Below are 144,179 nucleotides of genomic sequence, written 5' to 3'. Positions count from 1 at the left end.
GTTCAATGTAGCTCTCATGCAACATTGAGTTATGCTTAAGTATAGTAGATGCAAGATATAATAGGTCTAGATAACATATTTGCAACTTTATTGTTTATGCCCTTTTTATATTTGATGACTAAATGAAACTGTTGTAGAAAACCCATCCATCTATAGTGTCTTGATTGCTGCAACTTAGTTTTGGAGTGTAGATATTGAAGTGGTTTATGATCAGTATGTATAACTGCCTCTTTGCTCATTAAGTAATGTTTCCACTTTTTCACACTCTGTACTAATACATACAATTCTTTATCATATGTGGGATAGTTAACTACTACAGAATTAAATGTCTCAAAATGATAACATATGGGTTTACCGTGTTGTATCAACACTTCTCCCATGGCATAGTCACTGGCATCCATTTGGATCTCAAATGGTCTTTGAAGATCAGGCAGTGCTAGTACCGGTGCTGTACTAATCTTTTCTTTCAAAGTGTCGAAGGCTTTCTGCTGTTTGCCTCCCCACTGAAACACCTTGTTCAATCCTGTTAAAGCATGTATGGGAGCTGCAATTAAGGAAAAGTTAGAAATGAACTTTCTCCAATATTGTGTTGCTCCTAAGAAGCTTCTAACTTCTGTAGCATATTTGGGTTTAGGCTAGTTTACAATGATTGCCACCTTAGAGGGATCTATCTTCAATTCACCACCCACTACTATATGTCCCAAATAATTCAAAGATGTTTTGCCAAATTCACATTTTGAGAGTTTAACATAAAGTTTTTCTCTTTTCAAAACATCTAGTGTCTGCTTAACATGCTTTAAATGTTCTTCCCACGTTTTGCTAAATATAAGATGTTGGAAATAATACTGAGAGGGGGGGTGAATCAGTATTATCAGATTAATAAAACCTTTTCAATTTCCTACTCAGAAACATATACGCGACTTCTGTTAAGTGAACCAGCGTGTACACGCGACTGTGTCTAAAGCAACTAGCGTATATGCAGATATCTTATGATTCAGTTAATCTTATCTTCAGTAAATGCATCAGAACATTATTAAGCAATTTAGCAGTAAACAGGTGCAGTATAACAGAACAGAATCATCACACACGAGCCACACACATGAACACCATGATATAAGGTGGAAACCCAATGTGGGTGAAAACCACCTGCTGCAATTCGTCTCTTTCTTTCTTTAATGAGAAACTTCTTTTACAATATACTGGTGCAGTCCTTTACCAGTATGCAGGCTACAACCTGCAGAGGGCTACAACCCTCTCTCTCGTTTTCCAACTACTTTTGGAAGGGAGCTACAACCCCCTCAGCTCTTGTACTAGCTGATCCATTTACTAGTACGTAGGTGCTGACCCTACAACCTTCAGGGACCACGTTTCATCAATTTTCAGACTGGATCCAAGAGTACAAAGCAAACATTACCGCAATACAATCATCAACTTATACTTGCATCAAAATTCATTAAACAACCCAATACCGAATCACTGAAACCCTGTCATCAAGAACACAGAACCCAAACCAGAATCTAGAACTCTGCAATAACCACCAGAATCAGCAACAACCTGAAATATCAACCCTTATCATGCATACGCTACTTCACTGTACCAAAACCGCGTGTATACGCGCTTTCTCCAAAGGCAACCCGCGTGCAGATCTAGAAATGATTACTTCTGCCTTTGCTGTCAGATCCGACCCTTACCAAGCGTCCCGAACAGATAACCAACAATACCAGATCCTCTCACTGCGTCAGCCACACACAATCCATACTCCTTTGTCTAGTGATCTTCTCCTTATATAGCTTTAGGCCTTGTTCAATACCAAGAGCCAAAACCATAGAAACACAATACCATCAACTTCAATACTAGGGATCGACACGCCCGTCGAGACACAATGGTCCGAAACCATAGGCACAACTTCCAAGGACTAACCGCCATGGACCAAAGGTACGTTTCCACATACACGCGCTTTTGCTGAAGCCAACCTGCGTGTACACGCTGATTTTCCTTGCTGAACCTGCGTATATCTCTTTCTTGTCCTGCTGTACTGAGATCTGTCTTCTAGTTAAGTTGTCATCACCTGTACCAGTCTCTGAGCACCTGTACCAACCTTCTGAGTGAGTTGCCATCAAGGACAACACTTGAATCAAAATGCCAACAATCTCCCCCTTTGGACTTGATGGCAACCACCACACCAAGTCACTCTCCCCCTTTGACATCAAGGGCAAAGGGTGGACCAAGATATTCTCTTCCTTGGTATACCTTCTGCTGACCATACTGCTGTCCATACTCCCCCTGAGTACATGCTGAAATCTCCAAATGTGCTCCCCCTTTGTGTATGCCAAAGTGTACCAATCTATCCATCCTGCTCTTGCTGAATTGTGCTGTTCATGCTCCCCTTGACTGTAGGCAAGATCTGTAAAAGATGTTCTACAAGAAGAACAAAGACTTATACATCATAGAAGACCTTCCTATCACCAAAAGACTCAACATACATTCATCACCCAACCTAGTGGGGATATCCCAATATTGACTCATTCACCTAACCATGTGAAGATACATGATAATACATGAACATTTCATCATTCATCCCAGGCATAGTGGGGAAACCAACACAGGCCGTTACATGACCTTGACATCATAAAAGAGATACATGACATAGTGATGAAATATCTAGACCAAGACTTATGAAAGCCACCAACAGCATCATGATCTGTACCATCAGCCTGCAATATCATTCCTAAACAGTAAGATGTATCATTTAGCTTCATAGACTTTATCAACACCTTCTAACCATAATGCCAACAATGCATTATTCGAAGAATATTCTCCCCCTGAGTGTAAGCCAACCTTTTCCTGAGTCTGTTCTGCTCCCCCTGAGCCTGAGCCAACCATGACTGAACCTGGGTCTGTTCTGCTGCCCTTTCTTCATATACGCGACTTTGCAGCCTGTAACTCGCGTATATACGCGACTTGTCTTCAGTCTATCAGCGTATGCAGGATGGAATACTGAATTTCATCACTTTCAGATTCCCCTGTGTCTGTTATGTCAGCTGTCTGAGTTATCCCACACCTTTCTGTCTCTGTTTTCTTCAATTCCTGCAACTGTGATGATGTATGGTCCCCTTGTCTTGAATTTTGAAATCTGCTTCTGCATTCCCTTGCTTTATGCCCATAGTTGTTGCATGTATAGCACCTTATATTTTTCATGTTCCTTCTATCACAATCAAATGCTTTGTGTCCATATGCATTACAGGCAAAGCAATACCCTCTGAAATACCTGGGATGAGATGATCTTTCTTGAACCATTCTACTTCTGCATCTGGCTGCAACATGTCCAAGATTATGACATACATAACATTCAACTTTATTCAGCGGAGGAAATAATCGTCTATCACATTCATAGTTAGGAGTAAAGGATCTTCCTTGAGGAATTTCTTTTCTTGGTTGTTCCTTGAGCATTTCAGATTTCTCATTAGAGTTTCTTGTCTCACCTTGTGAACTAGATTCACCTTCAACATATTCATGAAAACCAAGACCAGTCTTGATAGCAGGAGATCTTTGACTATTAAGAATATCATCCAAGACTTTAGAACTGTCTTGAAATCGTAAAAGCTTATCCTTTTCTTCTAGTTTACCTTTCAAGATATTTACCTCAACTTGATGTTGTTCTTCCTTTTTCAGATACTGCTTCCTTAGGTCTTCTTCAACTTTTCTCCCTTCTTCTACTTGTCGCTTTAGTTTGATCACTTCATGTTCTTGATCTTTAAGATCTTCTTTTAGAGAGAGGATCTTTGATTCAAGTCTCTGAATAGTTGAGCTCTGATCTTTTGCTATATCCTGCAATTTCTCCCTTACCCTGGTTTCTGTTTCCAATAATTCTTTTAATTTGGCAGCTTCTTCAGTTTCTACATTCTTCTCTTCATGTGCCATGAGACTTTTAATATCCTCGCTATCATTGGATGAAGCATTCTTCTTCTTGTGCGCCATGAGACTTCTAATATCTTCACTATCATTAAATGAACTTTTAATATGGGAATAATAGCTTCTACCATCTTCTTCATATATCCTTCCTTTGTTATGAGGACATCTAGCAGCATAGTGACCAACTCTTCCACATAGAAAACATTTGAAAGGCAACTTATCTTTGAACCGTCCAGTTCCCCGTTCAAGATTCTTGACAAAATTTACCTCATCTTCTTCCTCTGACACTTCGAATGCGGCCTCTGGTGGTACCTCTAGTCGCATTTCAAAAGCAGTTAGGATCCCGTGAAGCTGTGACATGGTAAGTTTTCGCACATTCTCCTTTTCTTCTACGGCAGATACTTTAGAATCAAATTTAGTAGACAGAGATCTCAAAACCTTTTGAACTAAGACAACTTCCTCAAATTCTTCACCCAGATCCCTCATACAATTCACAATCTCATCCATACGCAGGAAATAATTAGCTACGCTTTCATTACTTCGCATCTTAAGAGTTTCATACCGGATTCTGAGAGTTTGAAGCTTCGCTATTTTTACCAGATCATCTCCTTCGTAGCTTGTAACGATTTTGTCCCATATTTCCTTAGCTGATTTGAGATGCATGATCTTCATAAATTCTGATTGAGTCAAAGTACCCAATAGGACATTAACTACTTTGGCATTGAGCTCATATTGCTTTTTCTCTGCTGGATCTGTAGGAGTTGCTGATGGGAATTTGTATCCTCCTTCTATGAGTCCCCAAACTTCTGCTCCAAGAGACTGTAAATATGCAGTGGTTCTTATCTTCCAGTGAGTAAAATTGTTCCCGTCAAAGACTGGTGGCCTGATGTGTGCCTCTCTTTCTGGATTAGCCATTTTGATGGATCTTTTCCTTCAAGCGATCAAGCTTCCTCTGAAGGACCTCCTCTGATACCAATTGTTGGAAATAATACTGAGAGGGGGGGTGAATCAGTATTATCAGATTAATAAAACCTTTTCAATTTCCTACTCAGAAACATATACGCGACTTCTGTTAAGTGAACCAGCGTGTACACGCGACTGTGTCTAAAGCAACTAGCGTATATGCAGATATCTTATGATTCAGTTAATCTTATCTTCAGTAAATGCATCAGAACATTATTAAGCAATTTAGCAGTAAACAGGTGCAGTATAACAGAACAGAATCATCACACACGAGCCACACACATGAACACCATGATATAAGGTGGAAACCCAATGTGGGTGAAAACCACCTGCTGCAATTCGTCTCTTTCTTTCTTTAATGAGAAACTTCTTTTACAATATACTGGTGCAGTCCTTTACCAGTATGCAGGCTACAACCTGCAGAGGGCTACAACCCTCTCTCTCGTTTTCCAACTACTTTTGGAAGGGAGCTACAACCCCCTCAGCTCTTGTACTAGCTGATCCATTTACTAGTACGTAGGTGCTGACCCTACAACCTTCAGGGACCACGTTTCATCAATTTTCAGACTGGATCCAAGAGTACAAAGCAAACATTACCGCAATACAATCATCAACTTATACTTGCATTAAAATTCATTAAACAACCCAATACCGAATCACTGAAACCCTGTCATCAAGAACACAGAACCCAAACCAGAATCTAGAACTCTGCAATAACCACCAGAATCAGCAACAACCTGAAATATCAACCCTTATCATGCATACGCTACTTCACTGTACCAAAACCGCGTGTATACGCGCTTTCTCCAAAGGCAACCCGCGTGCAGATCTAGAAATGATTACTTCTGCCTTTGCTGTCAGATCCGACCCTTACCAAGCGTCCCGAACAGATAACCAACAATACCAGATCCTCTCACTGCGTCAGCCACACACAATCCATACTCCTTTGTCTAGTGATCTTCTCCTTATATAGCTTTAGGCCTTGTTCAATACCAAGAGCCAAAACCATAGAAACACAATACCATCAACTTCAATACTAGGGATCGACACGCCCGTCGAGACACAATGGTCCGAAACCATAGGCACAACTTCCAAGGACTAACCGCCATGGACCAAAGGTACGTTTCCACATACACGCGCTTTTGCTGAAGCCAACCTGCGTGTACACGCTGATTTTCCTTGCTGAACCTGCGTATATCTCTTTCTTGTCCTGCTGTACTGAGATCTGTCTTCTAGTTAAGTTGTCATCACCTGTACCAGTCTCTGAGCACCTGTACCAACCTTCTGAGTGAGTTGCCATCAAGGACAACACTTGAATCAAAATGCCAACATAAGAATGTCATCTAGATATATAATAACAAAATCATCAAGGAAAGGTATAAGTACATCATTCATTATTCTCATGAAAGTAGCAGGAGCATTAGTTAAGCCAAAAGGCATAACCAGCCACTCATACAATCCCTGCTTTGTTTTGAAAGCAGTCTTCCATGCATCTTGTTCTGCAACTCTGACCTAATGATATCCACTATGCAAGTCTAACTTGGAAAAATAAACAGCTTCTTTCAATTGATCTAATAGATCATCTATGCGAGGAAGGGGATAATGGTTTTTGATCATTATCGTATTCAGTGCTTGGTAATCAATGCACATTCTCCACGAGCCATCTTTCTTGCTCACCAAAACGATTGGAGATACACATGGTGATGTGCTAGGTCTGATGAACCCCTTCTCAAGAAACTCCTGCACCTGCTTCTTGATTTCTGCATTCTCTAAAGTGGACAACCTGTACATTCTAATGTTAGGCAATGGAGCATCTTGCTGCAAATTAATATCATGCACTATTTCCTTTTTGGGTGGCAGACCTTTAGGTTCTTGAAACAAGATATCATATTCTGAAACAACTTTTTCTAAATCAGCTTGTTGTTTAGCATCACAGCCCTCAAATACATTGGTTTTATCAGGTTTCTTTTCCTTTACAACCATCAGTAAAAATTGTTTGCATGAATTTACAATTCATTTCATCTACCCTAAGTTTATGAGAGTGTAATTATTCTTGAGCTTATGAGCTCTTACAAAGTATTCGATTCCATCTTTAATGAGTAGATACTTGTTCTCAGCTCTATAGAAAATATCTTTTCTATCATACAAGTAAGGACTTCTTAAAACAATTTCACATATATCCAGAGGAACTATATCTAACTCAACCTCACCTACAAACGCTGACCCAAAAGAAAACTTATGTTTGCATTGTCTAGTCACTTGTAATTGTGCCTTATCACTTAACCAACCTAATGGGTATGGCTTCTTGTGAGGTGTAGACAGTAATCCCAACTTCTTTACAATTGCTTCAGAAATTAAATTTACTTGTTAGCCACTATCAAACAAAGTATCAATATTTTTATGCTTGGAAATAACTCGAATATGGAAAAGTTCATGCCTTTTTCTCTCATTTTCTTCATCATTAATAGAATGTGCAGAATTACTAGTAGATGCTTCAAAATTTTTAGTTTTTATACCTATGGCTGCAATGGTTGTTTCATCTCCTAAGTCCGACCCCAAATCTTTCTGAAGAGTTGTAGCAGTCTTCTTCTTCTTGCCTTCGAACTTCTTAGGTCTCAGCTCCGGATGCAGAATCCAATAGTGCTCATCATCATGCTCGTCTTTCTTACAGTGATTGCATGAATACTTTCTCTTCTGTGCAGTGTTGGCCTTCCTCTCTTTCCATTTCTGTTTTCTTTTCTCCTTATTCTTGCTTGCAATGGGCTTGGATGATCCTCCAACTTCTGGGTTCCCATTCTTTCCTCTAGCTTCTAGATACGTAGCTTGAACAGATACCTCATCTATACTAGTGGGATTAAACATGAGGATAGTGTAGCTCATGTAGTTGTGTTGACCACCAATGTACTTCAACAGAGTCTTAGGTGAGTCTAATGAAATTCCTAGAATCAAAGCTCTCTTCCTAAATTCTTGGGTGTAACCTTGTACACCTTGCCCTTTCAGTTGGTGAAGACTTTGCCAGCTCATCATGGCTTGTTGCATGTAAGCTAGTTGATAGAACTGCTTTTTGATTGCAGAAACAAATTCACTCCAGAAATAAAGAATCTTACCATGTTTCTTCATGTCAACTTGGGTCCTGCCTTCCCACCATATTGAGGCAGTGCCTCCAAGGCGTAGGCTGGCCAGCTGAATCTTACTCTTGTCTGAGTCGATACTCTGCACTCTGCAATAAACATCAATTTGTCTGATCCAATTATCCAGCTTCTTTGCATTCAACTCTCCATCATATATTGGTAAATCAAATTTAACATCTAATTTAATCAAAGATGTCTTCTTTTTATGTTCAGGGCTATTAGGAGGTGTGAGAAAGCTTTCTTCTTTCCCTTTGCCTTTTGAGTGGTCATGGAGGAGAGACTCTTCTTCTCCTTTATCTTGTTTGGAGCCTGATGAATCTTCATCTTTATGTTTCCTAAAGTCCTTATACATTTCCTCTACCATGGACCTCATGGCTAGGAAACTATCTATAAATTGAGGGTCTAGCCCCAAGGGACTTTCTTCTGAGGATAGACTCTTCCAATTTCCGGGTTAATTTCGACCAACTCTCCTTCTCCTAATTTAAGCTTTGATCTAGTTAGCATTCAACAACAAAATCCAGCACAAGCTTGTCTAACCTTAAACAACCTAGAAGCTCTGATACCACTTGATCTGAAAATCACTTGTGAATGATCTCAGTTAATTAATGAAGGTATTACAGACCCATGTGCTGGGGTGTGCCTATGTTATTTTAAGCAATGGATCAATAATATTGAGAAATACACAGGCATTTGAAATAGTAAGAGAAGCACAATAAGCAAATACAAAAAGACAACATATTTAATAAGGACTTCACCCAATCCTCCTGGGTTACGTCTCCTGGTCCAGCCTTCAGTGTTGGCCTTTTCTATTGTGTCTTAAAGCATAGTTTTTACAATGAGGAGCTCAATTTGAGTCTCTCTTAATAGATGATGCTTAGTAGGGTGGTACTTGGATTCCCAAAGCCTCTATAGTACACAGACTCCCCCTTACCGAGTCTTGACCTCAGCTGGTCTCAGTGGTATGAGTCCAATTTGGTACTCACTACCTAACAGGTATACATAGAGGAGTTGCTTGAACCTCTCAAGCCTTCTTTGGAGTTTACAAACTCTCGGACTCTCTATGTTCTGTCTGCTCGATGCTGCCTTTGCTTTGCAGGTCAGCTCGGCTTCTCTGTTCTCTGCAATTCACTTCTTTCTCTATTCCTGTTCCCTCTACTCTTTGTCTATTCGTGTCTTAAAGCAAATCTGCTCTCTAACTGTTCATTTATGCTTCCTGGCTCTCTGGATCTCCTGCCTCTGTCCATTGGAATTCCCTGGCTCTGCGTCATCATCACTATAACGCTTCACCGAGAGGTGGCCACCTGTTTCCTCACGAACTGAGTGTTAGTTCTCTTTGAACAGTTGTTGTTTCCATTACTCCAAGGTTGCCCGTGAAACTGATTCTTCTGCCAGCTCAGCGGTCATGCTGGACCTCAAATCTCATGTACCTCAGTCTATTTCCCCATCAATTCTGGTCTTCCATCAGGTTGATTCTCCACCATTGAACTGGAGCCTCCAGATCCTACGATCTCCGTCTATATCACGCGGGTAAGTCTCTCGACTGTTACTCACGCGATGTAAGCAGTTTTCTTTCTCATCCACTGGACACACGTCACCCAGTGTGTGGCATCGTGCTGAACTTGGCCAAACCTGCTTACCACTCGAAGTGCACACGATGTTCTGCCAGTTTTGGGCGCGAGACTCGCCTTCTGATGGTTTCCACATGGTTTCCCTGTTTTCCTTGTGACTGAGTGCTCGGGGCTTTCGTTCACTGAGAGTTTTTCCCTGCGATACGCGATTAGCGCAATAGCGCTTTGTGCTAATCGCATATCAGTAACTGCATTTGTTTTTGGATCTGGGCTTCCGATTGCCAATTTGCGTCCATGCGCGGTCTCCATGGGCCAACGGTTAGCGCGCTTTGACCGAGGGTCCTCGTTGTTCCGTGCTGGGCACAAATCGCCATTGTCCAGAGGTCATTTCTTATAAGCTCGTTATTCATAAGATTTTGAAGCCTGACATAATTTGAAACAGTCATGGAAATGTTTAAGGATCCAATTCGGATCAAGGATGAAGGCTGATGTGATAAGCCGAACCCGAAAGGGTTCCTTAAGGCTAATATATATATTTTCAGATCTGCCATAAGCCATTTCTTACGTTATTTTCATGGTTTTTAATGTATTTCCAAAATACAAAGGGACGGGCCATTTCGATATGCGATGGTGACTTACAGGCAGACCCGATAGGATAATAAAATGGATTTAAGGACTTTTGAAGTCCGATACATAGAGTTTTGGTAGATTTTCTCAGTTTTAAATACATTTCACTGTGTTAAATAGAGAGTGACTATTTCAGGAGTTCCAGAATCTCGAGGCACTCTTACGTTACAGAATAGGTGGCCACCTCCCCTTTAGGCATTGTGCAATGATTGTATAACACTGGAAGAGGGATTTGAAGCGAACAGAGGCCAGGGAGACTGAGAGCTGAGAACCTGAAATGAATAGGCAGTGCAGTTTTGGCTTTAAAAGCCACAGACAGAGAGCAAACAGAGGAGGCAGTATCGAAGGCAGTGCCAAGACAGAGTTGAGAGAGAGACAGAGAGCATTGAGGGAGTGTATGTACTCAGAGAGTCTTGAGAGGTTCAAGCAAAGCTCTTGTTGTTGCATCTGTTGTGTGAGAGGCTCAAATTGAGCTCACTGTTGTAAAAACTCTGCTTGAAGACATAATAGAGTTTGCCACCACTGAAGGTTGGACCAGGAGATGTAGCCCAGGAGTATTGGGTGAACTCCTTACTAATTTGATGTGTTATGTGTTGTCTTTTATGTTTTATTTACTGCTTCATTATCTGTGTATTTCACAATCTTATCAATCCATTACATAAAATAACATAGACAAATCCATGCACATGAGTCTATAAAACCTTATTAATTGTCTTAGATCTCATTATTAGATCAATAATGGCCCACCTCATGACAATTAAAGCATCTCACTTTAGATTTGTCAATATTATTCCCTCCATGGGAAGAATTCGATTTGGAATGGGAAGCCTTCCCTTTCCCTTTCCTTACCTTACTTGCTAAGGCTAGATTTTCTTCATCATCATCCTTAGATTAAGAACCATCTCTTGTGCTCCTCTTGATCTCCTCCCACATCAGATCCGACCACAGTCATTCCCAATCCAGAAGTTTCTCTCTTCCATTCATAGAGTCCTGGTAGCTATGCCAGCTCTTTGGAAGACCGAGGAGAGTAAGACTCACCATATCATCATTGGATGTCGTTATTCCCACACTACCAAGCTCATCTCTGTAGGTGGTGAGCTTTTTCAGATATGTATAAATAGTGTCACCCTTCTCACACTTGATTTTCCAAAGCTTATCCTTGAGTGCCAGTTTCCTCTGGTCGCTACTATTCTGATATAGGTCCTTTAATGTCTTCCACATTGAAAACGGAGTCTCCTTCCCATGGAGACTCGAGACAATATGGTCTCGACCTCCCTCCAAAAGAATCCTCCTCGCCTTCACCACACACTTCTTCCATTCAGCCAATTCTTCTGCATTATCTACAATTGGCTTGGGGATTTCTTGATCAATGAAATCCTTCAAACCATTGTCTTCTAATACCGCTTCCATGCGATCCTTCGATGCTATGTAATTCGAGCTGCCATTTAGAGCATACTTGAGTCTCAAGCCATTGAACGCCATTGGTGAACTTTGAGGTGTGATAAGAATTTTATTTTGTACCTGCAATCAAGAACTTCAAACTTTGAATTTCTCTTCTCAGTATATTGTTCACAGCTATGATCACCTTTGCTCAGATACCATGTAGAAATTCTCATTGTAGATTAAGCTGATTATGCAATAGACTAAAGAAAAATACTTAATCTACTTCTACAATCAAACTTGTAGAAGCTTAATCGATTTGAGCAAGATCAAACAGAACACATATAACAGAGAAGAAGAATCAATACACATGAAACACAGAAGAATACTCTGGCAGCTAAAAACCCCACTATCTGTATTATCATACAAGTGGAAATATCTCAAGATTACACAAAGCTTTAGCTCTCACAGCTATCTAGCTCTCAGTACAATCCCTCACTGCTGCTCATAGACAGAATAGACAACTCATATGCCTTCTCCTATGTCCTCCAAGCCTCCTATTCCCTTGCACAGTTTTCCCTGGGTGCTCCAGCTATAACCTTGTGTGACACTGATCTCACACACTACTCCAACACACTATAAAACTGCGCAAATATCAAGGAATGAATTCCTTCTGCATGCAAGAGATTTTCTTATAGTAAAATTCTTGCAACTAATAGTACACTGTCCCTGCCTTTAATCTCAATTGGGTCTTTGTCTGAACTCACATGCATGAGTTATTTATGAGAGAATATTCAGTTATCTGGAGTACACTAGTTTCATGCATGCATGCATTAACTGATTGAACTCACCATTAGTTCCTCAAACTGTTTGGAACTAATTTAACTAGACTTAACTCAGTTAACCGAGCTAACTAATTACAACTCAAGTACAACTCATCCTTATCTCCTTAATTAAGGGATAACTTCCTCAATCAAAGGGATAACTGTTGCATGACTTCACAAAGACTTCTAGCTTGAATTTCTCCAACTAATTAACTCAAGATGAATTAATTAATTATTTTTCAAGCAGATGGTGAGACTAAATTCGAATTTTAATTCAAGGACAAATTAAAATTGGAATATTCTTGTTGCCACATTTCAACAAACTTATTTTAATATAAACCCGGGTATTCCTGTGTGGTATGCGATCTACAAAGATATCTGTTTAACATGTGATAATAGAGATTGAACACAACGAAACAGAAATGATAACGTAAAAGACAATTCCTTTGACTAAATAGTTAGTCAAAGGAATTTATAAAATATATTGCATATATGATGAGTTATATATGAAAATCACAACTTCAACTAGGCATCATACAAAAGTGCGATTAACACTTAACAGAAACAATAAATCTCACATATAATTCATGAGAGTAAAGTTTTGCCACTAATTAAACGTAAATAGATTCAATTATACACGATAATAATACCATATGTGTGAATTCTTGCTCATTTGACAAATGACATAGACCAACTTGTTTCTTCAAATCAAATTGTCTCACAAGAATAAAAAAGTGGATCAACAAAGGAAAGTAGTCTGATATCTAAAATAAATGATCATGTTCCATAATTTCACCAAAGCATTCACAAACTTACAATAGTGCATTCTTTGCAAATGTTTTTGATAAAATTTTGGACCCTTCTCTAAATGCATGAGAAAGGTATAAATACTATTCTAACTAAATGTACAAAAATAGAATATAAAAAATTTGAGGAGGTTTCAAACAACCTTCCTCCTAACTAGGTAACTAACTCTAAAAATAAACAAAGGCTAAATAAACAAAACTAAGAGGATGACTTGTTGTCTACTAGCTTGTTCTTTAAATCGCAAATATCGGTCATCATTTGAATTTTAGGAGGTGCCCCGAAATGAGCCCTGAGCTATCCTGTGAAAATCGCAACGGTGAATGGTGGCAACATCCTTCGAGTCTACTTGAGAGCTAGGACCTCCACTATCAACAATGACACTTGGAGTGGACTTGTCCTCAGGCTTTAATAGATGCATTGGGATCACCTGTAGCCTCTAATCTCTGAATTCCTGAAATATTTGAAAATCTTCATCTTTCAAATTGGCTTTTGCCCATTCGAATGCTTGTTCGAAGGATATGGCTGACTGTAACAAATCCTCAAAATAATTATCGTCATGATTGTATGGATTGAGCTTTACTCTAGTAGTGACATTATATGCCACTTTGTTTGGATCAAATTGCCTCTTATGCAATGTATGAAGCCTGAGGGCTTCCATATGTGTTGATTCCTTAGTAGCATGAACAAAATTGGCTAAAGCAAAAGAACTGCATTTGACAGGGAAAATGGGCCATAATGACTTCTTGTTGTCTTTGAGAACTTTAGTCAAGCCCTTTCCCACAATCTAGTAGGTAATCTCTATTTCTAATAACTTATCAAAAACGTATAAAGGAAGGACGTGTGGATCATCTATGCTACCAAAATCCCTAATGTAGGTGAACCACTCTTCAATACAATACTTGCCGACAATAAGCAGGTCTGTTGCGGCTTCATGGGAAAACCTAGGGGCTTTCTTATTGAAAATTATTTGATGTAGGGGCAACACAACAACATGGAATATCTTATAGAATTGAGGTATGTAATGTGATTCCCATATTTTTTTATGACTGAGATGGATTGGGTAAGGATCTTGTAAGGTCCATTTCCAACCCATGGTTGGAAATGTCATGCAAAAATAGATAGCATCCATAATGTAGGCACTAAAATAGAAGGGAGGGAGGTTATCTGAAAAGGAGGCTTTCTTCTATCGATATTCGGTAATGGTGGTGGCTAGGTTGTCAAATAGGATGGAAGGCCAATTCATGATATGGGAATTAACATAAGCATCAATCAGAGGAATCCATTCTATTGAAAACTTAGTATTATTGGGTAGCCCATACAATCTACATAACATGGTTGTTGCATAGTTGTAGGGGTTTTCCAAAGAGGCTATAACATACATACCCGATTTGTCATACTTGAATTTGTTGTCCAACACCCTCCAACCTTGAATTAGCTTGAAGGGGTCTGGGTTCTTCTTTGCGAAGTTAGCCACAAATATGTTGTCGTAGATATCACGCGGATCAGGTATGTGATACCTCTTCTTCAAATCCTCTACTCTGAACGACCCCATGAGTTCCATCCTTAAATTCTTGAACTGCCCATCTTCAATGATAAGGTTTTCAATCACCCACCTGATCATATTTGTATAGGGGAGGATTTTAGCTCTTGATCCTATCCTATGAAGGAATGAACAGGAAGCATCTCTGCATTGAATTTCCGAAGGTATTTTTGAGTCAGTTGTTGCTCTTGTAACAATGATTTTGGGACGCTCGTCCTCCAACCTATTGTAAATTACATCCCAAGTTGTTGCGCCTTCGGCAGCATCACAAACTATATCAACAAAGATAGGAGCCATTTCTGTAAACTCAACTTTAACAATGGTCTGTTTGCTCTATTTCTGCATCACCTTTCTTAGTGACATGTCCTTTGTCGCTTGCCTGAAATAGATAAGATATATCAGCTCAGACGATATCTAGTAATTAATACTGAAAGCTTCTTTGAAATGACTTTGGATCGTGAGAAAGGTTTTAATGAGATACTCAGTTATAACTACCCATAACCCAAAAAATGATTATCCTTCCTCCAGCCACTAAATATTTATTAACCTGTCAACTTTTTTCTTTTGGTATTTAAAACGTAATTATTCCACACATTTTACCGCTCTTAATCGTGCATCGCAGTCTTAAAATGGATATAGTATAGTGCTACCGGATGCATCAAGCGAAATGCGATTGTGGATATCGCAATATCGCATTTTGCAAATCGTTTGTGGCTGTTCTAATGGCATGGTTAAGTTTCTTGTGAACTATGTGAAGTGCAAAATGTGATTGTGAACTTATGCGAAGTGCAAAATGTGATTGTGAACTTATGCGAAGTGAGAAATGCGATTGTGAAATGACAAGGTGATGTTATCGCAGCAGGAGACTTAATCACATATCGCAATTTTTCGAAGGTGTTTTAACATAGTCATGTGGAAAAGTGTGATTTGCGATTTGCGATATGGATTTCATCCTTAGTTATTTTTGCAAGGTTTTGCTAGGTATTTTCTTAGAGTTAGGTATTATTATCCTAACCCTAAAAATTTAAAATGGTCCCCATTTATAACTCTAACCCTAGCTATTGTTCTTTATAAATGGGGGGGGTGTTTCATAGTACAACACTATGACAATCATAGTTGTATTAAACTCTTTGAGAATCTAGTTTCTCATGATTGGTCCAAGCATATCGACATTCAGTATCACCATCTACGAGATTGTGTGCAGAGGAGAACCATGTTGGTGGAGTACATTCTTATAGAGGAACAGGATGCAGATATTTTGATAAAGGAATTATCAAGATGCAAATTTGAGTTTCAAGGAGGAAATATCGGGGTAGCAAATAATCCCTTTCTTGTTGAGAGGGAGTGTTGAAAAATGCAATGAGAAAATCCTAATTTATTTTTTTCCTTGAATTAAATTAGGACTTAAATTGTAATTACACATCTCATGACAACTTGTAATAGTTAAATAAGTTAATTTGACTTAGTTGACTCAGTTAATTTGAGTTGGGAGTCTAACTAGAGTCATGTAGAGTGTCTCCTACTTCTTAGGATCACTGGTTGAGTTTATTTTGAGTTGTAATTATTTAATTCAGTTAAACTAGTTCCAACTGATGGAGGAATTAGTGGGAGATATAGTAGTGGGGTCTAACCTGCAGTACTGGGATGTAACCAGCGTTGATCAACCAGTAAACTGAAGATTCACTCATAATTAACTCATGCATGTCAGATCAGAGAAAGACCTGGTTGAGATTAGAGTTCACAGATCGTGTACTATCAATTGTATAATCATATGAATTGTACATAAGGTGCACGCAATGAGAGGAAGGCCTGTGAGGATTGTGTAATTCATATCTGTGAAATTTCCCAGTTAAATATGGGTTAATTCCCTAGGAAACTTCACAAGGAAATAGGAGCATTGCAAGTAGCAGAATGGCTAAGTATTGGCTTGAGATTGTCTGGGAAGCAGTGAGATAGATATAGATAGTGCAGAGGTTGCTCGAGCTTGAGCAAAGCATTGTAATCTTCTCATATTTTCTGATTAATGTAATAGACAGATAGCAAGGGTTTTTAGATGTGCCTTTCCCAATAAAATTATTGTGTTTTGTGTGATTGAATTCTTTCTCTTTTATTCTTCATGGTTTCATTGATCGTTTATTGTTTCCACTGATGATTAGAGTAGATTCAATTCAATTGTTTTAGCATATTACAATCTACAGTTTGAATCTACAAGCGGATTCTACAAATTATTCTAAAGTTGGAAAGGGTTCTTGGTGTGAAACTGCATGGAAGATAAAAATAAATATATATCTGGAAGTACATAATATAAATAACATGTCATAGATGTGAGATTTGGAATTCACTACCCACCTGTATATTCATATTTGTACCTTGTACAAAGTTATGCATGGAAAATGTATTGTAGCAGTGTTACTACTGTGTTTGGTTATCCTTGTTGTTGAGTCCTTCTGCCTTAGAAAAAGAGATTTCAAGTGTTTCCTCTTGGAGATAGAGATGAAGACAATCGGAAATGTTGACACTTAAGGAGTTTGGGGATGCAAGCCCAGGGATAAGTGGAAGATCAGGACAACACAGGAAGAGTTTGGTTTTCAACAGACTATTTTGCAACCCATATAGTACCAACAAATTCCAGAATTCCTTCAGGGCATGGCAGAACTTTCAATTGGGATAAGTTTATGAAAGGAGATTTTATTAATGTTCTCAAATAGGATAAACAAAGCATATCACTAAATCCATGTGGGCAATTCGAGCGGAAGTTGACTCACATCTTTTTTAGGTTAATCATGAATTCAGTTCAGAACTAGATATGGTGCATAAGTTTCATGCCGGACTTGCCTTGCAGCCTATTGCAACATCACTTTTTGTAAATTTTCCACTCACAGAGGCAAAACCAAATGATCGTCTTAGCTATAAGAGTCACATTTAGACATCAGTCAACTTTTAGAATTAAACCAATCGACGACCCACATTATTTTTTGTTTAAATCAAAGCAATAACACCAACACTACATGCTCAAAAGTTAAACAGTGACCAGCTCCTGAAATCAAACTTCTCAAAACCAGCTATCAACGAATCGACAACTGTAATTAATTTCGATAACACCATCAGCGCTTTCCAGAAATTACAAAGGGTGGCCTTAAGGGCAGAAAATGGGTTTTCAAAACCATCTTTGGTCAATCACAAATGCGAGAGTATGACAAACATGACCCACATGCCCTCCATGTTCACTATCATTCCTAATAGTGCATATGCTAAAGTTTTGGTCCCACTCTCTTTTATTTGCAATTAAAATTCATTTTAATGTAATGTGAGCCTCATCAAAGGCTTGAAGCCACATATTGCATAAATGTTGTAAAAGGGGGGTTTAATAATATTATATACATTATTTGTATAATACACATAATATTAAAAAGTTATTAATGTAATTCTATTATTTTAGAACTTCAAGAAAGGGCAGTTTGGCAACTATTCAAGAAATCATTTTTTATAACTGATTAGATAGTTAGCCAGGGGGGTCATAGGGACGAGAATAAAAATTAGAAAATAGTATGGGAAAAGGGGTCACAGTGTTGGAGTCATGACTCCCTTGTAATCAGAAAATGTCTCTGAAATCAAAGAATACAGAGAATTTTGATTCCATCTTTGGGTGTGATTGCAGCCATTATTTTTCTCTAGTGTTCATCTTTTCATTTATGTTTTTTCCTCTCCTGGACAGTGTAAGATGCATATGGTTGTTTTAGTTTAAGTTTTCATGAATTTACTTGCAGGTACTCATGTTATTTAAACCTAAAACCCTTAATGAAGCTCTCCACATCCGGGAAAGTCATCCACATTTTCTCAGTATTTCATTATTCTTTATGCAGAAGCTATATTCAGATTCTTAATTTCCTGGATATAAACTTTTTCCTCTTTATTTCTCTTCAAACCACTCCTTCAACACAAAGAACCTACAACCCTCAGAGTTTTCTAGCCATTTTGTTTTGGAGGCTAGGGTTTTAGAATTAGAAGCTTTGTTGCAAGCTCTCATGGCATGTCCCTCCGGCCATAGATTTTAACAATTCCCATCAATCTTAAGATGTCCTGGGCACTGGTTCCCTCACATCTAGGAACCATCTTTGGGGAAACAATACTCATTATGTCATAAGCATTAACCAACACAATGAACCAATATCATCACACGAATTAAACCCAACACATTAAACATATGAATACAAATCAACGCATAAAAGCTTGAATATACTTATCTTATTAAAATGTGTTCAACAACTGAGATTGAGACTTCAACTCTCCACCCAACCATAGACAAGCTGCAACCAAGTATTTCTTGTAGCTATCACCCTCAAGCTAGATTCCAAAGCTTGAGGTAGAGTGCTTTAAGAGGAGTTTTACATTGATAATATTAGTTGAAACAAGGTGTCTCGAGGCTTCCTCACCTTCACCCACTAGCTATCAAAATCAAATAAACACAATGAACCACTTCATTTCCATACAACTATCTTCTACTTGGGGAATTAAACCAATATTATGAGCTAAAATAAGGTGTCTTATGCTAAAATAAGGTATCTTAGGGCTACACCACCTTCACCCACAAGCTATTCAACTATTTCACCTCAAGAAGGGAACACTTTCCTTTTTACAGAGGGACTTCTAATACAATATCCCGACATATTTAGATATTTAGACATAGAAAGTATCAACTTAGATATGTAGAGAGATATATATAAAGTTAATAACATGGAAGTTTTATCGACTATGTTACCTTTGAAGGAATAAGAATGCACTTTCCAACATCTTAGTGGGATATTACACCTGTGTTCTACTGGGGCTTCACTCAATGAACCTCTGACATATCATGTGCGTTCATGGAATACTAAACAATAACCTTAATTTGACTACATATTGGAAAATACCTCTAAAAATGTCTTTATTTAACCCCTACCAATACGAACCCAATACACCTTCCCAATTTATAAAAACCATACTTTCATTAGATATTGTAGTTATCCATTTTTTCATTAACAATTTTTATACCCCTTTATAATTTTCATTAACTTTGAGCTCCATTTTTTATACACAATGTATAAAAACCCTTTACCCCACCCTATTATATGCTTAATATATTACTTCATTTTTTCCTGAATATATATCACCCAATATGAACGCACATGCTATGGTATTTCTCCCCCAGTTAACCCCCTGTGTGGTGTTCTCAACTCAATCCGATGGAACTACCATCAGGTCTCATCAACCCACTAGCCCTTGGTGCCTCCACCACTCAAAGGTTATCTACTAGCACAGTCTCTAGTGGATTTATCAGCCCTCTAAGGCACAACAATTGCTTTGTAATTATTTGTCAGCAGTCCTCATGGGTTTCTCAACTGGGCTATCATCAAAGATTCTCTTCTCCATGGATTTCCCTTAGTCCTCATATATTTTCCTACCCTCTTAGTAATTTATCTTTGCTCATCAGGATCCTCTCAAACTCCTCTTTTTGTGTTCCCTTATTTGCTTGCATGCATCGTGTATGATTTCACAAACCTTCTCAACCTCATTTCTTTATTCAGTAAGAGCCTCTCAGCCTCATTTATCTTGTTCAATAGGAGCCTCTTGGCCTCCTTTCTCTATTCATCAAGAAACTTTTGGCCTCCTGTTGACGGTGCTAGACTCGCCAACATGTCAAGGGGATATCTCTGGTAAGAGACCTCAGACCGTTTGGTGTAGGACTCCCAACAGTGGGTCGTAAGGTAATCCCTTGACCACAATTATGCACAGAGGCAAGTAAGATAACTCTGTCAGTAGCAAGGGTGTGACTGATGCAAAGAGTCAAGGAATGTGCACGAGAGGTTCCAACACTTCAAAGGGAGAGGAAGGTGAAGGTGGGTTCTAGGTTGAAAGGGATCAATCCCAACTCGGCTAGGAACACACCACACAAAGGACATGCACAACTTCCAGCGGAGAATTCCACTCAGATGTGGCAGTCAGAACAACAAGGTAAGATAACACGAACAACACTCATGGATTAGTCTTAGACGATTGTGATGGTTGATATAGCAAGGTTCATGAGAAAGGTTTGTCTGATGTCTGACAGAGTAGTCAACACAGACGGTGATAGAATTAACAACATATGCAACACATTAACAACAAGATTCATATAATTGGATACAAATTAGTTCATATACATGTACGTAAGTTAAACAACATATATCATTAAGGAAACCAGAACATTCCAACTACAATAACAACATATGCATGAAAATGTGTTGGCTCTTATTATTAAAGAAGTGCAAGTCACAATCATAAAATACACCATGTAAACCTGCTAGCCCCAACAGTGGAACGTTATAGCCACATCCACATGCTCCTCCAAAGAGATGTACTAGCTCCGTGCAATGGAGAATCCAAGGTGCGTTACAATATTGTCCAAGTCTTCTTCAAGATAGTCTTAGTAGAAGCTTGGCTGACCAAAAGCCTATGCGATGAGTTAGAGGGACTATTTATAGCAAAGGGTGGGGTGACCCTTGAAATTCCCATTTGTGACTATTCAACTACCCTCATGACTCTTCACCTACTCTATGAATGTTACATTCACTCTTGACACTTGACTTACACTTGACATGACTCAACATTACAATGCACATGTACCCATGTGAACAATGGTTTGAATAAGCCAAACTAGACACCACTCAGACTTAGACAACTATAGAAGTCCAACTGTTCGACATCCTCATGTTGATCAACAATAACATATTGGTGCCAAGATTGGTAGTCTCTCATAGTGTTTGTGTATTCCGTTGTGACATCTGTCTGGAACCTGAACCTTGCCCCCATGGCATCCAGGTACACTGCTTGGGCTCCTCTATCCAACTCATCTGAAAGTATGTGCATCATTGTCCTCAATGTGGTCGGACCAGAAACATACTTGTGCATGATGTCTACACTAATAGGAAAGTCTAGACTGGTGGCAACACGCATCAACTCGTCGAAGTACAAGTCAAGCTCCTATTGGACCTGCTTCTTGGTCTTCACTTGGGTGAGAGTCCCAAGTGATGGAATCGCATGTGTGTGCACCACAACCTCCATGCTCTTGAATACTCGTGCATGGGAAGCTTGTATGCCAGGGATGAGTTGTGATAGGTCCTCATAGTTCCAGATCTAACTCTGGATATGTGCTTGCAGCTCAACCACATTGGCCCTCATCATCTTGGGCAAATGAAGCGGGGCTCCCTTGTACTTCATCGTCCATGCCTGCATGTTGTCAACGATAGCATGTATGTTCTTCAATATGTGAGCTCTTCTCACACATCGATGCTACCATCCATGAAGATGAACGAATGCTTCATGTACGATACCAAACTTGGAGTATAATGCTCGTATGACTATGTCCAAGGAAAATACTTCATCTATTATTGCCATCTTCAATTCAGCCCGAGTGGACATTGTCACCAAGTCTCCTCCCTGCTTGGCCACCTATAGTTCCTTCGCCATTCGCTCATTCTCAGCTATGAGGTAGCAAACACTGGAGCTATTGGCTTCGCATACACTCTAGTTACATCGGCCAAAGCAGTTGGATCCTTGTGCACATTGGTCATGATCACTTGTTCTTCAACTTGCGTAGGGCATGTTCGCTCCTCCGGAGTTGGTACTCTGTCAGGCCGCACAACTCTATGTTGAGATTCATCAAAGAAGCTATTATGCATCTCTGCTTCCCGCTGACCACCAAGGATCTCAGTGCCTCCTTAGTCATTCAAGACTTGCTCACCATCTAGATGCATTGAAGCGGGCGAGTCAACCTCTCTATGGTGAGGCATGAGGTCAGTGTCCTATTCCAATTCCGCCTGCTTCATGTCTGCATCCAACTGTTCAAGAGTATGTTCTATCTCATGAGCAAAGTCTTGCCCCTGCGAGGACTCACCCTGTTCACCTGATGCTAGCTTTTTAGAAGAATCAACTATTTGTACAGGTGTTGCTTCGTCTGTCTACACGTGATGCACCCCCTACTCAATTTGTTGTTTTTGAGCTTCCTTCTCATGTTGGCGCAGCTCTTGTTCTTTCCAGAGTTGCTCTCTCAGATCGTGTAACTCCTTCTCTGCTTCTCCCATTCTGTTCTTCTCCCTCTTCCTTCGCGTGATACGCCTGTTGCATCGCTGCCTCTTTTCCTGAATAGCATTCATTGATTGTTCTACAAGTGGATCTGCTCGAAACTTGCATCTTTGTTCCTCCTCCATGCGGTCAACAATCTTTCTCTTCCCTCTGTCGCGCACAGGTATGCTTGGCTCTGCTACCTCTGCTATTGGGCAAGCTGAATGGAGGGGTCATGATAGTCATGGGCTCTTCCATCTGATACATCTCATCATAATCTCGTGCCTAGAAGGTTGCAAACTTCTTCCCACTGACGCTACTCAAGGTCATCGTCTCGGGGTCAGTGTGAGAGACAATCTAGTGAATCATATCCACACATGGGAACGCGGGGTATCTGCATGCAATTCGGTACAGGCCGGACTTATGAATGTTCATGTACACCTGACAGTCTTCAATTTCTTCCCCAAAAGTACCTGCGAATGTTTCATTCACCTCTTGCCACTTCAGTTTGATGTCCTTGTCTAGATACAACTTTGTATCTTCATAGATCGGCATGCTAGAGGACACCTGTTCAACTGTTGTTCCAGCTGCAACACCATCAGTGTCCTGGGATCCTGTTCTCTTGGAAGCCATTGAGACATATGAACACCTGAAAGATCTGGAAACAAGCAACATGCATGGAAAGAAATATGTCAGTGAAAACAAAGCAAATCCGGGGAAGGACACAGCACATACCTAGGGAACTGATGAGCAAGATTGCACAAATTTCACTGGGAGGCTGAGTGACTGGATGCCAGAACTATGCAAAAGGTAGTCTGGATTGACTGGGAGGCTGGACTGGCTACTGGATCTATGAAATGCGTAATCCAATGGGGCAGTTGGCTGCTCGGATTGCGCAATGTGCGATTCCAACTGGGAAAGACTATTGGCCCAGGCACAGATTTGCGCAAATTTTTGGGCCAAGCAGCCACTGACCTCCAAAAATGTGCAATTCAATCCAGGCGTCCAGTTATGGGCTAGAATACACAAATCTGGAGAGGAAGGTGATCCTTCCTCATCCAGATTGTGTAATGCAACCTTGGTGAAGGCAGAGATGGGCCAACGTTGGCCTGACTCGCCGACAGGAAACTGAAAGAAAGTAAGTCGATGAAATGCATGGTGACACTAAGTGATAGCAGAAGTGATAAACGGTGCACGAAAAACAGGAATGGAATTTTGAGAAAACATATCAACATGCATGTGGGTGAGATTATTTGCCGGTTGGACGAACGTCCGTGCAAAACAGTTTCATGCATGCGATAGCAGTGAGATAGCAACAAAAATTGAAACAAAGCTAGGACAAGCTAGAATATATGTAAATGACAATAGACGTTCAAAGAAATAAAGTACACAACACTCACACAAGCGAATACTGTTATGAAACCAGCTCAGCAAAAGATAGAAAAGATAGATCAACACCTTAGAATTCAGCCTCTTCGAGGGGGAAACCTCCTTTACATTACATAAATGAACAATTCTTGGATGATACAAATGACAAAACCTCTTTTCTATATATAGGAGTCTAAGGAGTCACAATATAATCCAGCCGACCTAACAATAATAATATAAAGCCACAAAAATAACAATAGAGGGATTCTATGGGGCACAGAGAAAACAATATGGGGGAAATAGGGGCACAACAATATAAATAAGGGGTATAACTACAATAGTAATGGGGTAATCACTAATATTATAGGGACCCAACATGCCCCTCTCCTTCAAAAAAGTGTTGTCCTCAACGCTTGAGTAGTTCTGGATACTTCTGCATAAAATTCTCATCCTCCCATGTGGAATCTTCAGCGGATAAGTTCTTCCACTTGATAAGATACTCTGAAATTGATCGATTTCGTAGCTATCGAGTTCTTGTTTCTGTGACTGCTTCCGGTTCCAATATAATTTTTCCTTCCTCGTCAAGTTCTGGCAATATTGTTTGAATTGGGAGCTTGTCACCTATAACCTTCTTTAAACATGAAACATGGAAAACTGGGTGCAATCGAGAAGCTGCAGGAAGCTCCAATTTGTATGCCATAGTACCAATCTTTTGCAACACCTTGTACGGACCATAATACTTTGGTGATAATTTATTATCCTTCTTAGCTTGCTTTAGGGACATTTGCTTATATGGTTGTAGCCGTAGGAATACCCAATCACCTACATCAAAACTTCTTTCACTGTGATGTTAATCTGCCTGTTGTTTCATTCTATTTTGTGCCAACACAAGGTTATCCTTTAAGAGTTGGAGGACTTGTTGTTGATGTTCGATGTGATGTTCCACTGCCTGAACCTTAGAATTTTCTCTTAAATATGATGTGATGGATGGTGGTTGATACCCATAAAGTGCCATAAATGGGGTCATTTTTTTTGCTGTATGGAAGGAAGTGTTATACCACCATTCAGCCAGAGGCAACCATTTGACCCATTGTGTCTGTTTATCAGATACAAAGCAACGAAGATATCCTTCCAAACATTTGTTTACTATCTCAGTTTGCCCATCAGATTGAGGATGATAAGATGAGATATGAGCTCACTGAGTACCAAGACAAGAAAATAATTATGTCCAAAAATTTCCAGTAAAAATGGGATCTCTGTCACTTACAATAATCTTTGGGTTTCCATGTAGCTTTTGAACTGTTTCCATAAATGCAGTAGAAACTGTACTGGCTTTAAATGGATGTGATAATGCACAAAAGTGTGCATACTTGGTAAGTCTGTCAACTACTAGCATGATGACACTCTTTCCCTCAAACTTGGGTAAACCTGTGATAAAATCCATTGAAGCCTCCTCCCAATGTTGGCTTGGAATGGATAAAGGTTGTAATAGACCTGGTGTCTTAATTGTTTCAACTTTATTTTGATGGCAAACCAAACATTCCGCCACAAACTTTTGAATATCTGATTTAAGGCCATCCCAAAAAAATTCCTTCTTAACCCTGTGGTAAGTTTTTAAAAATCATGAGTGCCCTCCTAAGGGAGAAGTGTGCAATTCCATAAGAATCTTTTGTTTTTGATTTGGTTCTAAATATACAGTTGCCATACGTACCTTTTGTGCGTTTTGCACATTATTGAGATCGAAGAATTGCTCCATCTGTAATATCCATGTGGCGGGATCCTTGCCATCAAACTTCCTCATATCGATTTTTGGAATATGGTGATTCTTCGATCCAACATTAGTGTCTATGGAATCATGATTAACATTTCTTTTGTTCTCATCATGAGTTTCCTTTACTACCTTTTCACCATTAGTGACCCTTTCTTGTAGCAACTTATTCAATTCTTCCATGTCTGTCTTCAAATCTATCTTAAAATCATCCATCTTAGCTTCCATGCCCTTTATCTTAGATTCCATGCCATTTACCTTAGATTCCACTCCACTTATCTTAGCTTCTGTTAGCTTTTGTGAGCATGACATTTCTTGCACTTGTTCTTGTAATTTTGATATATCATGTAGCATTTCTTCCTCTTCTTCATGAGTCATGCTAGAGCTTTCAGGTTCCTTACTAGGTGTTTGCATTTTCTTTCCTCGGGGCATCAGTTACTGATAATAATGCTTTACTATGCCCTTTGAATTCCGTTAAACCAAGCTTACACAAAAATTTTAAAAAAACTACACAACGTTTTTCACTTTATAGAAGCCTGATATTGAATCTGATGTATCTCTGTAATTTCGGATCATTGAGTTCTGAAATTGCTAACTGTATTAGCCTTCTGCGTCCTCTTTCCAATGCCACAAGTCTGAGCCAAATTGGATTCTCCAAGGAAGATTTATGTGAAATCTCCCACAGTGACTTGCTTTTAGACTGGTTCAGCAGAGCGAACTTGTACGACATGCCACGAGTCACTGTTTCAACCTTTGAATCTGAAACACACACAAAAGAAACTACAGTCCATCCTCTTTCTATACCTTCTTACGAAATTTCAATCTGATCCCCAGAGAGAAAGTTATGAAGATTTTCCCCCGATCACCTGTTTTGAATGTAATTCAGGAGTCTGCAAAAAGACCAACTTCCTCAGATCATATCTCCGCAAATATCGCGCAAAAATCTCTAAAATTTGGACCCAAGGTTCAGCGCGATTTCTTCTCAAATGGGTTTTTTTTTGCGACTTCTGAAACATCACAGAAAAAAAGGTTATAGTGAAAATGCCACGATGACCTGTTTGGAGCAGCGAAACCCTAGAATCCAAAGCTCTGATACCAAATGTTATGAAACCAGCTCAGGAAAAGATAGATCAACGCCTTAGAATTCAGCCTCTTCGAGGGGGCAACCTCCTTTACATTACATAAATGAATAATTCTTGGATGATACAAATGACAAAACCTCCTTTCTATATATAGGAGTCTAAGGAGTCACAATATAATCCAGCCGACCTAACAATAATAATATAAAGCCACAAAAATAACAATAGAGGGATTCTATGGGGCACAGAAATAACAATATGGGGGAAATAGGGGCATAAAAATATAAATAAGGGGTATAACTACAATAGTAATGGGGTAATCACTAATATTATATGGACCCAACAAATACATAAAAAGCAACAGAAATGCTGAAAAAGACAAGTTGAGGCCACTTACCTGTGAATAGTTGAGCTGGATGTGTCGAAGAGTCCTCAATGCGTTGTGGGGTGTCAAAGCTCCAAGATTGATTTGAATGAATGAGCTTTGATGCGTCGAATAAATAATTTTGGTCTCAGGACACACATGCCACAAATCTAGGAAAAAGCGACACTTGGAGGGAAACTTCTAAAAAAACTTTGCATGTAACCCCCGGCTACTAAAAATAGCTCCCTAAATCATGGGATTCCTTTTTCATGTTTCCTCTTACTATTTTGGGAAGATCAAGTCATGCATGCATGCAAGTCAAGTTTCCTCAGTCCTAGGTGGAACTAGTCAACCAGACTGTCCATGCATGCCAGTGCTCAACTACTTGGGAAAAATGTGCATTCCTGACTGTAAGATCGGCTAACTGCCCAAGGGGATTGTGCAATTTCTGGGTAGAGCAGCTGAATATTGCCTAGATTTGTGCAAATCTTGGGTTGAATAGTCTGTTGATGGGGAAAATTGCTCAAATCCTGCTAGGATGGTTGGCTGGCAGGATTGCACAATCCTGGAGCCCAACAAGATGTTAGAGGGAATTGCACAATTCCTAGAGGGAAGGTTGGTTTCCCTCCAGAAATGCACAAATTTCACTAGGAAGTTGCTCAGCCTACAACTGGACCAAGTCTCGGTAAGCAGCTTGTGAGGGAAATAGATCAACTGTGATTCACAGGCTGCCTTTGTGCGAGGAAAAAACTGAAGCTTGAGTACTTGATGAAGCAAGACAAAGAGTTGTGTAAGGTTGGTAGGGGAGGCTCCAAAACAGGCTAAGGAAAAATTTTGGAGGGTGGTTGTAGCCTCTACAACACTGGGTGACACACTGGTAGAACTCCAACTCTTTGCATAGGCCTTGTTCATGAAAAACGAGTCTAACACCTCCAGAAGTATTGTTCAGTTCTTAGCTCATCCTAACTTCACACTAGCTTGATGTAAGATGTAGCATCTGCCAAACTCTTGGTCAATTGACACACATTCAAAACCAAGGAAACACAGTTGTTTCGATTGGGGTTGAGGGGTATATAGGTGCATAAGCAATATAGTCTTGAGAGTCTTAGTTTCATCTCTGGTGTTGCTCCACTGCCAGCAGGCCTGGACAGCACCTCAGTGGAGTCATATAGGAAGACAAGCATGGCTCTGCTGCCAACGAGCCTGGTCAGCACCCCAGCAGAGTTACTTGCATCACCTCCCTACATAGGAAGCCTTTCTCTTCTTTCACCTTATTCATTTTTCATTTTGAATTTTTTGACTTTTCATTTTTTTTTTTCATTTTCATTTTCACTATGCATAGCACTTGTTCATTTCAGAGGCAGAAGAGGGATCCCGACTTATTGAGAGTAAAAGAGGTTGTTCCAATAGAGAAGTATTTTAATTTATCTTTGACGTGCCTGTTAAGGTTTTCCCCCTCACCTTACTCTACTTGACTGGGCTGACAATGATTAACCCAAAAACAATCGACTAGAGAAGGTGACACTAGTTAGCATGCAAGCGTTTTGCTTACACCAAGGTTCACTTAGAAAAATACGTATTTTCCTTCGACGTATCATGGACTAAGAGTAACAAGTTTATCATACAGAGGTAAGATGACAGATAACCAAGTAGCGATAGCTGTACAAAACATCTTGTACTTTACCCAGCTGGTTTCATGAGTCACACATGGTTTCATGCAAAACGAACCTATGAAGGAAACAAATGAACAAAAATAATCAACAAGGAAAAGCAAGAGCAGAAGAAAAAATGAAATCAAAGCAAGTAAACAAACAAGAAAGAAAACAAACAAGCAATCAAAGCATGAAAGCAAACAAGCATGCAAGCAAACAACTGAAAGAAAACACTACTCCTACTCCTACACTAACGGTGCATGGGACTGATCACATGAAGTGATACTCCCAATACAGCCATCAGTCCATTGGTAGATCCATGTGGGTGAAGGCTTGGTCCACGAGTAACCCAGTTGTGTGGACCAGCATACAAGAAATATATAACAGTGAAGACAGCCACACTTCATGTTTCAAAGTGCCCATGGGACATATGTGCATGACGAACAGTCTATGGACTTATCATGGTGTTGTGTGACACTACATGAAACTTTGAAGGAAAAGTACACTCTTGACTGAGACATGAAAGATAACTTGCGTCGCAAATGAGTGCTTGCAATGTAAGACTCCTCTAATGCATGAGAAATGGGATCGTGTAGTTCGAGTGGAGGAAGTGTGATCTGTGTGTGAGATGGATCTTCAATGCATACAAATGAGTGATGAGGAGCCTTGGGTGATTGAACAGTTTCATGATCGGAAGTGAGACTGAACCAAGAGAGGGAGGGCCTGCAATAACCATCAGCTCAGGCTGAAGTGCCTCGACAGTCTTGGGTGTCTCAACTTCATCATTAGGTAGATCATCATAAACTAGTGGGTTCGAAATATCCACTGCGATATATTCATGATCGTGATAAAAAATGGAAGCAAATGGATCACGATCGCCACGATCAGAAAAATCAATGAATTCTTCAACATCCTCATGATCAGATAAATCAAACAGAGGGGTAGATGAAAAGTGAATGAACTCATCCTCTATGTTTCTGGAAAAGACACATGAAGGATCAAGTGGATCTTCAATGAATAACTTATCCTCTCTGTTGTCGAATGATGGACTAGCATCCCGTGAGTCCTACGAGTGATCAACAATGGGTGCATCCGTGGATGAAGACACACATGCAAAATCATGGATGGCAGGCTCACCAAAGAAGCTAGGAAAGAATAGAGGGGCCTCAAATGGAAGGGAGTCATCCTTTGTCGAGTGTTGATTTTCAAGCTCCCACTCATACTCTTCATGAATGACAGCACATTTTGGTTGTGCAACACCAACTCTGTCAATGGATTGTTCCTCATTCACAATAAGTGAAGAGTCTGAAATGGATGAACACAATAGAGCATCATCCAGAGGAACACCTAGGTGCGAAGATGGAGGTCAAAGAAAACAATGCATATGGGAACTTGAAGGACTCACAACCAACTCTGCATGAAAATTGAGTGGAGTGATGTTAGGAGGGTGTGAAGGATGAACATATGTGTGAACATGATCCTCAGCATCACTGAGTGATGGTGGAACTGTTGAATGAGAGGGAGGAAGACAGTCCATTGAGACAGTGCCTGCACCCACATGGGATTGCATATTCCATCAACGAAGAAGGTTGAGCGAGGCTTTACATCAAGCTTCCCCTTGGGACGGGAAGATTTCTTAAGACAGTACTCGAACCGGTCCCAGAAGTAAGCGAACTTTATTTGGCTCCTCGGAGCTTGAAACTACAAGTCACGGGGCCCTCCGTTGCTATAATCATTTCTAGTCAAGATGGTCTGGATCAAAATGATAGAACATGTCTTAGATAAGATTAGAGAAGTGCTCAAATGAGTGCACAGTGTCAGCCAATAGGCTGAGCACCCAACGGAATGGAGATTCGTGAAGTGTGAATGCAAGAAGAAACCCGACCTATTCATTATTAAACTCATCTTGCTCATAAATCATGGAAAGAAAGTTATGTAAGTGCTCGGGCCAGGCCACTTTGACTTCACCATCATACGTGTGAGTGGACAAGAGATCAAACAACTTCCCCGAGATGGAGATATCTTCACGATTCAAGAAACACCTCGGGGGAAGAAGAATGCAAGACTCCATGACAGATATGCAAAGGTTCTGTTAGGTTCCTATACCAATAGGAGTCATAATTTTGAATGGCTAAGGTTAAGCCTTGTAATATGTACATAACTTTGCTTTCTACAAATGTTTTCCATATTGAAAAATAAAAAACGAAAAGAGGGTATGTCCTAAAAGAAAAATTAAAGGACAAAAAGAATAAAATAAAAGTTCCAAAAAAGTGAAAACTATGAACCCCAAAAAACAAAAAGTGACCATGAAAGTGTGCAAGTCTAAATGCCACTACTATTTACTTTATGAAAATAATGATTGTGTGCACCTTGTGATTCATGCCACAATCCAGGGTAATCAAACTATTTAATCTTGATTATGCCATGCTTTAAATTTCATGTTGATAGTTAGAGAATAAAATCTGACCAAACTGTTTAATCTTGGTAGATCATTAGATATAGTGACAAAATTAGATAGTTTTCTTTGTGAAAAGAAAAGAAAATGTTTTGATAAGGGTGTGCTAGTCTAAATGCACCCTAATAAAGTGAAGAAAAAATGGTAGGACAAGTAGATGGGTAAGTAGAAGAAAGGTTGCAGAAATATGATGATAGGGCAGAAAGCATATTTATCATCTCTCATCATAGGTTTCAAATTTATATGGTCAATCAAGCATGAAGATGGATTTCAAAGTCAATTAATTAACTTCCCCCATTCATTTTACCTATTTACTTAACTAATTTCCCATAATAAAGTTCTAAGTACTAAAAAACTCTAAGTCAAAGGGGCTTAGAGCATTTCTCTGACTTCTGGAGGGACCAGACCCTCAGCTCAATGACTTATGGATACCAAGTACCAAATTCCCCTCATAAAACTTCATCCCCCCTTCATTTCATTCATTTCCCTAATAAAACCCCTTTTCCTAAGGTTAAAACATTATTTGCCTAGGGAAAGTAATCACCCCCATGTAAATTCCCCTTTCATATAAAAAACCCACAAAAACACTTTAGCCTAAGTTATAATGCATATATGCAAAAAACAAACAAATCACAGAAAATACATTATGCTTAGCGCTATTCATTTCCGATGTTTTTCATATTAACTTCTAACTATTATATATTAATTCCCATTAATAACCCTTTTCCCGTATATATTAATTTCCTATATAAACTTATCCTTATACCCTAGTTTAAATATAAACTATAAGATACATCAAACCCGACAAAAACCCACTAACTAATCGATCTGCGATTAAGTTAGGCAAAACCCTGATTAAGCCCTCCGCTAACAACCCCGATGGCCTAATCCTGCCTTAATCCACCATTAATCCTGATACCGCCATATTTAAAGTGCCCGTCAGGCCCCCCATTAACCTTTACGCACAATCATGCCCCGACCACCGTCTGATCTGAAGGCCCAGATCCAACGCCCTAGAAACCATTTCAGGCGGGATCATTCGCCGGACAATACACGCCCAAAAAAGTTGTTTTCCACGAGACCGCCCTGGCGACGTGTCAATCGCTTAGTGGAATAAGGCAGCCCCTCCCAAATACCACCTAACACCCATAAGCAGTGCGAAATTATTTCGAATCCATAAGAACCGAATTATGGCTACCCCTACTGCATTGAACATCAAGCCTGTGTTCACACCTCATCTAAACCTAGACTACCTTCCCTTGGCTGACAGAGATTCCCAGATAAAAGACACGGTCACCAATAGCCTAATGATTAAAATATTGCCTTGTGAGAGATGCCCACATTAACCATGCTGATGAAATTGGATTGTGGGAATCTAACTTACCCAAATGTGTTTTCCCACAAGTCCATTGTTTTCCTGAGATCATTCACCAATGTAGAATTCAATACATTCCCAGCACTAGGGCTATTATGTCTCCTCATGAGGGAATCCTTTTCAAAATCAATGTCGAGTCCATCAACCAGATGCTGCAGCTGCAACCAGGCCAGAACCTGACCCCACTAGTTGTTGGAGACTTGCTGGAAAAATATCCCACCTTGGTCCTTTCCAGACTCACTGAAATTCTTCAAACTTTCATTTTGGAAGAAGCACATATGCCCACTAATATCCCACCATACATCTTTGCCATCTTTTCTGAAAGGGGTAAACATATCATCACCATGATTTCTTCTATCTTGGGTTGTACCACTGATGAACAGGTGGATGAAACAGTCCTTGCTTTCATGTCTATCTTTAGCCTTGGTAAGCCTCCAACAGTAATCTATGACTATGCCCAGTTCATTGCAGACAAGATGCATGAACAACTTATGAGATTACCCACTGAGAGAGTCTTCAAGTACTCCTCAGTACTATACCACATGTTCCTCTACTTCCAAGCAGATAAATTCCCACTTACCTTGCAAAAGTTGGACACCAAGGGCCAACCAAGATCAGTCATCTTCTGGACCCCATTGACTCATCAATATTCCTCCCCCTATTCATACAATGAATTCATAGATTCCTTTGTCCATCCTGTGATGAATATGCTTAGTGGAACCCCTACACCAAGAATTAGTTCTGAGATCAGGAGAGTCCTTCATCTAAACATCAATCATCAGGTGGAAGATTGGTACTTGTACCAAAACCACACTGAAATCAGGATTTATGGGTGCCAGCTTGCCCCATACAAACTACCTAAATACCTCCCAATGAGGTTATTTGCCCTGGAGTACTACAAGAAGATAATAAGTTCAAATGAGGTAAACTTTGTCTCAGCCAAAAAGAAAGCCCAGCTCAAGATCAAAGACCAATTAGGTCCTTTTATTTGTAATAGCAGAGAAGCTAGAAAGGAGGCAGATCTGATCCTTCAGAGATTAAAATTAAATCAAAGCTTCATATGGAGATATGATCCCTTGGATTTCATCTACAAAAGAAGACAAAAAAACAAGATGGCTCCCTATATCCATCACCGCATCCTTGAGATAGAAAAGTATGCCAACCAATTGAAATGGTTGGAAAACACTTTAGAGGACAGGGACAATACTGAAGTTGCTATGGAAAACACATTATTAGATCTAGAAAAGAAACTTGATGAAAATTCATTTCTATAGGTACCACCTCCTATCACTCCCCCTATCATGCAGACTCCTTTGAATGCGGAAAAAAATACCAAAAGGGGCAAGGAGGAAGGATCAAGTTCAGGGACACAAGCCTTCAATGTTCAATATGAAAGAGGCCAAAGCAAAAGTCCTAGACTCAATCCTATGTCAGAACAGGAAGACACCGATGGCTCAGTTGAAATAATTGATTCTGAGCCAGAAAGGAGTAAAGGTACTAATCCTTTAGAGGAAACACAACCCCCTTCATCCTCAAGAACCCATATAATACAGAGACAGATGAGTGTAGAGGCCTCATCCTTCCGTAGGCCAGCAGACCGGGATAAAAGTATCAAAGATAGATTCAAAGAGATAAAAATGAGGAATGAAAGGTTGAAAGCTAAGACATATGCTCAACTTTTCAAACCTTCTACTCCATGTCAGAGTAGATTAATGTCAACCTTTGACATCAAAGAGGGGAAGATGCAGGTGTCCTTCACTCAACCAACTGTGCAGCAACCAAGGGCACCCACTAACTATAAGAAAGTTAATTTTACGGTGTTGGCCAGGGATATTCACCCTGTGGACCAAATAGAGTTTCACAAGCAGGCTAGAGACATGATCTACTCCACCCTGACAGTGAAGTCCATAGTTGTTCATCAACTGCAAAGTTCCCTGAATAACATCTCAGCTCAGTATCAGCTTGAACAGGCTTCATCACAAGCCAAGGATAATAGGATCATGTCTTTGGAAGACTTGATCATAGAGATGGGACATGATCCCAAAGATAAAAAAGCAACAGAGGAGTTAATAAAACAGAAGAACAAGGACATTGCTTCACTGAAGAAGAAACTAAAGATACCCTCCTTGCATCATCCACAAACACAGGAGGTGTTACAGTCTCAAACTCAGCATGAGGACTTAATGGATTTAGTCCTCAAGTTGAATGATCAGTTGAGGAGCACAGAGAAGGAATTGGATGCCTTAATCCAATTGAAGAAAGGTGAAGTAGGGACCACACCAGCAATTGTAATCCCTACAGTGACTACTGCAGTACCATCTACATTGGCAGCCACATTGGCTCCAAAAACTCCTATAGTCACTGCCTTGCCCATCACCACTGCAGCATCTGCATCAGCAACTTCTACTACAACAGCAGGTACAACAACAGATGAAGCAGCGAAGCTTGTTCATGCCATGGAAGAAATGTCTATTCAGACAAACAAGCTAAAGGAACAGGTGGCAAGCTTAGAAACAGACTATAAGATTGCCAATATTATGCAGAAAGAGGAGGAACAGAAGCCTGCAAGGATAAAGGAAAAGCTCAAGTTAATGGAAAGAGACTTGACACTAAAGGAGCCACTTGGAGAAGCCAATGAAAAACTGTGGGCCAATATCATTGACTTTGTCAATGATATTTGGCCATCCATACAGGTCATATTTGAGAAGATTGATCTCATAAGATTAATAAGAGAGGCTATTGAGAAAATGAAGATAGAATTAGGCAATAGGCCTAGAGATGCTACCAAACTCATCCAGTTCTTAAATTCAAAGAACAAGTACCAACTACAGGAACTGGAAATTGAAGATAGGACTGCTACTATTCTGGAGGTAAAGAAAGTCCTCACCAAGAGGGACCTTATGCATAAGTTAGAGGAAAAGAGCAAGGAAATGCAAGTAGTCGTTGACATGTTCATGGCTAAGTTTGATAAGCTAAAGGAAAAGGGATTACCTAATCCCTTAGTCATTCATGATAAACTTATGGAACAAGGAGATTACAATGACAAACTCAGGGATGTAGCAAGACAACAAGTGGCTACTTCACAGGTTTTAGGAGTACCAACAGGAAAGGTACTGTACAGTGCTTTTGAAAATCTATTTTACCTCCAAGATGAGGTAAAACATATGTTTGTAAATAAGCCTTCATTTTCCAAATACACTGAGGCAGATGAAACTTACCAGAGAATGTTGAGTATCCAGTTACCAACAGATCAAGAATGGGAAAATTTGACTGACTTACTATAGCAGAACACAGTTAAAGGTCAAACACACAGTCAACGAGGTAAAATGGCATCAGAGTCAAAGGTTATAGGGTCAAAGAGTATCTGTGTCAAAGAGTATCAGTATAGAAGACAGCAGCCTTTGGCCAACACAAAGCATAGCAACCATAAACTTCCAGCTAAACCAAAATAAAAGGGAAAGCAAGAAAATAGTTCAATAGCTGTCTCTATCTTCCTGCGAGAAGATATTTTGAATTTCCTAGATTAATTCCCAAGTTAGTTTGGGATATTTTGTAAAAACATTTTGTATAAATACTTCATAAATTGAAGTATGTAGGGTGGATTCTTATACTTTCAATAGAATTTTGTTCAAAGACTGTAAAGCTTTTTGTATCACTGACTGGGCCAGCATGTTGGATTGATGAATAAAGATCAGATATTTCAAGGGATTCATGTGTAAAGCAGAGTACAAATGAGTAATTTTCTTGTGTTGTTTTATCTCTCTTAAAGTTGTTTCATAATCTTAAATGTTTCAGAAGTCTGAATGTTTTAACTTGAATATTATTTCAGAATTTGCTTAACTACACTATGTCTTACTGTTATACATTCTTATTGTTTTCTCTTAGACTATCTTAGCTAGGGAATTCTTAACCTCTCCTTAGCTTTTGTAGTTTCTCCTCTAGTCTATAGTAAAGGATTCTTAATTTCCCTTTACTCATGATTCACTGTTGTTCCCCCATCTTAGCCTCAGTTTGAGGATTCTTGATTGCCCTCTCACCTCCGTTAAGACTCATTTCACCATTTAGTCCAAGGATTTGTACTTCACTCTGTTATCTTGCCCCTTGAACATTCCCTTTAGTGAGTTAACTCCAGCTTTGTTGCCCCTTCTTTGACTCCATTGCCCAATGGCCTAAAGGCATCAACCTATCTGCCTGTTTTAAGGATTCCACCACCAAATCTTCATACAAATCAAAAACCCCCCTGAACTCTAGAACTAGCCTAATATCTAAGAAAACATAGCTAAATTATATAGAGAGAGCCCTCTCTGAGCCATAGGTTGGCTAGAGCCTATGCTTAAAAGTTGGTTTGTGGTTACCTCGAAGCCTTCCCTTCTTCCAAAACTTCTAAGGAAAATTTTTGAGTGATAACATAGTGGCGACCATACTAGGGAGCAAACCTCAGTCTCCTAAAGCTTTAAGGAAATCTTAATCATCATCTTGAGCCCCTTAAAGTCAGTTTTTACAGAAGTTTTAAAATTTACACTAAAAAACATTTAAAAAGTTATAATTCTGGCTACCAGGAAAACTCATTATACCAGGGCCAACCCGGATCCAAACCCTGTTGTTATTGTGGATGATCCAGACAGAATTATAAGAAAATCCAAAAAAGAAGAAAGTTCAGCTGATAAAACACCATTAGTTAAAGCTAATTCATGTCCTGATGAGTGGTTGTTTTTAGAATATTTACCTTTTGATGTGCAATTTGATCTCTCATTGTTTAGAACAAAATCTGAAAATGTGCTTAATGAAACTATTCTAGATCCTGATTTTATTGCAGACCTTGAAGTTCAAAGAGCTAATAGATCAATTGATGAATATATTTTGAACACTCCACTATCATCCATTAATACTGCTCTAACTATTGATCTTTCTGCTCAATCCTCGAACTTTATTAATACCCCTTCCATCACTACCACGCCATCTATTATTTCTACTACATTTCATTCCACTGGCCCATTCATTCCACAGCTCCCTATACAACCTAGAATCCTGTTTCCACCTATAGACACTCCTACTTCACCCATCACCCCTTCAAGTTCACTTATAGATACTTCCATCTCCCCTATATACACAATTGTCCCTTTTATCCCAATTCTCGTTATAGAAACCCCTTCATCCACTGTTAATACTCCAGTTTCAATTGCCAATCTTCCATTTTTAATTGTAAGCATTGCTAGCTCATCCATCTCCACCTCAACCCAAACTAATCCTCCCTTAACCCTGAACCAAGCCAAGAAAGAGCCATGGCCAATAGAAATGCCCCTTTGGTGTTACCTGGTCAGGTACATGACTTACCTCAGGACTATCAAAGCAAAATTCAACTCTTTGATGCTAGAAGCCTATACACTACTCAACAACATGCTAACAGAATGAACGATTATTTTGAGTTACATGAGATAGATGATGCAGATGTAAGAATGAGGCTTTTTTCCCAAACATTAGCTAGGGAAGTTAGAACCTGGTTTAGAGACTTAGCTGCTAGTAGTATTGCAGATATGACAAACTTTCATAGGATGTTCATTGAGAGATGGGAGAGGAAGAAAAACCCATTGCAGATACTTTATGAGTATGAGAACATTAGGAGAGGTCCTAAAGAATCAGTTCAAGACTACTGCACCAGGTTTAATAGCACTTACAATGCCATCCTGGCCAACCTTAAGCCTCCTCCTAATCTCGCAATGATGAAGTTCCCTGATGGTTTTGATCTAGATATGGCATACCAACTTAGGGAAAGAGAGCCTGCAACCCTAGAGCAAAGCCAAACCAATGCAGTAAAAGTAGAGGCTAATCTTTTAGCCAAAAAATCCCGAGCAAAGTTAGAAAGGAGAGTAGGATTTGTTGATGAAGCTTCAACTTCTGATGGTAAAGTAGATCTTTTGGCCAAAACTGTAGAAAGAATCATGGATAGACTTGACAACCTAGATAGAAAAACATGGGATAATCAACAAGCACCCCTAGTTAGGAATGCTAACTTCAGAAAAAACCAAAATCAAAACCAAAACACAGGAAAGAATGGACCTGATCAAAACATTAGGCCCCCTTTTCAAGAAAACTATGTAGAATCATTTGATCTTGATGATCCAGAACAAGATACCCAAATCAATCTAATGGGATTAGATGATCAAAACCCTGTATTTCTCTCCCAAGATGAGGAAGAATTGCATATGTTACAACATCTTCAAACCCAGTATAGAGAGTCATTTGACTATAAACAGGGATATGACTTTGCCATATTTTAAGTGCACAAACAATATAATTTGAGAAGTAAAAAGAATGTTGGTCCTCTTGACCAAACTAACAAAGCAATGAAAAATCAACCCAAAATAACAAATAAAGTTCTTATTTTGGAGGTACTTCAAATCCTCCCTAGACCAAACCAAAACCCCCCTAGTCCCATCATTGAAGAAATAACTGCCAACCAACCCTCTGTTGAGCAACCATCCACATCAGTTCCACTTAAAGAACTAGAGAAAAACACCTATAATTCCAGATCTGAAATTCCCTATAAGGAAATCCTAGGTAAACAAAAGGAAGATAATTCCACTCAAAACCCTGTTTCAAAGGTATACAACCCTTCCACATCATTCAATTTCAGAGCAGATATATCCAAGCTGAAAATTTCAGTCCCTTTGACTGAACTAGTTAAAAACTAAACTTACAAATCACAGCTAAATCAAACAATGAACATTACTGAAAATGAAGACTCAGTTAATTTGTTTGATGATAAACTAGAATTAATATTTGGACTAGATGTTAATGGAAAACCACAAGAAGGAGGAGTTCCACCTTTTTACATTAGCCTTAATATTCATGACAAAATACTACACAACGCCATGTTAGATTTTGGGGCTTCTCACAACCTAATGCCAAAATCAGTAATGGAAAAATTGAATCTAGACATTACTAGACCTTACAAAGACTTGTTCTCCTTTGATTCAAGTCAAGTAGAATGTCTAGGGTTAATCAAAGATTTGTGTGTTACTTTAGTCCAATATCCTACCAAGAGCATCCTTATGGACATTGTAGTGGCTGACATCCCACCAAAATATGGCATGTTGTTATCTAGATCTTGGGGAGCCAAGCTTCAAGGATCCCTCCAACTAGATATGTCATATGCCACAATTTCTATGTTTGGACAACCCAAGAAACTGTACAGAGAAACTTTCATGAAATACATGGTAAGCAGCCAAGATAGACCTCAAAACTATCCCATATACTCCATGCATTCAGATGTAGACTCTTTTATTATGTTCAACACTAATCAAACACCAAACGAAACTCCTAACAGTGTTTTTGTAGAACCAAAAGAAATTGCAGTTTCCACTGCTAATGAATCTAAAGAGACTTCATAATTATGCAATGAAGAAAGTAATCAAGTTGCTAGAAATAAAAATAAATGGGATACTGATGATGAGAACTATGTACATGAAATCTTATGGTATTTATAATTTGATGGCTCTGTAAATAAGTTAGGAGCAGGAGCAAGAGTATGGATTTATAATTTAGAAAACAATCACTCAGAGGGCCATGCCTATAGTTTAAATTTCAGATGTACCAATAATATGGCTGACTATGAGGCTTTCATTCTAGGTCTCAAGGTAGTTAGGAATTTAGGTTCTCAAAGAGTTTCAGTCATAGGAGACTCAGAGCTAGTTGTAAATCAGATTAAGGGTGTATATAAGACTAAAGACACTAGATTAGGTTATTATAGAGGAACCATTGTATAAATACTCAATACTTTTCTAGAAACACAGCTTGCAGTAGTTTCTAGGAAGCACAATATGCAAGCCCACAGTTTAGCAATGTTTTCTAGTACCTGCAGGTTACCCTTCCAACCTAACCATCAGTACACTGCTAAGGTCAAGCACAGACCTTCAATCCCAGATAATGTGTAGAACTGGCAAGTATTTTCAAATGATAGACAGATAAACAACTTCTTAACTTTAGAAGAAGAATTTGCACATAGTAATATAGACACTGATAGATCCATAGATCTTAAATCTAGGGATGAAGTAACAATAAATGAGCTAGAAGGTAATGAAGTAGATAGTTTTAATCCCACTAAATTCACAAGGTCAGATATAGACAACCTAGAACAGGTTGAGATTGATGAAACAATTAATGAAGAAAGCGAAGTAATTAATCTCAAGGATAATTTCTTACCAAAAGGTTTAACCCCTCTGGAAGACTTATTCGATTCAAATGATGTTCCTAGGAAGCCTAAAATGGAACCATTAAAATCTGATATTGAAGAGTGTAACATAGGCACTGAAGACAATCCCAAGCTAATCAAACTATCAAAGTCACTCCCTTCAACAGAAAAGGTGAAATACATTGAGTTATTGAAAGAATTTCAGGATGTCTTTTCTTGGAGCTATGAGGACCTTAAATCCTATGACACCAGCATCATCCAACGCATAATTCCTCTCAAAGAGAATCAAAAACCTTTCAAACAAAAGCTTAGGAGAATTAATCATGTCCTATTACCTTCAATAGAAAAATAAATTAAGAGATCCTGCAAGAATTGAAGCCATCTTCTTGATACAACACCCTAGGAATATCAGATAACTACAAGCCTTTTTAGGAAATATTAACTTCCTTAGAAGATTTATTTCTAACCTAGCAGAGTTAATTAGAGCACTAAATAACATGTTGAAAAACTATTCGACCTTAAGTTGGACTGTCAAAGCTAAGAAATCATTTGAAGACATCAAGCTAGCCTTGACAAAAACCCCGGTATTAGTTAGTCCCAAATTTGATAGGGATTTCATTTTGTTTTCCTTTTCTTCTGAGCATACAATAGCTGCAGTTTTACTGCAGAAAAATGACCAAGGATAGGAACAGTCCATTGCTTTCATTAGCAAAGCCTTAAGATATACTCCCTTAAAATACAACATAATGGAGAAACAAGCATTGGCTTTAGTCAAAGCTATCAAATATTTTAGGGTATATATTTTGTATTCTCATATAGTAGCCTATGTTCCCAATTCTGTAGTCAAAGACATCCTAACTCAGGAAGGTCCTGATGGGAAAAGGGGAAAATGGATTGCTACTATCTTAGAGTATGATATAGAGATCAAACCCACAAAGTTAATCAAGGGCCAAGGCTTAGCCAAACTTATGGTTGAGTCGAACTGTCAGGCCTTAGACATAAACTTTATTGCTACACTAGATGAAGGAGAGGAGATGGTGACTCCACTGATCAGTCAAGCCTTTGGTGAATCACCATGGTATGCTGATATCATTTACATTTTACTAAACTTACAAGCTCCTCCTGGATTATCTAGAACCAAAGGTAGGTTTTTAAAAATGAAATCCTTGAAATTTTGTATACTTGATAATGCTTTGTTTTGGAAAGATCATGAAGGAATTCTCCTTAACTATTTGATAAAATATGAGGCTGAAAAAGTTCTACAAGACTTTCATGCAGGTGACTGTGGTGGACACCTCTATTGGAGAACCACTGCAGATAAAATCTTAAGGGCAGGTTTCTACTGGCCAACTTTATTCTCTGATGTCAAGAGATTTGTGACCTCTTGTCACAAGTGTCAAATTTTTGAAGGGAAAAGAAAACTTCTACCATTACCCCTTAAACCAATCACTACTGAAGCACCTTTTCAACAATGGGGTTTAGACGTCATTGGTGAAATTCATCTGCTCTCCTCTACCCAATATAAGTGGATCCTCACAACCACAAACTATTTCACAAAATGGATAGAGGCCATACCTTCAAGGCAAGCCATAGATACTGTTATCATTAACTTCCTTGAAGCTAACATTCTATCTAGATTTGGATGCCCAACCAAGCTCATTACTGATAACGCAACAACTTTTAAATCCAAACGAATGATAGAATTATGCAATAAGTATCACATCACCCTAGGTCATTCTACAACCTACTATCCTCAAGGAAATGGACTAGAATAATATTCAAACAAAAGCCTAGTGAACATTATTAAGAAGTTACTGGAAGATAATAAGAAAACACAAATCAAGAAGTTAGTCAAAGCCTTATGGGTTGACAGACTAACTACCAAGAAGTCAATTGGTACATCTCCCTATCATCTAGTTTATGGCATGGAAGTTGTTTTTCTATCCTCTTTGGGCGTACCAGTGATGAAGATGCTCCAAGAACTACAATCTGAACCAAATGATATCCAGAGGATAATTAACCAAACTATTCATCTCTAGCAAACCAGAGAAGAGGTCTACATCAAATCTCAAGTTGTGCAAGAAAAGATCAAAAAGGTTTTTGATAGAAGGACCAAGGCAGATGATTTCTACTTAGGTGATAAAGTACTCAAGTGGGACTCGAGAAGGGAAGATAAGGGTAAGCATGGGAAATTTGATTTCCTATGGAAGGGCCCCTATGTCATTTATGCTTACAGAGGGAACAATGCTTTCTTCCTTAAAGGACTAGATGGTATTGAAGAAGGAGGAGGACCAGTGAATGGTCGAATGCTCAAACATTACATAGAACCTAGTTACTAATTGTTATTTCCCATGTGTGTATATTTTATTTTGAAAAAGTCTAGTTTGGATTGGATGGTAAACCTTTAGAGTTGAAGCTCGGAGAGAAGGCCCTAAGATTTTAAGGATTTATTATCATAAGTATGAATAAAGCAGGTTGAAAGGTGACAAATCACAAGGTAACTGAAGTCAAAATTCCAAGGCTATTGATCTCAAAGTTCTTGACATTTCACAAGACAATGCCATCCCCAAGTGGAGCCACTGTTAGGTTCCTATACCAATAGGAGTCATAATTTTGAATGGCTAAGGTTAAGCCTTGTAATATGTACATAACTTTGCTTTCTGCAAATGTTTTCCATATTGAAAAATAAAAAATGAAAAGAGGGTATGTCCTAAAAGAAAAATTAAAGGACAAAAAGAATAAAGAAAAAGGTCCAAAAAAGTGAAAAATATGAACCCCAAAAAATAAAAAGAGACCATGAAAGTGTGGAAGTCTAAATGCCACTACTATTTACTTTACGCAAAATAATGATTATGTGCAACTTGTGATTCATGCCATGATCTAGGGTAATCAAACTATTTAATCTTGATTATGCCATGCTTTAAATTTCATGTTGATAGTTAGAGAATAAAATCTGACCAAACTATTTAATCTTAGCATATCATTAGATTAGGTAGAGTAAAATAAAAGGAGCTCATCAGTTTAATCTGAGCCCTTGGATGATATAGTGACATAATTGGATAGTTTGCTTTGTGAAAAGAAAAGAAAATGTTTTGATAAGGGTTTGCTAGTCTAAATGCACCCTAATAAAGTGAAGAAAAAATGGTAGGACAAGTAGATGGGTAAGTAGAAGAAAGGTTGCAGAAATATGATGATAGGGCAAAAAGAATATTTATCATCTCTCATCATAGGTTTCAAATTTAAATGTTCAATCAAGCATGAAGATGGATTTCAAGGTCAATTGATTAACTTCCCCCATTCATTTTACCTATTTACTTAACTAATTTCCCATAATAAAGTTCTAAGTACTGAAAAACTCTAAGTCAAAGGGGCTCAGAGCATTTCTCTAACTTCTGGAGGGACCAGACCCTCGGCTCAATGACTTATGGATACCAAGTACCAAATTCCCCTCATAAAACTTCATTCCCCCTTCATCTCATTCATTTCCCTAATAAAAACCCTTTTCCTAAGGTTAAAACATTATTTGCCTAGGGAAAGTAATCACCCCCATGTAAATTCCCCTTTCATATAAAAAACCCACAAAAACACTTTAGCCTAAGTTATAATGCATATATGCGAAAAACAAACAAATCACAGAAAATACATTATGCTTAGCACTATTCATTTCCGATGTTTTTCATATTAACTTCTAACTATTATATATTAATTCCCATTAATAACCCTTTTCCCATATATATTAATTTCCTATATAAACTTATCCTTATACCCTAGTTTAAATATAAACTATAAGATACATCAAACCCAACAAAAACCCACTAACTAATTGATCTGCAATTAAGTTAGGCAAAACCCTGATTAATCCCTTCGATAACAACCCCGATGGCCTAATCCCGCCTTAATCCACCATTAATCCAAATACTGCCATATTTAAAGTGCTCGCCGGGCCCCCCATTAACCTCCGAGCGCAATCACGCCCCAACTACTATCTGATTTGAAGGCCTAGATCCAACGCTGTAAAAACCATTTCGAGTGGGATCATCCGTCGGATGATACACGCCCGAAAAAGTTGTTTTCCATGAGACTGCCCTGGCGATGTGTTAGTCACTGAGTGGAATCGGGCGGCCCCTCCCAAATACCACCTGACGCCCATAAGCGGTGCGAAATTAACTGCTTACTGCCTCCCCGCTATGCGAAAAATCAGTCACTATTGACCCGTACCCGCCAAAAAACATTTTTTCCATATAAAAGCCAAAAAGCCCCAAAAATGTCTTTTTCGCTGAATTTTCACCTGCAAGCTTTTGTACGCATGCACGACACCTGCAAAACATCGAAGCCATCAACCCACGTGCAAATTTCACTCCAGAGAACACCACAGACCACCCAGTCAACCATGCAGCCTCCATAAGCACCCTTCGACCAATTGCAGCTACCAGTTACCCTACTCAGAGTCAATTTGCCTCAGTTTCAGGTATTTAAACCTGAATTCACCAAGTGCCCTGTCAATTTCAAGTTAGACCAGTCATTGAGTATTTTGTTAAACTTAAAACTTAATTGAAATTACTCCAATAGACTCCATACTACACCTTGCTAAATACTCAAACCCCAAAACTGCCAAACTACCTCTGAAAACCTAGATTCAACCTTGAGCAAGCCTTATTCGAATCCACAAGAACCGAATTATGGTTGCCCCTACTGCATTGAACATCAAGCCTATGTTCACACCTCATCTAAACCTAGACTACCTTCCCCTGGCTAACAGAGATTTCCAGATAAAAGACACGGTCACCAATGGCCTAATGTGTTGAGATTGCAACAAGATGATGGAGCTTAGTGAAAAGAGTCGCCTTCACTAAGTGGGCCCGCAGGCTATTTTTGGCGCAAGTCTATTTTTAGACTATGTCTATTTTTAGACATATGGATCATGTCTATGTTTATGGATGATTGATCAAGTTGGGAAAATAGATGGACTTCTATTTTTGATGAAAGTGTGAGTGATCACAGTGTGAGTGATCAAGTCTATTTTTAGACTGGTTGTCAAAAATAGAAAAGTCAAATATTATTATCTCACAATAATATTTGGACTATAAACTTAATCTTATTCTCTTGGAGCACTTCAGTTTGAGCTATGGAAGTGGCACATGCAGCTGTCAGAAGGAAATTCGTTTTTCTTATGAGTCAGTTGAGTTGTTGCATGCATGACTTCAGTTAGAACTCAAGTGAGTTGAGTTTAGTGGACTGGAGGTACAGTTGATGGAGTTGTGTTCAGTTTAACTTAGTTAAACTGGTTGTAGTTAGTCTAACTGTAGATAGACTAATGATGAGTTGTTAAACTAATTATTAACTCATAATACAACTAAAGAATACATCAGTTAACTCAGTTGCATGTCAGTGCATGTTCAGTTCAACAGGGACAGGTGGTAGAGAATCAGATTGCTATCAGTTGTGACTATAGTTGTGCACCAGATCTTGCACAATCAAAGGATTGAGTATGCCAATGAGTTTGCTCACGTATTTGGCCCACATTTTAGCCTTTGCTGACATCCACAAAGAGTGAGTGACTATTTTGCAGGTGAAAATCGAGTTTGGGAAGCTATTCTCATCAGTTCTTGAGCAGGTATTGAGCAGTGGAGGCAGGCAAGCAGTGGAAGAGATTTGGAGATCAGATCTGAGCTGTATTGTGTGTAACAGAGGTGGAGATACTTGTGAGAAGTATTATGCTGTGTAATGTTACATGACTCAATCATTAATATACAGATAGTGTGGGGTTTTTTAGCGAGATGCTTTCCCCGTGATACATACTGTGTTAATGTGTGAATGCTCTTGATGTTTTATTGTTATTGATGCTGCTATATTCTTGATCAACGTAGAGGAGCTTATGTATTGTGTATGTTTTCCGCATTAGTACATGATCAGGATAATCTCCATTGAATATGTGTTAAATTATTCAAAATTTCTACATGGTATCAGAGCGAGCTAGATAATTGTAGAAAAATTTCTACATGGTATCGGAGCTGTTGATCATCAGATCTACTATTCAGGAAGTGTTTACATTCTATTTCTCTAGGCAGAGCCTGTAATCGGGCCAGGTAGCCTCTGGATTCATCCTTCCTTTGGAAGGTGAGATATCTGGTAAAAGCCCATACAGTCAATCTCTGTACGAGAAATATTGTGTTCTCACGAATTCTAGATCGGAAGCGGTTGAGTTGGAGCTAGTGGAAAATCGAATTTGCAGCAGTGTTGTTGAAATGTCTTTCAACGGATTGCAAATGTTATTCCAAAGCAAGAGCGACCTGGCGCTCAAGGATAAACTCAGTAACAATAAAGGTGAGAATGGATCTTCATCAAAGGTATCTGATGAAGAGAATTGTGCTTTGGCTGCCAAAGCAAAGAAGGGGAAGAACAAGAAAGCTTCTCAGTCTGGTGCGAAAGGCAAGAAGCAGGATATGTCCAAGGTGAAGTGTTTTCACTGTCACCAGCATGGACACTATGCCACAAATTGTCCGCAGAAGAAGAAGAACAAGCAAGCTGTTGGATCTGCAGGGGGAGAGGCTTTAGCTTCTCAGTTTGAGCTTGATTTTTCATTGATCGCATGCTTGGTTTCAAGTGTGATGGGATCAGTGTGGTTTCTGGACAGTGGTGCGTCTTTTCACATGACGGGAGATAGAGATTTGTTCTCTGATCTGGAGGACAAAGATCTTGGAGTGCACATCGAGATGGGCGATGATGGTAGATACAGTGCGACCGGTATCGGTACCATTTCCTTTGAGAGGGAGTCTGGTAAACCCTTTGTATTGAAGGAAGTCATGCATGTTCCAGGATTGAAGAAGAATCTCATCTCAGTGGCGATGTTAGAAGACAAGGGGTATGATGTTGTTTTCAGCGAGGGAAAGGCCTTCCTGCGCAGCAAGACAACCGGTGAGACCCGGAAGATAGGGGTTTGAGTGAGGAACCTTTATCAGTTGCATGTAGATGGATGCGCAGCAATGGCAGGCAAGGCAGAAGGATTGGTGAGCCGAGATGATGGCGAGTTGTGGCATAGGAGATTGGGTCACCTTCACCATGGAGCCTTGAAGATACTGCAGCAGATCACTACAGGGCTTCCTAAAGGCACACTTGCGCAGTCAGATCAATGCAAGGGGTGTACTTTGGGGAAGTTTGTGAAAGCCACCTTTCACGAGAAGGATAGTCGCGCCACGACGATCCTTGAGAGAATTCACAGCAAAACACAGGTATTATGTGATTTTTGTTGCTTCAACAGCAAAACACAGGTATTATGTGATTTTTGTTGATGATTTCTCTCGTAAGTGCTGGATCTTCTTCATGCAGAAGAAGAGCGAGACATATTCAAAGTTCTGTGAATTCAAAGCACTGGTCGAGAAGGAGTCGGGGAAGAAGGTGAAGGCTCTTAGGAGCGATAATGGTGGTGAATACATCTCGGACGAGTTCAAGGATTTCTGCAAGGCAGAAGGGATTCGTAGAGAGCTCATAGCTCCCCATAACCCACAGCAGAACGGGGTAGCTGAGCAGAAGAACAGAACGATTGTGGGTGCTGCACGGGCAATGTTGCATGATCAGGGCCTACCCCTTCACTTGTGGGCGGAAGCATGCAATACAGCAGTTTATGTGCAGAACCGTTGTCCTCATAGGATACTTGGCATGAGTACACCCGAGGAGGCTTATTCTGGTAAGAAGCCTGATCTTTCTCATTTGAGGATTTTTGGTGCTAACGTTTACATGCATGTGACGAAGGATGCCAGAAAGAAGTTGGAGCCGACTGCAGAGGTTGGGATATTTGTGGGGTACACTGATACGCCCCACAACTATCGTGTGTATTTTCCAGATAGTGGTAAAACTGTTGTGCGACGGGATATAAAATTTCAGGAGGAGAAAGCCATGAAGTGTTCGCTTGAGAGGGAGCTACACTTGCATGCAGATGAGGAGCTATTAGTTCCTAAGGATGAGCTTCAGGACGTGGATCAGCCACAGGACGAGGTTCATGGAGTGGAAGAGACCACTCATGCAGCGCCAACCATCAGAGGGCGAAAGCGCTTGACAGAAGCTGAGCGACTGGCTCAAGATGCAGAGAAAGTTGTAGGACCACCTACAGCCCAACGCAGGCAGAGACAGTCACCTGATCGGTACACTGGATACATGGCTCTTATGAGCAAGTGTGTTGTGACTAAGCCATCCTCTTTCGAGGAAGCTGTGGAGGATCCCGCATGGGTAGACACCATGGTGGAAGAGTATGATTCTATTGTCAGAAACAGTGCATGGGAGATTGTTCCTAGACCGGAAGGGAAATCAGTGGTAGGTTCGAGATGGATCTACAAAGTTAAGCAGGTAGATGACGGGAGTGTGGAGAAGTACAAGGCAAGATTTGTTGCCCAAGGCTTTTCACAGATTGAGGGGATCGATTATGAGGAGACCTTTGCACCTGTCGCAAGGTATTCTTCCATACGGACGATTCTTGCTCTCTCAGCGCAGATGGGATGGCACATTCATCAGATGGATGTGAAGACTGCGTTCCTCAACGGAGTCATTGAGGAGGAGGTGTACATTGAGCAACCCGAAGGCTTTGAAGTCTTCAGCAGCGAGTCGCATGTGTGCAGGCTCAAGAGAGCGCTGTATGGGTTGAAGCAAGCACCACGTGCTTGGTACACACAGATAGACAGCTATTTCACAGGACTTGGATTCTCCAAGAGCGAGGCGGATCCGAACCTATACCAGATTGTGGTGGAGGGTAAGTTGCTTATCATTGTACTGTATGTTGATGATTTGATTCTAACGGGTGATGAGCTGTTGATACTGTCATGCAAGAAGGATCTTGCTACAGAGTTTGAGATGAAGGATTTGGGCCTCCTTCACTATTTCCTAGGATTGGAAATATGGCAGCGCAATGGTGGACTGTTTGTTTCTCAGGGCAAGTATGCTCGGGAGATACTGGAGAAGTTCAACATGCATGGCTGCAAGCCTGTTGATACTCCTCTTCCTGGAGGTTGGAGGAAGGAGGATGCCACTTCGGGAGAAGAAGTGGATGCCACTGTTTATCGACAGTTGGTGGGGTCACTGATGTATTTGGTCAATACACAACCTGATATATGCTATGCAGTTAACCAGCTTTCACAAGCTATGGTTAAGCCTACCAAGCTCTTCTGGAAGGCGGGCAAGCATGTATTGTGCTACTTGAGAGGCACATCGGGATATGGTTTGTGGTACAGACAGGAGGATGAGGTGAAGCTATGTGGCTTCACGGATGCAGATTGGGCAGGGAGCCCAACAGACAGAAAGAGCACATCAGGAGGGATCTTCAGTATCGGATCGACAACAGTTTCTTGGTACAGCAGGAAGCAGAGATCCGTGGCACTCAGTTCAGCGGAGGCCGAGTATATGGCAGCAAGTTTGGCTGCATGCGAGGCTATATGGATGAGGAAGATCCTGGTTGGTTTGTTCGGTTCTCATTTGGATCCTACTGTGATTTACTGTGATAACCAGAGTTGCATTAGACTCTCGGCTAATCTTGTATTTCATGATAGATCTAAACATATTGACATCAGGTACCATCATATCAGAGATTGTGTGCAGGATCATGTTACTTTCGTACATTCCAACGGAGGATCAGGATGCTGATATTCTGACGAAGGCTCTCACCAGGAGAAAATTCGAGTACCACCGAGGCAGGATAGGGGTTGCTGATAATCCATATCTTGTCGAGAGGGAGTGTTGATATTGCAACAAGATGATGGAGCTTAGTGAAAAGAGTCGCCTTCACTAAGTGGGCCCGCGGGCTATTTTTGGCGCAAGTCTATTTTTAGACTATGTCTATTTTTAGACATATGGATCATGTCTATGTTTATGGATGATTGATCAAGTTGGGAAAATAGATGGACTTCTATTTTTGATGAAAGTGTGAGTGATCACAGTGTGAGTGATCAAGTCTATTTTTAGACTGGCTGTCAAAAATAGAAAAGTCAAATATTATTATCTCACAATAATATTTGGACTATAAACTTAATCTTATTCTCTTGGAGCACTTCAGTTTGAGCTACGGAAGTGGCACATGCAGCTATCAGAAGGAAATTCGTTTTTCTTATGAGTCATTTGAGTTGTTGCATGCATGACTTCAGTTAGAACTCAAGTGAGTTGAGTTTAGTGGACTGGAGGTACAGTTGATGGAGTTGTGTTCAGTTTAACTTAGTTAAACTGGTTGTAGTTAGTCTAACTGCAGATAGACTAATGATGAGTTGTTAAACTAATTATTAACTCATAATACAACTAAAGAATACATCAGTTAACTCAGTTACATGTCAGTGCATGTTCAGTTCAACAGGGACAGGTGGTAGAGAATCAGATTGCTATCAGTTGTGACTATAGTTGTGCACCAGATCTTGCACAATCAAAGGATTGAGTATGCCAATGAGTTTGCTCACGTATTTGGCCCGCATTTTAGCCTTTGCTGACATCCACAAAGAGTGAGTGACTATTTTGCAGGTGAAAATCGAGTTTGGGAAGCTATTCTCATCAGTTCTTGAGCAGGTATTGAGCAGTGGAGGCAGGCAAGCAGTGGAAGAGATTTGGAGATCAGATCTGAGCTGTATTGTGTGTAACAGAGGTGGAGATACTTGTGAGAAGTATTATGTTGTGTAATGTTACATGACTCAATCATTAATATACAGATAGTGTGGGGTTTTTTAGCGAGATGCTTTCCCCGTGATACATACTGTGTTAATGTGTGAATGCTCTTGATGTTTTATTGTTATTGATGCTGCTATATTCTTGATCAACGTAGAGGAGCTTATGTATTGTGTATTTTTTCCGCATTAGTACATGATCAGGATAATCTCCATTGAATTTGTGTTAAATTATTCAAAATTTCTACATAATGATTAAAATATATTTCCTTGTGAGAGATGCCCACCTTAACCATGTTGATGAAATTGGATTGTGGGAATCTAACTTACCCAAGTATGTTTTCCCACAAGTCCATTGTTTTCCTGAGATCATTCACCAATGCAGAATTCAATACATTCCCAGCACCAGGGCTATTATGTCTCCTCATGAGGGAATCCTTTTCAAAATCAATGCCGAGTCCATCAACTAGATGTTGCAGCTGCAACTAGGCCAGAACCTGACCCCACTAGTTGTTGGAGACTTGCTAGAAAAATACCCCACCTTGGGCCTTACCAGACTCACTGAAATTCTTCAAACTTTCATTTTGGAAGAAGCACATATGCCCACTGATATCCCACCATACATCTTTGCCATATTTTCTGAAAGGGGTAAACATATCATCACCATGATTTCTTCTATCCTGGGTTGTACCACTGATGAACAGGTGGATGAAACAGTCCTTGCTTTCATGTCTATCTTTAGCCCTGGTAAGCCTCCAGCAGTAATCTATGACTATGCCCAGTTCATTGCAGACAAAATGCATGAACAACTTATGAGATTACCCACTGAGAGAGTCTTCAAGTACTCCTCAGTACTATACCACATGTTCCTCTACTTCCAAGCAGATAAATTCCTACTTACCTTGCAAAATTTGGACACCAAGGGCCAACCAAGATCAGTCATCTTTTGGACCCCATTGACTCATCAATATTCCTCCCCCTATTCATACAATGAATTCATAGATTCCTTTGTCCATCCTGTGATGACCATGCTCAGTGGAACCCCTCCACCAAGAATCAGTTTTGAGATCAAGAGAGTCCTTCATCTAAACATCAATCATCAGGTGGGAGATTGGTACTTGTACCAAAACCACACTGAAATCAGGATTTATGGGTGCCATCTTGCCCCATACAAACTACCTAAATACCTCCCAATGAGGTTATTTTCCTTGGAGTACTACATGCAAATAATAAATTCAGATGAGGTAAACTTTGTCTCAGCCAAAAAGAAAGCCCAGCTCAAGATCAAAGACCAATTGGGTCCTTTTATTTGTAATAGCAGAGAAGATGGAAAGGAGGCAGACCTGATCCTTCAGAGATTAAAATTAAAACAAAGCTTCATATGGAGATATGATCCCTTGGATTTCATCTACAAAAGAAGGCAGAAAAACAAGATGGCTCCCTATATCCATCACCGCATCCTTGAGATAGAAAAGTATGCCAACCAATTGCAATGGTTGGAAAACACTTTAGAGGATAGGGACAATATTGAAGTTGCTATGGAAAACATATTATTAGATCTAGAAAAGAAACTTGATGAAAATTCATTTTTGCAGGTACCACCTCAGGAAGGGAAAATGAGCACTCCCCCTATCATGCAAACTCCTTTGAATGCGGATAAAAATCCCAAAAGGGGCAGGGAGGAAGGATCAAGTTCGAGGATACAAGCCTTCAATGTTCAATATGAAAGAGGCCAAAACAAAAGGCCTAGACTCAATCCTATGTCAGAGCAGGAAGACATCGATGGCTCAGTTGAAATAACTGATTCTGAGCCAGAAAGGAGTAAAGGTATTGTTCCTTCATAGCAAACACATCCCCCATCATCCTCAGGAACCCAAATTATACAGAGACAGATGAGTGTAGAGGCCTCGTCCTTTAGCAGGCCAGTAGACTAGGATAAAAGTATAAAAGATAGATTCAAAGAGATAAAAATGAGGAATGAAAGGGTTAAAGCTGAGACATATGCTCATATTTTCAAACTTTCTGCTCCAGGTCAGAGTAGATTGATGTCAGCCTTTGACATCAAAGAGGGGAAGATGCAGGTGTCCTTCATTCAACCAACTTTGTAGCAACCAAGGGCACCCACTGACTATAAGAAATTTGATTTAGAGGTGTTGGCCAGGGATTTTCACCCTGTGGACCAAATAGAGTTTCACAAGCAAGCTGGAGAAATGATCTACTCCAACCTGACAGGGAAGTCCATAGCTATTCATCAAATGAAAAGTTCCCTGAACAACATCTCAGCTTAATATCAGCTTGAACATGCTTCATCACAAGCCAAGGATAACAGGATCAAGTCTTTGGAAGATTTGATCATAGAGATGGGACATGATCCCAAATATATCAAAGCAACATAGGAGTTAATAAAACAGAAGAACAAGGACATTGCTTCACTGAAGAAGCAACTAAAGATACCCTCCTTGCATCATCCACAAACACAGGAGGTGTTACAGTCTCAAACTCAGCATGAGGACTTAATGGATTTATGATCAATTGAGGAGCATGGAGAAGGAATTGGATGCCTTAATCCAATTGAAGCATGGTGAAGTAGGGACCATACCAGCAACTGTAATCCCTATAGTGACTACTGCAGTACCATCTACATTAGCAGCCACATTGGCTCCAAAAACTCCTATAGTCACTGCCTTTCCCATCACCACTGCAGCATCTACATCAGAAGCTTCTACAACAGCAGCAGGTATAGCAACAAATGAAGCAGCGAAGCTTGTTCATGCCATGGAAGAAATTTCTATTCAGACAAACGAGATAAACAAGCTAAAGGAATAGGTGGCAAGCTTAGAAACAGACTATAATATTGCCAAGATTATGCAGAAAGAGGAGGAACAGAAGGCTGCAAGGATAAAGGAAAAGCTCAAGTTAATGGAAAGAGACTTGACACTAAAGGAGCCACTTGGAGAAGCCAAGGAAAAACTGTGGGCCAATATCATTGACTCTGTCAATGATATTTGGCCATCCATACAGGTCATATTCGAGCAGATTGATCTCATAAGATTAATAACAAAGGCTATTGAGAAAGTGAAGATAGAATTAGGCAACAGGCCTAGAGATGCTACCAGACTCATCCAGTTCTTAAATTCAAAGAACAAGTACCAACTATAGGAACTGGAAATTGAAGACAGGACTGCTACTATTCTGGAGGTAAAGAAAGTCCTCACCAAGAGGGACCTTATGCATAAGTTAGAGGAAAAGAGCAAGGAAATGCAAGTAGTCGTTGACAGGTTCATGGCTAAGTTTGATAAGCTAAAGGAAAAGGGATTACCTAATCCCTTAGTCATTCATGATAAACTTATGGAACAAGGAGATTACAACGACAAACTCAGGGATGTAGCAAGACAGCAAGTGGCTACTTCATAGGTTTCAGGAGTACCAACAGGAAAGGTACTGTATAGTGCTTTTGAAAATATATTTTACCTCTAGCATGAGGTAAAACACCTATTTGTAAATAAGCCTTCATTTTCCAAATACACTAAGGCAAGTGAAACTTACGGGAGAATGCTGAGTATCCGGTTACCAACAGATCAAGAATGGGAAAAATTGACTGACTTACTATAGCAAAACACAGTTAAAGGTCAAACACACAGTCAACGAGGTAAAAGGGCATCAGAGTCAAAGGTTACAGGGTCAAAGAGTATCTATGTCAAAGAGTATCAGTATAGAAGGCAGCAGCCTTTGGCCAGCATAGAGCATAGCAACCATAAACTTCTAGCTAAACCACAATAAAAGGGATAGCAAGAAAACAGTTCAATAGCTGTCTCTATCTTCCTGTGAGAAGATATTTTGAATTTCCTAGATTAATTCCCAAGTTAGTTTGGGATATTTTGTAAAAACATTTTGTATAAATACTTCATAAAACGAAGTATGTAGGGTGGATTCTTATACTTTCAATAAAATTTTGTTCAAAGACTGTAAAGCTTTTTGTATCACTGACTGGGCCAGCATGTTGGATTGATGAATAAAGATCAGATATTTCAAGGGATTCATGTGTAAAGAGGAGTAAAAATGAGTAATTTTCTTGTGTTGTTTTATCTCTCTTAAAGTTGTTTCATAATCTTAAATGTTTAAGAAGTCTGAATGTTTTAACTTGAATATTATTTCAAAATTTGCTTAACTGCACTCTGTCTTATTGTTATACATTCTTAATGTTTTCTCTTAAACTATCTTAGCTAGGGAATTCTTAACTGCTCCTTAGCTTCCGTAGTTTCTCCTCTGGTCTATAGTAAAGGATTCTTAATTGCCCTTTACTCATTATTCACTGCTATTCCCCCATCTTAGCCTCGGTCTAAGGATTCTTGATCGCCCTCTCACCTCCGTTAAGACTCATTTCACCATTTAGTCTAAGGATTTGTACTTCACTCTGCTATCTTACCCCTTGAACATTCCCTTTAGTGAGTTAACTCCAGTTTTGCTGCCCCTTCTTTGACTCCATTGCCTAATGGCCTAAAGGCATCAACCTATCTACCTGTTTTAAGGATTCCACCACCGAATTTTCATACAAATCAAAAACCCCCCTGAACTTTAGAACTATCCTAATATCTACGTAAACATAGCTAAATTATATAGAGAGAGCCCTCTTTGAGCTATAGGTTGGCTAGAGCCTATGCTTAAAAGTTGGTTTGTGGTTACCTTAAAGCCTTCCCTTCTTCCAAAACTTCTAAGGAAAAGTTTTGAGTGATAACAAGTTCAAAGATGGATGAGAGGACACTGCTTGTCATTAGGCCCTCCTTCTAGCGCCAAAAATGTTGATGGTGTTGGACCCGCCAACATGTCAAGGGGATCTCCCCAGTAAGAATTCCCAATTAGACCTCAGACAGTTTGGTGTAGGAGTCCTAGCAGGGGGTCATAAGGTAATGCCTTGACCATGATGTCACACAGAGGCAAGTAAGATAAATTTGTCAGTAGCAAGGGTGTGACTGATGTAGAGAGTCAAGGAATGTGCACAAGAGGTTCCAACACTTCGAAGGTGAAGGTGGGTTCCAGGTTGAAAGGGATCAGTCCCAACTCAGCTAGGAACACACCACACAAAGGACATGCACAGCTTTCCGTGGAGAAATCCACTCGGATGCAGCAGTCACAACAACAAGGTAAGATAACATGAACAACACGCACGGATCAGTCCAAGACAAGTTTGATGGTAGATACACTACAGTTCATGAGAAAGGTTTGTCTGATGTCTGTCAGAGCATTCGACACGGATGGTGACAACATTAACAACATATGCAACACATTAACAACAGGATTCATATAATTGCATACAAATCAGTTCATATTCAAGTACGTAAGTTAAACAACATATTTCATTAAGGAGCCCACGATGCTTTGGATTGACGGTGAATGGGTGCACTATTAAGGCACTCCTTGCGATAGGTCACCGGTTCAATTCCCCGTGGGTACTTAGGTTAGTCTTAACTAGAAAAAAAAAAAAATTACATATTTCATTAAGGCAACTAGAACAGTCCAACTACAATAACAACATATGCATGAAAATTTGCTAGCTCTTATTATTAAAGAAGTGTAAGTCACAATCATACAATACACCATGTCAACCTGCTAGCCCCAACAGTGGAACGTTACAGCCACATCCGCATGCTCCTCCAAAGAGATGTAGTAGCTCCGTGCAGTGGAGAAGCCAAGGCGCATTACAATACTATCCAAGTCTTCTTCAAGATAGTCTTAGTAGAAGCTTGGCTAACCAAAAGCCTATACAATGAGTTATGAGGGACTATTTATAGCAAAGGGTGGGGTGACCCTTGACATTCCCCTTTGTGACTGTTCAACTACCCTCATGACTCTTCACCTACTCTATGACTGTTACATTCACTCTTGACACTTCACTTACACTTGACATGACTCAACATTACAATGAACATGTACCCATGTGAACAATGGTTTGAACAAGCCAAACTAGACACCACTCTGACTTAGACAACTATAGAATTCCAACTGCTCGACATCCTCATGCTGATCAATAGTAACATATTGGTGCCAAGATTGGTAGTCTCTGATAGTGTCCGTGTGTTCCGCTGTGACATCTGTTAACACCCAGGTTGTTCCCTTTGACTCCTGAGGGAATACGGCCGGGGTAACCACTAACCAAGCTTTGGATTACAGGTTCTAGCCTACCCGTAATCAGAGAAGGCTCTCTCTTTTTAGTTTTAACTTTGTTTTTTGAAGATTTTAGGCTAGTTATGAGGTGAGAGTTTTGTTTGAATTTTGGTTGTCGGCTATTGTTCAAAGAAGGGCAAGCAAGTGTCAAAGAGAGTTCAATCCATTGGGCATGTGGAGTCCAGAAATGAATAGCATTTGATATCTGTGATAAAGAGAGGTTCACTGCAGGGCCAGATGGGTATTCATGATACAAACTTTGATTTTTTAGACAAGAAACAGAATAAATCACACCAGAAAAAGGCATTTAAGAGTTCTTTCACAGTGCAAGAGGGAATAACGGACAAATCCTAATCAGCAGCAAGTGAGAATTACTGAATACAGACTTATCATGTGATTAGAGCAAATAGGAGCATTTAAGAATTCCATAGTTGCAGCTAACCCTGGAGAAAACATATTTAGTAGTAAAGATTGAGTTTAGGGTGTTCTTAATGGACAAATCCTGAACTATTCTTTTTCTTTTCTACCAAGACTAATCACCAAACATCATAAATAGATTATGCAAGAAATGAAACACAAATACAGTTAGAAAACACTTATTGTATCACGCCATAACACGAGAATCCTGCAGCAGTCAATAGTTTCATCACATCACGTCCAAGCCAAACTCATTCTTTTGGAAACCAACAGCTCCTTTGCATTATATCTTTAAGAGGATATACAACTGAGTTCTCTTGAACAACTGAGCAACAACAACCCCCAATAAGCTATGCGAGGGTGCATATATACAAAATATCACAAAAATATCTCAGCAATGAGTTATTGCACAATAACTGCTCTTACCAACTTTCTAAGATATTTCTTACAAAATTAAAAGCTACTTAAATAAATATACAACAGATGCTTGTTGTTTGTCAGAAATTCTTGATTTTTGGGTTTATTGGCCATCTGAGCTCCTTGCGGCGATTTCGATTGCTTTTGCTTTTATTCTACCGCGTCAGGGTACTACTATATTCGGACAGCTCATCTGTGATGCTCAAGCTGTGCATAGCCACTGTCCACCTCATTCAACTGTTTTCCTGTTGCTGTGAAAAAACTTTTAGACCAAAATTTAGACTTGATTTAAAGCAAAGTTTTAATCATATTCGTCCACCACTCTTTAGTGGGCATTTGATGTCTCTGCATCTTGATGAGGGTCTCATCTGCCTCTGTATACTTATAATAATTAGGGGGCACTTCAAAAAGGTGCTTAATTTCATGTTCAATGAAGAATAAATTCTCTAATTTATCATAAATCTCTTGCCCTGATGGTGGCCCAACTCCTTCTAGACTGCTTGCTGTAGCTGTCAACTGATTAGCTGCATAATTGTTGACCCTTTTAGCATATTGTTCATGGGACAACAGTCTTCCTGCACTGGTCACTAGGCTGGGAAGCCCTCTGCCATGCAATGCTGTGATTTTGGTGGCAAAAGCATTGATCTCTACTTGAATATCTTGGCACTTTCTTTCTAATGTCTGCACATAGTTCCTGAGGGTGAGCACCCTTTTGATTAAAAAAATTGTATCAGTCCTATCCCTGATACCCATTGTTGCCAATTGAAGGCCAGTTCTATTATTCAGGACATTGATCATCCTGGTAGCAATATCAGGCATACTTCCCAGAGAGGCTCTGGCCCTTTGACTTTCAACATGAGCCCTGTTCAGCAGATCCATTTGCTCATGAATTGTCTCTATGTATTGCCACTGATTTGTGATTGACTAGCCAATCTTAGCCCATAGGATCTTCTTGACCTCAGTTATGACCTTGCTCATGGTGAGCTCCTTTTCAATCTCTTTGATCCTTCTTTCTAGTGTCCTAACTTCCCTGGTCTTTTTTGCCACTTGCTGCTTAGATTTGTCATATTTCTCATCCAGCTGGGCCAGCTTTTCTTTAGCATCCTTCAGCTCAATCATTTGGGTTTCAAGAGCTTGCATCTCCTTCATCATATCTCGCATACCGAGGCCTGGGACTTGCTCTGCTGCTGCTTCCTTTTCTGTGGCTTGAGGCCCAGCAATTGAGGCACTTGCTTATGTTGTTTGTACCAGGGGAGGACTTATAATTTGAGGAGGCTCCTCAAGATTTATTACTGGCTGAGAGGGCTGAGGTATCTGCTCTCCTTGTTTTTGTTTCAGGGCTGCCTCTAATGCACCCTCTGTTGCTACCAATCGTCCTTCTGTTTCTACCAATTGTTTGTGTAATATCAACAGCATGGCCACTACATCTTGATCCTTTCTCTGCTGAGCAACATCTTCTGTTTGGGGGTGAAGGGTTGCTGGAAGTTTGACCATCTTCCTCAAAGCTAATATATCTTCATCTTTTTTCTTCATTAGCGCCTGTACAGCTTTGGGATCACTTGGGTCATGCCCAAGCTCTATGATGATATCTTCCAAAGACTTAATCCTGTTGTCTTTGGCTTGAGAAGAAGCTTTCTCCAATTCTAGTTGGGCAGTAGTATTATGGAGAGAATTTTGCAGTTTGTGTGCTAGAAGTGTTTTATCCGCAAGAGTAGAGTAGACCATCTCACCTGTTTGCTTATGTAGCTCTATTTGGTCCATTGGGCGGATGTCTTTTGCAAACACTTCTAGGTTGGTTCTGATGTAATCTACAGCTGACTGTGGCTGCAACATGGCAGGCATAAAATGGCTCATAGTCATCTTCCCCTCTGCAATGTCATATGCTGACATGAGCCTCTGTTGATTGGTGGGAGCCATCTTCAGCAAATGATTGTAAAGCTGGATTCTGACTGGCTCATTCCTAGCTTTTATATCCATAAATTGTTTTTTGATTCCAGACTCTGCCCTTCTTTGTTGGCTTGAGGAGCTGACCTCTCCTCCAAGTGGTCTCTCTTGTTTCTGCTGGAAGGAACTGGCTGATGCTTCCATACTAGGGGGACCCATACCCATGGATGGTCCAATAGGCATCTCTTCTTCAGAAAAAGGGTTTATTCTTTGCCTTTTCTCCCCTTGTTGACTTGCTGATGTAGTAAGGGGAGTTTCTTGATGTCTGTCCCTCTTCCTGGCTCTCTCTTCATTCATCATGGTTTGGAGCACCGAGGTATCCACTGCTATTTCCTGCCTTGGAGGCACACTTTCTTGCACGTGTTGCTCTGTGGATACAGGGGCCTCAGCCATTTCTTCTTGCTGTTCTGTCTGTTCTTTCTGTTGTTCTGCTGTTGGGAGTGTCTGATCCTGCTCCATTTCTTTCCCCTTATCTGTGCCAACTGCAAGAGTAGTGGTTTGGGCTGCTTGCTGGGGAGCTGTAGAAGATGAGGCAGCTACTCCAACTTGAGTATGAGGAAGAGAAAAAACCTGCCAACAATATTCCAAGTCAGCTTCCTTCTCAAGTTTCTTTGCTGCTTTTTGTGCTATTTCCTCTTTAGAACTTGCCTCTTCTAGGGTGCCCTCTTTCCATTCTAATTGATTTGCATATTTTTCAATATGTGGTAACCTGAGATGATCATAGCTAGCCAATTTATATTTGACCCTTCTAAGACTAATGAAGTGATTGGGGTCATAGGGTAACCAAAAGAAACTGGTTTGCAACTCGAGGCACTTCAAGATCTTATCTGCTTCTTGCCATGCCTCTTCTCTTTTGTTATAAATAAATGGGCCTAGCTGGTTTTTGACTTTGAGCTGTGCCTTTTTATTTTTGCTGTGGAAATGGATCATGTCTGCATTTCCAAATTGTCTAAAATATTCTAAAGCAAAAAGTCTCATAGGGACATATCTTGGTAGCCTGTATGGGGCTAACTCACAACCATATATCCTGATCACTGTATGGTGTTGGTAAAAGTACCAATCCCCAATGTTGTAGGCCTTTGAGAACTGGAGGATTCTTTGCATCTCATCTGTCAATCTTGGAGGAGGAGAACTCAACAGCAAGGACATGGTTGGATGGATGAAAAGGTCTATGAATTCACAGTCGCTATATGGTGAAAAAGATGTGTGATGAAATATTGAAGACCAAAATACCACAGACCTTTGGTTCCCCTGGGCATCAAACTTCTTGAGAGTAATAGGGAAGCTGTCAGGCTGATTAAATAGGAACAAGTGATAGATGTAAGAAGTGTATCTAAATATCCTTTCCCTCTCTAAATTCATCAATTGATCGTGAATTTTGTTGGCAATGAATGTAGCATAATCATAGTGAACCGAAGGAGGCTTTCCAGGGGAGAAGACAGACATCATAACCAGAATGGTTTCATCAACATCCTCAGTTGACCTGTAACCCAGGATATAACTGATCATATCCACAAGAATCCTGCCCAACTCATTGAGATATACATTTCCAATAGGAGGAGACCTCACAGTTTGAGAGCCCGATTGAATGAATAGTTGATTAATCTTTATGATTTGGGCACTGGACAACTTGCCTCCTTGGCCTATCAAGTGCATCATGGATAGAGGAGTCAATGGCTTTGTAGTATGAAAGTGCAGCATTTGATTTATAGCCTCAGGGGTGACATAGAACAAGACTGAGCCTGAGGAACTGAGGACAGCTCTCTGACATGGATCGTAGTTGGCACTGCATCGATGGATTAAATCTGGGAGGACATTGACTTGAGGAAGATTGAAAATGGGCAAATAGGAGTCCCAAATCCTTAGAATATCAGTTCCATTGAGATGTTTGGCTTTTAGCTCATTGATTAAATGAATATGGTATCTGCTGTAATCTGGGATTACTTCTACCATCTGGAAGTCTCTATCAGCCATGGGCAGCCATTCTAGCTCTCTGTGTGGGGCATTTAAAGGTGGAATGTTTAGAGCTACCGGTGTCTCCATGTGTTTGGTGCTTTTCAAGAAGAATTTCACTTAGGAATGTAGGCAAATGCGACCTTGCACGGCGAATTGAGGTAAAAAGGATTTTCAATGAAAACAGGGCAGTTCTGGTGTAAAAAGGGGCACAATTGGTCACTCTTAGAAGAAATTGAATCACTTGCAGGACAAGGAAGCTTGAGTTTTTAGGAAAAAAGGCAGTTCCAGGCATTTTTTCCAGCGAAGAACCAACTGAACCAGGTGCAGGAAGAATTGGTAAATACCTGGTCACGGCGCGATGGGTGGAGGTTTATCCAAGCTGAATTTTGGGCGGCCACGGCTCTGAATCAGTTTCTGCATGTTGGCGGCAAGAACGACGTGAAATTTCATGCAGGAGGCACAACAGACTTTTTTTACAAAAAAAACGAAAAAACGTGATTTTGGGCGAAAATATAGAAAATTTAGCCTTTGGTGCGCTTTTGTCAGATGACATCAGCATGACGTCATAGGTGGGGTCATGGTACGGAATGATGACGTGGCGGCCTGTGAGTGGTCCACGTGGACGGGGGACGTGGCGGACAGCTTGGAGCGATGGCAGGTCGGGCGCTGATGTGGTGCTGACTCGGCAATGCAGTGGAGGTGACGAAAAGGTGACTTGGTGGGCGGTAAACAGAAGGCGGTAAGTGGTAATATCGGACCGCTTAAGGTACGGGCGCGATTTTGGCAGGAGGCCGCCCGATGCAATTAAATTGTGACGCGTGTCCAGCGCCCTACGTCATCATTCTGACATTTTCGGGCGCTAAAGTACCGCCATCGGAGGCAGCCCGATATTGCAGAGGACCGTCGGATGGGAGGGCCCAGATCCGACGGTCGACGGGGAGCAGACGTGATCAGACAATACGGCGGGGCTCGAAGAATAAACAAATGATATTTCTGGAAAAGCGCGCCAGGAACAAAACTTAGGACTGATCCAGGTGGATATTGGTGGCCACCTACCAATTCCACCTGGACCCCCACCATTGTCTTTCTCAGCATTTTCAGTTTCCTTAATTGTAGCACAACTTACTATTTTTAGCAGTTTTTCGGGTCCTGAACTTCCGGAGCCGTTTTGAGGCCCTAAACGACGTTTTTTGGGGAATCCGGGGGCAACATGGGTTCATCGAATGTTGCCCGTTCCAACAATGATAGTGCTCGGATAGATCTTTCTAACGAGCTATTGTACGCGTCAAACGGAGATCATATGCCAAAGTTACGACCCCGGGAAGTTGATGTACCAATTTACCCCAAACGGGGCCCACAGTTTGGCGTTTCATCTCCTAGGGTTAGGTTTTGGAATGTTAAGGGTTTTCCATTGTTTCTCAACAATAAATAGGCCTTCGAGCCTCATTGTAATACAGTTCAGAGGCATGTAGCCATCACATCTCTTCTCAGAGATAAGCTACCATCGCCCTAGCTGGTTTATTTCCATTTCTGGTTGTAAGCATATTTCAGTATTTTCCATTAATGAAATGAAGTATTATTTCCACTGCATCTTTGTGTATATGGTTATCTCTGTAATTTGTTGCGTTCCTGTTTAAATCTGGATCAGTGGTATCAGAGCGGTCTGCTTTTTCTCTGTTTTTCTTTGCATGTCCCCAACAAGGTCGGGATATAAGGAGTTAGGGCTTGAACTGGTTGAACCTTTGCAAGACCAGCCGCACAAATCCCGACGGCCTCCCATGGCGGACGAGAAGAAAGACGAGGGGGCAGGAGATCCCATCAAAATCTTGCTCGAAGAAGCCCTCGAGTGACAACAGAACGCGATGATGGACAGCTTTGCCCAGATCCTTCAGCGGCTACCCAGAAGCGACGCATCGTCTTCCAGCAGCTACTCTGGAAACGCCACACCCTTTAAGGTACAAGTTAATTTTGAAATCCCCATATTCGAGGGTCAGATAGACACAGATGCCGTAGATAAATGGTTAAATCTGCTAGAGGGTTATTTTTCTGTTCATGAATTTTCGAGTCGGGAAAAGATTGTTTTTGCTCTTCTCAAAGCAGCCCCCCACGTCAAGGACTGGTGGGAAACCTACTGCGAGCAGAAAGATGAAAGTACTGGCTCACTATTTTCAGCCGCACCCACCTGGGATTCGTTCCAGGATGCCATCAAGGAGTAGTACTACCCTGTTGGAAGCTATGAGGATGAATACATAAAGTGGACCACGCTGCGGCAGGGAAGGGACCAAGACGTGCCGGAGTTCACCAATCTTTTCCATACCCTTCGCACAAAGTTGGGTATCAAGGATTCAGAGCAACATTTGATACTCAAATACCGTGGCTGCCTGCACAAGTACATCTAGGAAGAAATACAATTCCTAAACATCCCCTCGCTCGGCGCAGCATACTGATATGTCATCAAGGTCGAGCAGAAGTTTAAACAAAAGAAGCGAGACTTTGGATTTGCGAATCCAAAGCAGGGGAAAGGTGCCCCTAAACCACAGAACAAAGGACAAAGCCAAGGCGGGACAGCCCAAGACAACCAGCCGAAGCTGCAAGTAAAGAACAGCGCCGCGAATCCGAGAAAGGACACTGGAAAATGGTGCAAGTTCCATAAGAGCTCCACTCACAACACAAGTGAGTGTCGGGCCAAGCAGTCACTGGTGGCTGAGCTAAAGGTTTCAAAATCAGATGCATGTTCCGACTCTGAGTCAGAACCCGATAAGGGGTATGAAAAAGGGAAGCAGATCATTGATGCGGATCTCAGCGCCACTGTTGCTACCGCAAAGATCCAGAAAAATGAACCCGAAGATCCAGAGGAGGAGGAGCGTCTCTTCCACTCCCAGATGTGGGTAAAGGGCTCCCCGATACAGTTCATTGTTGATAGCGGGAGTCAAAAGAACCTCATTTCGGCAGAGGTCATGAAACGGTTGGGCTTATCGACCACAGCACATCCACAACCATACACCATTGGGTGGCTTCACCAAGGACGAGATCTTCGCGTGAGCCAGCAGTGTCGCCTTCCATACAACATCAAGCCCTTCACGGATGAGGTATTGTGTGACATTGCTCCCCTTGAAGTTTGTGATGTATTACTAGGACAACCATACTTGTGGAAGCGACATGCTGTGTATGAATCAAGGCCCCGTGCTGTTATTATTACATTGGGAAATAAGTTGTTCAGGATACCAGAGGTAGCACCACCTGCCGCCATCTCTTTGATTACTGCAAAACAATGCAGTAAGATCATTTCCAAAACCAGGAAATTTGTTTTCCTGATGATACGCCCTCAAGGAAAGAAGAAGACAGTGGCCGCGGCCTCCAGACGGGGTCCCTCTGCACGACAACTACAGATGGACAAGATTGTGGAGGAGTACGAGGACATCTTCACCTCCCTGGCAGGGGTTCCTCTGCACTGTCAAGTCAAGCACTCCATCGATCTGACCCCAGGTGCGCCGCTACCCAATGGACCAATTTATCGGCGCTCCGTTCTGGAGAACAATGAAATCAAGAGGCAGATTCAGGAGCTCCTGCAGAAAGGTCACATCCGTCCGAGTTCATCGCCCTGTGGGAGCCCGATCGTGTTGGTACAGAAGAAGGATGGGACATGGAGACTCTGTATTGACTATCGGGCGCTGAACAAGATCACTGTCCATAATAGGTACCCGATCCTGCGGATTGATGACCTCCTAGACCAACTAAAGGGGGCGAAATATTTCAGCAAGATCGATCTGAAGTCAGGATATCACCAGGTACCAATCGAACCCTCTGATGTGTGGAAGACTGCCTTCAAATCCAAGGAGGGCCTCTTCGAATGGTTGGTCATGCCTTTCGGATTGACGAATGCTCCTGCAACCTTTATGAGGCTAATGGATGACATCTTGCGGCCATTCACCAACTCCTTTGTAGTAGTATACTTGGATGACATTCTGATCTTCAGCCAGAGTTGGGAAGAGCACCTCCACCACATCCGACAGGTTCTCCAAACACTGCGGCAACACAAGCTATGTGCCAATTTGGAGAAATGCACTTTTGGCATGACCCAGGTTCAGTATCTGGGATACATCATTGATGAACAGGGGGTGCATGTCGATCCAGCCAAGATCCAAGTCATTCAGGATTGGCCCTCTCCAACCACTCTAACAGAGCTCCGCAGCTTTCTAGGTCTTGCCAACTTCTACCGCAGGTTTCTGTTGGGGTTTTCTCATATTTCTTGGCCCTTGAGTCAAGTCACCAAGGGAGGGGCGAAAGCAAAAAAATTTTGGTCTGAATCTCAACAAAAGGCATTCATGGAGTTGAAGGATCGCCTCTGCACGGCACCAGTGCTCTCGTTACCAGATTTACAACAACCATTTGAGGTCGAGACAGATGCCTCTGACTATGCTATTGGGGCAGTCCTTACTCAACATGGACATTCAGTGGCATATCACAGTGAAACACTTTCAGACACATTCCGGAAGTACCCCACTTATGATAAAGAGATGTATTCCATTGTACAGGCCTGCCGACAATGGAAGCATTACATTTTGGGGAAGGAAACGGTCATCCACACAGACCACCGACCCCTGCAGTTCATACAGACTCAAGGGAAATTGCAGAATGATCGCCATCAGAAGTGGTCTACATACTTGCAACAGTTCCACTTGAATATTAAGTATAAGAAGGGCAGCACCAATAATGTTGCAGATTGCCTCAGTCAACCACTAATCATGGCGTTAACCACCGTGCTCAACTCTTGTGGGCACAAGACTTCTGATTGGCCACTTCTCTACAAAAGCGACCCAGAATTCGGCCACACATACCAGACACTCTTGGAGGGTCGGCATGTTGCAGATTTTCACCTCCAGGATGCCCTATTATACCACCTCGGTCACCTTTGTGTTCCTTCAAGCGAGCGTGCCAAGATGATTTGGGAAGCACACTACAGTCGGGCTGCTGGGCATTTCGGGGTCGAGAAAACAGTGGAAGTACTGCAAAATTATTTCTATTGGCCGAATCTTCGACAGGATGTTGGGAAGTACATCCGATCATGCACTGCCTGTGCCATTTCCAAACCAACCATTAAGAAGCACAGCCTCTATACCCCGCTGCCTACCCCTAGTCGACCTTGGGAATCCATCTCCATGGATTACATGTCCGGCCTTCCTTCCACTAAGCATGGAAATGACTGTGTTTTTGTGGTCGTCGACAGGTTCTCGAAGATGGCCATTATGGTGGCCTGCAAGAAGAATATCACAGCAAAAGCCACTGCTAAACTCTTCTTTGAACGAGTATGGGTGCACTTTGGGATCCCACAGTCTATCATCTCAGATCGGGACAGTCGGTTTCTCAGCACATTTTGGTCCAGTCTCTGGTCAATGCTGGACACCAAACTCACGAAGTCCACAGCCTTCCATCCTCAAACTGATGGCCAGACAAAGGTTGTCAATAGGATGATTGTGCACATTCTGTGCATGTATAACTCAAAGCATCCACGCACATGGGACGAGAGCCTCCCCTATGTTTAGCACAGCTACAACCGAGCTCTTCACAGCTCCACTGGCCATAGCCCTTTTCAGGTGGGTTTGGGATTCCAGCCACTATGCCCCATTGATGTGGCCATGCCACTTGCAGCTACTCACATGAATTCAGCTCATGTCCAGTCCGAAACAGATAAGGCCACCAGCTTCATTGAGCGCATCCAACATATTCGCCAGCAGGTCCATGACATTCTTGAGAAATCAAATGCCAAGTACAAGCAGCGACATGATCAGCATCGGGTGCCACACAAGTTTCAGGTGGGCGACAAAGTCTGGTTGCATTTGCAAAAGGAACGCCTTACTGGAGCCTATCGGAAATTGAGACCACTCCGATATGGTCCGTACACCATTACTAAGGCTATGGGAGACAATGCATTTGAGCTCAGCATTCCCCCATTCCTTGGCCCGCACCCAGTGTTCAATGTGGACCGCCTCCGGCCATACTTTCCACCATTGCTAGACACATCCGACATTGCAGAATAGCTCAAACCCACAGAATTAAATCCAGATTGCATGGAACAAGCTGCAACTGATCGGATCATGGACACACAGATCAAGAACACTCGCCAACAGAATATCCAACTGTATCGAGTTGTCAAAGCAGGCCAACTCCTTCAGCAGGGCAAGTGGCTCACCAGGGAACAAGTTCAGCAAAAGTTTCCTCATCTCATGGAGGAGCTCAACGCAATGGGGACCATTGCTTCCTAAGGGGGGAGGAATGATCCAGGTGGATATTGGTGGCCACCTGCCAAGTCCACCTGGACCCCCACCATTGTCTTTCTCAGCATTTTCAGTTTCCTTAATTGTAGCACAACTTACTATTTTTAGCAGTTTTTTGGGTCCTGAACTTCCGGAGCCGTTTTGAGGCCCTAAACGACGTTTTTTGGGGAATCCGGGGGCAACACAGGTCCATCGAATGTTGCCCATTCCAACAATGATAGTGCTCGGATAGATCTTTCTAACGAGCTATTGTACGCGTCAAACGGAGATCATATGCCAAAGTTACGACCCCGGGAAGTTGATGTACCAATTTACCCCAAACGGGGCCCACAGTTTGGCGTTTCATCTCCTAGGGTTAGGTTTTGGAATGTTAAGGGTTTTCCATTGTTTCTCAACAATAAATAGGCCTTCGAGCCTCATTGTAATATAGTTCAGAGGCATGTAGCCATCACATCTCTTCTCAGAGATAAGCTACCATCGCCCTAGTTGGTTTATTTCCATTTCTGGTTGTAAGCATATTTCAGTATTTTCCATTAATGAAATGAAGTATTATTTCCGCTGCATCTTTGTGTATATGGTTATGTCTGTAATTTGTTGTGTTCCTGTTTAATGTTTAAATCCGGATCAAGGACAACGGCGGATTTGCGAGTTTTGCAATGTTTTTTAGAACGAATGGGTTTTCATGTATTTGTTGGTGAAATGCGCTTGGGCTGTTAAATCAACCAGATGTTGATTTAATCCCGAAAATAGACCATTTAGCATGCTTTTGCCTTAGCGCTAAACTTCTTTGTGCTCCGACCCTTTGGGACTTAAGGCTATATTGCCTAGGGGAAGGGGTATATACATATTTTTGGGGTTTTTTTTTATATACAATAGTGATATAATGATAGGGAAAAGGGGAACATAGGGAGTTAAGTAATGATAGAGTTAGTAGTTAGTATTGGATGGGAGATATGGAAGAGATGAAGTAAACACTAAGTTTTTAGGGAACAAACTTATTTATGAGAGTAGATCAAAATGAAAAGATTTTTACACAAGAAATGTGGCTCTTCTATATAACAAGAATCAACAAATAAGTTTGTTTTCTGTTATGAACAAAGGTAATAGTGGGATGTTAGAAAGAAGTTTGACAGGGACTGATTGGGAAGTTAGACATGCTTCACTTCGTTGCTACAAAATTGCTGAAATAGGAAGATCTGCACTGGCCACCATGTGTTTCCTTTGCTTAGGCCAGTGATATGAAAGAAATCACGCTTCTGCAACCCCCTCTACCTACCCATTCTATTGCCTAGCATTTTTTATTACCTCAAGGAGGGTGCACTTAGACTGGCAAACCCTCAATTGCTCTCTTTCTTTTCTTTTTGCATTTTCTTTTGATTTTCTATCTAAGGCTAGCCTTATTACTTCCAAGGCCCCAGATTAAGCAGTTGGGAACCTTCATTCTCTACCTAACTACTAATCTGCCAAGATTGAACAGTTTGGATAGATTTCTTTCTCTAATCTACAACAAAAATTGAAATATGGCATGACCCAGTTTAGACTGTTGGATCACCCATTTAGAAGTAGGATAGTATCAAACAACTACAGATAGGTGTTTTCCACAAAAATATGAGATCTTTGCATCACCAAAGTAGAGCATATTTGGCACTTCCCCTGCTAATCATGAAAAATGAAACCTATTGGAATAGGTAGCTAACAACATCCATCTGGAACCTGAACCTTGCCTCCATGGAATCTGGGTACACTGCTTGGGCTCCTCTGTCCAACTCATCTAAAAGTATGTGCATCATTGTCCTCAATGTGGCCAGACCAGCAACATACTTGCACATGATGTCTGCACTGATAGGCAAGTCTGTACTGGTGGCGACGCGCATCAACTTGTCAAAGTACGAGTCAAACTCCTGTTGGACCTGCTTCTTGCTCTTCACTTGGGTGAGAGTCCCAAGTGATGGAATCACATGTGTGTGCACTACAACCTCCATGCTCTTGAATACTCGTGCATGGGAAGTCTATATGCCAGTGATGAGTTGCGATAGGTCCTCATAGTTCCGGATTTGACTCTGAATACGTGCTTGCATCTCAACCGCATTGACCCTCATCATCTTGGGCAAATGAAGTGAGGCTCCCTTGTACTTCATCATCCATGCCTACATGTTGTCAATGGCAACATGTATGTTCTTCAATATGTGAGCTCTTCTCACACATCGATGCTACCATCCGTGAAGATGAATGACTGCTTGATGCACGGTACCGAACTTGGAGTACAATGCTCACATGACTATGTCCAAGGACAATACTTCATCTAGTATTGCCTTCTTCAGTTTAGCTCAGGCAGACATTGTCACCAAGTCTCCTCCCTTCTTGGCCACCTGTAGCTCCTTCGCCATTCGCTCATTCTCAGCTATGAGGAAGCGAACACTGGAGCTAGTGGCTTTGGCATACACTCTAGTTGCATCGGCCAAAGTAGCTGGGTCCTTGTGCACATTGGTCATGATCACTTGTTCTTTAACTTGCATAGGAGATGTTCGGTCCTCCGGAGTTGGTACTCTGTCAGGCCCCACAACTCTATGTTGAGATTCATCAAAGGAGTTGTTGCACATCTCTGCATCCGGTTGACCCCAAGGATCTCAGTGCCTCTTTGGTCATTCGAGACTTGCTCATCATCTCGCTGGATTGAAGCGGGCGAGTCGACCTCTCTATGGTGAGGCATGAGGTCAGTGTCCTCTTCCAATTTCGATTGCTCCATGTTTACATCCAACTGTTCAAGAGCCTGTTCTATCTCATTAGCAAAGTCTCGCCCCTGCGAGGGCTCATCCTATTCGCCTGATGCGAGCTGTTAAAAGAATCAAGTACTTATATGGGCGCTGCTTTGTCTGTCTGTACATGATGCGCCCCTACTGAATCTGTTGCTGCTGCGCTTCCTTCTCATGTTGGTGCTGTTAGCTACCTATACCAATAGGTTTCATATTTCATGATTGGAAAAGAAAGTTCCAAATATGCTCTGCTTTGATGATCCAAAGATCCCATATTTCCAAGAGAAGACACTGTGTGTATAGAGCTTGATGTGCACTCAATTTTGATGGATGGTCCAACAGCCTAATCTAGACCATGCCATGTTTCAATTTTTTGTTGTAGAATAGAGAAATAAGTCTGTCCAAACTGTTTAACCTTGGCAGACAAGTAGCTTAGGTAGAGAAGTAAGGTTCCCAACTACTTAATCTGGGACCTTGGAAGCAATAAGGGTAGTTCTAGATAGAAAATCAAAAGAAAAAGCCAAAGAAAAGAAAAGGCACATAAGGGTCTGCAAGTCTAAGTGCACCCTCCAGGAAGTAACAAAAAATGCTAGGAAATAGATGGGTAAGTAAATGGGGTTGCAGAAATCCCATTCCTTTCAAGTGAGTGTTTGATAACATGTTTGCAAAGGAATATCAGTGGATTGAGAAGGTTCTCTTCTCCATCATGTTGCAGCAAAACAAAGGAGCATGTCTAACTTCCCATTTTCCCCTTTCACATTCATTTACTAACATCCCTTCATCAGTACAGATTCATGGAAGAATTTAAGGTTTTATGATTGGTTCTTGCTCCTGTAAAAGCCACATTTCTTGTCTAAAAATTCTTTTCATTTTGATCTACTCCCTAATCTAAGTTGTTTTCATATAAACTTAGTGATATCACTCTTCATTCACTTTTTTCACTCATATTAACCCCTAACCTTTTATTATCTAAATCCCTTACGATTCCCTCCCCCCTACTACTATAACACCATGGTGTATAAACCCCAAGCATTGTATAAATATCCCTCCCCTTGGCATTATAGCCATATGTTCACTGTTAGGGATTAAATTGGCATCTGGTCAGTTTAAGAACCCTAAACCTTACCCCTTTTTCCCCTTCTGAAATCATTTGACCCATTGAACCCTTCATTTGCTAATAAACCTTGTAAAAAACCCCTTTTCCTCTGCTAAAACCCACTTTAAACCTCTTTTTCCTAAAGAAAAACCCAAAAAGCCCAAAAAACCCACTTTTTCCGACTTATCCAAAGTATGGGCGCAATATACATTTTCGTTGGGAAATACAATGAAAACTATATAAACTCCGCCAAAACCCAAAGTCCCACCGAGCGCGGTTTTCAAAGAAAATAATATTTTATTACCCCGCCCGCATCCGTATCGTCCGGCCAGCTCAACGATCCGTCGACCGTCGGATCGGGCCCTTTTCATCCGACGGCCCTCGTGCATATCGGACCGGCCCCGACGTCTGAAAGATACCTTCTGATATCTGTCAGAGGGTGACGTCAGGCCTCTGCCACCCGTCACCCCCACATCGTATCGGAGGTACCTTTGACAATTCCGCTTCCGTATGGAAGGCGATGCGATATGAAACCGCTAACCACTTCCGGTTTCGGTTAATCCACCCTACCTGCGTCACTGCCAGCATCACTGCTACGTCAGCACCGCGTCGGTGCGCCCCGTCCGCCATTGCTCCACCTGTCTGCCACCTCACCATCCCCGTGGACCTCTCTTATGCCGCCATGTCACCCGATGACGCCATGCTGACGTCATCCGACCTTGACCCCACCTGATGACGTCATGCTGACGTCATCCAAAAAAGGCGCCAATGTTCCAAAAATCCATATTTTGGCCAAAATTTCGTGTTTTTTGCACTTTTTGCCAAAAACGCTGTTGTTTTTTCTGCATGGTTTTTACGTCCAACTACGCACCAACCTGCTGAACTCGACCTGGAGACCACTGGCGCGCCATTTCCACCTGCATTTGTGTCCATTTTTCTCTGTATACCAGGTATTTATCCTTGTGAATCCCTCCTGCACCTGGTTTCGTCTGTAAATTGCCAAGAAAGCTTAAAACACAGAGAAACTTATAATTCACCGGCAAATCCCCTGTGCCCAGCCCCCATTTACACTCTAAGGTCGAAATTCACCGGTTGAGCCTTGTTTGCCCGAGTTTTTACCAATAACTGCATTCTCTTCGCGCAATCGCGAAATGGTAACCCAAACTGTACCAATTTGCTGAGAAAAGGAGTTTAAGACCAGACATTTGTCTTATCCATCCTTTAAGCGGTATTTCAATTGCTGCAATTGACCATTTATCCTTTGTCCCTCAGTAATTTACCTTTATGTTCAAAGAAAATTCTGTGGTGTTGCTCTGCACAGTAACACCAGTTTATAAATGACATAAATCCTAAAAGTAACCATGGATCCACCAGTAGCTCCTGTAGCATTGAATATTGCTCCTCTAAATTCCCCTCAGAAACAATTGGAGTGGCAGCCTCTAGCAGACCTGGATTATCAGATAGCAGAAGAAATGCTAATGCACAGCAAGTACCACATTCATTTGCTGAATGAGTTGAGGATTAAACATGAGGCTGGAACAGATGTATTGGGCATTTGGGATTCTTTCCTCCCTCTATTCAAACTCCCTCAGGTCAACCAGTTTCCTGACCTGATCCACCTATGTGCTGAATCCTACGACGCCACTCAGAGGGCTGTGATTGACCCTTCAGGCTCAATTGTTTTCTATGTCACCCCTGAAGCCATCAGAGAGATGCTCCATTTCAAAACTGAGAAGAAATTAGTCCCTTTATCACTGGCTGATCTGATAAAGCAAGGATCCAAATTGACAGATGCCCAGATCACCAAGCTAAATCAATTATATATTGCCTCTGACACAGTGAAGTATCCTCCCATTTCTCATGTTTACCTAAACCAATTGGGCAGGGACCTTGTAGACATGATCAGTCCCATTCTGGGCTATAATTCTATTGAATTTGTTGATGAGACTGTGTTGGTGATGATGCTCATGTTTGCCCCTGGCAAGTCTCCAATCTGCTATGACTATGCCACTTACATATCTGACAAAATACATGAGCAATTGATGAACTTACCAAGAGAAAGGGTGTTCAGATACACCTCCTACATCTACCACTTGATTTTGTATTATCAACATGAGAAGTTCCACTTTGCTATAAAGAGAGTGGATGCACAAGGAAATCCAAGGTCAGTGGTGTATTGGTCCTCTGCCTTCCACTGCAGATCTGTTTCTCCATACACCTGTTGTGAATTTATAGACCTCTTCATCCACCCAACCATGTCTCTGCTCATGAGCTCACCTCCTCCTAGGCTAACTGATGAGATGCAGAGGATTATTCAGCTGTCCAAGGCATACAGCATCAGGGATTGGTATTATTACCAACACCACACAGTCATCAGAATATATGGGTGTGAGCTGCCCCCATACAGATTGCCCAGATATGTGCCCATGAGATTGTTTTCCCTGGAATACTTCAGGCAATTTGGGAATGATGATGTGCTGCACTTTTCAAGCAGAGGCAAGAAAGCACAACTCAAGGTCAGAAACCAATTAGGCCACTTCATCTACAACAAAAGGGAGGAAGGTTGGCAAGAATCCGACAGCATGTTAGGATCCCTTGGCCTGCAACCAGTTTCCTTTGGAAACCTTATGACCCCAATCACTTCATAACTCTAAGAAGGGTCAAGTATAGGTTGTCTGGTTATGACCATGTAAGGTTGCCCCACGTAGAAAAATATGAAAATCAAGAAAATTGGAGGAGGGGAACCTTAGAAGAAGCTGCTACACAAGAAGAATTAAATCAAAGAGCAGTTAGAAATATCCAAAAGATGTCTGACTTGGAGCTTTGTGCACAGGTGTTTACTCTTCCAAGCACTCAAGTGGGAGCAGCTGCATCTTCCTCCACAGCAAATCAGCAAGCAGTTAAAGCTACTGAGCAAACCTCAAGCAAAGGCAAAGAAAAGGTGATGGAACCAGAACAGCCACCTCATGAGGAGGCACAGCAGCAACAACAACAGGTGCAACAGCAACAAGAGGGGCAGCAAGAGAAAGAGCAGCCATTACAGCAAGAAAAGGCAGCTGAAGCCCCAATTTCCAATGAGCAGCAGGCTCAAGACACAGTGCCTCCTAGGCCAGAAACGACAGTGGAGGCCTCAGTCCTCCAAACCCCACAAAAGGAAGACATAAGCAGAAAGAGGGACAGAGAGACTCCCCTCACAACAACAATGACTCAAGGGGAGAAAAGACACAGAATGAATCCCCTTTCAGAAGAGGAAATTCATTTGGGGCAATCTTTGGACATGGGCCCACCAAGTCTGGGGCCTCAGCAAGTTCCTTCCAGCAGGAACAAGAGAGGATGATGGGAGGAGAAGTCAGCTCCTCAAGCCAGCAGAGAGAAGGTGAACTGAGCATCAAACAGCAGTTCATTGACATAAAGAGGAGGAATGAGCCAATAAAGATACAACTATATAATCATCTGTTGAAAATGGCTCCCACCAACCAACAAAGGCTCATGTCTGCATATGATGTTAATGAAGGCAAAATGATCATGAGTCACTTCATGCCAACTGCATTGCAGCCACAGTCCCCTTCAGACTACTTGAGGACCAATCTTGAGGTCCTTGCCAAGGACATCCACCCAATGGACAAAATCGAATTGCATAAACAAACGGGTGAGATGGTGTATGCATCCTTGGCAGACAAGACACTGGATAACTACAGGCTAGAAAATAGCCTAAATAATACAGCTGCCCAACTTGAGTTGGAGAGAGCATCCTCTCAAGCAAAGGATAACAGGATCAGGGCCTTAGAAGATATAATCATAGAGATTGGACATGATCCTAAGGACATCAAGGGCATACAAGAAATATTGAAATTAAGGGATGCAGACATGGCAGCTTTGAGGAGAAAGATCAAAATCCCAGCAACAATTCACCCTCAAACAGCTGAAGTTGCCCAGCTGAGACATGATCAAGATGCCACAGCTTTGCTGGTGTCTTTATATAAACAGCTAATCCAGACTCAAGAAAAGCTGGGAGAATCAGAGGCTGCCCAGGCAGCATTACAAGCATCATTACAGCAAAAGGAAGGAGGTCAATCATCTCATCCTCCTCCAGAAATAATTAACCTGGAGGAACCTCCTCAGACCACAGCTCCTCCTACTGAAAAGACAGCACCATCTACATCAGCAACTGCACCAACAACAACAGAGCAGGCCCCAAGCCTGGACATGCAGAAGCTCAAGAATGAAATACAAGCCCTGGAAGCCCAAATGGTAGAGCTAAATGAGGCCAGGGAAAGTCTAGCCAAGCTCAATGAGAGGTATGATAAATCTAAGCAGACTGTGGCAGAAAAGGGCAGGGAAATAAAAGCCCTCAAAGACAGGATAAAGAAGCTAGAGAAGGAGCTCACACTGGATAAAGTGACAGCTGAGCTCAAGACAGTCCTATGGGCCAACATTGGCCAATCCATCACTGACCAATGGCAATATATTGAGACAATTCATGAGCAATTGGAGCTCATTGCAAAAGCACAGAGGGAAATCCAGAGATCAAGGGCATCTCTAGGCAATATGCCTGAGGTTGCCAATAGAATGATCAATGTGCTTAATAATAGAACAAGTGCTCAGTTAGCAACTATGGGAATTTCCAACAGGACTGAGACTATTTTGTTAGTAAAGAGGGACCTGACACTAAGAAGCCTGGTGCAGACATTAGAGAGAAGGACCCAGGACATGCAGACAGAGGTCAACAGATTCATGGACAAATTTGTGGCATTACAAAACAGAGGTCTCCCTGGCTTACTGAACAACGCAGGAAGGCTACTTACACATGAGCAGTATGCCAAGAGGGTCAACACATTCGCTACAAATCATATCAATGAAAGGCCCAGAACCTCAGAGGAAACAGGGCCAGCCACAGGACAAAGTCTCTACAACAGGGTAGAGAATTTATTCTTTATAATGAATGAAATTAAACACCTGTTTGAAGTGCCTCCCAATTTCTATAAATACACAGAGGTAGATGAGACTTTGGATGCAATTCTTAGACATCAACTGCCTACACAGGAATGGTGGACTAGCATGATACAGAAGATACTGTAAATCCAAAGGCTTCCAGCACAGTTTTCAGCAAAAACATAAGTCATCACCTTCAGAAAAGGTGATGCGTACATGGTGGATGAGAGAGGAATGGGCTGAGCCAGCTCAGCAGATCATATTCGGCCAACAAAAGCAAGATTGACAGCTAACAAGTAACAAGGCCGAAAAGCTACAGCACAACAGCCATAAAGGCACATTTCCAGCATTAAAGCGGAACGTCCAGACCGACTAAGTGGCCTCCAAGGGTCAAAGTATCTCCTGGCAGATATAAAGGGCATTCATTTTGTATTAATAGCAGCAGTAACTGCTTTTCTAATATTTTGTAAAAGTTGGTAACGTATTTAATTATCAGATAACTCAGCGGTTCAGATATTTTGGAACCGATTGTATAAATTCCCCCTCGCATAAGCTTGCAGGGGTTGTTGATTTCCTCTTGAAGAGATCCTATGCTGTAATTTATTCAGAGTTTAATGAAAAAGTGATGGAATTTCTCAAGTTCTGAGCTGTTTTAATGCGTTCATGGTGTTTGTCAAAAGTTGCAGGATCCCTGTGCATCTCACAATACAATAAGTCTTTTGTAACTCTCTTCGTTATGTGTTTCAGTATTTTACAATCCATACATGTTTCTAAGTTCCAGTATTTAGCAGCAAAGAAAAAGAATAGCTTCAGGATTTATTCATGAAATACCCTAAGTTCAATCTATGTTGTTAATGAATGTTTTCTTCAGTTATAATCTTGATAAGTGTAATTCTTAATTGTTGCACTTTCAGAATATATCTTTCACAGTGACCCTTGTTTCAGGAATTCAAGTTTGCTCCTATGCAATATACTTCACTTTCTCACCACTAGCTTAGTGGAAAATTCTTAATTGCTTTCCATTGGCTAATCATACCTCATCACCACAGTTTTAAGTTTGTTTGTTGAAATACCCAATAGGCCCTGCAGTCTAAATACTCTCACTTAAGCATTTCAAACAACTCACAGCTCTAGACTCCATTGCCCAATGAATTACAACTGTCTGAACACTACATCTTAGGTATTGAAAGATATCATTCAACCAAAATTCAAACCAAACCCTCACTTCATAGCTAGCCTAAAATCCTCACAAAACAGAGATAAATCTTAAAGAGAGAGCCCTCTCTGATTACAGTTTGGCTAGAGACTGTAATCCAAAGCTTGGTTAGTGGTTACCCCGGCCGTATTCCCTTGGGAGTCATAGGGAACAACCTGGGTGTTAACATAATTGGCGACTCCACTGGGGACAACTTATTTTTCAACTGTTGTCTGGCTATAGACAGTGGTTCTAAAAATTTGAGCAGTCCCTTGAAACAGTTCTAAAAATATCCTAAAAAATCAAAAAACAAGTTCAGAAGCTGGCTCCTAAAAGGGAACCTAGACACACTAGGTCAAACCCTGACCCCAATCCACCAGCTATTTTTGAAAATCCTAATACCATCCCCAAGATCATTAGGAAGCAGCGGGAATAGGAGACCCTTGCTGACTCAAGTCCTGATACAGCTCATCCTAACCCTGTGCCAACTCCAATCAAGGTTCTATTTTGGTCTACCCTTGGTTCCCCCAGTTCACCATCCACATCTCAAAGCCCTCCTTTCACACCTTCATCCACTGCACATATTCCCTCGACCAACACTCTAGTTTCTACCGGTCCCATCAACCCTGTAGTACCCATCATCCCTGTTATCCCGTTTATCCCTGTCAATCCCATAAAACCTGCAAATATGGCCAATAGGTATGCACCCTTGCAGTTACCTGCTAATGCTGCAGCTCTACCCCAAGACTACCAATCTAAGATCTCATATTTTGACTCCACTGGCCCCTTCACAGCTATTCAGCATGCCAAAAGGATGCAAGATCATTTTGAGACCTATGAAATAGATGATGACAGTGTGAGAATGAGGATGTTTGTTCAAAGTCTGACTGGGGATGTAAGAACTTGGTTTAGATCCCTGAATGCAAATTCCATCACAACTCCTGATGAGCTTTATCAAGCCTTTACTAACAGATGGGAGAAAAAGAAAGATCCTCTGCACATACTTGGTGAATATGACACTATCAAACGAGGTCCTCAAGAGACCGTTCTGGAGTATTGTGCAAGATTCAACAATGTATATAACGCAATCCCACAAAATTTAAGACCTCCTCCTGATTTGGCCTTGTACAAATTTCCTGATGGTTTTGACCCTGATATGGCCTATCAGTTGAAGGAGAGAGCTCCTGAAACCCTTGCAGATGCCCAAAAGGTTGTTGTCACAGTGGAAGCTAACCTGATTGCCAAAAGAAACAGAGCAAGGTTGGAAAACAGAACCACCTTCAAAGAAGAACCCTCAGCCGTTGATCAAAAACTGGATGCAATACTCACTGGCATGAAGAGATTGGGGGACAGAGTAGAATCAGTTGAGAGAAAGTCACCATGGGAAGCACCACAAAACAACCCTCCTAGGAATCCAAACTTTAGGAGAACTCAAAATCCAAACGTTGGCAAGGCCAGTTCTGACCCAGACATAAGACCCCCTTTCCAAGAGAATTATTCTGAGACTTCCACATCAAGTGAACCCAATGAAGATCCCCACATTAATTTAATGGGTTTGGATGGTGAAAGTCAAGTCTTTTTAACACAAGAAGATCATGAGAATGATGAAATCAAGCTGTTCCAAACCAAATCAGGTGAGTCATTTGACTTTAAACAAGGTTATGACACAATTGTTTATGAAGTCCATAAACAATACAAGTTAAGGAGTAGAACTGTAAATGTAACGTAGCCTGAAAAGATAAAGGATAGCCAGCAGCCCAAAAGAGCCATAGTCACAGAGCCAAATGACACAACGGAATCACTTGCAAAGGAAGTAACCATTGAAGAAGTCACTGAACCATTTTCTTCAAAACAGCAGCCCATGGCTACATCATCCTTGCACCCTAACCCAAGTGTCACTCCTCAAGAGATGAGCAAGAACGACAAGCCTCAAGATCAAGATAAGAATCAAGAAGAAGAGTCAGTGAACAAGGAAAGAACTGTCATCCACAACCAAAAGACCCAATCTGAAAAACCCTTTGACCTGGAAACTGAAATTGGTAAATTGAAGGTAGTTATTCCCCTTTCAGAACTAGCCAAGCATGACATTTATAAACAACAAATCAAGAAGTCCCTTCAACTTACTAACAACAAAGATGATGTCAATGTGTTGGATGATACCCCAGAATTGTTGTTCGGTCCAGAAGTCGATGGAAAAATAGTAGTCACAGGGATCTTACCTTTTTATGTCAGTTTACATGTTCATGATAAGATATTGCACAATACAATGTTTGACTCAGGTGCCTCTCACAACCTCATGCCAAAAGCAGTCATGGAAAGATTGAACCTAGATATTACAAGACCATATAAGGACCTATTCTCCTTTGACTCCAGCCAAGTCAAGTGCTTAGGTCTAATAAAAGATCTATGTGTGTCCCTTGTTCAGTACCCAAATAAAACAATTCTAATGGATGTTGTAGTTGCTGATATCCCACCCAAGTATGGGATGCTGTTATCAAGGTCATGGGGGGCTAAACTTCAAGGTTCCCTACAACTGGACATGTCATACGCCACCATCTCTATTTTTGGGCAACCAAAGAGACTGTACAGAGAAACACTAATGAAATACATGGTCAGCAGTGAAGAAAAGCCCCAAAATTTTCCCATATATGCTGTCCATTCAGACATAGACTCATACATTCTCTTCAATGATAATACAACTCCCTCAAACAAGGATGTTGAAACCAATACACTCATACAAGAGGAGGACACTGATGAACAAACCGCTATCCAAGAAATAATGGTTAAACCATCGCTAAACAAAGCCGATGTTCTAGAAATCAAGCTAATTCAATCAAGTGATCAGACTGTCCTAGAAGACAAACCAGGTGAAAAACCAGAACTTCAACTTATGATCCCAGATCACAGGGAAGTTATTAGATCTCCCCTAGAAAATGAGAATCTATGGTTTCTTGAATTTGATGGGTCAGTCAACAAATTAGGGGCAGGAGCTGGAGTTTGGATACATAATAGACAAAACAGTCATGCAGAAGGCCGAGCCTACAGACTAAATTTCACATGCACTAATAACATGGCAGAATATGAAGCTCTTTTACTAGGCCTCAAACTAGTAAAATCCCTACAAGCCATAAAAGTGTCAATTCTAGGAGACTCAGACCTAGTTATCCAACAAGTAAAGGGAAATTTTGTCACCAATGATAAAAGACTAAGATCTTATAGGTCTGCTGTTGCTGAACTACTATAGTCCTTCACTGAATTCCAGATTACCAAAATTCCTAGAACCCATAATTTGCATGCCCATAGCTTGGCCACATTTGCAAGTACCTGCAAGCTACCTTTTGAGCCTCACCACTGTTTTACAGCTGAGGTAAAACATAGACCTTATGTCCCAAACAATGTCAAGGACTGGCAAGTATTTGAAGATGATGCACAAATAAATAATTTTTTGACTTTGCAGCAAGAATTTGCAGGATTAAATATTGACACTGAGAGAGCAAGTCAATCACAAATACAGAGTAAACAGAATAACAAGCCAATGTCACCTAAAACAGCAAACCAAATGTTACATCCAACAATTTTCAACAAAGACAACATACAAGAAATCCAACAAATTAGTTGTGAGGAGACCGCCGAAGATGAAGCTGAAGTGATACAATTGAAGGACAATTTTCTTCCAACAGGCTTAGCTCCTTTAGAAGACATTTTCGACTCCAATGATGTTCCCAACAAACCAAAAATGCAGCCCCTCAACACTGCCATAGAAGAGTATAACATCGGGACTGATGAACAACCCAAAATAATAAAACTGTCTGCTTTATTACCTCCTGATCAAAAGCCTAAATACATTGACCTCTTCAAGGAGTTCCAGGATGTCTTTGCATGGAGTTATGAGGATTTAAAATCCTATGACACCTCTGTAATTCAACACACTATCCCTCTCAAGCCAGATCAAAAACCCTTTAAGCAAAAATTGAGGAGAATCAATCCTATGCTTCTCCCAGCAATGGAACAAGAGGTACAGAAAATGTTTAAGGCAGGCATCATAGCACCAATCAGATTCTCTGATCGGATTTCAAACTTAGTCCCTACAAGAAAGAAAACTGGTGAAATAAGGCTCTGTGTTGATCTAAGGAACTTAAATCAAGTGTCCTTGAAAGATAACTATCCCTTACCCAAGATGGATCACATCTTGCAGAGAGTAGTGGGGGCCTCAAGAATTTCTCTACTTGATGGATTCTCAGGTTTCAACCAGATCCTAGTTCACCCTGATGATCAGGACAAAACAGCCTTTACAACCCCTTGGGGAACCTTCAAATATGTGAAAATGCCTTTCGGATTGAAAAATGCAGGGGCCACCTTTCAAAGAGCAATGGATATTGCTTTTGCCAAAGAGATCCATGATTTCCTTGTTGTCTACTTAGATGACCTTACGCCATTTTCAAAATCTGACCCTGAACATCTGAAACATCTAAGGCAGATATTCACAACTTGTAGGAAATATGGAATTTCCTTAAATCCCAAGAAATCCATGTTTGGATTGGAAGAAGGTAAACTGTTGGGCCACATCATTTCAAAGGATGGCATTAGGATCGACCCAGACAGAATCCAGGCCATCCTACAAATGCCTCATCCAAGAAATGTAAAGGAATTACAAGCCTTTCTGGGTAAAATCAACTTCCTAAGGAGATTTATCCCAAATTTGGCTGAATTAAGCAGATTACTCAATAACATGCTAAAAAAGGATTTAAAGGTAAAATGGACAGTAGAAGCAAATCAAGCTTTTGAAGGTATCAAACTAGCCCTTACCCAAACCCCGGTTTTAACAAATCCTCAATTTGACAGGGAATTTATCATTTTCTCTTTTGCCTCCCAACATACTATTGATGTTGTTTTATTACAAAAAGATGACCAAGGGAATGAGAAACCCATTGTTTTCTTTAGCAGAGCTCTTAGAGATGCACCTCTGAAATATCAAATCATGGAGAAACAAGCTTATGCTTTGGTCAAGGCCATTAAAGACTTTAGGATTTACATCCTTTATTCCCATGTTATAGCTTATGTGCCAAGTCCCATTGTTAAAGACATTCTCACTCAAGAGAACTTAGAGGGAAGAAGAGGAAAATGGATTGCAAATATTTTAGAATTTGACATTGAAATAAAACCTACAAAACTGATAAAAGGACAAGGCCTGGCTAAATTAATGTCTGAAACAAATTTCCAGGCCTTGGACATCAACCAACTGGACAGTGAACCGGAGCTGGCGACTCCAAAGATCAATGTAGCCTTTGAACAATCCCCTTGGTATTCTGATATATGTTATGTGTTACAAAACATGTGTGCTCCACCAGGATTGTCCAGAACTAAGTGTAGGTTCCTAAAAATGAAAACTTCAAGATTTTGTGTCATGGATGGCAATTTGCTTTGGAAAAACCATGAGGGTATACTGTTAAACTGCCTGATTGAAAATGAAGCTAACAATATCACCAAAGAATTTCATGCAGGTGACTGTGGTGGACACTTGTATTGGAAGTCCACTGTGGATAAGATTTTGAGGGCTGGTTACTATTGGCCCACTGTTTTCTTTGATGTCAAGAAATTTACTACCTCATGTCATAAATGTCAAGTGTTTGAGGGAAAGAGAAAGTTACTGCCACTTCCTTTGAGGCCTATTGCAACAGAGAGACCTTTTCAACAATGGGGCTTGGATTTCATTGGGGAAATTCATCCTTCATCTTCAGGCCAACATAGATGGATTCTAACAACTACAGACTACTTTACTAAATGGATTGAAGTTGTTCCATGCAGACAAGCAAATGATTCCACTATCATTCAGTTCCTTGAGACCAATATTCTTTCTAGATTTGGTTGTCCTGATAAAATAATAACAGACAATGCTGCTGCCTTCAGATCTAAGAAGATGGTGAATTTCTGTCACAAATTTCACATCACCTTGGGCCATTCTACTGCATATTATCTCCAAGGAAATGGCCTTGCTAAATCATCAAACAAAAGCCTTGTGAACATCATAAAGAAGGTATTGGAAGAAAATAAGAATAATTGGCATAAGAAGCTTGTGAATGCCTTATGGGCAGATAGACTAACAACCAAAAGATCAATTGGGGTCAGCCCATATGAGCTAGTCTATGGATTAGAGGCCAAATTCCCTTCATCACTAGGGATCCCTGTTATGAAACTACTTCAAGAGACTCAAGCTGAGCCCAATGATATGCAAAGGAGGGTAAATCAAATTATATGTTTACAGCAAACTAGAGACCAAGTTTACAGCAGAGTTCAAGTTTTGCAAGAAAAGTTAAAGAAAGCCTTTGACAGAAGGACCAAGGAAGAAGATTTTAATGTTGGAGACAAATTCCTCAAGTGGGATTCAAGAAGGGAAGACAAAGGAAAACATGGAAAGTTTGATTCCCTTTGGAAAGGACCATTTTCTGTTCAAGTAGTACAAGGAAACAATACTTATTTCCTTAAAAGTCTTGACGAAACTGATTTGGATGAAGGTCCTGTGAATGGCAGGATGTTGAAGCACTATTTTGACTACCATCCATAAGTGCAACCTGAGGTCCCCTTGTACATATTCAGGTGTATATATTACTTTCTGTTAAATATGTAAAAATGCAGTTTCTCAAGTTTATAAGGTATCAGCATAAGGAAAATAAGTTCAGAGATTTACCAAGATGGGAAGAGCACAAGTTTGGCATTTCAAAGCAGCATACTTCAAACTTTGGTAAAAGTAGTCAAGGGCCCAAGGCATTCTGACCTGATGTTCTTGGCCTTACAAATGGAAAAGCCATCCCCATGTGGAGCCACTATTAGCTACCTATACCAATAGGTTTCATATTTCATGATTGGCAAAGAAAGTTCCAAATATGCTCTGCTTTGATGATCCAAAGATCCCATATTTCCAAGAGAAGACACTGTGTGTATAGAGCTTGATGTGCACTCAATTTTGATGGATGGTCCAACAGCCTAATCTGGACCATGCCATGTTTCAATTTTTTGTTGTAGAATAGAGAAAGAAGTCTGTCCAAACTGTTTAACCTTGGCAGACAAGTAGCTTAGGTAGAGAAGTAAGGTTCCCAAACTGCTTAATCTGGGACCTTGGAAGCAATAAGGGTAGTTCTAGATAGAAAATCAAAAGAAAAAGCCAAAGAAAAGAAAAGGCACATAAGGGTCTGCAAGTCTAAGTGCACCCTCCAGGAAGTAACAAAAAATGCTAGGAAATAGATGGGTAAGTAAATGGGGTTGCAGAAATCCCATTCCTTTCAAGTGAGTGTTTGATAACATGTTTGCAAAGGAATATCAGTGGATTGAGAAGGTTCTCTTCTCCATCATGTTGCAGCAAAACAAAGGAGCATGTCTAACTTCCCATTTTCCCCTTTCACATTCATTTACTAACATCCCTTCATCAGTACAGATTCATGGAAGAATTTAAGGTTTTATGATTGGTTCTTGCTCCTGTAAAAGCCACATTTCTTGTCTAAAAATTCTTTTCATTTTGATCTACTCCCTAATCTAAGTTGTTTTCATATAAACTTAGTGATATCACTCCTCATTCACTTTTTTCACTCATATTAACCCCTAACTTCTTATTATCTAAATCCCTTATGATTCCCTCCCCCCTACTACTATAACACCATGGTGTATAAACCCCAAGCATTGTATAAATATCCCTCCCCTTGGCATTATAGCCATATGTTCACTGTTAGGGATTAAATTGGCATCTGGTCAGTTTAAGAACCCTAAACCTTACCCATTTTTCCCCTTCTGAAATCATTTGACCCATTGAACCCTTCATTTGCTAATAAACCTTGTAAAAAACCCCTTTTCCTCTACTAAAACCCACTTTAAACCTCTTTTTCCTAAAGAAAAACCCAAAAAGCCCAAAAAACCCACTTTTTCCGACTTATCCAAAGTATGGGCGCAATATACATTTTCGTTGGGAGATACAATGAAAACTATATAAACTCCGCCAAAACCCAAAGTCCCGCCGGGCGCGGTTTTCAAAGAAAATAATATTTTATTACCCCGCCCGCATCCGTATCATCCGGCCAGCTCAACGATCCGTCGACCATCGGATCGGGCCCTTTTCATCCGACGGCCCTCGTGCATATCGGACCGGCCCCGACGTCCGAAAGATACCTTCTGATATCTGTCAGAGGGTGACGTCAGGCCTCTGCCACGCGTCACCCCCACATCGTATCGGAGGTACCTCTGACAATTCCGCTTCCGTATGGAAGGCGGTGCGATATGAAACCACTAACCACTTCCGGTTTCGGTTAATCCGCCCTACCTGTGTCACTGCCAGCATCACTGCTACGTCAGCACCGCGTCGGTGCGCCCCGTCCGCCATTGCTCCACCTGTCTGCCACCTCACCATCCCCGTGGACCTCTCTTATGCCGCCACGTCACCCGATGACGTCATGCTGACATCATCCGACCTTGACCCCACCTGATGACGTCATGCTGACGTCATCCAAAAAAGGCGCCAATGTTCCAAAAATCCATATTTTGGCCAAAATTTCGCGTTTTTTGCACTTTTTGCCAAAAACGCTGTTGTTTTTTCTGCATGGTTTTTACGTCCAACTGCGCACCAACCTGCTGAACTCGACCTGGAGACCACTGGCGCGCCATTTCCACCTGCATTCGTGTCCATTGTTCTCTGTATACCAGGTATTTATCCTTGTGAATCCCTCCTGCACCTGGTTTCGTCTGTAAATTGCCAAGAAAGCTTAAAACACAGAGAAACTTATAATTCACCGGCAAATCCCCTATGCCCAGCCCCCATTTACACTCTAAGGTCGAAATTCACCGGTTGACCCTTGTTTGCCCGAGTTTTTACCAATAACTGCATTCTGTTCGCGCAATCGTGAAATGGTAACCCAAACTGTACCAATTTGCTGAGAAAAGGAGTTTAAGACCAGACATTTGTCTTATCCATCCTTTAAGTAGTATTTCAATTGCTGCAATTGACCATTTATCCTCTGTCCCTCAGTAATTTACCTTTCTGTTCAAAGAAAACTCTGGGGTGTTGCTCTGCACAGTAACACCAGTTTATAAACGACATAAATCCTAAAAGTAACCATGGATCCACCAGTAGCTCCTGTAGCATTGAATATTTCTCCTCTAAATACCCCTCAGAGACAATTGGAGTGGCAGCCTCTAGCAGACCTGGATTATCAGATAGCAGAAGAAATGCTAATGCACAGCAAGTACCACATTCATTTGCTGAATGAGTTGAGGATTAAACATGAGGTTAGAACAGATGTATTGGGCATTTGGGATTCTTTCCTCCCTCTATTCAAACTCCCTCAGGTCAACCAGTTTCCTGACCTAATCCACCTATGTGCTAAATCCTACGACGCCACTCAGAGGGCTGTGATTGACCCTTCAGGCTCAGTTGTTTTCTATGTCACCCCTGAAGCCATCAGAGAGATGCTCCATTTCAAAACTGAGAAGAAATTAGTCCCTTTATCACTGGCTAATCTGATAAAGCAAGGAGCCAAATTGACAGATGCCCAGATCACCAAGCTAAATCAATTATATATTGCCTCTGACACAGTGAAGTATCCTCCCATTTCTCATGTTTACCTAAACCAATTGGGCAGGGACCTTGTAGACATGATCAGTCCCATTCTGGGCTATAATTCTATTGAATTTGTTGATGAGACTGTGCTGGTGATGATGCTCATGTTTGCCCCTGGCAAGTCTCCAATCGGCTATGACTATGCCACTTACATATCTGACAAAATACATGAGCAATTGATGAACTTACCAAGAGAAAGGGTGTTCAGATACACCTCCTACATCTACCACTTGATTTTGTATTATCAACATGAGAAGTTCCACTTTGCTATAAAGAGAGTGGATGCACAAGGAAATCCAAGGTCAGTGGTGTATTGGTCCTCTGCCTTCCACTGCAAATCTGTTTCTCCATACACCTATTGTGAATTTATAGACCTCTTCATCCACCCAGCCATGTCTCTGCTCATGAGCTCACCTCCTCCTAGGCTAACTGATGAGATGCAGAGGATTCTTCAGCTGTCCAAGGCATACAGCATCGGGGATTGGTATTATTACCAACACCACACAGTCATCAGAATATATGGGTGTGAGCTGCCCCCATACAGATTGCCCAGATATGTGCCCATGAGATTGTTTGCCCTGGAATACTTCAGGCAATTTGGGAATGCTGATGTGCTGCACTTTTCAAGCAGAGGCAAGAAAGCACAACTCAAGGTCAGAAACCAATTAGGCCACTTCATCTACAACAAAAGGGAGGAAGGTTGGCAAGAAGCCAAGCTCAATGAGAGGTATGATAAATCTAAGCAGACTGTGGCAGAAAAGGGCAGGGAAATAAAATCCCTCAAAGACAGGATAAAGGAGCTGGAGAAGGAGCTCACACTGGATAAAGTGACAGCTGAGCTCAAGACAGTCCTATGGGCCAACATTGGCCAATCCATCACTGACCAATGGCAATATATTGAGACAATTCATGAGCAATTGGAGCTCATTGCAAAAGCACAGAGGGAAATCCAGAGATCAAGGGCATCTCTAGGAAATATGCCTGAGGTTGCCAATAGAATGATCAATGTGCTTAATAATAGAACAAGTGCTCAGTTAGCAACTATGGGAATTTCCAACAGGGCTGAGACTATTTTGTTAGTAAAGAGGGTCCTGACACTAAGAAACCTGGTGCAGACATTAGAGAGAAGGACCCAGGACATGCAGACAGAGGTCAACAGATTCATGGACAAATTTGTGGCATTACAAAACAGAGGTCTCCCTGGCTTACTTAACAGTGCAGGAAGGCTACTTACACATGACCAGTATGCCAAGAGGGTCAACACATTCGCTACAAATCAGATCAATGAAAGGCCCAGCACCTCAGAGGAAACAGGGCCAGCCACAGGACAAAGTCTCTACAACAGGGTAGAGAATTTATTCTTTATAATGAATGAAATTAAACACCTGTTTGAAGTGCCTCCCAATTTCTATAAATACACAGAGGCAGATGAGACTTTGGATGCAATTCTTAGACATCAACTGCCCACACAGGAATGATGGACTAGCATGATACAGAAGATACTATAAATCCAAAGGCTTCCAGCACAGTTTTCAGCAAAAACATAAGTCATCACCTTCAGAAAAGGTGATGCGTACATGGTGGATGAGAGAGGAATGGGCTGAGCCAGCTCAGCAGATCATATTCGGCCAACAAAAGCAAGATTGACAGCTAACAGGTAACAGGGCCGAAAAGCTACAGCACAACAGCCATAAAGGCACATTTCCAGCATTAAAGCAGAACGTCCAGACCGACTAAGTGGCCTCCAAGGGTCAAAGTATCTCCTGGCAGATATAAAGGGCATTCATTTTGTATTAATAGCAACAGTAACTGCTTTTCTAATATTTTGTAAAAGTTGGTAACGTATTTAATTATCAGATAACTCAGCGGTTCAGATATTTTGGAACCGATTGTATAAATTCCCCCTCGCATAAGCTTGCAGGGGTTGTTGATTTCCTCTTGAAGAGATCCTATGCTGTAATTTATTCAGAGTTTAATGAAAAAGTGATGGAATTTCTCAAGTTCTGAGCTGTTTGAATGCGTTCATGGTGTTTGTCAAAAGTTGCAGGATCCCTGTGCATCTCACAATACAATAAGTCTTCTGTAACTCTCTTCGTTATGTGTTTCAGTCTTTTACAATCCATACATGTTTCTAAGTTCTAGTATTTAGCAGCAAAGAAAAAGAATAGCTTCAGGATTTATTCATGAAATACCCTGAGTTCAATCTATGTTGTTAATGAATGTTTTCTTCAGTTATAATCTTGATAAGTGTAATTCTTAATTGTTGCACTTTCAGAATATATCTTTCACAGTGACCCTTGTTTCAGGAATTCAAGTTTGCTCCTCTGCAATATACTTCACTTTCTCACCACTAGCTTAGTGGAAAATTCTTAATTGCTTTCCATTGGCTAATCATACATCATCACCACAGTTTTAAGTTTGTTTGTTGAAATACCCAATAGGCCCTGCAATCTGAATACTCTCACTTAAGCATTTCAAACAACTCACAGCTCTAGACTCCATTGCCCAATGAATTACAACTGTCTGAACACTACATCTTAGGTATTGAAAGATATCATTCAACCAAAATTCAAACCAAACCCTCACTTCATAGCTAGCCTAAAATCCTCACAAAACAGAGATAAATCTTAAAGAGAGAGCCCTCTCTGATTACAGTTTGGCTAGAGACTGTAATCCAAAGCTTGGTTAGTGGTTACCCCGGTCGTATTCCCTTGGGAGTCATAGGGAACAACCTGGGTGTTAACAGGTGCAACTCTTGTTTTTCTGGAGTTTCTCTCTCAGCTCGTGTAACTCCTTCTCTGCTTCTCCCATTCACTTCTTCGCCCTCTGCCTTCGCGTGATACACCTGTCACGATGCTGCCTCTTTTCCTGAATAGCCTTAGCTTCTTGTTCTACTAGTGGATCTACTTGAAACTTGCAGCTTTGTTCCTCCTCCATGCGGTCGACAATATTTCTCTTCCCTTTGTTGCGCACAAGTGTGCTTGGCTCTATTGCCTCTGTTTTTGGGCAAGTTGAACGAAGGGGTCACGAAAATCATGGGCTCATCCATCTGATACATCTCATCTTAATCTTGTGCCCAGAAGGTTGCAAGCTTCATCCCACTAAGACTACTCAAGGTCATCATCTCGAGGTCAGTGTGAGAGACGATCTAGTGAATCATATCCGCACATGGGAACACAGGGTATCTACATGCAATCCAGTACAGTCCGGACTTATGAATGTTCATGTACACCTAATGGTCTTCAAGGTCTTCCCCAAAAGTGCCTACAAATGTTTCATTCACCTCTTGCCACTTCAGTTTGATGTCCTTGTCTAGATACAACTCCGTATCTCTGTAGATCAGCATGCTAGAGGACACCTGTTCAACTCTTGTTCCAGCTTCAACACCATCAGTGTCCTGGGATCATGTTCTCTTGGAAGCCATTGAGACAAATGAACACCTGAAAGATATGGAAACAAGCAGCATGCATGGCAAGAAATATGTCATTGAAAACAAAGCAAATTCGGGGAAGAACACAACACATACTTGGGGAACTTATGAGCAAGATTGAACAAATTTCACTGGGAGGCTAAGTGACTGGCTTCCACAAATATGCAAAATGCAGTCTAGACTGACTAGGAGGTTGGACTGGCTGCTGGATCTGTGAAATGCACAATCTAGTTGGGCATTTGGCTACTAGGACTGCGCAATGCACGATTCCAACTGGGAAAGACTGCTGGCCCAAGGACAAATTTACGCAAATTTTTGGGCCAAGTAGCCACTGACCTCTAAAAATGCCCAATTCAGTCTAAGAGGCTAGTGCTGGGCCAGAATGCACAAATCTGGAGAGGAATGTGATCCTTCCTCCTCCAAATTGTGCAATGCAGCCTTGGTGAATGTAGAGATCGAGCCAAAGTTGGCCCGACTCGCTGACGGGCAACTGAAAGCAAGTAAGTCGATGAAATGCATGGTGACACTAAGTGATAGCAAAAGTGATAAACAATGCATGCAAAACATGAATGGAAGATTGAGCAAACAGATCAACCTGCATGTGGGTGAGGCCATTCGCCGGTTGGGCAAATGTCCGTGCAAAATAGTTTCATGGATGCGACAACAGTGAGATAGAAACAAAAATTGAAACAAAGCTAGGACAAGCTAGAATATATGTAAAACTATAGCAAGCGTTCAAATAAATCAAGCAAACAACACTCACACAAGTGAATACACAATAAGCCACAGAAATGCTGAAAAAGACAAGTTGAGGCCACTTACCTATGAATAGTTGAGCCGGATGTGTTGAAGAATCCTAGATGTGTTGTGAGATGTTAGAGCTCCAATATTGATGTGAATGAATGAGCTCTGATGCGTCGAATAAATAAGTTTGGTCTTAAGACGTGCATGCCACAAATCTAGGAAAAAGCGGCACTTGAGGGTAAACTTCTAGAACAACTTTGCATGTAACCCCCGGCTGCTAAAAATAGCTCCCTAAATCATGGGATGCCTTTTGCATGTTGCCACTTTCTATTCCGGGAAGATCAAGTCATGCATGCATGCAAGTCAAGTTTCCTCGGTCCTGGGTGGAACTAGCCAACGGACTGTCTATGCATGCCAGTGCTCAACTGCTTAAGAAAAATGTGCATTCTTAACTGTAAGCTGGGTTGACTGCCTAAGGGGATTGCACAATTTCTGGGTAGAGCAGTTGACTACTGCCCAGATTTGGATAAATCCTGGGCTGAATAACCTGTTGATGGCAAAAATTGCGCAAATCCTACTGGGAGGATTGCACAATCCTGGAGCCCAGCAGGTTGTCAGAGGGAATTGCGCAATTCCTCAAGGGAAAGATATTTGCCCTCTAGAAATGCGCAAATTTCACTGGGAAACTACTCAGCCTGCAGCTTGACCAAGTCTAGGTAAGCAGCCTGTGAGGGGAATGGATCGACTGCGATTGACAGGTTGCCTTTGTGCGAGGCAAACACTGAAGCTTGAGTACTTGACAAAGCAAGACAAAGAGCTGTGTAAGGTTGGTAGGGGAGGCTCTAAAACAAGCTAAGGTAAAATTTTGGAGGGTGGTTGTAGCCGCTACAACACCTCCTTTCTCTATTCATAAGGAGCCTCTAGACCTCCTTTTTTCATCTTCCACATGAGTGTCCCAACCTCCTATTCTTGTGGTTTTTCTTTCTCTATGTGCATAGGGTCTCTTCCTTCAGTGCGTGATAGAATGTGAATAGAGAGAATACTATCCCCTCCCTCTCATTGTTCTTCATTGTAATTGAATGAAGGTGTATCTCCTCCTCCCTCTTGGCCACGATGGTTATGTCCTTTTCTGAGTGGCCTACGCAAACCAACAACCTCAACTATGCAACCCATATTTATCATTTTATTTTGTCATTTTATTTTCTTTTAGTTCTTGTCTAAAGACACATGGGCCTATCCTTCATTTGTTCAGTTGAATACAAATTCAACTCTATTCCAACCACTCAATCATCCCATGACTAATATTTAAACCAACCAACTTCCTCAAGAAATATGCCTCCTCAATTAATGGTATTTTTGTCCCTTTCTCAACTATGTTTAATTTATAATTACATAATTACAATGAAATATTTTTACAAGGGGAATTAACTCGTAGGGGATGTCGCATGAATTATTGTTCCATAATTGACTAAGGGTTGCCATCAAGTTGGAACTAATTATTGTTGTAATTGATTTCAAATACAAGGAGAGACTATACATGTCCAAGATAAAGATTGCAAGATCAATATTGTTGGAAATATTCTTTGGATACTTATTTTTTTTTAATGCCTAGTTTGGATACCCTATCTTTGGATGAAATTTTACTTTGAATACCTGGCTCAATTGAGAGCATAAAATATATGGTTGAAAATATTATTCTGATACATTTTTAACGATATATGGCACTCCCTCTAACTCCATAGGAATGAAGAGATATGAAATATTTTATCATATCAACCCAGCCAAAAAGTATAGGTCGACCCAAATAGTTTTACAAGTCGGCTCCATTGATGAATGTAGAAACAATATAAATAATAATTTATGATTGAATTCATTTGAATATCATCCAAGCAAGAAGATATCTTAGGTACAAAAGAGAAGTTGGGGAATACTCTTGGGAGTTTTAAAGGTGGAGCAAAATCAAATTTGTGGAGTGAATGAGTCACATTAGCATTTTCGTTATAAATTTTATTCTAGAATTTTTTGGATTATGAAATTTTAAAGAGATAGAGGATAGTTCTTCATATACATGTGGTAAAAATTGAAGAAATTGGTTCACTATACTTTCGAAGATATGCTCAGTGGAAGTTAGGGTTCCTAAATGCTCTTGAAATATTTTTTAAACATGCTAGTTCGATATTTTTTCTATAATATTTTTTTGAAATGTTTCAGACTATGAAATATTGAGGAGACAAAGGAGATATCTCCAGGTACATGTGGTAAAAAACTCAGATTTTTATTTACTATAAATATGAAGATATTCCCTATGAAAGTTAGGCTTTTTTAATGCTCCTAAAATCTACTTCAAACATGCCAGTTTAACATTTTCACTACCACTTATTTTCTGAGATGTTTTAGGCTATAAAATCTTGAGGAGATAAAGGAAAGATATATATATACCTATGGTAAAAAAAAATACCTTTTTTCGCTATAATTTCAAAGATATTACTTGTGAAAATTAATGTTTTTAAATAGTCCTAAAATTAGCTTCAAGCAAGTAAATTTAGCATTTTCGTTATAACTTATTTTTTGAGATGTTTCAAATTCTGAAATCTGGAGGAGACATAGGTGAGATCTCTAGTTACTTGTAGAAAAAAATTTAGACTTTGGTTTGCCATACTTTCAGAGATATTCCTTGTGAAATTTAGGGTTCTTGAATGATTTTGAAATCAGTTTCAAATAGGTTTTCCTGGAATTTTTGCTATAACTTCTTTTCTGGGGGGTTTTTGGACTATGAAATTTTTATAGATCCAAGAAGACATACAAAAGTGACTTAGTTAATATATATATATATATATATATATATATATATATATATATATATATATATATATTCAAAATTAGATACATAACATGATGTACAACTTTGTTCTTTAGAAGAGGCAAAAAAAACAAGTTTTGGAATTAGTAGCAAGAAGATGTGGTGAAGGTAGAAGTAGTAAGCAAAATTGGTAAAGGCAAAAGCAACGAGTAGACTTGGTGAAGGTAGAAGTAGAAAGAAAACTCAGCAAGTAGGCTGGAATATATGAATATTTGCAACAATGTGGATTAGTGTCTCCAGTAAGTTGGTTTCTATAAATATTTGCAGTGGTGTGGATTGGTGTCTCTAGTAGGTTGGTACATATAAATATTTGTAGCAATGAGGCTTGGTGTCCCCAGTAGCTTGGTGCTTATATATATTTGTAACAGTAGGTGTCTACAAAAAATTATAAAAGGAAGTTTTGTGGTTTTCTCCCAAAAGGGCTTCCATGCAAATCTTGTGTTTCATGTTCTGCAACCGATAGATCTCATATGTGATTTTTTTCTTTTGGTTCATGAATGTTTGAATAAGTAAAAATTATATATATAGATATATATATATATATACAGCCCCAAGGGACATCTCAGTTGGTCGAGTTCTCGTTGCTAAGTACCTTGCCAATTGGGAAGTCATAGGATTAAATCTCCTTGACGCCTTTAGGGTTAGGCCTCGCTAGTTTGGCTAGCGAGTAGATCCCTTTGGGTTGATCTACCCAGATTTTCCCATGGGTGAATTACTATAAGACAATTTTTACTTATTCAAACATTCATGAACCATAAGAAAACAATCACACATGGAACATGGAACACAAAATATATATGTAAGCTTTTTCTGGAGAAAACCACAAAACTTATTTGAAATATCTAATAAAACTTATATATATATATATATATATATATATATATATAGAGAGAGAGAGAGAGAGAGAGAGAGATAAACTAAAACATTCAATATTCAATGAAATAGGAGAGTAAATATACTTTAATGGTAATATGGAATTCAAGTTTACTTTATTTTATACAATTAGAAGTTTTTTGGACTTTGTTGTATAATTTTTGCTATTTCAATTATGTATTTGATAATGTTTCTTTTGAGAGTCTTTTCCTTACATACTTTGGTTTGCAAATACAATGCAATTCAATATGGAAGTTCTTTTCATTTTAAACTTCATATTTAAGATGTATCTATTTTATTTTGAATTAATATTTATACTTGTAGTAATTGTTGTCATTTTTATTGATAAATACATAATAAATAATATAAATTTAAAATAACGATTTTTGAAATATTCAATATAATAGGATTTGTTAGAAAAAATTTTGTTAAATTAGTGAAAATAGAGTACTTTTTTATCAAAATTAAATTCCCCAAAATAATATATTTACCCCTCTTCATTTCACTCCTGAGATCATGCACCAAAACACGATATTCTAAAAATTCTCAATGTAATATGGTTTTCCATTTTCTTTTCAAAGCAATGTGAATTTCCATGATCTTATCAAATAAGGAAAAACATTTAAAAAGTTGTCAGAATATATACTAGTGGATGTTTTACATGTGAATCTACTATCCATTATTGCATTGTTGTTGTGGATGTTTATTTGCCCAAGCACACTAGGTTATCATTTTTATTTTTATCATGGTTGGCAAAATTATTTTTTCTTATTTAATATCTTTACATTTTTGGGTTAAAAACTTGTGATATAATAATAAATGCATCATATTCTTTTGCCCTAATTTCCTTATATAACATGTTTTAACTTTGTGATTTTTGTTAACATGTTTTAACTTTGTGATTTTTGTGATTTTCTCTATTGAAGATTTTATTGTTATACCATATTAGGTGAATAGCAGATGCATCCTGTTCCTTTGCAATAATTTCAAATTTTGACTTTTTGTGTGGTTGTAATTTCAAGTTCTGGTGAGAACTTTGCTTGTTATATCACATTATTTGAACAACAATGCATCGAGTTTTTTTTTTTTTTGACTCCTTGTGTGATTATCTCCTTTGAAATTTATGTTTGTTATGTTATGAATTGAGTTTTATTTTTTTCACATTATATGAATGGAAGTATTTTATAAGATGTCACTTGTTTGGTGTATCTCTACCCTGCAACCACATCCTTCCCAATTTCCCCTCGCAGCATTTGATCCCTGTGAATACAAAAGCATGTAACAATGCTCTTGAGGGTGGCACTTGTGGGAAAACCAAAGACCGTTGTAGTGTGAGAAGAGCATTATGGAAGAAGCATTATGAATGGTGAGAAGAGCATTATGAATTACCAACAAGAGTCAACCAGAAAGCTGAACCACTGGATTGCATAAAATCACAGAGATATGCTCAAAGAGTATATTCTTCGGTCGTACTTCGCAGACTATAGAATGGAAAAGCAACGTGCGTGCCAGAGCCAAGAAGGTTGTGAGGCAAGTTCTGTCGTTGATTAATCAATACAACAATAAAGCCGAATGCTCATTTATTTGCAGGTTAATTTTGATCATTTAAAGTGCTATCTTGGAATGTGTATCCAAGTCAGCATAAGAGTTTTATCATGTAGTGTAAGGATTATGTTTTTTTCTGAAAGTTATGGTGTATATTTTGAAAAAATTTGACAAAAAAAATTGTAAATTTTATAATTTTAAGTATTTTAGATGTTTTTAATAATGATAAATTTATTTCTATTATCAAAAACATGATTCAAACACTATTTATACAAAAAATTCCAACTACTTTTAACTGTCCACTCATTCCTCCCCTCCCCATACTGATCCGTATTAATCGCTTCCCATGCGACTCCTTATTAATCACCCCATACTGATCCGTATTAATCGCTTCCCATGCGACTCCTTATTAATCACCATTGGCACATAAAACTCGTTCGGCGTGATGGATCGCTCATCATTGGTTTTGAGGGTTTTTATTATTTTAAGAATCATTTCTGGTGTTAGGTACAACGTCTCCACTGACACCAACCATAAACTTAAAAAATGGTTGAAATTCTGGTGCCTGCCATATTTGTTCAGCAATAAACACTATGATGCGTGTTTGTCACCATCGTATCAGAGTGCGAAAAAATGGTTGAAATTCTGGTGCCTGCCATATTTGTTCAGCAATAAACACATGATGTGTGTTTGTCACCATCGTATCAGAGTGCGAGTGAGTAAACGTGTGTTGGGCTTGCAAAATTTGAATTACTTGTCTCCTGAGTGGCATTTTTTTAATATTGGAATGATCTTGTTGCATCTGTGCTTAAATTTGTTTTCTACAATCTGATCTTTTTATGTCGGCCTTCGGGAAACTAGAAAGTAAACATGGTTTCCACTGACACACACGGAGTGTTTTGTTTAATCAATGTCATAGTATATATATAAAAATTGTTGTTGCAAGATAGACATATTATTTTGTTCACATTAAGAGAGAATATTTTAATCATACATTAAATTAAGAGATAATTAGATAGAGAGAATTTCTCATATTCAATTAGATCTAATAATCTTTTAAAGAAAAAACCTTAAGTGAATACAAACTCTACAGCACAATGACAAATAATAATAACAATGACAACTTTCAATATATAAGGAATGCATGAGTCACTTATTCCAACGCTCCTCTTAGCTGAGTAGTTATCTCAATCTATGTCAAGTTAGAGTCTAATGATCATTATCTAGCACTCAGTGCTCCACCATGAATTGAAGAATCTCATGATTAGCAAAGTTTTAATCTAGTCCATTTAGACATGATGGAATTGTCAAAGTCCATATAAAAGAACAATCATCCACTGCAATAGATGGGTACCTAACCATTGTAACTATCGGTCTAATAGTACGTCCTTTAAGTACATGGTTCACTCAACCTTTTGATTAACTCTCCTTTTGAATGTACATAAAACTTTCAATTTCCAGCCATAAGATACCTCTTGGAGTCTACAACCAACATGATTCACTTGTTGAATAATGTGTTGTCATTGAAGTCAAAGTTAGGGGGAGACCCTTTATGTCGGCCCCATCAATACCAGTAGCCAGTCTAGCAAAGCTTAGGGGTGTGCATGTGGTTGTTGATGCTCCATAAATAATACGATTTTTTAGCAATTTATAGTATGGTTGTGATGGAAGCAATGTAATTTGAGATCTGAAGACCGTAGATAGAGGAGAAAGGAGTAGAGGTACTAAATCAAAAGAATGAGGAAGATCTAAGGCGAGAGTAGGTCTGTGATGCGAAAGTTGGTCTGAGGCACAAATAGTTAAAAAGTTGGATACACCAAATTTTCACATAACAGACAATCCTTGCAATTTCATTAATGTTTGAATCATTTTCATTAATTGATGGAATAAGAAAATTGTCACTAGCAAATGGTCTGTCTAGTAGACCCTCGGCGCGCTAGGAGTTTTACATAAAGTAGGTTTTGCGGATTTTCCGACATTCTAGTATATTTCAGCTCCTAGTCACCACCTCTAGTCACAAAAGGTGCTAAGGTATAATATCTAAGGGCTAAGCACCCTTGACATACTAGCACATCGACTTTTTGTTGAAGCATTGCTACTTGAAATTTTTCAATATCTCAATATGAAGTAGCCCTTGGTTTGAGCCCCTGGTCATGGAGGTGCTCAGCTATAGCTCCAAGGGATTAAGTTCCTTAGCATATTGGTATACTTTGATATCGACATTTTAGTTCAAAAGCACACTTTTCACAAGAATTTTTGATATCCTAGTATCTGGTAAAGTGCCCAAATCTAATGCTTGGTCACAGAGGTGTGTGGTTATAGCACATGGCGCATAAGGTTCCAATGTCCTTGGAATATCAACTACTAGGAAAATTAATAAAGCACGTAATTTGAAATTCGTTGATATCTTGATATACTGGTGCTAAGGCTCTATTAATTGGTAGAAAGATTGTCAACAACATACAAACATAATTGTTGTCTTCCATACTCAAAGTCTGAGTTTTGCAATGATTTTTAGTGCTAACCAATTTTGGGTGTATCATGATATTCCAGTGTAAAAAGGGAAAAATTTAAGGTTCTTCCCTCCAATGTCGGTAATGGTTTTCCACCAAAATCTCACCATACCAGGTCTTTTGAATGTATTAGTGCCTCCAGATCTCTTGATATCTCGATATACCAAAATTCATCTATTGACAACCCGAGTTGATGTAAAATTCACCAGTTTTTTATGAAAATATTTATCATCTAAAGGGTTGAAAATGTTTTGTTTTACAAGAATTTTCAGTTTTAACATATTTCAAGTATTCTTTGATGTACTGATATAAAAATCACCTAGCCTCATTATATGGGGATATGATGTGGTGTCAAGGCATATATGCCAAGTTTTGAAAAGGTTGGATTGAAGGGAGTTCCCAATTCTAAAATGTGTGTTGAAGTAAGCACTCATAGAAAAATGTGTCACACTACTAAAGCATAGTTTTAAAACATGGATTGAAGGTGGTGCCAAATCATATGTATCAATTTGGTAAAGTGCAATTTGTAAATGAGAAGTGACTAAATAGAGTTGGATAACAGAGCATGCATTTTCAGAAGTTTGTATTGAAGGAAGTGCCTAGTTTAAAGCTACAAAGTATGAGGTACTTAAAAAAGTTCAAGAAAACAGTGTACTAGGGAAGAAAATATTATAGAGAAAAGTTTAAAGGGGATTGGTGTCTCCTTATCTAAGTTGGTTCCTACAAAGCAACAAAGGGGATTGGTTTTCCGTATAGGTTGGTGAGAACAAATTATTGTAACAATAGGTTGGTTCCTATAAAGATCCATCATTTAAAGAAGTTGTATGGTTTTCTCCTAAAATAGTTTCCACATATATATTGGGTTTCATGTTTTATTATAAGATTGATGTTTTTTGGTGCTTGAATGTTTAAATAAGTAAATATTTTATTATACTGATTCACCCATGCCAACCCCCTCTCGATATAATTATGAATCCAACAGTTGGCATCAAAGCAAGTTCCTTCAAAAATAACCTAACTATTGGAAGGAATATCTTAGATGGATCACGGTCATTCATGATGATTCTATCTAGAAAGTAAGGATGAAGACGTACCTAATTTCTCTTGGTCTTAACATTTGGTTATATTTAGTTCATAGTTATAAACTTCTAGAAACTCCTCCATCTAACCAAGATGGTAAGAAGGCCTTTGTGAATAATGCAATAGAAATAAATGCCATCTTGTGTGGCCTATCCAAATCTGATTTTGTCAAGGTAATGCAGGGTGTGTCTACATAAGACATATGGTAAAAAGATTTAAAATATCCATGAAGGAAATGAAGAGGTAAAGAGGGAAAAGCTTCAAACTCATGGAAGACAATTTGAGAGTTTGAAAATGGTTGAAGAAGAAAACATTGGAACCTTCTTCCTTCATTTGGACAAGGTTGTTAATACTATCATAAGTCTTGGTGATAGGTTTGAGGAATCAGTGATTGTGCAAAAGGCATTGAGATCTCTCCCCTTGAGATTTAATCCAAAGGTCTCAACCATTAAAGAAATGGATATCTAAGAAATCTGAAGATGGATGAACTACATGGAATCCTCATTAGATATGAAATGAAAATAGAAAAAGAGAAGTCAATATTAAAGGGAGTAGCCTTCAAAGCATCAAAGAAAAGAAAAGGACATAAGGCCCATTATTCTAGCTATGAAGGAAAAGTAGTTGAAGCTCAATTTCTGAGAAAGTTGAAAAGAGGATATGGAAAATGCAAAGGTAAGTTATCATCAAAATTTTTAGAATATGTCATTTTATTGCTAAATGTCCATCTTGTTAGAATATGTTTTCATTGATGTCAAAGGTGTCAAACATTGATGTCAAAGGAGTGGTTGAAAGAAAAATGGTAAAGGAGTAGAGAATTTGGAGCCATTTCTAATTCATAATATTAGCTCAAATGCACTTGGAAACTACTCAAATAGATAGAGCCTAGAAAGAGATTTCCAATGGTATATGGAAGTTTATAAATGGTCTTCTCGATCAAAAGATATGGCCAATCAAAGTTAGTTGATCAATAGCCAAAATTACAGAGTTTGACTTGGTGGAGCTTACCCAAATTGTGAAAGTTTGGTATTTTTCCTAAGATTGGCGGAGTGGAGAAATTGCTAAATAATGGGCAAGTTTGTTTGTGGATGCGCACCACACATCACCTCTAACCCATCGGAGAAATTGCGTGGGCCTATGCCCACCCAAGGGTTAATGATAGGGGGTTCCACAATTGGTTGTATCGCCAAACCAACGATCAAAAGATCAACGATCCTTATTAATAGTGGACCCACCCCCTTTTATGAAAAAACCAGATGAGGGGGTTTATGAAAACCATAAATGGTAATAAAAATGGAAACATGGTCGAACAAAGTAGCAGGAAAAATGAGTGGTGATTGGTGCACCACAAAGAAGGGAGGTCCCCACAACCACATCACACTGAAACGCTAACCCCGGAATATTGAAAGGGAGCAAAAGATCAAATGTTCAGGGATAGGGAGTGGAGACGATGTGGGCATGCAACGTGGCTTAACGATGAAGTTTTGATTGGTGGAAACCAACAAGCAGGGAGGCCCCATTGGATAGCTCAACCCGGAAGTTTAACCCTGGAAGCCACAAAGGCAGGCACAAGTGAAAGTCTCAAGGATAGGGGAGCCAAGGTGATGTGGCATGGTGAGTTGACACATCGATAGAGTAGTGGACCAATAGTAATCACATGTAGGATCTCATAGGATAGGTCATCCCATAAGTCTATCCTCGGGAGATGCAATGGGAGTGCAAGTCCAAACTCTCAGGGGGACGGATGGCAAACCAAAGTGGTTGCAATGGAAGTGTTTGGGGCATGATTATTGGTTAAAATGGATTTACACATCACCCTGATCTACAATCTTGATTTGTTTAAGAAATGAAGAAATTAAACCCAAGTCCTTAAAATTTTATAAAGGAAAATTGTTGAAAAACATAGACCCAAAACCCTCTTTCCACCATATGATGACATGTACCCTCGGCCACATGGACCAATGCGAGAAAGACACATGTCGTATTTTCACTAGAAAATAAAGGTGATGTGGAGACATGATGGAATGATGACGTTAACATGATGTTGCACCAATAAGGATGTGACATGTGGCATGCAAATTTGGATTCTTTTAGGTATCTAAGTGGGCCAAAAATGAGTGACACGTGGCATCAATCAGCGAGTGACATGTGGCATCCTTACAAATGTGGCATACAAGCTGGAAGACACGTCATCCCGAAAGACTGACCCCAAAAGTTCTCGCAAATGCACAGACTGAAAAAACTAGGGAGATTATGCTAGGATGAGATGGAAAGCACATGTGGTAGAAGTGGATAGTGTGGACTAATTAGAATTGCACAGTGGAAGCATGGTGGTCTCCACATGACAAGTCACCCTGGACCCCAAAAGTCTAGGCATCCCAGATATAAATGAGGGAGCATAAGGTTTTGTCTCCAGGTTGATGAGGCGCCGAGGTATGCTGGATCATAGGTGGCATACACAGTGGAAGCGGAGGACCAATTGGAGGTGCACAAGTCATCAGGGGGATGCCCCACTGGGACACATAATCATGGGGGATTTATCTCAGCAAATTGGAAACATGCTCCACTATTTACTTCCTAGAAATAAAATCCAAGGGTTAAGAGTTGGCTCCATCACATGGTTATGTTCGAGCATATAGATTGAGGGAACGAAGGTTTTTGATGCGTTAGTTAAGCCCTCGGGGCTATAGATCAAAGGGGCTCAGTTAGTGGATATATGCAATGTTTTCGTGTGTTAGAGCATAGGGTTTTTTGTGTGTAAATAATGCACAATTTGAAGGATAAAGGGCTAATCCCTTTGGGTGCTAATCCTTTAATATAATAACAAGGGCTTACTACTTGTTGCAATGAATGAGTCAAAAGCTTGGTGTTTTGTGTCAAAATTTGGTGAATTCCACTAAACAACCAGTGCAATAAACTTAGGATAGTGTGATATGAACGAGTTGGCATCTATTTGGTGGAGCATAGATAGTATGATGGTTTATTTGGTAGTTTGGCCAAATTTAGCACGTAGCTAAAGTTGGAATGCAGATAGAAGTTCAGTTAAACCCTAATATTTTCTAAAATTGCATATTTGGGAAGTTTAGCTCTATTTTTCTCACAAAGACAAAAGATCAAAGTTTGAAGACTAATTGAACACATCTAGAAGACTTGAAAGAAGTGGGACATAAGCACATATAAGGATTTATGCATGGAAAGGAGCTAAAGTTAACTAAATCTCTAAAATCTAAAAATATCAGTCCTAATTCTTTATAATCATAATCGAGCAACCAAATTGGTGGTTGTTAGTGCAACAAGATGCATAATGTTAGTATGCATCAGAGGTGAACCAGTGATCATATTTGGTATTTGAAATGTTTTTTATGGATGCAAAGAATGCATTGGTGATACTAATGATATTGTCTTTTATGTTGTTTTTGGTGTATGCAACAGAGGTCAGAAATTAGTGAATAATATTTATTGAAAGTGTCCTTATGGTGGATGAGATGTTGAGAGAGATGATTTTAGGTGGTTGAGGTAAGCATGCAATAAGGTGGTGTTTTACAAGAACATAAAAGATTTTATCTATGCAAGGAAGCATTGAGGTATAGTAGTAAAACAAATTTTGTTTGAAGCAAGAAAGTCTTGTTGATCTGAGTTTAAAAGTTAATGAAACATGGATCATCTTGGCTACCAAGTGGTAGCTTATATTTCAATGGTTGTAGCCCCTTCTAGTAGTGGCTAGAAAACATTTAGGGGTAGGATCCCTTTCAACAGAATCTGATAAAACTAGGGGTAGTAGTGTTGGGAAATGGATAATCCAGCACTCCCCATGTGTTTCACAACATGTGCTTAACTACCTTTGAATATCCATTAACTATGGTGATGTGTGCATTTAATAACACTTGTGAGTTTTGGTGTAACGAAAATCATGATTCCATCACGTGGTATTAGAGCCAAAGGTATCGAGTTCGAAACGCACTCAGGTCATGCTGGGGGAGATTTTTTGGTATTGGATAATCCAGTGCTCCCTATGTGTTTTGTAGTATGTTCTTAACTACCTATCAAAGATTTTTTAACTCTAGCGATGTGTTCATTTACTAACACCTACGAGTTTTGGTGTAATGAAACTCATGATTCCAACAAGAAGCTCCTTTTAGTAGCAATGATAAATTGGGGATCAGCAACTTCCTTTCAATGGTAGTTTATAAAACTAGGGGTAGTACCTACTTTTAGGGGTAACTAATAAATTGGGGAGTGGTAGCTTCCTTCAGGTGGTAGCTTGAGAAATCTACAAGTAGAAGCTTGTAGGGGCAGTGATGTAAAAGTTAATTGTTGCTTTCGTTGTATAAAGGAATGAAGAAGAATATTTGTGTATTTACATGTTGTATATGTGTATGATAATGATTATGTTGATATGTCCTCATATAAATTTTTTTCTCCTACATGAATGATAGTTAAATTTCTTGAAAAGTTTAATTTGGAAATAGTTGTATGATTTGGTTACACTACTAATTCACCCCCCCACCTCTTATTAGTGTCTTGGTTTCTAACAATTTGTATTAGAGCACTAGGCCCCTTTGAGATCAGTCTAGCAGTTGGAAGGAAGAGTAGGGATCATGGAGAACCAAGATTGGATTACCTCATATGGATTTTGATTTTTCAATGGGTCAAATTATACAACTTGGAAGGTAAGAATTATAATCTATTTACAATCTCTTGATTTTGATATATGGTTATCTACAAAAAATGAAATAAAATACAATAAGTATAATGAGAAAGCCAAGGAGGAAATATTGAAAGGATTTTCTAAATCAGATTTGGAAAAAGTGACATGTTGTGAAATTTCTAAAGAGATATGGAATAAGCTGCAATTCATCTATGTTAAAGACACACAAGTTGCATGTGATATCAAGAGGTCTTCTCTGAAGAATGGATCAATCAAAGATTCGAAGAGTATTGAAGATCATCAACATGAAGAGGATCATCGTGTATCAAGAGGCCAATATGTTGATCAATACATAGAGAATACCAAGGAGATGCAAAATATAATTAAGTTGTTATTCTGTTGTTATTGAAGAATAAATATGATATTTATCTTCTAGGTTCTCAATCACAAGTTCTGATGAAAGAGATATGTTTTTGATCTAGTAGTAGTATAGAATGAACGACTTCGGTAGCAAAAGAAAATCTAGATACCTCTCTTGAATATAATGGGTGCATCTCTGGTAGAGAAGAAGACAAGATATCTCATGTGTCTACAACGTAATCCCTAGACTTAGCAAAGGAACAATATATTTAACAAACTAAGAGTGAAAAAGACTATGTATGTGAATCTAATAGCTCTTCTAATAACTTGGAGGATTTGTATGAAAATATATATTTTACAAGGCAACTTGCATAAGCTTTTGAGGAAATTGAGAATTTGAAAGCCATAAGTAAAAGAAGGGAAGTTAAGAATAATGTATTAAAAGATCAACTATCAAGATATCATAAGCATGAAAATAGTTTAAATCTTTGAAGAAGTTTTGAAGTAGAAAAATTCCCCCTCTTGTCAAGACAAGTGTTATCACCAAAAAATTGATCATCTAGCCTAATTTACTAGATGGATCGAAGTACACCATGTAAAGCCAATTTTACCATAGTAAAATTGCTCTCACTGTGAGAAATTACTTAATAAACCACCTTTGTTAAGTAATTTATAGTTAAACCCATGAAGAATAATTAAATAAATCATTATTTATTTTATTTTCTTCTAGGAATAATTAGTTAAACCATTGTTCATTTATTATTTCGTGTCATATTTGACCCAATCATGAAAAATAAACAAATAAATCGTTAATTATCTTATTTTTCTCTAAGAATAATTAATTAATCACTAATTAATTATTATTCTTTGTTAAATTTGACTAGATCCCCTAGGAATAATTAAATAAATCCTTATTTATTTATTATTCCTTAACTAATTTCTTGAGATGATAAACAAATCATTTATTTATTTATTATTTCTAAATAAAAGTTTAAATATTTTTTTCCCTCCTAACCAGATCTAATAAAATATTCCAAGTGGTTATTCCAAGAATGGGATCAATAAAATTTTACTGTTGCTCATTATTCGAGGATAACTCAATATTTTGTTATAAATTGAAGGGTTTTCCATTCATTATTCACTTTTGATTATTTTCATTGTTGCACTCACTATTGTAACTCTGATTATTTTCATTGTCGCATGCCATTATTTGCTGGGTTTACAGATTATAGAGGAGAGAGAATCTAGACAAGATGAAGACGTTTGAGGATAGCCAAGAACCCATCCCATAGAGGAGGACTGGTTACATTAATTTGTTCCCTTCATAGGTGGTATAATAAAACTGTTTTTTGTATATCTAGTTTCCATTGGATGATTGGAGTTATTACTCTTTCTTTTTGTTGTTTAACTATGATTATGGCATAGATCATAATTTTGGCAAGTTTTGTTTCTATCAATTGCTGCAGATCTATAATGTTAAGCAGTCATTTATATTTTCAATATTGTTTGTCATCCACAACCTTAAGTGGGTTCCTTTCTTACATCTTTGAGAAGAAAATACTACAACAACAAGTTTGATTTGTGAAGGTGAATTAGGTTCATAAGTAGCTCTAAATTCAAAATGACCCATCATCTTTGTTAAAGGACTACCTAACAACATTGCAGTAATAGAGAAGTTAGCATAGCAACAAGGAGACAAATGGCTTGCCAGTAAGAAAGAAAAAGATATGCAGCCCCTTAGGCATTTTTATTATGGTCAAGCTGGACATTATGCTTCCAAGTTCGCATAAAAGGAAAAGTTGCAGCAGAAGATGAGGAACATGTTGGTTCATCGACACCAAGAAAGTGCTCAATGCAGTCATTCAAACAACCACAAGTAGAGGTTGTTTTCCCCTCAACGAAAAAGCATTCAAAGGCTCAGTAGAACTAGGAAAGCATGTATCATCCTGAGAAATTTGTTGAATAGAAGTTATGGTAAGCATAATCCCTTTGTCTCCTTTCTAAATAACATTGAATGTTACAGGTGTAAGAATTTTGGGCACAAAGCGGCTACATGCAGACTTGAAAATAATAGACTCTCTTTCCAGTACATTTAAAATAGAGGCATGGTGACCTAGGTGGATATTGGTGGTCACCCACCTATTCCACCTACACCTCCAACTGGTTTCATCAGTTTCCTTAATTATAGCACAATTTACTATTTTTAGCAGTTTTTCGAGTCTTGAACTTCCAGAGTGGTTTTTACCCCCTAAACGACATTTTTTTGAGGTTTGCATCAAGCTCGTAGTCATAGGAATGGCCTACCACAAATATTGTACTTAGAGAGGCCTTTTATAACAAAGTAACGTATGTGCCAAACGGAGATCATATAACCAAGTTACGACCCCGGGAAGTTGGTGTCCAACTAACACTAACGGGACCCACAAACTCTTGGTGTTCCATCTCCTAGGGTTAGGATTTTGGTTGTTTAGGGTTTCCCTTTGCTATTCAATAATAAAAATTCCATTAAGCCTCATTGTAACACAGTTCAGAGGCATGTAGCCAACACATCTCTTCTCGGAGATAAGCTACCATCACCTAAGCTAGTTTATTTACATTATATATGTAAGCATATTTCAATTCTTTGATATTAATGAAATGAAGATTTATTTCTGTTGCATCTAAGTGTTTATGTTTACATACTTATTCTATTTCATTCTTTCATAAGTTTGTATCAGTGGTATCAGAGCAGTCTGCTCTTTCTCTTATTTTTTTTCATGTCCCTAATGAGGTCGGTGTATAAGGAGTTAGGACTTGAACTGGCTGAGCCCATGCAAGACTAGCCCCACTAATAACAACAACCTCCCATAGCAGAAGAGAGAAGGACGAGGGAGTAGGAGATCCAATCAATTTTTTTCTCGAAGAAGCCCTCAAGTGATAGAGGAATGAAATGATGGTCAACTTTGCCCAAATCCTTCGTCGAATGCCAACAGGTGATGCATCTTCATCCAAAATTCACTTTGGAGGCGCTTCCCCCTTCAAGGTACAAGTTAAATTTGATATCCCTATATTTGAAGGTCAAATAGATGTAAATTTTGTAGATAAATGGCTAAATCTGATGGAAGGTTATTTTTCAGTCCATAATTTCTCCGACAGGGAGAAGATTACTTTTGCACTACTTAAAGTCGCCCCCCATGTCAAGGACTAATGGGAAAATTACTGTGAGAGACAGGTTGAGGAACCCTCATTTTTTTTAGTTGTACCCTCTAGGAACTCTTTCCTATATGTTGTCAAGGAACACTATTAATCTATTGGGAGTTATGACGATAAGTACATACAATGGACTACGTTGCGGCAATAAAGAGATCAAGATGTGCATGAGCTGATGAATCTTCTCCATACCCTGCGCACAAATTTTGGTATCAAATATTCTGAGAAACAAATGGTGCTCAAGTATAATGGTTACTTGCATAAATACATTCAATAGGAAATGGAGTTCCTGGACATCTCCTCACTTGTTGCAGCATACCGATACGCTGCCAAGATTGAGAAGAAATTCAAGCAAAAGAAGTGATATTTTGGATCTACTGACCCAAAGCATAGAAAAGGCACCCCCAAGCCATAGAGTAAAGGGAAGAGCCAAGTCATGACCACCGAGGACAACCATTCAAATCTAAAATCCAAGAATAATGGGAAGGAAAAGAAGGAAACTCACAAGTGGTGTGAGTTCCATAAAATTACCACTCACAACATGAACAAATATCGAGCAAAGCAGGTGTTGGTGGCTGAGCTAAAATACTCAGAGATGTATGCATGCTCTAATTATGAGACAGAACCTGACAAGGGAATTGACAATGGAAAGCATATCATTGACTCAGAACCCACTATGATGGTAGCCACCACCAAGCTCCAAAAGGCGAAACCTAAGGATCCAGATGAGGGGGAGCGCCTCTTCCACTCGCAGATGTGGGTAAAGGATTCGGCAGTGCAGTTTGTCATTAATAGTGGGATCCAGAAGAACCTAATCTTAGTTGAGGTTGTTAAGAGATTGAAGTGCCAATAATGTTTCACCCACATTTGTACACCATCAGGTGGCTCCACCAAGGGTGAGATCTTCATGTCGGCTAGCAATGTCGTCTGCCTTATAGAATCAAGCCCTTTGCAGATTAGGTATTGTGTGATGTTTTCCCATAGGAAGTATGTTATGTTTTATTAGGTTAGTAATACCTACGTAAGTATCATGTTGTATATGAATCGAAACCTCATTTTGTTATTATTACTTTGGGTCAAAAATTGTACAAGATACCAGAGGTAGCGCTATCTACCGCCTTTTATTTTATATTTGTTAAACAATGTAGTAAGATCATTTCCCAGAGCGAGAAATTTGTCTTCCTTATTATTCTCCCTCGGAGTAAGAGGAATATTGTGTCCACATATATAACCTCTAGACAAGGCTCCTTCACATGACAGCAGTAGATGGACAAGTTTGTGGAGGAGTACAGGGACATCTTCACCTCACCCACAGGGGTACCCCTACACTGTCAAGTCAAGAACTCCATCAAACTGACCTTGGGCGTGCCACTACCCAATGGACCAATCTACTTACATCCTATTCTGGAGAACGATGAAATCAAGAGGCAAAGTCAAGAGTTGTTACAGAAAGGGCACATCAGGCCAAGTTCAATGCCTTGTAGGAGCCCGATTGTGTTGGTACAGAAGAAGGATGGAACCTAGAAGCTTTGTATTAACTATCGGTCGCTCAATAAGATCACAGTCCATAATAGGTATCCAATCCCATAGATTGATGACCTTCTGGGCCAACTCAAGGAGGCCAAATATTTCAACAAGTTTGAGTTGAAGTATAGTCATCACCAGGTACCAATCGAACCCTTCAACGTGTGGAAGGTTGCCTTCAAATCCAAGGAGGGCCCTTTCAAATGGTTGGTTATGCATTTTGGGTTGATTAATTCCCACACAACCTTCATGAGGTTAATGGATGAGATCTTGTAGCCCTTCACCAACTCGTTCATGGTAGTTTATTTAAACGACATATTGATCTTCATTCAAAGTTGGGAAGAGCACCTACACCATATTCAACAAGTCCTCCAAATCCTGCAACAACAAGAATTGTGTGCCAATTTGGAGAAATACACTTTTGGTATGACCGAGGTTAAATATATGGGGTACATCATTGATGAGCGAGGTGTTCATGTGGACCCAACCAAGATACAATTTATTCAGGATTGGCCAGCCCCAACCACTCTAACAGAGTTCTACAACTTTCTGGATCTTACCAATTTCTATCGCATGTTCGTGTTGGGATTCTCTCATATCACTTGTTCTTTGAGTCAAGTCACCAAGGGCAGACCAAAATCAAATTTATTTTGGTCTAAATCCCAACAGAAGGCATTCGTCGAGTTGAAGCATTACCTATACTCTGCACCAGTGCTCATATTATCAGACCTGCAACAACCATTTGAAATTGAGACATATTCCTCTGACTATGTTAATAGTGTATTTCTTACCCAACAGGGGCATCTGGTGGCATATCATAGTGATTCACTTTCAAATACAGTACGAAAATACTCACCTATGACAAAGAGATGTATTACATTGTGTAGACCTGGTGAGAATGGAAGCATTACATTTTGGGGAAGGAAACTTCCATCCACATAAACCATTGACCCCTGTCATTCATACAAACACAAGGAAAGTTACAGAATGATCACCATCAGAAATGGTCCACATAGATGCAACAACTCCATTTGAATATTAAGTATAAGAAGAGCAACAACAATAATGTTGCAGACTGCCTCAATTGATTGTCGGTTATGGTGTTGACCATTGTGCTCGACTCTTATGCACACGAGACTTCAGGATGCATGCATCTTTAGAAGAATGGTCTAGAATTTGACACCACATACTAGATGCTCCTAGAAGGCAAGAAGGTTCCAAACTTTCACCTCCAATATGCACTATTATGCCACCTGGGACACCTTTGTATTCCTTCAATCAAGCATGCCAAGATGATTTTGGATACACATTATAGTCAGGTTGTTGGACATTTTGGGGTAGAAAAAATAGTGGAAGTGTTGCAGCATTTTTATTGGCCAAACCTTCGACGGGATGTTGGGAAGTACATCAGATCCTGCACTATCTACGTCATTTCCAAACCTACAATCAAGAAGCAAATCATGTATACTCCTTTACCTACTCCTAGCTATCCTTTGGAATCCATCTCCATGGATTACATATCGGGCCTTCCTTCTACTGAGCATGGCAATGACTATGTTTTCGTGGTCATCAACAAATTCTCTAATATGGCCATTCTAGTGGCCTACAAGAAGAGTATCACAATATGATCTAAAAACAACAAAATTGACTATTTGCACAATTTCACCAAATATTAACTAAGGTTTCTTTTATGTGAATAAATGACAGAAAAATGATTTTTAAGTGCCTTAAACATAAAACTTGAAATTTGAAGAATAAGCATGAACAATAGAGAAAAGAAGCAAACACATAAAACTTGATGATGGAGTTCGTCCCTCCTGGACTACATCTCCGGGTCCGCTTCCAATGGGTGTCTGTTGTATTGAAAATGCTCAAAAAGTCTCTTTACAACAAAATTAACCATTCTGGAATGTGCACATAGGCATTAATGGCTATTGTCAGAAGATAGGCCTCAGCCTCAACTCTCCAACACAACTTACAAATTTGAAAAAGGCCCAATATTGGCCGAGTTATGCCTCAAAAGGCATATTACAGGCACAAATAACACCAGTTTGAACTACTCTCTTTTCAACTCCTTTGCCTTGGGTGCATTGGTTAATCTTTTTATAAACCCACAGGAGGTTCAGAGTTGAAACCCGTGGGCCTCCCGGGATCAGATTTGGCAAACATAGAAAAATGTTATAACTATTTACACTCCATATATCTAATTTATTTTTTATAACCATAGTCTTAATTTAGCATTCAAAGGCCCAACGGTTGATACAATATTCGACCTATGGCATATATTAACAATGGTATATGGTATTTGTTGGAAGAACTTCGTGCTACCTAAACATTGGATCTAGGCATAGCAAATATAACATATAGTTTTAACATATGTTAACAATCATGATTTTTTTAACAAATATAACCCGTGGCATGTGGTTGGAGTCCTGTGCCAAATCTTAAGGTTGTTAATTGTATATATGATTTCTATATGGTCAACTTTGGAAGCATCGATAAACTAATCTTTGGGTTTGGCAGGGTTGCTAGATATGGCGGGCTCTGCCAACCCCTCCCCCACGTAACATTAAATACAAACTTTAAATATAAGTTCGTGGTTATGGTATAACAAAGCGATAGCGTGGTATATTGGTAATATTTTGTATTGATGTTTTGGAGGTCGTGGGTTCGACCCACAATTGAAGTTTGACCTGTGCCTTTGACTACTTGGTAGTTTGATTTTGAATTGCCACGTGTCCTGTTGTGAGACTGCCACTTCGCTTGTTCTGAGACTACCACTTGCCTTGTTCTGAGATTGCCACTTGGCCTGATCTGTCCCATTTTTTTGCCTATTTGGGAAAAACTTCATAACGTGTTTTCTCCCTCATACAAAGGCCATTTTTCAACTGAATATACCACCAGAATCAACACAACGAGATATTCGACTTGGTGTTAGTTTCACGAGCATCTAAGACTGTACAATTTTGAGCATTTTGCAAATCCTCGTGGATCATTCCTCTCCACTAGAAGCTTTTGGACCACCAAAAGTTTGGTTTTAAGCATACATAAGGTGAGGGTAAAACTCCCTCACCCTTACAATTTCCATCCACCTTTCTTTACTTGGATTCATGCCTTTGTGTTCCACTCGAAGATACTCAACATCTCCTCACCTAGAAGTGTGGACCTTCCTATCCAAGATGGTATCTTCCTGTAACTCAGTCATACATTCAGGTGAAAAATCATCTACTGTTGGAATTTGAGCATTTTCCTCTGGATCCATGATCATTGGAGGTTCATACAACTTCAAATTTTTAGCATTTACAATTGAATATATATGCATGTATGCGGGTAAATCTAACCGAAATGCATTGTACCCAATCTTTTCAACAATTCTAAAAGGACCATACCTTATAGGTTTCAACTTTTTACCTTCACCTTTCATCCTTTCTTTGCTGATGTATAGCCATACTTGATCACCAACATGAAAGTGATGATCCATCTGATGCTTGTCGTGGCACATTTTGTACTTGGCCTGACTTTTCTCCAATTGATCCTGCACTTCTTCGTGAATCTTTTGGATTCTTTGAATGAACTTGATGTCTTTATCGGCATCTCCATGTCCATCCTCCTCAATTTCTTCACGAAACATGAACTCCATTGGTGATTTTGGTAGGTACCAAAAATATGTTTCAGAACGAGATCTGCTAGTAGAAGAGTGTAAGGCCTAGTTGTGAGCATGTTGGACATAATGTAAGGATTCACCCCACAACTTAGGATATTTTCTACAATAACCTCTAATAATATGCACCACTATTATGTTCACCACCTTTGTTTTCCCATTGGTTTGTGGATTAAAAGTTGTGCTCTTTTTCAACTTAGTGTCCATGAGTCTCCACAAAGTGGATCAAAAGTCTCCCAGAAAACAACAGTCCCGATGTGAGATTATAGAAGTAGTAAACCAAAAATGAAGCCATACATTTTGAAAGAAAATATGTGCAGACTATTCAATAGTAACTTGCTTCTTACATGGAACAAGAATACACATTTTTCTAAATCTATCAACCACAACATACAAATAATCATGCCCTTTTCTAGACATTGGAAGTCCTCCTACAAAATCCATAGATAAAATTTCCCATGGCCGAGAAGGAACTAGAAGTGGCATATACAAACCTAACTTTTTGTTGCTTGGTTTGCTTGTTGAACACATGACACAACCTTTGATGTATTTAGTAATTGTTTCATTCATTCGAGGCCAATAACAATACCTTTGTAATTGTGCCACTGTCTTACCTACACCAAAATGCCCTGAAACACGAGAAGAATGTGCTTCCCTGATGACATGCACTCTTTCTCCTTGTGGTATGCACAACTTGCCAAGATGGTACAATAACCTGTCATGAACATGATAATTCACTTCTTCCACCTGAGCACCATGAGTTAGTGATTCATAAACATCTTTGAAATTAGTATCTCTAGCATATTGTTCTATGAAACTTTCATGTGCTAAAGAAATATTTTGAAGAATAATTGAAGCATTCAAAGAAGGTCTTGATAAATATCAACTACTTTTTGGGTGGGACCTTTCTTATATTTTATTACTAAGTGAAATTGCTACAAAAACCCCATCCATCTATAATGTCGAGACTGTTGCAACTTAGTTTGAGATTGAAGGTACTGAAGTGGTTGATGATCTGTATGAATCACTATTTCTTTGCCAATTAAATAATGTTTCCATTTTTTAACACTTTCCACAAATGCATATAATTATTTATCATAAGTTGGATAATTAGCAACTTCTTTAGAAAAATTTTCTGAATGAAAACGAATAGCCTTTCCTTTTTGTAATAACGTTGCACCCAATGCATACCCACTAGCATCAGTTAGTTGTTGAAGGTCTGGTAAAGCCAAGATTGGAGTTGTAACAATTTTTTGCTTCAAATTATCAAATTATTTTTGTTTTTTTCCTCCCCACTAAAACGAGACTTCATAACTTTTTAAAGCGTGAAGTGGTGATGCAATAAAAGAGAAATGAGAAATAAACTTCCTCCAATACTAGACTGCACCTAAGAAACTTTTAACTTCTGTCACATTTTGAGGTCTTGTCCACTTAACAATTACATCAATTTTAGTTGGATTTGTTTTTAGTTGACCTACTCCAACTATGTAACCAATATATACTAAGGAAGTTTTTCGAAATTCACATTTAGAGAGTTTGAGATACAGGGTCACTTTTTGTAGCACATCAAAAACTTGTTTAACATTCTTTACGTGTTCTTCCCAAATTGAAATGAAAATAAGAATATCATCTAGATAGACTATGACAAACTTATCAATAAAAGGATGAAAAAAATCATTCATCACTCTCATAGAAGTTGTTGGAGCATTGCATAACTAACCATTCAAAAAGCCCCTGTCTAGTCTTAAATGTAGTTTTCCATATATCATTCTTTGTAATGCGAATCTGATGATAACCACTTCTTAAATCCAGTTTTGTAAAGTAAACAACATTCTTTAACTGATCAAGAAAATCATCAATTCTAGGAAGAGGATATATGTTCTTAATGGTGATTTTATTTAAGGCTCTAAAATCAACACACATTCTCCAAGTTTCATCTTCTTTGGGACTAATATGATTGGTGATCCACATGGAGAAGAACTAGGTCGAATAAATCCTTTATCAACCAATTCTTGAATTTTTTTCTTAATCTCTTCATTCTCTATGACTAACATATGATACATGCCAATATCGGGAGAGGGGCACAGATTATAATTGAATCTCATGTTGTATTTCTTGTTTTGGAGGTAAATTTTTTGGTTCTTTAAACAATTCTTTATAAGAATCTAATATTTCAACCAATTTTTCCTTAAACTAAGAATCACACCCTTGAAAAGCATCATACTTATCTTTAGGTTTTTCTTTAAATGAGAATAAAATTTTTACTTGAATTTATTAGCCTTTTCATTTGACTAACATTGGTTAAATCCAATTTTGTCTTGATTTTGTGTGCCCTGAAAATGTGTTCAATTCCATCTTTAAAGAGATGATACTTATTCTCCTTTCTATGAAATATGGCATCTCGATCATAAAGATACGGGCTACCAAACACAACTCCAGATATATCCAAAGTAATCACATCTAGCTCAACTTCATCAACAAAATTAGTTGTAATTGCAAACCTTAAACGACACTATTTTGTGACTTACATCTGAGTATTTTCTTTCAGACATCCTAAAGGGTATGGTTTTGGATGATTTTTAGTTTCCAAACCCTATTTCCTTACTATTTCCTCAGAAATTATATTTTCTTGTGATCCATTGTCGAATAATGTGTCTATCTTAGTGTGCTTGGATATAATCCTTGTGTGAAACAATTCAACTCTCTTATTTTCTTCAATCACATCATTAGATTTTGAAGAAGATGCAAAACAAGTAGAACTAGAGCTAGTTTCATAAGGATTACATGTCAGACCCATAACAGTAATCTTTTTTTCATCACCAAAGTCGGATCCCAGATCTTGCTAGACTGCAGCATTAGCTTTCATCTCGCCCTTCTTCTAAAGGAACTTCTTTGGTTTAAGTTTAGGATGAAGCTTCCAACACTTGGAGTCGACATGTCCAACCATCTGATAATGAGTATAAGTAGGCCTTTCTCCTTCCTTCTTGGTTATTGTCGCTTTCTTCCCTTTAAACTTATTCGTTCCCTTTACTTCTTTGGAATAATTGTTCTCTGAATGCTTGAATGGTTTCTTTGAAAATTTTGACAGAAAAGGCCTTCCACCTAATTCAATATGACTGGCTTATACACACACTTCATCAAAGTCAGTTGGATTAAACATAAACAAAGTATGTCACAAATAAGAATGAAAACTTCCAATATACTTTAAAAAAGTTTCCCATGTGTCTAATGGAACATTAAGTGCTAATGCCTTTTTCCTGAGTTCCTGAGTAAACTCTTGCACAGTCTGTCCTTTACCTTGCCTTAAATGGTGCCAATCCATTACAACTTGTTGCATATATCCTAAAGGGTAGAATTGCTTTCTAAGATATTTAACAAACTTAGACCATGAAGAGATAATTTTACCTTTTGTTTCATATCTGATTGAGTTTTACTTTCCCACCAAATCAAAGTTGTTCCCCCATTCTAAGTGTAGCTAATTGAATTTTTGTAGATTCATCAACAACATTTTGAATTCTACAATAAACCTCATGTTGTTTTATCCAGTTATCTAAATTTTCAAGATTCATTTACCATCATATATTGACAACTCAAAATTAACATCAATATTCAAAAAAAAAGATTTCTTTCGCTTCTTTTGTGAGTCTGAATCTGAACTTGAATGATAAGAGAATGAAGAAGAAGACGAAGATGGAGGAGAAGGAGGTTCATTAACATTAGCATTTTCCTTGCCTTTTTTCTCTTTCGTGACTTTAGAAGATGAAGTTCCATATCTAGTCTTCTTGTCTTCATAAAGTTATGCAATCATCCTTTGCATATTAAGGAACATTTGTTGATATTTCTCCTCTCCAACAACCTTTGTTTCAAGAGATTCTCCTTCATTTGGCTCTCCCATCTTCAACTTTTGAGAGACTTTCCTCTTTCCAATCTCTAGATTTATCTTCTCAAGTTTCCCTTCTCCACGTCGCAACCTAGATCTAGTCAACATTCACATTGGCAAATATCCTGCTTATACATGATCAACCTTGCTCTGATACCAAAATATGATCCAAAAACAACAGAATTGACTATTTGCACAATTTCACCAAATATTAACTAAGGTTTCTTTTATGTGAATAAATGAGAGAAAAATGATTTTTAAGTACCTTAAACATAAAACTTGAAATCTGAAGAATAAGCATGAACAACAGAGAAAAGAAGCAAACACATAAAACTTGATGACGGAGTTCGTCCTTCCTAGACTACATCTTTGGGTCCACTTCCAATGGGCTTCCGTTGTATTGAAAATGGTCAAAAGGTCTCTTTACAACAAAATTCATCATTCTGGAATGTGCACACAGGCATCAATGGCTACTGTCAAAAGATAGGCCTTAACCTCACCTCTCCAATGCAACTTACATATTTCAAAAAAGGTCGAATATTGGCCGAGTTATGCCTCAAAAGGCATATTACAATCACAAATAACACCAGTTCGAACTCATCTCTTTTCAACTCCTCTGCCTTGGGTGCACTGGTTAATCTTTTTATAAACCCACAAGAGGTCCCGGGGTCAAACTTACAGGCCTCCCAGGATCGGATTTTTCAAACATAGAAAAACGTTATAACTATATGGTATACGCACCATATATATGATTTATGGTTTATAACCATAGTTTTAATTTAGCATTCAAAGGCCCGACAGTTGATGCAATATCCAACCTATGGCATATGGTATTCGTTGGAAAAACTCCGCGCTATCCGAACTTTGGATTTGGGCATAGAAAATATAACATATAGTTTTAACATATTTTAACAACCGTGATTTGTTTAACAAATATAACTTGTGGCATGTGGTTGGAGTCCCGCACCAACTCTGAAGGTTGGTAGTTGTATATATGATTACTATGTGGTCAACTTTGGAAGCGTTGATAAACTAATCTTTGGGTTTGATAGGGCCACCGAATATGGCGGGCTCTGATAACCCTTCCCCCACATAACATTAAATACAAAATTTAAATATAAGTTCGCAACTATGGTATAACAAATCCAATAGCGTTGTGTATTGGTAATATTTTGTATTGATGTTTCAGAGGTCGTGGGTTCAATTCACACTTGGAAGTTTGACCTGTGCCTTTGACTGCTTGGTAGTTTGACTTTGACTTGACACGTGTCCTGTTGTGAGAGTGCCACTTGGCCTATTCTGAGACTACCACTTTCCCTATTCTAAGATTGCCACTTGGCCTGCTCTGGCCCATTTTTTAACCTGTTTGGGAAAAACTTCAAAACTCATTTTCTCGCTCATATCAAGGCCATTTTCCAAACTAAATATAAAATCAGAATCATCATGACGAGCTCTTCGAATTGGCACTATCTTCATGAGCATCTGAGACTATACAATTTTGAGCATTTTGCGGATCCTCCTGGATCACAATATAAGCCACTGCCAAACTTTTCTTTGAACAAGTATGGGTACGCTTTGGGATCCCATAGTCCACTATCTCAGATCGGTACAACAGGTTCCTAAGTACATTTTGGTCAAGCCTGTGGTAGTTGTTGGATTCCAAGCTCACTAAGTCCATGACCTTCCACCCCCAAACTGATAGCTAAACAATGGTCATCAACAAGATGATCGTGGATATCATACAAGTGTACAACTTGAAGAATCCATGCACATAGGATGAAATCATCCCCTATGTCCAACATAGCTACAACAGAGATCTCCACAACTCAACTAATCATAGCCCCTTTTAAGTGGGGTTAGGATTCCAGCCACTATGTCCCATTGATGTTTCCATACCACTTGCAGCTACTTAGGAAGATTTTTCCCATGTCCAGTTTGAACCTGACAGAGTTACTAGCTTCATTGAATGAATTTAGCACATCCGCTAGTAGATCCATGACATATTGGACAAAGAAAATACTAAGTACAAATACCATCATGATCAACATTGGGTGCCACACAAGTTCCAGGTAGGCGACAAAGTTTGGTTACATTTACATAAGGAGGGTCTTGTTGGGGCCCACCGCAAGCTTCGCCTACTTTGATATGGGCCTTACACCATCACTAAAGCTGTAGGAAATAATTCTTTCGATCTTATCATTCCACCATTCCTTGGCCCACACGTTGTATTCAATGTGGACTGGTTGCGGCCATACTTTACCCCATTGTTGGACACATCATACATTGTTAAGCAGCTAACACCAACATAGATCAACCCAAGTTGTATCAAACAGGATATGGCTGATAGGATCATGGACACATAGACCAAGAACACTCACCGGTAGTGGATCCATCTATATCAAGTTGTCAAAGTAGGACAACTCTTTCACCAGGGAACAGGTTCAACAAAAAATTCCTTACCTCATGGAGCCTCTGCACGCAATTGTGGCCCATTTCTTCCTAAGGGGGAAGGACAGATCTAGGTGGATATCGGTGGCCACCCAACTATTCCACCTAAACCTCTAGGCAATTTGATTAATTTCCTTGATTATATCATTTTACTATTTTGATCATTTTTTGATTCCTGAACTTCTGGAGCGGCTTTGACCCCCTAAACGACATTTTTTAGAGGTTCGCAATAGGCCCATATCCATAGCGAGGGGCCTGTTGCAAATATTTTAATACTTGGAGAGACCTTTCTAACAAGGTATCGTACACGCCAAAAGGAGATCATATGACCAGGTTACGACCCAAGGATGTTGATTATCCAACTAAACCCAACAAGCCCACAAACTCTTGGCATTCCATCTCCTAAGGTTAGGTTTTTGGTTGATTAGGGTTTAAATTTGTTGTTCAACAATAAAAAGGCCCTTGAGCCTCATTGTAACACAGTTTAGAGGCATGTAGCTGACACATCTCTTCTTAGAGATAAGCTACCATTGTTTGAGCTAGTTTATTTCCATTCTGTATGTAAGCATCTTTTAGTTCTTTGATATTAATGAAATGAAGATTAATTTATGCTGCATCTCTGTGTTTATGTTTACCTCTGTATTATGTTTCGTTCCTACATAAGTTTGGATCAATGGTATCATAGTAGTCTTCTCTCTCTTTTTTTCCGTGCATGTCCTTAATGAGGTCGGGTTATAATTAGTTGGGACTTGAACTGGTTGAGCCCTTGCAAGACCGGCCCTGCCAACAACAATGGCCTCCCATGGCGGAAGAAAAGAAAGATGAGGGAGCAATAGATCCTATCAAATTTTTGCTCAAAGAAGCCCTCGAGCGACAAAGGAATGAAATGACGGACAATTTTTCCCATATCCTTTAGTAGATGCCAACCTGTGGCGCATCTTCAACCAACAGCCACTTCGGAGGTGTCGCCCCCTTCAAGAAACAAGTTAACTTTAATATACCTATGTTTGAAGGTCAAAAAGATGTAGATGTGGTAGATAAATGGATAAATATTCAGTAAGGTTATTATTCGGTCCATAATTTCTCCGACAAGGAGAAGGTTACTTTTGCACTATTTAAATTTGTCCCCCATGTCAAGTACTAGTGGGAAACTTATTGTGAGAGACAAACCGAGGAACTCTCTCTATTTTCAGTCGTACCCTCTTGGAACTCTTTCCGAGATGTTCTAAAGGAACAATATTACCCTATTAGGAGTATGACGAAAAGTACATAAAATGGACTATGCTAAGGCAACAAAGGGATCAAGATGTGCCCGAGCTGACGAATCATATCCATACCCTACGCACAACGTTGTGTATAAAAGATTTTGCGAAACATATAGTGCTCAAGTACCATGATTTTTTGGAAAAATACATTTAGGGGGAAATGGAGTTCTTGGACATCTCCTCTTTTGGTGTAGCATACCGATATGTTGCCAAGATTGAGTAGAAATCCAGCAAAAGAAGCAATATTTTGGATCTGCGAACCCAACGCAGAGAAAAGGTGCCCCCAAGCCATAGAGAAAAGGGCAGATCCAATCCACAACCCCCTAGGACAACTTCTCGAAGCTGCAACCCAAGAATAATGGTAAGGCAAAGAAGGACACGGATAAGTGGTGTGAGTTCAATAAAACTCCCACTCACAAGATGAATGAATGTCACACAAAGAAGGTCTAGGTGGTCAAGCTAAAAGAGTCAATACGGATGCATGCTCTGATTCTGAGCCAGAACCCGACAAGGGAAAGAAGATCAGTGATGTATAACCCACCACGATGTAGCCACCACAAAGCTCCAAAAGGTGGAACCTGAGGATCTAGAGGAGTGGGAGCACCTTTTCCACTCACAGATGTGGGTAAAGGGTTCACGATGCATTCATCATTAACAGTAGGAGCCAAAAGAAACTGATCTCAGTTGAGGTTGTTAAGATATTGAAGCTTCCAACAAAACCACACCCATAGTCATACACCATTAGGTGCCTCCACCAAGGATGAAATATATGTGTCAGGTCACCTACCTTATAGTATTAATCCTTTTACAGATGATATATTGTGCGATGTTTCCCCTCTGGAAGTCTATGATGTTTCATTATGTCATCCATACATATGGAAGTTCCATGTTGTATATGAATCCAAACCTCTTTCTTATATTATTACTTTGTGTCACAAATTACACAGGATACCAGAGGTAGTTCCACCTACTGCCTTTTCTTTGATCTTTTCTAAACAACGCAATAAGATAATTTCTGAGACCATAAAATTTTTCTTCCTTATGATTCACCCTCAGAGCAATAGGAATATTGTCACCACATGCACAGCCTCTAGATAAGGTTCCTCCACACAATAACAACAAATGGAAAAGGTCATGAAGGAGTATAAGGACATCTTCACCTCACCCACAGGGGTGCCCCTACGCTGTCAGGTCAAGCACTCCATTTATCTAACCCCAGGCTCGCCACTACCCAATGGACAGATCTTCCAACACTCTATTCTAGAGAACGTTGAAATCTAGACGCAAATTCAAGAGTTGTTGCAAAAGGGGCACATCAGGCCAAGTTCATCACCCTGTGGGAGCCCGATCATGTTGGTACAGAAGAAGGATGGAAATTGGAGGCTTTGTATTAACTATCGAGCATTGAATAAGATCACTATCTGGAATAGGTATCCAATCCCACAGATTGATGACCTTTTGGATCAGTTCAAGGTGGGGAATTTTAGCAAGATGTACCAACCCTACGACGAACCCTACGACGTGTGGAATACTGCCTTCAAATCCAAGGAGATTCTTTTTGAACGGTTGGTCATGCCTTTGGGGTTGAAGAATTCCCCTGCAACCTTCATGAGGTTGATGGACAACATCTTGCAGCCATTCACCGAATCGTTCATGGTAGTTTTGTTTGGACAACATCCTGATATCCAACCAAAGTGAGGAAGAGAACCTAAACCATATTCGACAGGTCCTCCAAACCATGTGACAACACAAATTGTGTGCCAATTTGGAGCAAATGCACTTTTGGTATGACCTAGGTTCAATATCTATTGGGTAGAGGATCCCCTGCGTAAGAGTTTTTGGTCAAAAGTTCGAAATTTTGGGGTAAGAGTAGGGAAGGGCTCCGCGAAGTGTGCGAAGTGCAATATGTAGTAAGTCAAGTCAAAGGGTTGTCCACCCAAGAATAATGTAAAATAATAGAAGTTGAGTCGGCCTAACCACCAGTCGCGGACCATGGAAATGTATAAATAGAGCAAGGCTCTAAGGGTAGAAGTCAGTCTTATTTTTGGATATTGAATGTATGGGTTATTGGAAGAAAAAGCAATTTTGAGTCTGTAAGTCCAAGTCTGGGTTGGTGATAGGGGATAGAGGCTCTGTAGTTGTGTGCGTTGAGGCCTAGTAGAGTCCGCAGCTGTGTGTGTGGACCCCTGCAGTTGTGTGCACAGGGCGGAAGTGGAATGTACTGGATTGACCATATTAATAAAGGTAAGTGATTCTGGAGTATTGTGATCTGTGCTCATTCTGTTTTATGCATCTGTTATGATCTCTGTGTTATGATTATTAAATTAGATCTATAATATTTCTGGGTACGCGCACTGGTTAATATTGCTAAATGTTTGCTTAAATACCCTAAGAACTAAATCTGATCTGTAAAAAACACATTAATCGATCGAAAGAATGCTCTATTCCGGATCTGCGTAGAGGTCAAAGGGCAGTAAAAAGCAGTGCGAAGCCGCAGGGTTAATTGCAAACTTTCCAAGTTCTCATCACGACATCCCTCCGATGCAGAAACCTGGTTCCAGCACCCCCCCTTGTTACCTCGGGTGAGACCTTAGTCCACGACTGTTGTTGAAAGGGCTGGTAGCACGAGTTTTGTTTGGCTAAATAACTCTTCCAAACCTGGGTTAGGGCCCAATATGCCAAAAATATCTAGGGTACCTCATTGATGGGCGGGGTGTCCATGTGGACCCAACCAAGAAACCAGTTATTCAGGATTGGCTAGCCCCAACCACTCTAACAGATCTCCACAACTTTCTGGGTCTTGCCAATTTCTATCACAAGTTCATATTGGGAGACTCTCATATAACTTGGCCTTTAAGTCAAGTCACCAAGTGTGGAGCGAAATCAAAGTTATTTTTTGTCTCAATTCCAACAAAAGGAGTTTATAGAGTTAAAGCATCTCCTTTTCTCTGCACTAGTGCTCACATTACCAGACCTGCAGTAACCATTTGAAATTGAGACAGATGCCTTTGACTATGCTATTGGTGCAGTTCTTACCTGGTAGGGGCATCTGGTGGCATATCACAGTGAGACACTTTCAAATACAGTTTGAAAGTATCCCACCTATGACAAATATATGTATTCCTATTGAAAATGCAACAAGATGATGGAGCTTAGTGGAAAGGAGTCGCCTTCACTAAGTGGGCCGCAGGCTATTTTTGGCGCAAAGTCTATTTTTAGACTATGTCTATTTTTAGACATATGGATCATGGTCTATGAGTTGCAGGATGCTATTTGTGGATGATTGGTCATGTCGGTAAAAATAGATGGACTTCTATTTTTAGACATATGGGCAGGTTTCTATTTTTAGACTACCCGGCTAAAAATAGAACAATCGAATATTATGTCCCATAATAATATTTGGACTATAAACATTATCTTATCCTCTTGGAGCACTTCAGTTTGAGCTATAGATGTGGCACATGCAGTTTTCAGAAGGAAATACACTTTCTTTGTGGGTCAGTTGAGCTATTGCATGCAGGACTTCAGTTAGAACTCATGTGGTTGAGTTTCGGTGGAGTTGATTGTGGAGTTGATGGAGTTGTGTTCAGTTTGACTTGGTTAAACTAGTTGTAATTAGTCTAACTGCAAATAGACTAGTGATGAGTGATGTGAATTAATTGATTAAATTAATTCACTAATTATTAACTCATAAAGCAACTGAAGGATACATCAGTTAACTCAGTGCATGTACAGTTCAGTGGAGACAGGTGTTAAAGGTTGAGATTGCTATCAGTTGTGACTATAGTTGTGCATGAGATCTTGCACAATCAATGGGATTGAGTTATGCCAATGAGGACTACGCAATGTGGGCCAATACCAAGGTAATTGTAGCTTGTGCTCACGTGATTTTCACTTTGGATTGTGCAGTGGAGGCAGGCAAACAGTGGAGGAGATTTGAGGCATCAGATCTGAGCTAGTTTTGTGTGTAACAGGTGGAGATAGTACTGAGTACTTGTGAGGATTATTGTACTATGTATTGTTACATGTTCTCAATCATTATAATATATAGATAGTGTGGGGTTTTCAGTTGTATGCTTTCCCCGGGTTACATACTGTGTTAATGTGCGCATGCGATTGATGTTTCATTGTTTTTGATGCTGATAAATTGATGATCAATATAGAAGAGGTTATGTATTATGCATGTATTCCGCAATAGTGTATAATCAGGATAATCTCTGTGAATAAGTGTCATATTATTCAAAATTTCTACATGGTATCAAGGTTGTTGATCATCAGATCTATTATTCAGAAAGTGTTTACATTTTATTTCTTCACGCAGAGTCTGTAATCGGGCCAGGTAGCCTCTGGATTCATCCTTCTTTTGGAAGGTGAGATATCTGGTAAAAGCCCATACAGTCAATCTCTGTACGAGAAATACTTTGTTCTCACGAATCTTAGATCAGAAGCAATTGAGTTTTGAGCTGGTGGAATTCGAATTTGCAGCAGTGTTTTCTTGGTGTCAAAGTTGAAATGTCTTTCAACGGATTGCAATTGGAGTATGCTCTTGAGGGTATCTTGAACTATATTGCATGGAAGGATAGGATGGAGGTGGTGTTAGATGATAATGGCTTGAAGGAGTTCATAGAGGCTGAGGTCCCAAAGCCTACTGATGCTACCGAATTTGAGGCTTGGCAAAAGAAGACAGCAAAGTGTCGAAGGATTTTGTTGGAGGGCGTGAAGGATCACATTGTATCCAGCCTGCATGGAAAGGCTTCTCCATACTTGATGTGGAAAGCATTGACATATCTATTCCAAAGAAAGAGCGATCAGAGGAAGCTAGCGCTCAAAGATAAACTCAGAAACATTAAGTATGAGAATGGAGACAGTATGCCCAAGTATCTCACGAAGTTCACCCAATGTCGGGATGAGCTGGGAAGTGTGGGGGTGACTGTTGATGATGAGGACTTGGTGAGCTTGGCTCTACTTGGTCTTCTGAAGAGTTGGCATTCCTATCAGGACTCTATAAATGGTCGGGAGAAATTTCCAGGATGGGAGAGACTTTGGTCGGATCTTGTATAGGAGGAGATCAGACGAAGCACCAGAGACAGTTCTTCATGCATGCATGATGAGGAGAATTGTGCCTTAGCAAGCAAAGCAAAGAAGGGGAAGGAGAAGCATTCTCTTTCTTAATCCAGTTCTTCCAATGATGGGAAGAAGGTTGACAAGTCGAAGGTGAGATTCTTTCGTTGTCATGAGTTGGGTCATTATGCTACTAATTGCCCAAAGAAGAAGTCCAAGAAGGGATCTGGGGAAGGATCTGAAGGTGAGGCACTGGCTTCGCAGTTCGAGTTGGATTTCATACTCTTCGCATGCATGGTTTCATCCATGGTGGGAAGTGGTTAGTTTCTTGACAGTGGAGCTTCTTTCCACATGACCGGTGACAAAAGTTTGTTCAGTACTTTGGAGGAGAAAGATCTCTAGATACTCATAGCGATGGGTAATGATGAGAAGTATAGTGTCTCAGGTGTATGCATGGTTATTTTTTAGAGGGAGCATGGAGCTCGCCTTACCTTGACCGATGTCAAGTATGTACAAGGACTAGAGAGAAACTTGGTGTCGATTGCAATGTTGGAAGACAGAGGCTGTGATGTAGTCTTCAGTAAGGGAAAGGTTTTCCTTAGACACATCATCACTAGACAGGTGAAGCAGATTGGTTCATGGGTCAAGAACCTGTATGCTCTTGAGGTTCAAGATGCATGCAAAGCCTTGCGTAGGGAGGCAACTGATGTAGACTTGGTGGTTGAGAGGGAGCGTATATTACCTCTCAACATGCAGAGCCAAAAAAAGTCTCAGACGATTGTGGAGGAGCCACGATTGCTGCAGCAGCTTCAAGAGGTTGTGGAGCAGCCACAACAAGGGAAGCTGAGAGGAGATTGAGTAGAGACATCTACTCATGCAGAGACCTCCAGTAGGGGGAAAGTTCGAGCCAGGTGAGCAAAGGGATCGCATGCAGCCATACCTCCAGGTAGGAGGTGGGGTGATGTGGATTGATCGTCCCAAGGAGGAGGGGAAAGATCCTTGAGGTACCCAACCTCTTGGATGAGACCTTGCTACGGGAGCCCCGATGTGGAGTAGCAGGAACTAACTGATTGGGTAGAGACAGATGCGGATGGAGCGGCAGAGAGAGCGACGGTGCAGGGAATCCCAGGATAGTGCATAGCTAGCAGGCTGCAGCAATGCGAGAGGCATAAGTGTTTTACACAGTGCTAGGCGGCACAGAGAGGTGTGCAATGGTGCAAGATGCATGGAGATGTTGCAGTAGCGCAGATGTTAGAGAGGGGGCACTTGTCAGCAACAGGTAGAGCTTCAGCATCAGAGTATGTTCCTAGCCCAATAGAGTGGTCAGTTGGGAGTGTTTTTGTTCCAAGTGTTGTTGGAGCAAGTGGACCGGGCAAATGCGTTGCATGCAGAACATTCCAGAGTTGCAAGATAAGGGTTGCAGATAATCCATATATTGTTGAGAGGGAGTGTTGAAAATGCAACAAGATGATGGAGCTTAGTGGAAAGGAGTCGCCTTCACTAAGTGGGCCCGCAGACTATTTTTGGCGCAAAGTCTATTTTTAGACATATGGATCATGGTCTATGAGTTGCAGGATGCTATTTGTGGATGATTGGTCATGTCGGTAAAAATAGATGGACTTCTATTTTTAGACATATGGGCAGGTTTCTATTTTTAGACTGTCAGGCTAAAAATAGAACAGTCGAATATTATTGTCTCATAATAATATTTGGACTATAAACATTATCTTATCCTCTTGGAGCACTTCAGTTTGAGCTATAGATGTGGCACATGCAACTGTCAGAAGGAAATACGCTTTATTTGTGGTTCAGTTGAGCTATTGCATGCAAGACTTCAGTTAGAACTCATGTGGTTGAGTTTCGGTGGAGTTGATTGTGGAGTTGATGGAGTTGTGTTCAGTTTGACTTGGTTAAACTAGTTTTAATTAGTCTAACTGCAAATAGACTAGTGATGAGTGATGTGAATTAATTGATTAAATTAATTCACTAATTATTAACTCATAAAGCAATTGAAGAATACATCAGTTAACTCAGTGCATGTACAGTTCAGTGGAGACAGGTGTTAGAGGTTGAGATTGCTATCAGTTGTGACTATAGTTGTGCATGAGATCTTGCACAATCAATGGGATTGAGTTATGCCAATGAGGACTGCGCAGTGTGGGCCAATACCAAGGTAATTGAAGCTTGTGCTCACGTTATTTTCACTTTGGATTGTGCAGCGGAGGCAGGCAAACAGTGGAGGAGTTTTGAGGCATCATATCTGAGCTAGTTTTGTGTGTAACAGGTGGAGATAGTACTGAGTACTTGTGAGGAGTATTGTACTATGTATTGTTACATGTTCTCAATCATTATAATATACAGATAGTGTGGGGTTTTCAGCTGTATACTTTCCCCGGGTTACATACTGTGTTAATGTGCGCATGCGATTGATGTTTCATTGTTTTTGATGCTGCTAAATTGATGATCAACGTAGAGGAGGTTATGTATTATGCATGTATTCCACAATAGTGTATAATCGGGACAATCTCTATGAATAAGTGCCATATTATTCAAAATATCTACAATTCCATTGCGTATGCCTACAGATAATGGAAGCATTACATTCTAGGGAAGGAAACGGTCATCCACACAGACCACCAACACCTGCAGTTCATACAAGCACAAGGAAAATTACAAAATGATTGCCATCAGAGATGGTCCACATATCCACAACAGTTCCATTTGAACATTAAGTACAAGAAGGGAAGCACCAATAATGTTGCAGACTGCCTTAGCATACTGTTGGTTATGGCACTGACCACTGTGCTCGACTCTTGTGGACACAACACTTTAGGAGTGTCATATCTTTACAATAGTGATCCAAATTTCGGCACCACATACCATATGCTCCTCGAAGGCAAGAAAAACATTATTCCACCTAGGACATCTCTATGTTCCTTCGAGTGAGTGTTCCAAAATGATTTCAGAGGTGCATTTCAGAGTCGAGTCGTTGGAAATTTTGGGGTAGAAAAAACATTGACAATGATGTAGATGTATGTTTGTTGGCTGAACCTTCAATAGGATGTTGGGAAGTACATCAGATTTTGCACTACCTACACCATTTCCAAACCTACAATCAAGAAGCAAGGTTTTTATACTCCTCTTTCTACTCCTAGCGGGCCCTGGGAATCCATCTCCATGGATTACATGTCGAGCCTTCCTTCTACCAAGCAAGTCAATGACTATGTTTTCGTGGTTGTCGATAGATTCTCTAAGATGGCCATTCTGGTGGCCTACAAGAAGAGTATCATAACATAAGCCAATGCCAAACTTTTCTTTGAACAAGTATGGGTACACTTTGGGATCCCACAATCCATTATCTTAGATCAGGATAACGGGTTCCTAAGTAAATATTGGTCAATCCTCTGGTCGTTGTTGGATACCAAGCTCACTACGTCCACAGTCTTCCACCCCCAAACTGATGGCCAAAAAGAGGTCATCAACGGGATGATTGTGCACATCCTGCACATGTACATATCAAAGAATTCATGCACATGGGATGAAATCCTCCCCCATGTCTAACATATCTATAACAGAGCTCTCCACATCTCAACTAGCCACAACCCCTTTCAGGTGGGGTTGGGATTCTAGCCACTATGTCCCATTTATGTTTCCATACTACTTGCAGCTACTCAGGAAGATTCAACTCATGTCTAGTGTAAAGCTGACAGAGCTACGAGATACATTGAACACATTCGTCGCATCTTCTAGTAGGCCCATGAAATAATGGACAGAGAAAATGATAAGTACAAGCAACGTCGTGATCAACATTGGGTGCCACACAAGTTCTAGGTGGGTGACAAAGTTTAGTTACATTTCCAGAAGGAGCACCTCCCAGGAGCCCATCGCAAACTTCACCGGCTACGATATGGGCCTTACACCATCACTAAGGTTGTAGGAGACAATTATTTTGAGCTCAACATTCAATTGTTCCTTGGCATGCACCCAGTATTCAATGTGTACCGGCCACGGCAATATTTTCCCCCATTATTGGACACATCAGACATTGCTAAGTAGATGAAACCAATATAGCTCAACCCAATCTGTATCAAATAGGCCACGAATGATAAGATCATGGACACTCAAAACAATAAAACTTTCCAATAGTGGATCAAGCTATATTGAGTTTTCAAAGCTAGTCAATTCCTTCACTAGGGCAAGTGGCTCACAAGGGACCAGGGTCAATAGAAATTTCCTCGCCTCATGGAGGTTTTGCATGCAATTTGGACCATTTCTTCCTAAGGGGGCGGAATCATCTAGGCAGCTATTGGTGGCCACCCACCTATTCCACCCTAACCTCCATTTGGTTTCATCAGTTTCCTTTATTATAGCACATTTTACTATTTTTAGCAGTGTTTCGGGTCCTGAACTTCTGGAGTGGTTTTGACACCCTAAACGAGGTTTTTTACTAGGTCCACAGCAAGCTCGTAATTGTTGGAATGGGCATGCCAAAAATATTGTAATACTTGGAGAGACCTTTCTAACAAGGTATCGTATGCACCAAACAGAGACCATATGGCTAAGTTACAACCCTCAGAAGTTGGTTGTCTAACTAACCCCAACGGGGCCCACAAACTCTTGTCGTTCCATCTCCTAGGGCTAGGGTTTTGGTTGTTTAAAGATTCCCTTTCTTTTTCAATAATAAAAAGGCCCCTGAGACTCATTGTAACATAGTTCAGAGGCATGTATCTAACACATCCCTTCACAGCGATAAGCTACCATCGCAAAAGCTAGTTTATTTCCATTTTGTATGTAAGCATCTTTCAGTTCTTTGATATTAATGAAATGAAGATTTATTTATGTTTCATCTATGTGTTTATGCTTACATATGTATTATCCTTTTTTCTTTCATAATTTTGTATCAATGGTATCAGAGTGGTCTGCTCTTTCTCTATTTTTTTGTGCATGTCCCAAATGAGGTTGGGGTATAAGGAGTTGGGACTTGAACTGGTTGATCCCTTGCAATATTGGCCCCACCGACAACAATGACCTCCCATGGTGGAAGAAAAGAAAGACAAGGGAGTCGGACATCCTATCAAATTATTTCCTGAAGAAGTCCTCAAGTGATAAAGGAATGAAATGATAGACAACTTTTCCCAAATGCTTTGATGGATGCCAACCAATGACGCATCTTCATCCATCAGCCACTTTGGAGGCATTGTCCCCTTCGAGATACAAGTTAACTACGATATCCATATATTCGAAGGTCAAATAGATGCGTATGTTGTAGATAAATGGATAAATCTGCTGGAAGGTTATTTTTCGGTCCATAATTTCTCCAACATGGAGAATATTACTTTTGCACTGCTTAAAGTCATCCCCCATGTCAAGGACTAGAGGGAAAATTACTATGAGAGACAGGTTGAGGAATCCTCTCTATTTTCAGTCGTACCCTCTTGGAACTCTCTATGGGATGTTTTCAAGGAACAATATTACCCTATTGGGAGTTATGATGACAAGTACATACAATGGAATATGTTGCAGCAACAAAGGGATCAAAATGTGGATGAGATGATGAATCTTTTCCATACCCTGTGCACAAAGTTGGGTATCAAATATTTTGAGAAACATCTGGTGCTCAAGTACCGTGGTTGTTTGCACAAACATATTCAAGAGGAAATGGAGTTCCTGGACATCTCTTTGATTGGTGTAGAATATTTATATGCTTCCATGATTGAGCATAAATTCAAGCACGAGAAGCGATATTTTGGATCTACAAACCCAAAGTAGAGAAAAGGCACCCCCAAGCCATAGAGTAAAGGGGAAATCTAGGCCGTGACCCCCCAAGACAACTCCTCAAATCTGCAAGCCAAGAATAATGAGAAGGCAAAGAAGGACACTAGCAATTGGTGCGAGTTTCATAAAACTCCCACTCCCAACATGAACGAATGTCGCACAAAGCAGGCATTGGTGTCTGAGCTAGAATATTTTGAGACAAATGCATGCTATGATTCTAAGTTAGAACCTAACAAGGGATCTGACAATAGAAAGAAGATCATTGATGCAGAACCCATTGCGACAGTAGCCACCAACAAGCTCCAAAAGGAGAAACTTGAGGATCCATAAGAGGGGGAGTGCCTCTTCCACTCGTAGATGTGGGTAAAGGGTTCATTGGTGTAGTTCATCATTTACAGTGGGAGTGAGAAGAACCTTATCTCAGACAAGGTCATTAAGAGATTGAAGCTACCAACAAGACTACACCCATAGTCATACACCATTGTGTGTCTCCACCAAGGGAGAGATATCCATGTTAGCCAGAATTATTGTCTGCCTTATTGCATCAAGCCCTTTCCAAATGAGGTATTGTGTGATGTTTCACCTCTAGAAGTGTCATGTTGTATATGAATCTAGACCTTATTCTGTTATTATTTCTTTGGGTCAGAAATTGTACAAGATAACAGAGGTAGCATCGCCTACAACCTTTTATTTGATATCTGCTAAAAAATGCAGTAAGATCATTTCCGAGACCAGGAAATTTTTATTTCTTATGATTCACCCTCAAAGAATGAGGAATATTGTGGCCACATCCATAGCCTCTTGATAAGGCTCCTCCACATGGCAGAAGAAGATGGATAAGGTCATGGAGGAGTACAAGGACATCTTCACCTCACCCACAGGGGTACCCCTACACTATCAAGTCAAGAACTCCATCAATCTAACCCCAAGCACACTACTAAAAAATGGACCGGTCTACCAATGCTCTGTTCTACAAACGATGAAATCAAGAGACAGGTTTAGGAGTTGTTGTAGAAAGGGCACATCATGCCAAGTTCATCACCCTGTGGGAGCCCGATTTTGTTGGTACAAAATAAGGATAGAACCTCGAGGATCTGTATTGACTATCAGGCACTGAATAAGATCACTGTATGGAATAGGTATCCAATCCCACGGATTGATGGCCTTCGGAACCAGCTCAAAAGGACCAAATATTTCAACAAGATTGACTTAAAGTCTGGTTATCACCAGGTACCAACCCTTCGACATGTGGATGTTGGGTGTGGAGCCTGATTATCTTCTGTATTCAAAGGTATCGCTGCATTGGACCCCAATTTGTAATGGGGCGGCAATGCCATCCATAATAAAATATTTGCTGCAAGAGGGGTCCAAGGTGGGGCAGCTGCGACCTTTGGGACCCACCCTTGGCGAGGGGATTGGGGGCAGCACCCCCGAAGCTAAGAATAGATGTAAAATTGCCTTGTAAAATGTTGTAATTTCGTAGTCAAGCTGGGCCATTCATTAGGCGAAGATCTGACCGTAGAAGTTATGTTTAATTTAGGGTTTTTTTCTCTAGAAGGCAACCCCTCGCTATATATGATGGAATTGTATTTCATCTACGTATATCTTTATTTTGAGTGAGGAAGAGAGAGGAGATTGAGAGCGAAGAGGGAATTACAATGGATCTGTTGTAGGTTGTATCTCTTCAGTTTGTTGGATAATATAAAAAGAAGGATTGGTTGTTTCTCCGTGGACGTAGCCCAAACTGGGGGAACCACGTATATCTTTGTCTCTCTTGTTTCATGTTTTTTCTGTGTTTATATTTCTGTAATATTTTATGTGTTCCATTGCTCTGTAATATATAATTTTCTAACAGTGGAAGACTGCCTTCAAATCCAATGAGGGAATTTTCAAATGGTTGGTCGTGCCTTTCAGGTTTACGTATTCCCCCGCAACCTTCATAAGGCTAATGGATGACATCTTGCATCCCTTCACCAACTCGTTCTTGGTAGTGTATTTGGACGACATCCTGATCTTTAGCCAAACTTGGGAAGAGCACCTACACCATATTCGACATGTCCTCCAAACCCTATGACAACACAAATTATATGCCAATTTGGAGAAATGCACTTTTGGTATGACCCAGGTTTAATATATGGGGTACATCATTGATGAGCGCGGTGTGCATGTGGACCCAACCAAGATACAATTTATTTGGGATTTGCCATCCCAAACCACTCTAACAGAGCTTCATGACTTTCTAGGTCTTGCCGATTTCTATTGCATGTTCGTGATGGAATTCTATCATATCACTTCGCCTTTAAGTCAAGTCACCAAGGGCAGAGCGAAAGAAAATTTATTTGATTTGAATTCAACATAAGGCATTTGTCAAGTTGAAGCATTGCCTCTGCTCCGCACTAGTTCTCACATTACCAAACCTATAACAACCATTTGAAATTGAGACATATACCTCTAATTATGTTATTGGTGTAGTTCTTACACAACAGGGGCATCCAATGGCATATCACGGTGAGACACTTTCAGATACATTCTAAAAGTATCCCACCTATGGCAAAGATATGTATTTGATTGTGCAGGCTTTCTGACAAAGGAAGCATTACATTATGGGGAAGGAAATGAACATCCACACATAGACTGACCCCTACAGTTCATACAAATACAGGGAAAGTTGGAGAACGATCGCCATCAGAAATGGTACACATATCTACAACAGTTTCATTTGAACATTAAGTACAAGAAGGGAAACATAAATAATTTTACAAACTGTCTCATCTGACCGTCAGTTATGGCGTTTACCATTGTGCTCAACTCTTGTGGACATGAGACTTTGGGATGGCCGCATCTTTACAAGAGTCATCCAGAATTTCGCACCACATACCAGATGCTCCTGGAAGGCAAGAAAGTTCCAGACTTTGACCTTCTAGATGCACTGTTATGCCACTTGGGACACCATTGTGTTCCTTCAACTGAGCGTGCCAGGATGATTTGGGCGGTGCACTACATTTGGGTCGTTGGAAATTTTGGGGTAGAAAAAATAGTGGAAGTTTCGCATAAGTACTTTTATTGGCCGAACCTTCGATAGGATGTTGGGAAGTACATAAGATCCTACACTACTTGCGCCATTTACAAACCTACAATCAAGAAGCAAAGCATGAATACTCCTTTTCCTACTCCTAGTCGTCTATGGGAATCCATCTCAATGGATTATATGTCGGCCCTTTATTCTACCAAGCATGGCAATGACTATGTTTTTGTGGTTGATGACAAATTTTCTTAGATGGCCATTCTGGCAACCTACAAGCTGAGTATCACAGCAGAGGCCACTACCAAACTCTTCTTTGAATGAGTATGGGTACGCTTTGGGATCCCACAGTCCATTATCTCAGATCAGGATAGCAGATTCCTAACTACATTTTGGTCAAGCCTCTGGTCATTGTTGGATACCAAGCTCACTAATTCCACATCTTTCCACCCCCAAATTGATGGCCAAATATATGTCGTTAAGAGGATGATCGTGCACATCCTTCCCATGTACAACTTGAATAATCCATGCACATGGGATGAAAGCCTCCCCTATGTCTAGAACATCTACAACGGAGCTCTCCATATCTCAATTGGCCACAACCCCTTTCAAGTGGTATTTGGATTTGAGCCACTATGTCCTATTGATGTTGTCATACCACTTGTATCTACTCAATAATATTCAGCCCATGTCGAGCTAGAAGTTGAAAGAGCTACCAGCTTCATTAATCGCATTCAACACATCCACAAGAAGATCCATGAAATATTTGAAAAAGCAAATGTTAAGTCTAAACAACATCAGGATAAGCATCGGGTGCGACACAAGTTCCAAGTGGGCAACAAAGTTTGGTTACATTTGCAGAAGGAGTGCCTCGATGGGGCCCATCGCAAGCTTCTCCCACTCTAATATGGGCCTTACACAATAACTAAGGTTGTAGGAGAAAATTATTTTGATCTCAGTATTCCATCATTCCTTAGTGTGCCCTAGTATTCAATGTGGACCAGCTATTGTTATAGACATATTTCGGCACTTCAACCCCAATCTTATATGTCAATAAACTAGGGCTCTTTAACCCCTAAAAGATTTGTTTCATACCCTAAAATAACATGGTCATCTGATTACATCATTCCCAAAATGTTCCACCTGAAAAACCATCCAGAAATGGCCTAAACTGAACCATACTGACTGCTACACTGGGCAGGTGCGATGCATACTTAGTGATACACTACTCAGGTGTGATGCATACTGTTTGGGCCTTCTATAGGGTGCGATGAGCGAGGATGGACAAATGTCCGGGACAATTTTCTAAGTGGATGCTCATAGAAACTTCTAGAAACTTCCCCTCTGACACTTGCCTCTCTGAATTCGCCCAAGGATGAGTAAGAGATGTAAAATTCAGTTATATCTTCTCTTTTGGAACCAAATATAACAAGTGGAATGACACTAATCAAAACCCAAAGATGACTCACACCCTTGCACACATCTATAAATGGATCCCCCATCTAAGAGATCTAGAGGCTAGAATATTGTGAATTGCAAGGAAGTGTTGATAGTTTGTATTTGAGAAAGAGCATTGTATTGCTGGTGTGATCTTGCTATTTCATGAGGTGAAGAGGGCTTCATGCTGGGAGGATGATGCTGGATCACACAACTGGGTTGTAATTCTTCCTTCTATTTAATAAAGTTCTTCAATTTTTCTTGCATATGATTGTGCAATTGTGAATGTTATCATTTGTGAATGCTATAATATGTTCATTATATTTCTGATTCTGTAAGGTGTATGTTGTAATAGATCAAGATGCTTTGAAGGTTCTTTGTTACTGTGTTTCTACAGGTACTCTCCAAGCGGGATAAGTACGGAGAGAGTTGCAAGCTCTATCAAGGGGGAGAGAGATCAAGCAAGGGATTAAGCAGAAGATCTAGGTTGGTTCCTTTGTATTTCTCTTATCTATTATACCTAGAAGAAATTACGAATTGCTTTAAACTATTGTTTCTAGGGTAGCTTCCAAACCTAGAGGGCTAGTCGATCAAAAAGACACTAGTTTTCCCAGAAACAAAATGGCGACTCCACTGGGGATTGATTAGATGTTTGTTTGTTATTATTGTTTGTTTTATGTTCAATTTGATAAGTTATAGAAAGAGCCTGAAGTCAGCCAAATAGCCTTCGAACTGCTCTTGCTTTGCAATTGCATAGTAAATGAATGTTGCTTCAGTCAATCTCTGGTTTAGTTTATGAATTGAACATCTGACTTGAAAGCACATCTAGATGCCCTTTTGGTAGCTCAGTAACCTCTCAAGACATTCCTTCATACTTTGCTCTTTACTATTCATCAAAACCCACCTTAACTCATTGAAAACAACTCCACATTTGAGCCAAAACCTATCTCAGTTGCACTCCCTGGACCATCACACTATCTCCCACAATGACTCAGTATGCATAGAACTCCCAAGTGCAGTAAGTGTGATGCATCTCAATTTCTGTGAAGCCCAGGTGCAATGACTGAGTGAACTCTTTTTCCATTCTAGAAATTGAAGGTTTTGACCTTGCTTTCAGTTTTGTTTGGTTGTTTTGTTGCTTATGAACAGTGCTTCCTTACTGAAGCCTGCTTGCATCACATAGATCATCCTCCATTGATTAGGATTAGTGAATTTTTTTGTATTTGTTCAGCATTTACAATCCTTTTTCAAAAAGTTGTTTAAATCGATCTGTTGCTTTGATGCAAAAAGTGTCGTAACTGTCGTTTTGTGTCAAAAAGAGAAGTGTTGTGGATTCTTCCTTCCTTGGATAGTCAATTGAAATTTTTGTCATGTATTTGATTTGATTTGTTGATATTTGAAGTTTCGAAAGCATTTTCTATTCGAAATTGAAAAGTGTCATTTAGTCTTCCTTTCTATTTTGAAAAAGAAATTGTCAAAATGTCGCTTGGAGTAAAATATTTCAGATCTTTGCTACACTTAGTTTTCCTTTTTGGCATTTTTTCACATTAAGGGGAACAAAAAAAAAATACATGCATATGCATTTGCATTTATTTTGTGTGCGAAAAATGATTTAGGAAAATGCACTCGTGTGTGCTCTTTGCTCTTTGTTTGGAAGAATTGGAATCTTCTTTCCCTAGTAGCTAGGATTTTTATTGATCAAAATAAACAACGATTGTTTATCATTGTAGATTGCATTTTAGGAATTTCAAATCAACATCACGTGGTGAACCATTCAAAGGAAAACTTTAAACAAGATCAACTCTAAATAAATTTCAATGAATCTAACAATGCTTTGGAACTTAACGCAACACATCTAGAGGTCTAGGCTAGAGACGTGTTCTGGCGTCGTAAAAACTAGTAACTATCATTTTCATTGAAGGTTGGGTGATTCCTCCTCCTTGATATGACAAGTGCTAGCACGGACTTGTGCTCCCCATACCGTTGAGTATATATTAGGAGACCACAATAGGCTTACATCCTTTATCCATAGGAAGCTGAGTCTACTGCCTTATTGATTGCAATGCACTAAACACGGCATTTGGGAAGATTCACTGCCGTACATAAGTCCTTGGTAATTTCTCTTTAATTTATCACCAAAGTGTATTTTACAGTTTTGCGATTGGTTTGGTAATCCCTCTATCTAGATTTTCCAGAGTAATCACTTTCATTCCTTTTCGAATCTTTAAAAGAAAAGGTCCATCTGAACACTTGTCACTTTAGGCTCATTAAAAATCGAAGGAGACTAGACTCATCTTTAGCTTTTTCTCGACTCTTAAAAATTGATAAAGCAAAGTTGTGTCAAAGCGTCATTAAAATTAATCGAATTCGGAATAACATCCCTGTTCCTTAGTTGATATTAGGTTGAGATATATGGAGTCCACCAATCAAGGAATTCCTTTTGAAGGGAATCCTAGTCCTTTTACTTCTTGGGGAAATATTGGTGCTCCTCATATGGTTACATTGTCCCTTCCAGAAATTACCATTGGCCTGCCAGTATGGCTATTCTCAACCTCTATGGTTCAAAATGTCGAGATTCCTCTGCAATCAAATCCACCTCCAACTGGAAAAAATCAACCTTCGGTTGATCCTAAAGTTGACCCTTTGCCTTCTTCCTCGTTTGTTTCTCCCTCCCCTCTTCCTCTTCGCTTGGTCAAAGAATTGATACTAGTAACCAGGTGGTTAAGAAGAAGAAGAAATGGAAGAAGAAGAAGAAGAAGCCAATTCAGTAAGGGGGCAACCAAGCAACCATTGCTCTGAATGCAACATCTAATGAAAATCCATCCATTAAACTTCCAAAAGCTAAATATCCGTGCATAATTTGTGTGGGAGACCATTTTCATCGAGATTGTCCTTACTTTCCATGGATCTTCAAAGAATGGTCTTCCCGTTCACACCATCCCGTGTCATCAACCTCTAGAGATCATGTTGGTAACACACCATCAACTAGTGATAGTAAAGTTCATGGACAGAAAGGAAAAGTCAACTTTCCATGTAGGTTATGTGAAGGTAATCATCGATTTCACCTTTGTCCCTATTTGGATGAAGCCAAAAGAGTGTTGGATAATCGTCCTGCTTCACCGCAATGATTTCCATCTGGTTACAGGAAACTTCTCCTAAATCCTTCACTAGTTGATGAACCGACTGACCAAAATCAACCATCGGTCGAAACCACTCCCTCTGAAAGTGAATCCTATGAGTCTCTACTCGATCCAAATCAACAGGTCAAGGTAACAGTTGACCCGATTTCACCTTCAGCTAATCGTACCTTTCCCGAAGAGAGTGAAAATGATACCGCTCGAGTTATTTTTATTACTTCGGATTCTAATAAGCCTGGGGGCAATACACTTGTTCCACCAAGACAGGAAGAAAATCCTCCAATTCTCGTAACTCAAGGGGTTACTTCTCCCATTTCTATAGTACCCCCTCCAAGTATTCTAGTCACTTTCTTTGATTGGAATCGACTGGCAGGATCCTGCCTTTCCAGATCATAGTACAAGTTTTTAATATGATTGTATCTGGCACTATTATAGATGAAGGTGCATTAGTGAGTATCCTTTCCTCAACTGCTTGGCAAGCGCTCAGTCCGCCACCGCTTGTCCCTATTACATAGAATTTGTTGGGCTTTAACAGAGGAACCAATCAACCATTAGGGATCCTTCCTCAGTTACCTATCTCTTTGGGAGGAAAAACCATTTATCTGAATGTGATGGTAGTCTGAGGACCTATAGATTACAATTTACTCCTTGGGCGTGACTATGTTTATCACATGGGAGCTATTGTTTCAACACTCTTTCGAGTGATTTGTTTCCCGCATGAAGGCATGATTGTCATCGTTGACCAACTTTCATTTCCCGGTCCAAATATAGCTCCTAGTCAACCATCGTCCCTAAATGGTCCTTTTATACCAATGGTATCATCCCCGCCATGGGTTAATTATGTGGCAACCTGTTCCATACCTACATCAACTGACAATCAATTCAGTGATGTTGTACATCATGTACTAGGGGCATTGGAACCAGATCTTTCCTTCACAACCACTTATGAGTTGTGATCAAGGGTCTCTGAGGACGGTTTGTTGTCTTGTGTCAACCTCATTAAAAAAATGAAAACAAGGAGTCTGAGGATGGTTTGTTGTCTTGTGTCAACCTCGCTAAAAAATGAAAACAAGGAGTCTCGAGGATGGTTTGTTGTCTTGTGTCAACCTCGTTAAAAAATTAAAACAAGGAGTCAGAGGATAGTTCCTTATCTTGGGTTAACCTCGTTAAAAAATTAAACCAAGGGTCTCCGAGCATAGTTCCTTTTCTTGCGCCAAGCTCTTTTAAAAATGAAACAAGGTCCCAAGTTCAAAGTTGGGTCTTTCACTTGATCTCATAAAAGAACCTTCATTCCACCCATATGATAGCCATGAGAAGTCTACTTAGGTGAATGTAATGAAGCTTAGGGGACATGCACCCTTGTCTATTCTACGAACGAACCCAGCTGAAAAGATAAGTTTCCCTGTAGGTTATGTGATTGGTCTAACACACCATTCACCTTTGTCTATTCTACAGACAAAGCGAAGGAAGTGTTTTGTCCATTCTGTGAATGAAACCGCCCTACCTAACCACAGAAGTTTCCATATGGCTATTGGAGACTCTCCTTTTCATCATGCTGGGGACATGCAAACTTTTCATTTCCTTTTTCAATTTTCATTTTCTAGCTTTTTAGTTTTGACTTTTCTAGCTTTTTAGCTTTGTCATTTCTAGCTTTTTAGTTTTGAGCTTGCGTAGAAATAGAAACTAGTTCAAGCATATCTTGTCGTTTTAATCTTGTAGAAAGATGAAGCTGAAACCGAGCATAGTTCCCCCATGGTTCAAGCTCGTTAAAAAATGAACCCACCGTAAATAACCTTTGTGCTTGCCATACTATCAGCCTTTTAAGCCTTGGTCATGTACCTCCCATCACCTCCATTCTTTTGGCCGATCATACGCTTCCATTTGGTTGTTTACCATTTTGAGGAACAGTTGCGAGGAGTGGTCTTGTTAGCCAACCTCTTCCCAGAAACGTCCATGTTTTGAGAAGTGCCAAGCTTACCCGGAACCAGTTGCTACCCTACACACCACTCGTTCCTCAAAATCGAGCCTCCTTTAAACCCTTTTCAGACTCGTTAAATATGAAAATATTGTCGAGCAATTGGTCTTTCCAGCTTGTTAAAGTGATTGGAAGTGCCATCCCTCCTATATATTTTAATATTTTTCGAACCTGAGGGATTATCTCACGAAAAAGTTCGAGCGCTTGTCTTTTTCTGGCTCGTTAAATTGACCGGAAAAGTCATCCCTTTTGTATTATTTTAATATTTTTCGGACCTAAGGGATTATGCTACGAAAAAGAACTTCCGGAGTTTCCTTTTCGTCCCTTTTCAAACTATCTAAACTTGAAAAGGACTGAGTTATCCTTGTCATTAAACTCGTTAAAACAATAGCGACAAACTCGTCCATTCCTAGACGAGATAGAGTTTCCTTTTCGTTCTTTTTCAAACTCTTTAAACATGAAAAAGACCAAGTTGTCATTGTCGTTAAACTCGTTAAAACAATAGAGAAAAACTTGTCCACCCAGACAAGAACGAGTTTCACTGTCACTAGACTCGTTAAAACATAGCGACAAGTTTGCCCGAAGGGAAAATTATAGAACAAGCAAATGTTATCCTCCTCAAGCTTGACAAAAATAAAGAGGTATTGGTTAGCAATGACTGGGGAAAAAGGGAAGAAAACTTGAAAACTTTATGGTAGCAGGTCGCTCTTGAACATGACACTTTCACTTCATCTCCATGATTGAGTTGGGTTGGGTTATTCCGTTCACCAGTCATCTCACCATTGGTCTTCCACACCATCCATATTTTGGGATTAACGTTTCCAATCCATCTCAGTGTCACTGATATGTTCAAGAGAAGTCATTCAGCCGAGAATTCACCATCTAGTTAATGCCTCATCCACTGCAATACCTTCAACCTCCATTTTTCATGACCGCCACTCCTGAACCTTGTGTCATCGATCATTTTCACCTCCAAAAAATCATTTTCTTTGTTTCGTGTTGTAGATGTGGGATACATTAAGGCCCTCCTACGATGAGTCACTTCTTGTCGACATCAGGTCATTATCCAAGAAGTTGACTTAGAAACAACCCTTTCAGTACTTTGAAGCTTGCATGCCTCAATGGCAAGTTTCTCACTTCCGGCGACAGGTTGACATCAATGGCCTTCGACCGAAATATTTTGCATGGTGTTTGACATTGGATCATATATTCACACCACGTAAATTGTAATATAGTACCTTGAGGGTCATTATCATTATCGGTGAATCCTCTCGCGTCTGTTAACAGCTCACATTATTG

The sequence above is a fragment of the Pinus tabuliformis genome, chromosome 3_2, assembly GCF_031772625.1.
Source record: "Pinus tabuliformis cultivar Carrire ecotype Pingquan chromosome 3_2, CPIR1, whole genome shotgun sequence".
Lineage (NCBI taxonomy): Eukaryota > Viridiplantae > Streptophyta > Pinopsida > Pinales > Pinaceae > Pinus > Pinus tabuliformis.
Note: the sequence above shows the minus strand (reverse complement) of the source record.